At 41.3% G+C, this 144,179-nt stretch overlaps 1 protein-coding gene across 1 annotated transcript; it reads right to left on the reverse strand.

The window, feature by feature from the left end:
• Positions 1 to 13,899: 13,899 nt before the first annotated feature.
• PCDH19 (protocadherin 19) lies at positions 13,900 to 114,402 on the reverse strand. The gene is made up of 6 exons (XM_005614326.4): positions 111,371 to 114,402; positions 108,452 to 108,592; positions 107,427 to 107,754; positions 60,041 to 60,099; positions 52,599 to 52,771; positions 13,900 to 19,711 (listed from the first exon to the last, which is right to left on the reverse strand). The coding sequence occupies exons 1-6, from the start codon at positions 113,515 to 113,517 to the stop codon at positions 19,113 to 19,115; spliced, it is 3,447 nt and encodes a 1,148-aa protein (XP_005614383.2). The 5' UTR covers positions 113,518 to 114,402; the 3' UTR covers positions 13,900 to 19,112.
• Between the last annotated feature and the right edge of the window lie 29,777 nt (positions 114,403 to 144,179).

Raw genomic sequence — 144,179 nt, forward strand, 5'->3', positions numbered from 1 at the left:
AGAATGAACTCTCAGCCATAGCCAATTTAGGGGAGGAAAAGTTGCAGATGAGTGCACTCTCAAATGAAATAAGAACGGAATGAGAAAAAGGATGGGAAAAATAAAGGGAGGACTTTTTCTTCAAAAAGGTGAGGGAGAAATCACTGTTCTTGCTGTTGTAAGGCTTCTACATAACTACAGCAATCAAGACAGCTACACGTGGTAAAATTGCATAAAACTATACACGCACACACACATACTATCACACACAGATGAGTGTGTCTGTAACTGGTAAAATCTGAGTAATCTTTGTGGATTATACCAATGTCACTCTCACGGTTTTGATATTGTATTATAGTTATGTAAGTTGACAACATTGGGGAAGGAGGGGTGAATAGTGCATGGGACCTCCCTGTAGACTTTTTGCAACTTCTTGTGAATCTATACACATTTCAAAATTCTAAAAAGGTGCGGTAAAAGCCACATCCCAACATAGGGTGCTGCTGCCTTCCACTGTGGTGTCCTGCCTACTAGACTCCAGGAAGAGGAAGGCCGGCTATGGCAAGCGTTAAGCAGGCAAGTCCCTCTGCAGAGATCCAGCCTTGGACTCTCCCTAGGGACTGGAAACGAGCAGCAGCAGCAGCAGCAGCTAGTCTTGGCCCTGGACTTTTTTCTTGCCTCTGCTAATGCTTTAGATCAGGCCCAGAGGCTATCTAATATAGGGGCTGAGACTGATTTCCTTGGAGTCCTTGAAACAGGGAGCCTGGCAGAGGGAGGAAAAATAGCAGACCTCTCAGAATACTGTGAGTGCCAAGAGAGTAGAATGGGCATGGGTCTTGGGGGCAGGCATCAGGGTGCCTCACTGGAGAAAATCCTAACGTTTGACCTTTGCCCTTTTCAGAGACCAATCAAAACAAGAAAGGGGCAGAAGCAGCCTATTTTACTAAGTTGTTTTTAAACTGCCAAATTGTATGCCTGGCTACCTGCTAGTTTCCTCTCCTGTGACATGAAGAAGGAATGAGTTTTTGCTTCACTGAAGATTCTACCTCTAAGCTGTGTCCTTAAGGTATTACATGTTAACAAAATGTTGACAGATCAGACAGGATTTTTAAATGCTTCTTTTTTTTGAGACTGTGGGTTTTTTTTTTTTCTTAAGCAGAAGTACTGCTAGCAGCACCATCGGTGTTCATTTCATCAAAGGACTCTCTAAACATATCATATATTTATTGCATCTTTGGGAGTAATAATTTTCTTTTCAGCTTTCAAATTACTACATATTTGTTACTGCACCACTGAGGGAGGAGATCATTTGTTATTAGTTCCTCGTCTGATGTGAAACATTTAATTTGAACTGAAACCACCGCAGAAGAAAATAAACAATGCATTTCATACACAAAGTGTCTGCTTCCCTCACTGGGAGGCGGTGGGAATCATTTTGGCCATATGGTGGGTATTTATCATCCAATGGCTCATGAGCTTCTCTGCTGTCTGTCTCCCTTTTCGCGTCAGACCTGGCCACTGGCTCTTTTTCAAAGAGGTGAGGTCAGCTGACTTTCAGACAGAGTTTCTAAACCCTAGAAGCTCATTAAAAGCCCCAGGGGACATTTTTTAAAAATACCACTGAGCAAACCACACCACTCTCAGGTCTGTCCCAGGGGCGGGACAGTTTGGTAAAGTGGTTGCTCTCTTGGGCCCTGAAGCCAGACCGCTTGAATAGGACACCCAGCTTTGCCACTTAAGACTGTGAGTTGGTGGACAAGTTATTTAATCTCTCTGGGCCTCAGTTGCCTCAAATGCAAAATTGGGGTCATCAGATTATCTAAATCACAGAGTTATGGTGAGAGAATTCAAGTAAAGTAATTAAAGCAAAGCCTGACTCACAGGAAGTGCCTGTTAATGTTAGCCATGACCTTTACAGATGAGCACCACCATTCTTAACCTCCAATAACAAAGCTAGGATTTATCCTTTTACAAGTTGCTCTTGTCCACTGAGATTTTCCCCAGTCATTCTCGATGGACTCCCAGATGCTTCACAAAAAATTTTAAAAAATCTACAGAAGAGAGGGAAAAGCCCAGAGCCCAGAGCCAGTTTCAAAGGAGGCCCAACGATTATAAAAAGGAATACCATGCTGTTTGCTGTGTTGCTCAGGTGTCCATAGTCACATAGCCTAACGCTCTAATCATTGTCCTTCCCTTGGCACCACGGCAGGTGCTCTCCACAGAGCAGGTGGTCAATCAAGATTGGGTGGCTGTTGAATAATATTAAGCGCTCTGCACCTCCAAGAAGGTTTACACATATTTAAGGTGCAATGTGTAGTGTTATTTCCAAAGCCTTTTTTAAATTTTTATTTCTTAAAACTAAAAGAGTTAAAAATCTCTTCTTTCCAGGGACACGAAAGGGAGAGTGATGAAAAGTCTTTTACTTATAGTAATTTTTGGATCTCTTCTGGTTATTGCTTATTTTTTTCACCACCCATATTCATCTTCTTTTATTGATGCTCAACTACAAATCGTAGCACTGTGTTTATTATGGCTTATTCATAACTCTGAATAAAACATCATTTGATAAGTGAGCATGAATCACTAGCCTCTCTTATCTAAATCTCTCCCTCTACATATTTCTAGTGTCCATTAGCCCATCAGCCACAGGTACTAAGCCAAATATATTAAATATATTGTCCTTTCCTGTTAGAGATAGGAATGACACTTTGACACAAAGTTTAAGAGCCCCCAAATCACATTTTGACTGTCATTTTCAAAATAGGAATATATTGTATTAACTTTAACCCTCAGAATGCAACTACCTGTCTTTAAGTGAGGCTGTTAAAGAAACTAGTTTATTGTTAAAAAGATCTGCTTTTTCCACTTCTGGACACAACAGGAAATTAACATAATGGAAAGTTACTAACACACAATATTCTTTAGCACAGTCCTGTCATATTACAATAAGGTTTTACTTTTAGACCTTTGAGCAATTTAATCCAGTATGAATTTCATGATCTTAAGAGAACAATTGACCAAAAAATGGTGGGGAGAGGGAAGAAAGAAAGCATATTACAATCAGGAGGCTAATGGCCTTACGTGAAAGGTAATTTTACAAATGCTTTTCCTTTAAAGTAAAATTGAACAAAGGCCAGACTGATTGCTGAGGGAACAATGCTACCATGGTTAGGAGGGAGCGAGTTAATTGACCTGATAGGTTCTTTCCATATGTGAAAGTCATGACTTTCCTACAAGCGCATCCACAGACAAATAGACTGTGATCTTTCCATGTATACAGTACAAGGAAACATGTAACGATTTGAGCCCTGGGTCTCCCAACAAAAGAGTTCTGTTGAAATTGACACATGGGAAGATCTTTTCACTCAGAAGACAATGTGTACTCATTTGGCATTTACAGGTTCAAAGCTGCTAGACAAGGAACTATCCAGGAAGCAATCTGGTGAGGTGACAAACTTCAGTCTCCCACGCTCTGTGAATTTCCAGTCCATGCCACTTCCATCTGCTAAAAGTACAGCAGCCCCAGCTCTGGCCCCGCACTCCACATTCAGAGCAGATGTTCTCGCTGGGAATAGGTTTCCCTTTTAAAGATGAACCATCAGACTCCGTTATAATCTGCTCTCCTGTCATTTGCTTTGTTACACTTTTTGTGCCAACAGATTGTGAGACACCAAACATTTTAAGCGAAGCTCTGTAAAATTGCTAACATCTAGCAATAAATATTAATGCTCAACTGTTACATGATAGCTAGAGGTGGATATAAAGTGGGCTAACATTTGACAATAAGTGGCAAATCATTATTTGATATTCATTTTAACAAATGTGGTCAAGAGTGAGCTCATTATTAGGTCAGGTATGAAATACAGTTTTATGTGGATTCTTATATAGCACTTTCTTAAGGGAAAATCATAAAGGATGGCTGAATGAATGGCAAGGATACTTTTTTATATTGTAGTCAGTTGGGCTGGGGAGATTGGGGGCAGCGAGACTGAGTCTATACTTTCACACTCACAGGTGCACACACACACCCGGGGCACTGAAAAAATAAGTAGTTCTCCTATTCCTTTTTCAATATAGACTTTTCCCTCCTCTTAACGCTTCTAGAAGAATTTACTTTTAGTGCCAGGAAACTAAGGTACAGAAAGTTAAGTACCTTGCCAAGCTGGAAAGAAGCAGTAGACTGGATTTGAACTCTAGGCTGTGTGAGTCTAAAGATGACAAGTGTCCTGCTGCTTCTTTACCCAGGGACACAGTACCATTCTTGAAATGCCCCACAAAATGCTGCTGTGAAAGCAGCCTGCAACACCAGCATAACTCAGCAGAACTTCTAGAGACATCAGGCCAGCACTATCTCAGAAATTGAGCAGCTAACTGAGGTAGCCTTTCAGAGACCCTCACAGCAAAGCACATCAGCTTCTGCAGTCTGGAAAAAGCTACCAAAGATCCAAAAATGATATTAGTGGTTTGAAAGTAAATAAAAACAAGGGCTGGGGGTGGGGAGGTTACAACTTTGCTATTTTGTAAGATGGACTGTGTCCATGTATTTGGGTAAGGTATTTTAAATACTTACATGGAGAGTGCTACATGATGGTAGTTAGTTAAGGACATGGGATGTGGAGCCTGACAGTTGTTTCATTGCTAAAACGGCAATCATACGGTTGTCTATCCTTTAGAGTTGTTAGGAGGATGAAATGAAAGAAAATACGTCACACTCAACACAAATACTAGAACAGAGTAAGCTCTCAAAAAGTGTCAGCTGCTGCTATTTTTGTTGTTTTATAGTAGTTAATTTTCTTGCCTATCTCCCCAAATAGTCCATGAACCCATTGAGTACAAAGACTCTTATTCCTCTTTGAAAGGTGGTAGAATGCAATAGTTAAAAGCAGTCTTGGGAACCATACTCCCTGTGTATAAGCCTGGCTCTGCCACCTCCTGCCAGAGAGGTCTTGAACAGGTTATTTCTCTCTGTGTGTCTCAACTTCCTCATCTATAAAATGAGCCTAAAGATAGAATCAACCTCATAAATGTGTCATGAGGGTTAGAGTATAAGTTCCATGAGGATATGAATTTTTGTCTGCTTTGTTCAGTCGTGTAACCCCAGTGCCCAGAACATATCTGGCACACAATTAGTGCTCAATACAAACATGCTGAAAGGTTATAGATAAAGCCCTTAAGACAAATCCTGTACAAATATGTGAAGGTTAGCTATTATTGACATCTGTACCATGGGAGCCTGGTACAGCACTTAGCACAGATTAGGGCCTCAAGAAATGTTTGTAGAGTGAATGAATAAATGTTCTCCCTCTAGTCTAGACCAGCACTCCCACATGAAAAACTATTAAGGTATTAAAGTTTGACCTTTCATCCCCATGGCTTCCCTCTCCTATATCACATGCTATGTAGTAGTGAAGAAAAATTTCTGAGGATCAAATGAAATAGAATATCAGACATATAAGAGACCTCATAGATCCATAATTCAAACCTTCCATTTTGCTGACTTATTTTATATTCATGCAATGTTATTTTATTGAGCACCTACTATAGGCTTGATCCTGTGATTAGTGGTAGGGCCTACAGTGGTAAGCAAAATAGTTTTGATCCCTGCCCTCCTGAAGCTATGGATCTTACAGTCTCGTCATTTCCCTCATCTTTGGTTCATTTTCCACATCTGTAAAATTAAGGAGTTGAATGATCACTAAGGTCCCTTCCAGCTCAGAAATAAAATATAACATGCAACTTAAAAGCATGGGTTTTCAGAAAAGGCTACAAGTAGTTCTTGAACCCCATTTCTGGTGCTTGCTAGCTGCTTGAACCTGAATCAAGACTTTCTAAGCCTCGGTTTCCTCATCTGCAAAATGGGAATGATGACTATAGTAACTAGTGGACTAACTGAGAATATATATATATTTCACTTTGATGGTGCTCAACAAATGGTAGCTCATATTATTCAAGCTTTCATTCTCTGACGTGCAATCTGCAAGGCACCATGTGGGAAGTTGCTCCCCATAAGGCCAGCTGTGTCTCTAGACATCAAATAGGGCCAATCTGCATATCAGAACTATTTTTCCGAAATGTCTTTGGATTTCATCTCCTTTTGACTGAGCCTGAGTTGTCAGATGAAAAAATGACAGCCCTTGGTCCTTGCAAAGCTTTCAGTGTCACATTGCTAGACAGCATCTGTGTATTGTGTCAGATTGTGATATATGTGAAGGAGAGGAGAATAGTCGGGCAGGGAAAGGGGATAGTAAACGTCTAGGAGGGTTACTGAAAATTTCATTAGGGCAGCCAGGGAAGGCCTCACTGAGAACTGCACCCAGAAATGTGTGTTTATTTCCTTGAGGTTTCCAAATGTCCCTTTCTTACACTGTTCTGGAAAGGAAGGCCTTCTTGTGCTCACTGCCTTCTGAGACTGCTGTTTTGATCACATTACTCCTTGGTCTATCAAAGCCAGGTGCAGCTCCCTGACAAAGTGTCAGAAGGGATTTTAAACATCTTCAGCTGCCTTTGGAGACCTCGGGAGGGATTCGTCCAAACCTAATATTTGACCCATCATCTGAAAATAAGTGAAAAACTACCATAGGCTCAACTCAAGCCCCACTCAGGTGCAGGTTCTGGAGCCCAGCCCAGTCCTGCACATCACTACCCCCAGGGCCAGTCTATGGCAAATGAGCATGACCCTCCCTGATACAACCTTATTATAGAGTTCTTCGTGTCATTTTCTAAGCAAAATTATACCACTGTTTACTATTTGGATCATTTAATGGCAACAATTACTGACCCCAAAAGTGGAAACACTTGTAAGTACTCCCCCTTCTCACTCACCCCATCCCGGAACCTCCTAAGCACTTTTCCCCCTACAGACCCCCCCACATATATGCAGTCAACACACATATACACACACATCTTTTTTGTCTCCAGTGCAGTCAAGGTTCAGAGATAAGAGTAGTGAAGATGGTGGAAAGTTAAGCTTGACATTTATTCCGTGAGGAAACACTGTAGTAAACTGTAAAGATCTTACATCTTTCAAGAAGCATAGAGCTTGAACTTTAAGAAGTCGATGCATTGCAAAAAAAAAAAAAAAAGTGAGTGAAAAACAACTATTGACAAAGTAGATTACTTTTCCTGTGGATTTCAATGCTAAAGTGTAACAGTGAATTAGTATTTCATCAAAAGGAAAAGCCCCAAGTAGAATGAATAAACTGAGCTGAAAACTGTGGAGAAGAAAGACGTTAACCATCATACACCGAACCCATAACCTCTGGTGGGTTGTACTCCACCAGAGGCTCAGTTTTCTACTTTTCCTTAGTAGAATTTTCCCACTTTCAGCCTGCAAAACCTGGAGAAGCCTCCTCTTTCAGGACCAGACTATACTCTTAGTCTTCTGATTGCAGGGAGATCAAAATGTCAGAACCTCACGAGGCAGAGTCTAACCCAGGGTTCCCATTCCCCTTTATTATCTATGAAATACAACACCCAAGTGCATTGACAATTATTAAAGCTGTATGATGGGGACATCACATTCATTACACTACTCTCAACTACTATGTATGTTTAAAAATTTTCATAGTAAAGTTCAAAAACTCAAGGCTCAAATAATTTCCAGGTACTACTTACTCTGCTTCCAGCCTTCTACCGACTTGAAGGAACTCTAAGTTGTCTAGAAGGTCCTGATCCCCAGAAGTGGCATCACACACTTGATGATTGGAGAGCAGGCAAGAGAGGGGATTTTGCCTACAGTTCACTCATGCAGGGAGCACTGCTCAAAAGAAATGGATGAGGCTGTTCTGACCCATTAATTACTTTTCCCAGGGCCTATTAGAATTTCCTTTTGCCTCATTTAGCTGGGAGAAGAACAAGTATCGCCCTAATCTAGACATATAAAAAAGAACAAGTTCGTTATTTCAAAATGCTGCAAATGATGTTATCTTACAAGGAAATAGACACTGTGAAAGGCATGGTTATCCTCCAGTCTATATAATCAGAAACACCTGAGTCTGAAAACATCTCAAGCACATTCTAATTGCCTGCCTTTTCTCTCCCGCATGGCCGTATTTTCATTTCTCACAATTATCTTTCCTCCCCTCCCTGTTGCCTATTCTGTTTTACCCACCAGGACCTCATGCCTCCTCAGCATTTTATAATTGTTCTTGCCACTCTCTAGTCTTTGTCTTCTATTAATATTTATAGCCCATTTTTGGCTACAAAGAGGCAGTGAAGAATGTAATTGGTCCCTGCCTTTGACTCTCTGCAGTCCATGGGTCAGAGAGATACTGTTAAATTCTGAGTCAGATTACTGCTCTACTCAAAACCTGGAGATGCCTTCTCTCTCTGGACCTAATACCCATGTGGCTACTAATTCAGTTTCTTTAGGTCTTCACTCAAAACTTACCTTCTGAGGGAGGCCTTCCCAGACTGCTCTAACTAAAGTTTAAGTAATCCCCTAAACACACTATCCCCTTTCCCTGCCTGTTTCCTTCTCCTTAGCATTTCCCACAATCTGACATAATATATATTGTACTCATTTATCTTATTTATTGTCTATCCTCCCCACAGAGTGTAAGCTCCATGAGGGCGAGGGTTTTTGTCTATTTCGTTCACTACTATATCCCGAGCACCTAGCAGACTGCCTATCACATTTATTTATCACAAATATTAAGTACTCAATTAATACTTGTTCAATGAACGAATGAATCAGAAACCATGATAGGTATATAAATCTGTGTGTGTGTGTGTGTGTTGGTGGGATTGTAGGTTGAGGGATAGGGTAGGAAATAGTATTATAGGATCATCTTCCTCTAATCACACCAATATAAATTCTCTCATTTACCAACTCTTTTCTCTCATTCTTGCCCTTTCATCTTCAATCACATAATAAGATCTGTCAAGTTTTCTTCCTAGTACCGCTGCCACTGTCGTAATTCAGGTCCTCATATCTTGTGCCTAGATTATAGCAAGAGCTGTCTACTTATTCTCCCCAATGTCCAACCTACTATCAATTCATTCTTCAAAATGTCCAGCACTCAGCAAGCACTCAGAAGGAACACATTCCCCAGGCCCCTGAAAGCTCATGCCACATGCAATGGGTCCAGGGTTGTAGAGGCAGAGTTTTGGTACATGAGGCTCAGAGTAGAAGGAGGGTGGCCACAGCCAGATTTCTTATGAAGTTCAGAGATGGATTAATGGTTGAAGATAGAAGAAAGACAAAGTCAGACTGAGGAGAAAAAGAATTGGTCTGATTTCTCAGACATGATGGGAAACACTAGAATGAGAAGAGTCAGGAAAGAAAATCTAGGAAAAATAACTATACGGCTAGCTATAAGATTCGAGCTTCTGCATTCTCCCTCAAAATTTGTAAGGTGTGTAGGTGACATAATCTGGAAACTCAAACTAGTGTGCTGTGAGACAAACAACTCCTTCTCCCTCTGAGTTGCATTCTTTGAAAAGATTCATTTTGCAAAGTTGAGATGGAGATTGAATTTATGTTAAATTGTGCTTTATTTGTCATATATGTGTAAGTACTTATTTACATAGGTACGTGTGAGTGTTATATATTGATAAAGAGCTAGAGCTTGTTTTGTGACTCATTGAATTTTTTTCTCTCTTTAGTGATTGTGAAAATTATTTTCTAGCTCATTGCCTGCTAATCAAGGTTAGATAAATACTTCATTTGTACTTGGAGGGGAAGAAATATAAAAAATAAGTATGACATACAAAGGCGACATTGGTGTGGAGCCACTCAAGATCTGGGCTTGTGAGTAAGGCATTGTGTGGTACTAAATGTCTCTAGTTAGAGCACTTACTCCTCGGGGCAGGGGGTGGGGTGCTCTGCATGTGAAAACTGGGGGATCTTTGGGGGATGCACGAAGTCCCAGAAATTGTAAACAGAAGTATTTGTATACACTGATACAATGGTAAAGTTTAGTAGTTGCAACAGAAACCGTACAGCCCACAAAGTCTAAAATATTTACTATCTGGCTCTTTACAGAAAATGTTTGCTGACCATTGGCATCCAGAGTTGAATAGGCAACCTCAGAATGCACTGCAGGTAACAAGGGTAAGTATTGAAATGTTGGTTTGATGCCGAGTCATGATGCAACATGCATTTCTTACTAGGGGAGCAATCTAAAGAAATTGAAAAGAACTCTTGTAGTCCACGTTGAGGAGTTTGGACTTCATCTTAAGAGAAACCATCAACAGATGTTAAGCAGAGTTGTGATTTAACCAGCATTGTTTTTTAGCAAGATCCTTCTGGCTGCAGTGTGAAAAATGTGATAAAGAGAGGCGGGGTGCATAGGAAGAGGCAAATTAGCAGACAATTTCAGTTATCCAGGTGAGGGATGGCTGTAGCCTGGACCACAGTTGTGGCAGTGGGAATGAGGAAAGCTTATTAGACATTTTGGGAAAAGCTTCTCTGTGTTAATTTGGGGACATAAACTACGTCTGTCTTGGTCTCTGACACTCCATATTTTTCTGCTAAAAGGAAAAAAAGTGAATGCTAGAATAGCGTTGGCAAAGCACCTCGGTGCTTAGCATTGCATGTAACTCAATTCTGACATCCAAAACCCTGAGCACCACATCCCAGACTGAGAAAGTGCTGGGCCACTGAGGCAAAGTGGACGAAACCACTTCAACAACAAGAATTTTAAACTGAGTTGGTCTTTAAATTCATTATATCCAGGCCTCCTCTGGGGAAGCTGTGTTCATTATCAAAGACTTTATGCATGTCATTGGGATCATTCCTCTCCTCCCTTCCCATTTTTCTTTGTCTGACCTCACTTCCTAGTTTAGCTTCATGTTAGGGCTCTTGCTGACTTAGAAGGACCAGATAAAGGGCTTTGGGGCACCTATCAAAACCCCCAACTCCCCCTGATCTATGAGGCAGGCCTAGGAACCGATTCCTAGGCCTCTGGTGGGCGAGTACTCACAACTGATTCAGTCACTTTTCCCAGATAATTTTTTGACTCCTTGATATCTTTCCTTGCAATAGCCTGGGGTTTCAATTTCTTTTTTAAGTATGCCTCCTCTCCCCACCACCACTACCACCCTGCTTTAGCCCTCAAATTCCCTCAGCCTCAACCAACTTTCTGAATCTAAAAAAGTCACCGAGGCCTGTTGTGAGCATATATTGGGATTGACTCCAGCTGTGCTGACCTGTAACACACGTGAATACATCCTTGACAGATTGCTAGAAACCCAGGGGGACAGATGAATATAGGGTTACCAGACTTTCATTTTAAGGGCTGTTGACTAGCTAGAGTGCGCAGACTCTAAAAGGAGCCATAGTCCTGTCATGCATGACTAATGCAACTTGAAAGGCAGGCACTGGGTATAAAAGGAGTAGAGAGATGCCTATGAGGCTGATCAAAAGCCCCCTGGCTTGAAAATTTCACTGCTACAATCACTTCTTTGGACCATGACATTGGGTTCTCAAAGATCTCAGTTAAAATGTCAATATGTTTCCAGATGGATAAATGCCTTAAGACATTAGCATCCATTGTTAATATTCTAGTCAGGAAGAACTTATCAGGTTGATTACCTGTCCCTTAAGAGTAGCTGAATACAGTAATAATTTCTAAGTAGACAGACATGGTTTTGAATCCTAGATCTGCTACTTAGTAACTGTGTGACCTTGGGCAAGTCCCCTATGCTCTCTAAGCCTCAATTTATTTGTGATTAAAATGGAGATATCATTATCTACCACATAAGATTTCTGGGAGGATAAAATGAGACGATGTTGGCAAAGTGTCTGGCACAAAGTAGGTGCTCAATGAAAGTTGGTTTCTTTAGACCCTAGCAGAGAAAAAACCTAGAAGGGATGGGGCACAGCTAAATTCTAGAGAAAATTTAGAGTAGAAAGGGAAGTAGAGGAGACACAAGAGGGGAGAGAGCTCTGGTTGGGGAGAGGGGGCATCAAGAAAAACATGGACAGGTGAGGGCAACTAAGGCTTTGGGCATCTGAAGGAAGTCAAGACACTGAAACACAGGGAGAAGGAAAGCAGAGGACTGTTGGGACCACTTGCACGGTTCCCTATTCACTTCTGGAAAAAAACAGTAGGGGTTCCCAACAGGCCTCTGAGAACTCCCTGCAGCACACTGATCATGAGAGGATGGGGTGGGGTTTCGGCCAGTGAGCCAGGAATCGCATGTAACTAAGAGAATCTTGTGTCACTTCCCACCCATCCTCTTTCTCTGCATCCAAAGCAGTACAAGGATAGAAGCGTCAGACATGTGCAAGTAGGCCATTTTTCAACATAGAGGAAGGTTAACACTCAAAACTCTAAGAGAACACCTCTCTGCTCCCATCCTAGAAAATTTCGTCTTGGGGCTTAAGGGTCCCATTCCCTTACAAGCAGTAGCAGTGCATCCAAGATGCAACTCTCTCAGGCATACCTAGACCCCCAAACCAAAATAATGAAAGTGGTTTCTATCTGGAGACCTGGAGCAGCTGTCACCTTCCATCAGAATCTGCTCTCTTAGGCATCAATTCCCACCATGGTTTCTTGACCCCAAACACAGTAAATCAGTGACACACATGAGGTGAGTCACAAGCACTTTGTTACCAACATGAAGTGGATTATTTTAATAATTTGTTTTGTTTTGTAAATCTGAATAGCTTTGAGGCTATGCCTCTAATCTGGTCATTCTCCCACTTTAGGTAGAGGTGCAGTACTTGTCCATGACCTTGGATATACCTATGTTGCATATGTGAACGCCCCTCATCATGTGAGAATTTATTTTCTCTTGCTTGTTCCTTGAATGATCTTATTTTAAGGAGAGGTTGCCTTTAAGGAGGGGGCCGAAAAAGCGGGAGATGGAAGAGGGTCAAAGAAACTTCTTTTCTTTGCGCTTTTGGTGTGGGCTAACCCAGAAGCACTCATAATAACCTGCTATTACTTAATGGCCGCCAAGCCAGTGACAGACCACCCTCCTTCCAATACACTTTTATGAACATCTGTGAGTCTGTGTGAACATCTGTACATACATCAGTGTATGTGATTTCGTGTGTCCCAGCATGTCTGTGCTTGCATTCTGATTTAACACCTGCTAAACTGCAGCACCAAATAGCTGGCTATTGCTGTAGCTTTAGGGCTAATTCTGGGGAATAAGATGCAATCTCAATTTAATACAGGTGGGTAGAGACAACGGGAAGATGGAAATTCAGGGAAACAGTGGATTTCCTTGAGGTCTTTTTTTAAACTGTCCAGAAAGAATAGGTCATACTGAAGGAATTTAGCCTTTAACCACTAAAAGCACTATTTGGAAATGTTCCGCCATGCTCCTTTTATTCCTCTACCCTGATTTTTTTTCTGCCAGTTGCAGCCAGAATGAATACTTACAGCCCAATTGCTAAGTCCCAGAGCATAATAGTTTGGATAAAGAAAGCTTGTCAGGGCTTTCACTGCAGCCTTGTTACGTGCAAAGTCAGAGCCTCTCCTGTTGCTTCGCTTTCAAACCTGAAGGCATCAAAGGGGCAGCCAGGTCATCTTTGTTTTAAATTCTCTTTTCCCCTGCTGTCAGCCTCTATTATTTCTCACCTTTTTTAAAATTAATTCTTCTGAGAAGTCCCACTGTGAAGTTGGCCTGAAATGGTTTATTTTAAAGAATGGTTTTAGTGCTCTTGTTTAAAGTCCACCCAGGAAAGTCTTTACCATCCTGGATATGAATGGGTCTCCCTCCTCAGGAAAAGGTATTGACTGGGGGGAAGCGGGGGTGGTCAGGAAATGACTGGAGCCTGGCTGAAGGAAGAGTCCCCCCTCAGCTGGAGAACTGGTGATTGTGTGAAATGGAAAAGCCAAGAGGAACCCTTTGGGCCTGACCGTCAGTGACCCCACCGAGGGCTGGTTACCTCCTAGGCCTAATAGTCACCCCCACCCTCAAGCCAACCAACACTCTCCAAGACACATTTTACCAAACGCTCAATAATTTTTCCATAATAGCCTTTAATACTAAAATGCATTAAATTTTTGAAGCAGAGAAAACACATTTAAGGGGAAAACAGAGAACCACCAGATAAAAGGAAACAATGTGGCAGATAACACCATTTAAAACATAACTGTAATAATTTAATAAAGCTGCTTTATCATCTTCATAAAATAGACAGTGGTGATTCTTTTTTGTCTTTTTTCTTTTTACAATGATTCAATCACTGTGAAAATGTACATAACATACAGATCAGCATATACAACAATTTCATCTTCATATAATCAGCAACAGAGACTGCTTAATGAGACATACTGTACTTGCATCCCTCTAAATTTCCACCCTGGTTTGACAGGTAAACAGTAATAGTGTCATCAGGCTCATTCCCCTCACTAGAGGAGCGAAGGCGTAAGCCTTTTGCAACTAATACCTTAGCATTCACATAGCACAAGGAGGTATTTGTTGCTGAATTTCTAGCTTGAGCTAGTCTGGCTCTTGGTCATTAAAGTCTGTATCCTAACCTTCCTCAGCTGAACGCCAGCGAGTGCCAGTAAAAATGTACTTAACCAGTGCCGTAATGGTGTTAGCTGGTTTGTTTGCTAAGGTTGACAGCAACTTTCGGTTAGTAACAAGGTCATCTTTAATTGCCAACACAGCTGGAGCAACAATCAGCATCATCAGTTTTCCCTAATGACCTACAGTGCTTTCCAATCAAGATCAGGTTTTTGTGGGTTGTTCCTTACCAAGAGCGCCTTACAATATATATTTCAGACAAGGTGGTTGATTTTCTTTGTTTACAAAAGCAATATGAGTTCTATTTGAAATTAATTCACTTTTGCACAACATGTGACCCACAGGCCAATTCCAGCCTCACAAGAAAACAAAGAGAGCTGCAACAACTTCATTAGGACAATGTGTTTTGCTCTGGAATATTCATTATCAATATAAAGCCACCCGGTCCCAGCCCCACCCCCACACATCCCCTTTGAATATTACTTTGTTACATACTTAAACTAAAGAACAACATCTCAATACACTTCAGTGTCAGCAGATACAATTTGACTCATGAAATGACATCCTTAAATGTAATTTTACCGAGAAGGCAAACACTAGAACTGTATACAATGGACTTAAGCTCATTTATGCCAGTTTTTCAGTCAGTTAGGGTCTTATTACCCTGGGTAAAGAGCCAAGTGGACCAGACTTGTCAGGATGCTTTGGGGAACATTCAACATCAAAATGATCCCCATAAAGTGAATTGGAATTGCAGCCAGAACCTCTATTATGTACAATAATAATCCTTTTCCCACCCTGGATGCCCAATCAAGCTATCCACTACACCTCCGCTTCTCCCAAAACTACCCTTTGTTCTTGCTGCTTCCAATGGACCACTTTTGTTTTGCTTGTTAATGATATGATAGAGCTATATGAAAAGTTGAACTGAATTCCCTTCATACAATCAGTTGTATGCTGAAGTAACACTATCAGGATGATACTCTGGGTGGTTCCAGCTTTCAGAGTTCTAAGTTGTATTCGCTTTAACATTTTTGATTAGTGATCAGTGAGTTACCACATCAACGAATTAGTTTAAATGGGCACCTTAGGTGCAATTAGCTCTATTAGGCAGGTTTACTCAGGAGCAGTGATACTCAAAGTGTGGTCCCTGGACCAGCTGCATCAGCATCACCTGGGAATTTTTAAATAGGAAAGAAAGCAAATGGGCCCCACCTCAGACCTGCTGAATCAGAAACCCTAAGTTGTGGGGTACATCAACCTGTGCTTTAAGAAGCCCTCGACCTTTAGTGGGCATCTGATTCATATGGATTGCTAGGCCCCATTCTCAGATTTTCTCCTTAAGCTGGTCCAAGGACAGAGAATACCATTTCCAACAAGTTCCCAAGCGGTAGTGTTACTGCTGGTCCAGGCACTACACTTTGAGAACTACTGCCCTTCAGGAACTGCAGGATCCCTTGGCCCATTACCTATTTGGGCAATAAGGTGGGCCATAATTTACTCTACTGGCTTTAAGAGGATCAAGGGGATGGTAAGTTTCATTCTGAACAGATTCAAAGATTAGTCAACATAGAGAAAAGAAAAAAGAGATTCCACATATATGGTTCCCTTCTTCCTATTCCTTGTATATAGTATATTCCCATGTTTGGGAAAAAGCAATCAATCAATGCAAACTAAACCCTTTTATTACATGAAGAAGAAGTTTACCTGCCCAGGGATGTGCCCAAAGCAGTTGTTAGTAAAGAAAGTCATGCCCCAACACAACTCCTTCTCAAAAGGGACATCAGAGCAAGTGGAACAGAACTCCCTAGGATTTAGGGACTAAAATTACTCTCTCATATTTAAATGTGTAACATGTTTACAAAGGGAAAAGGAAGAATACTTGGCCCTCTGACCTTTGTGGCTTTTCATCAAACATGTTGAAAAGAAGGGGGAAAAACATGAGCCAAGGGGAAATTTAGGATCCTTGCACAAAATTCCTATTTGCAGACACAGCCTGCTTATAAAACCAGTTTACAAAGCCCTCCTAGGACGCACTTGTGCTTCTGGGAGGATGTATACATCAGACAATTGTAGAGAAAAGAAGATATTTTCTTAATGAGGGTAATTCTCTGAACACGCTCAATAAAGGGTTTGGAAGCCAAAAAATCTCTGACTGCCACTGAGAATAAAGTATTTTGATAGGAAAAAGGGATTGGTCCACAGTTTGAAACTGAATTCTGAGAAAAAATTGGAGTACAAAAGAAACCGAGAAAAGCAAAATCAATGCCAATCCTACTTGAACCATTTTAAACTTGGCTGGTAAGAGGCATGGCAGCCAGCGGTCTCTCTGGCTCAGCCGCCACATAACATATAATGTTCCCACTTGCCACAATCTTTTCAGCTCCCTCATTCCCACTGAGCATAGTAAGAAATACACCTGTACAAAAACTGTCAAATCTTACTTGAAAGTGACCTTGAGGTGGTAGCTAACAACATAATATCAGGATGGATCAGTTGAGGAACAGTCTAAATTCGACAGGCAGCCATAACTTAAAGGGAAAAAATTTAATTTTTAATGTGTTAATCAAATAGTCACTTGCAAACAGAAATAAATACCTAATTCAAAATCTACGACTAAAATGAAATGAATCAAAGGGGAAAAAAGAGTGTATGAGAGAGAATGAAATGAGCCACAATGAAGGTGTTATGGTAATTGATCTCTAATTGTGTCAGTTTCAGAAGGAAATTTGCAGCCATACCAATATTTTGCATGAGGTAGTATTCAGCACTGAATAAGAAATAAGGATGAATTTGTAGCTTCATTATAGGTTCTTTTTCAGAAATATTCTCCCCTACCTAACCCCAACCCCACAGCCTTACCCACCCCCCTCCCTCAAAACCCTCTCCCTCCGTAAAAGAAAATATTCCTAGTAATGTATAAAACCAGGAACTCAGGCAACAATAACTAAAACATGTAAAAGAGCTGACTTATCTACCTAAACTTAAGAAAATAAATCCTCTTTTGCATTCTAGTGCTCTAACCTCTAAGTCTTTTTTCTGGGTACTCTTGAATGTCAAAAAATGAAACAAATGAGAACAGAACCACAAAACTTGTTTCTCTAGAAACAAGTCTTTTAAGACCAAGGCAGAGCAAAGGTGACATATTTGTTTATTTTTACGTAACGAACTCTTAGGCCACAAGAATACTATGTTGGCTAGTGAATATTAATAGACAGTTAATAAATGGGGGAGTTGGAGCAATGTTAAACAAACAAAAAAAGAATGTGCGTAACGAACTTGTTAATAAAAAACGGTGTATTCCTAGCCTACAGCAAAGAGTTAGCTAAATCTAAGGGATTTTTATTTTAATAGTTTCCTGTTCACATTCTTAATTTAAAAAAGTATTAGTCATAAAAACATGAGTTCAAGTGTCCAAGTGTCTCCATTTAGAAGGCACAGAAATTGGATTTGTGATGCTGTTACTTGTTACCTGTCTTTTCCTAAATGTACACTTTGTACTGCTTACTCCATCCCTATTTATAATCCTACAATACAGAGCAACATGGAGTTCTCAGTTCCAGCCCATGATGTGCTTTGCAGTCTAATTGTAATCGTGATTGGGAAACACTGCATCAGGAAGTGTGTGTCTGAAAAGATGCTAATTTAGATCCCAAAATAGAGTCAGTCTTTTTGAGCTTTAGATGATTGGAGATAGGGAATTTCTAAGCCTGGAAACTGATAATTTCAGGAGCAACTTTCCTGTTTAGGGCCTGAAAATTAGAAAAATCAATCTCATAAAACTTTCAGCACAGTATTTCTGACAACTTCAAATTAGATAGCAGAATATCCAAAAATGACTTTCTGCAATGATCTATCACGGATCTGGGCAGAAGACTGAACAGCAGGAAAAATACTCTGCAAGATGGTGAGTAATCACTACCTGGGTATCCTCCATGAGTGAGTATCCTCCAAGTACTCAGTCTACATGTGTGGTGTTGCTCATTCACTTGCCGTCTCAGTTGTTTGCGTTTTATTTTTGTCTGTAGTTTTATTTTTTTTTTTAAGAAAAAAACACCAACCTCTAAAAGCCTTTGGCCATCACCACACAAATAGCAATTTGCAATATCAAATACAACAATAGCACAGCTAGCAAAAGGGTTCTTAAAGCAGGGGTGTCCACAGCAAAGTAGCGGCATTGGAAAGTACTTGAGCTTCAGAAACAATCTTTTGGGGGCTTGATTTCACGTCACTGAATTAATGAATAGTACACAATAAATGACCATTAACTTGTCTACACTACAAAACAGTGGCGAGCTTATTAAAGGTGTCCAGAGCTTTTTTTTTTTCGTCTTTTTTGGTTTTTTTAATGTAATCCTCCACAAACCATGGTAATTTATATTATCATTTTGACATAGAAAAATATATAAATTCAAACACTTAATACATAATACTTTTCACAACTGAATTTGTCTCTGTTTCCTCAACATCAAGGCCCCATGAACAACTCAAGCCAAAGCCAATTTGCTCCAACTGAACACCCCTGCCTGATGAAACGAGAGGGATTGTCACAGAATGATAGTCATTTATAAACAATACATTTAGGGAAAGCTCTGAAATACAGCCACTCAAGAACCAACCATTGGTGAGCAATTAAAACGATCAGCTCCTGCTTCTTCGCTAGCCAGCATGGTTTCTCTCTCTTCTTCCTCGAGACTGGTTTAGAGAACGATATCCTTCAGACGCTTCACGCCAGGAGACTCTTTGTCGCGACCCTCCTTCAGAATGGGGTTGACCTCATGCATGACTTTCTCGCTGTCAGCTCCACGGGGCTCAGCTTCAGAGGGACGAGAAGGGCCATTGTTGACGTTGTTGACATACTGCTCCAGGTCGCGGGCTGGGGGCGCCAGGGCAACAGTGTAAGACACGGAAGGCTTGGTGGGCAGAGGGCTCTTGAGGTGCAGGGGGGAGGTGACAGGGCTGATAGCCTCACAGCCATTACCTGCCTCCCGGATAGCGCCGTTGACCTTGGGGCTGCAGATGGTCACATCAACAGTCCTCCTGCCTTTCAGGGTGGGCCTCTCCTCAGCCGGGTGGTCGCTGACATCTTTTCCAAAGGTTGCGAAAGTCCGCTTGGTAGGGCCGCAGTCGTCATAAGCCTCAACATCAGCAGCAGTAGCTTCAATGGACAGGGCGATGACGTTCCTCACGTGCTCGGGGGACTTGGAGCGGGTGGGCATGGGGTTCCGGGGCATCCAGCACCTGTCAGAGTGGCCAAGAATCCGGCATTCTTCCCTGCAATGAAATCCTTCATTCTGATCTGTTTGGAGAAAAGAAAATGTCAATTTCATCAGCTTTTCCCAGGAATCATTGCTACTCCCCAGTGTTCTGGTTTCTTAGGTACTCACAGGCCCTCCTGGGAAATGGCACTTTTCGATAGTCCTTTACTGTCTTTTGGGACAAGTGTGAAGAATTGGATTTTTAAAAGGCTGTAAATCTTCCCCTGTATACTCTTCCCCTTTATTATTATTATTTTTATTGCTGTTCCTACTGCTGACAAAACTAAAAACCTAAAGGGAAACACATTATGATGAAAACATATATTTAAAAAAAAGTTTATCCTGAGTTTTAAGGTGCTGAGAGTCAGCATCTTTATCAACAACTCCTGCTAAAAATCAGTATTTGAAATTGGTTCCAGCAGAAGAGGAAGTGGAGGCAGAGCAGGGAATCCAACAGTCACTATATCTGAGAAACCTTGGCCATATTTTTGAGCAACAGCACTGCCAACCACATTTCCACTCTACCTGTCAATGATATACAGTACTTAATTTTAGGTTGATATCATGCTGTTTGAAAACCTAATCACATCACTTCTTTTTGACCGCCAGTCCCACCAGACAATCTCCTCACTAAGCCATTTACGTGACTTGATTTCCCATCAGAGGGTATATACTGAGATCTCTTCCTTCCATCTGACCCATAAGCTTCAACTGGCCCTATGCACACATCACCCATAGGTTGAGCATCATTTGATTATACCCAACTAGCCATCCCTCCTTATCTTCCTTATCTGCAATTTTATTAGGGTCACATTTCTTAAAGAAATCTTCCATGGATTACTTTAACCCTGACATAGAATATCTCAGCAGTTAAGATTCATGATTATTGGTGAGATATGTTTTTCTCTTTTCGCATCAGGTTCACTTAGGGTTAAGGCTTTAATTTGGCTCTCAGAGAGGCTTTCTAAACGGGCTTCACCAAAGCATGGACCAGGGTTAACTTCTCTTCCTCTCCATGAAAAACTGTTAATCTCAATGTTTGGTTTATAGCCCTACTTTTCCAGATCCAGTTATATTTATGTTACATTCTCGCATGAGGATGACCTAAGGAAAATTTTATCACGTTGCACAGTACACCAAAATATGAGCAGCCCAACATTTATAGAAAACCTTGGGGCAGGATTGGAAGAGGTGGGGAGATAAGGAGAGATTGCAAAGACAAAAAAAATACACGCCAAAAAAAGTTGGAAATACATGCTATGACTGCTTTTTTGCAGGGGAAAGAAGTCTGTAATTCAGGATCTTGCCTGATATTTGTCTATATATAACACACCTTCCTTATACACTTGTATTCCTATTTTTTTTGTTTGTTTCTTGATTGTTTTTAAAGAGTGAATGGCATAGCAAAGAGGTACTGCTCTGCCTCATTCATCAAAGGTTATTTTGATAAAGGGGCACATGGGAGGGGGCTCAAGAAATAATGGTTGAATTGGATGTATACTTCATCATTTGGAGCAAAGGCGTTGGAAGCAGCCAAATGTCAAGACCTAATCCAGGCTGAGTCCAGATTTCCACACACCTCTGGGAACGGCCTTTGACCTTGTTTAAACTACCGAAAAGCCAACCAAAGGTAAGACCTCCTTCAGTGTACCTGGACACAATTTGCCAATTTATCTTTAAGATGGCCATTTTGAGCTCCCTTTCAGTGCTGAAGAATGAAATACTCAGAACACTGAAGAGTTGAAACCAAGTAACAAATGAGCATTATCACACACAAGATAAGTGCCTTCCATGTAGATAGGACAATGCTTCTGCAAACTCCAGCACAGTTCCACGTCATTGTTTCATGGTCACCTCTGCAAAATGAAGGGTTTGTCAAAGTCCTTTCTCTGCCTCTTCCCTGCAAATACTCAATGCTGTCATCTGATAGCCTATCATCATTCAAAATGCCTATGTTCCTGGGAAGCAGGAAGTATGAAAGTAAGGGCAACATGTTGGGACATACTCTGGAAACACTTACTTTGTTAAGACCCAAAGATTATGAGTGGAAAAGTCTACAGCTGATCCACCCATAATCATTTCATCCAAATCTAGGGCTTTCCCCTGGAGACCCCAGGATTCCTCCAGTGGGACAGAATTCACATATTCAGAGTTTCCCAAAAAGATATTTCTTCCTCTCCATCTCCTCTGAGACCCATCTGGCAACCTTCCAAGTAATAGCTCTAAAGAATTCGTGTGTTGGTTTAGGGGTGGAGAGTAAGGAGGTGGAAGTGGGGAAACAGTCCAATACTTAACTTCTATTTCTACAAATCTGAGTCCCCTAGAAGTCAGCCAAAAAAAAAAAAAATGTCCAGGAGGCTGTGGGATCCCTGTCCTTTTTGTCCCTAACTTAGGGCACAAAGGCATAGAGGCCTTTGAGCCCTGGAACCATGGACATGTGACCAGCTATGAAGAGGAAATCCCAGCTGACCTTCAGACTGATATTACAGGCCACTTGTTCACATTCCTAAAGCAGAACAGTAGTGAACTACAATCTAGTAGAATCTTCCCAATGGGCTCAACATAAAGCTCTCATTTCTTTTAAGTTTTTAGTATCAAGTGGCTGTCTTCAAATTTGGAGACAGTTTTATTTTTCAATACAGTTAAGTAGGAGAATGCCATCCATGAATTACCCTGAATCCAAGTACAGTGCTCCTTCCCTATAGCAGGCTGCTTCAAATGAACCACATGAGGAGACCTGGATCATCAGCATACACAGAGGGAGAGCAGAGACCCCAGAGACAGACACCTCTAAGATCTTATAAATCTAGGAAGACCAGAGCAAGAAACTCAGTCTTCTCAGAAGCTTCTCTGCAAAGGAAGTATTTGCTTTCAGTTTACCCCCTGCCTAAGAGAATAAGTCACTCCCTGGGAAGAGGAAAAAGTAAACTCAGTCAGCGCCCCCAGGAATGCAATCAGTCTAAGCCTACCCACCAACATCACTAAGCCTACCTCAGCCCTATATGAGACAGAATAATACACAATTTTCTTGGATTAATTATGTGAACTTATTATGTGCACTGCTCTTACCTCATGCAAGTAAAGACTTGAATCTAAGAGACTCATTTACTCACAATATCTCACCCCTATCTTAGATCTGATATGTTTATTTCCTCAAATCCCTACCAAGCGCAGTGACTTGTTGCTTATCACTTTTGGTATCAGACAACACTTGGTGACATTTGTGTCAACACAATTAAAACCAAATCTAACCTAGCTGTAGTGTTTATAGCCATATGAAATATGAAAGAGAACATGGTGAATATGGATAGGCAGGAAGAATGTCTTCCCAGACGAAGGTCACCTACATTCATAAATGTACTGCAGATGAATCACCTCTCAAAAACCAAAACTTCAGTTTAGCAAGAAAATTAAGTGTATATTAAATGCGAGAAAGTCACAACACAAAGCCTCTTAAGAATAGCAATGAAGACAGACCAGATGTAAAAAAGCAAACAGACTACTTCTGGAATTGCAAAGGACTGGAAGATATTATGTGCCTACCTTCATGTAGTATTGTGGCTGGGGACGGAGGTACGAGACTAGAGAGGAATCATTTTGTATCATCACAAATTAACTGTCAAGACGCTGGCTCCAGCTGAAACAGAGGTAGGCTAACAATTCACTAATTCCCTGCTAAGAGTCCTCTTATGAGCCTGTTTGTGACTCTATATGTTGCTACATCTTTCTCTGAAATTATTGTCCTGAGCCTAGGCAAAGCAAAATGTAAGACTCTAAAATCCACACATAGTTGTAGAAATTCAAACACATTACCATGTACAGATGAATGAAAGCAGGTGTCTTTAATTCAAATGTACACATGATTGGGGTGAATGATGAATTTGCAAATTGGTCTTCCCTGCTTCTGAACTTGTCTCTAGGATTTGCAAAAAAGTAAAGAATGAAGAGAGTGCACAGGTTCAGAAGAGGGACACAAATCTCAAGGCCATAGAACCCCTTAGTTTAAAACAGATCAGATTATTTTAGACAACAAATAAAAAATACAGAGAAAAAATAAAGCTTCTTCAATCTAGGTAGTAATAAGTATTTTGGGGGTCACAATTTGTCATTAGGGATCTTGGCGACAGAATTGCAAAACCTCTGGCAAAAAAAAATATTAAATCTTAAATAAAAGCATCAGCCTTGCGAGAGCATGGGAGGCATAAGAGGCAGCAATGACTAAGTCATGATGGATGAGGAAGTAATTCAAATAGAAAAAGAGCAGAATATGTTATTTGTGCAGATAATAGCAAAACCTTTTGCAGCAATTACTCCCTTCCTCAGGACACAAAACTGCTGTCTCTTCAGATGTGGGCAAACAACGTGCTTCCACACTAGAAAGAGCCTACCCAAGGTCCCAACCAAAGTAAAAAAAGAACATGATGAAAACACCATTGCGGGCTTCTCTAGACTTTCAAAGTTTTGGTGGAATAGAAGAGCTGAGAGGCTCTGTTGGGTTTGTATAAATGTCCAGCCACAATGGATGTGTTCAATAATGCTGGCAGTTCTTTACTGTGATTCAGTTTGGGTGTATGAACTCAAAGATCCCAATGATCAGAGACACAACTCCAACACTAAAATAGTTCAAGGTAACAGTTACAAGAGCAATGTGTTAGCTCCTCAAAAGTGATCTGCAATCAATGAGGCAGAAAGGGAAAGTTAAAGTGAGTTCCAGTTCCTGAGAGCTCAAGTCGTTAGCTCCTTCTAAGTAGCAGCAGTAACATAACCTACAAGCCAAGTGATGTGTAAATCAGAACAGCTTCCTGGATTGCACTCATATACATGCACTTAGCTTAATCCTTATCACCCCATGAACAAAGTAATCTATGAGCAAAGCAGGGCCAATTTCTGTGAGATATAATGGAAGGGACTGTGACAATAATTATGAAGAGGTTAAGTGCTGTTAAAATTGGTCATATGTACCTAATCAAGAAATCCTAACTGTTGAGAATTGTCCCCTCTTTACCTACCTAATACCCATTCATCTGAAGTAGACATAACAAACTGCCTAGTAAATATTCACATCTATTTTTCATATTTAGAAACAGAACCCCATGTCTATTAGCATTGGCAATGTGCCAGCTAAAAAACTACATTTCCTAGCCTCCCTTCTAGATAGGGGTGACCATGTAACTAAGATTAGGCCAATGTTATAAAGGGAGGATGTCAAGAAAACTCCCTAAAAGGGGAGAGCTGATTTAGCAGGGAGACCCTTTTGTCCTATTCCTTCCTGCTTTGTCCTGTCTAAAATGGAGACATAATGGCTGGAGCTACAGCAACCATCTTACTACCATGAGGCAACCCTGAGAACGCAAGACATGTACCTATGGATGGCAGAACAGAAAGATACAAGGACTTTGGGATATTGAAGATAGTGTAGATGCACCTCACTAGACCTGAACTTCTTTTACATAAGAGGAAATGTAAGCCTCCTTCTTGTTTAAGCCACTGATTTACCTTTTTTGATGGGGGAGGGGAAGTCTTTATTACCCACAGTTAAACACTATTCATAACTGATACATTATCCCTGAAGTCCCAACTTAAATTTAACTTCCTTGGGGGAATCCTTCCCTGATCCCTTAGACTAAGGTGGGTCCCATACCATCTCCTTTTATAGCACTCACCATACTTGTAATTACTCGTTTAATATCTATATTCAGTGCTAGCTTGTAAACTCTAAATGAGCAAAGATTATATCTGTTTTGTTCCCTCCCATATCCACAGAACTTAGCAAAGCATCCAGCACAGAGCAGGTGCTCAATAACAGTTTAATTTAATTGAATGAAAAAGGTACAAGAAAGAGTGACAGCAACAGAACAAAACATCTTGGTCAACACATCAGATACTGTGCCACTGACACAACTCCTAAAAGTGGAAATAACTATTCTATTTAGTAGAAACACCATGGAAACCTACAAAGAAAACTATGTAGGTTTGTTAGAGGCAATATAGCAAACATAGCACTTGAGAAACATTACAGTCAAGTGTCATCTTAGCCTCTGAATGGTTTCCTGAACACTATATGCAGATCTTGAAGAGATCCATTATGGTTTTATGTCCAGTTGAAAATACCTTTGCCATGTACCTTGGAGTTTTCACTTCTAACAATAGTTAATGGGGCCTGTACTATGATAAGTTAACAACGCAATAAGCAGAAGTGTCTATTTTAGGAAATGAATGAGTTGTTCAAATAGCAAGAATTGTTTCTTGGCATCAAGTATGATTGTTGTTAATTCCTATGGAATATAAGCCAAAAATGGGACCTATGGCGAGACTTTTAGACCGACTGCAGATGCTGACTCTTTCTGGCATAATTAATTAAAATACAGCAAAACTCATGCTCCAGTCCAATATGCCAAAGAATTGCCAAAGGAAAGCATGATCCTGGAAAGAGTTCTTAAAAGCATTTTGAGGCCTGCAAAGAGTCAGGAGAAAGAACATCCATCCTCTATCTGTAAATTAACAAGGCAAGCAGAGTAGCAATGAGCTCAGTGGAAAAGGGAGAAAGGAAGAAAGTAAAAAGGAAAGAGGAGGGAGGGAGAAAGTGAGGGAAGGAGGAAGGAAGGAGAGCAGGAAACACTATCTAGGCTTTAGACATTCCATCTTGGATTTGATCTGATTGGCATCTTAAGAACTAGGCTCCTTTTGGGTGTTTAGATACCATTTGATCATCTAGCGAAAATTCAATAAAGGCTTAAGACTGTAAAATGACAACTTCCCAGAGCCTTCCCAGGCTGTAATTCTGGGAGGAGTTTACACTTACTTCCTAAAGGATCCATAGTCTTGGCAAGAAAAGATGGAGCTCCATCTGTAAAATATTCAAGGGCACACCAGTGAAGGAGACATTTCTAGAGACTTGTGAACTGATGACACCAAGCTACCCTGTAGCTGCTCCAGTGTGACAAGAAGTAACTCACAAATCACACTACAAACAGCGACTTGTCTCTTTCTCACTCCCTTCTTCTCTTTCTTTCAGCATTTGCTGCCATTTTGGTTCCTTACTAATGCTTTCTTTTTGTTCTCCTGTTCCTCAGCCTCCTGCTTGTGAGCAGCCCTTCCTACAGCACTATGGCCTGGCAAACAACAGGCAGAAGGAGTAGGATGCCAGATCTATGATTGGCATTCAAAACACCTATGTGGTATTATTTGACAGATGTCAAAGAAGAGCTATCCAAATACCAGCCCTTGTGGCATGGAGAGAAATTCCCACATTTTTCATTCATCTGGGCACAGGTATTAAAGGTCCCTGTTAAAACAAGAGCCACTATAAAATTGAGATTATCAGATTTTCTTTGGTCATTTACAAAAGCCCTGAGTGAAGGGGACCAAGGATAGGAGAGTTTTGATGGGGTAAGAAAGGCTAGAAATGTCTGGAGGTGGAGATAGCTCAGGAAGGGCAAGGTGAGGAATAGGGTATGGGAACAAAGTTCCCAAGACTGGCAAAGGGATGTTGCCAAAAGAGAGAAGATAGGCAGAGAGAAAAGCCATCCCTGATTAGCATTGGCTTGGCATTTTCAAGATGGCTAAGTAGTGAGCAGGAATTCTGTAAAGTTTAGTTTTAACTTGGGATAGAGACACCGGCTGAAAAGACTGATGAACCCCAACCTTGTCCTAGACCATTTGACAGATCGGCATCAGTTAGCAAGTGCCACCCAATATTTGGCCTCCGTGACGCCAAATGGCACATACATAAGCCTCTCCCCTTATACACAGTCTATACACCTGAAATTCACTGACTCTTAGTGCAACATTAAAATAGATTAAAAAGATGCCCCTTTCAGAATTCAAAGCAATTGAATTATCTTCAATGGAATCTTCACTGCTGAGCTGGTCGAAGAGAGAAAGTTAAAACATATTGAAGTGTAAGTGCTTGAGAATTTAATATTTATGATAGATGATAGTGTGGCATGTACAGTCATACAATCTAACTTGCAATTTGGGCAATCACAATAGTTCCTGGAGTTTTCATTTTTATACTGGGGCTCGATTCAACTCAATCCATAAAGAAGAGATTTCAAGATGTGTATAAGTATAAATCACTTGTGCTGATGCATGGGGAGCAAGGAAATGAAGCAGAAGGCTGCCTGGAAATTGAGACTGAGAAATAAGAGGTGCTGACAGTGACTGAGATAAGCAGAGATTGACTAGACTGGAATCTTTGTATTTTGGCTTCTATGGTGGAGAAAATTATCTGAAAAAGGGCTGAACTTCATCTAGGTGCTTAGAAACCATTTGAAAAAGCATCTTCACAAGGAAAATATGAGTTGTCACAGAAGGCCATTGAACTATTCCCCAAAAGGAGGAACACTGAGATACTGCAACTCTGAGCAAAGTGGGACTATTTTTGAAAGTTTCATTCTAAGATGTCCACAGAATTAAAGCCCTTAGCCTATATCTGCTGGACACCTACAACGCCTAGGCACTTCAGCAAAGAGTTCAAACCAGTTGTTTTACTTTGTGTAGATTAAAAACAGTGAGACTGTTTCACACGTTCTACAGGTAGTTATGCTGCTGGGAAGACAAGGCCTTCGGGTGATGCTTACAAGTAGCACTGAACCTAAAGTTATCACCAACTTGGTTTCACTCTTTCCTGGAAAATAAAGAAATTGCTAACACATCATTAGCTTGAGAGAAAAGCCACTTTAATGCTGGTCAGGAGCTTCTGGGTATTGGACAGAATATGTAGTGAGGATGGCACAAATAAGGCTGGTACAGAAGGCAAGAGGGACAGGGCATGTTAGCCAGGAGAAAAATCTTCCCTTTTTTAATGAAAATTTAATGTTGGAGGAAAAAAAGGCACCCAGCAGCTGGTGTTCCTCTTAACAGGAACTGACACTTCCTTCAGTTAAGTCCCAGGACATTCAGTTTGTAGAACAGTCAATGAATAATGTTGCAACTGTAACTTCTAAATTCTTTAAAGATTCTCAACTGCCAAAATGTTCATGTTACTGGGTGGAGAGGCTAAGAAACAACATTAGCAATTCTCCAATCATTTCTTCACATTTGAAAAAGAAAATGCTCAGGGAACCAATCACTGCCTCTTGTAATGATTCCAAAAGACCATGTGTGTCATGTCATCAGCTAGGCAGGAATCACAGAAATGGTCACCAGAAGCAAATAAGAGTGTCAGACGGATTAATATCTATTAACTCCCTAGGTTGGACTATTTCTTACTAACAAAAGCCTCATGGAAAAGTCTAGCATTATCTTGATGTTTCAGTGTAACTTCGGCAACCATCTGGAATACTGTAATTGCGATGACACTGCTACTGGGTATAGCAAACAGCACAATCGTTTAAAAAAATTCATTTCAAATATCTTCCTGGAAGCTAATAAATTTTACAGCAGTTTCAATCCTTCCTCATTGCAACAAAGAAAAGCTTAGTTCCAGACAAATTAAAAGTAAATTGATTGCCTTAGGGGAATCTATTCAAATATCACTTTTCCATGTTAAAAATCTTTTTTCCTAAAACATTAAAGAGAGAGAGAAAGAGAGGAGAGACAGAGAGAGAGAGAGAGAGAAAATGAAGCTTGGACGGGGGAGTGAGATGGATGATGGAGATAAAGAGTGTGAAAGGGATAGAAGCCAGTATATGAAAAAGAGAAGCTAAGGCAACAGAGGGAGAGGGAGAGACAACCCAAACCATTAAATCCTCGTTTGCAAAACCAGGTAGAAAGCAACTTAAAATAAAATGCAAATGTGTCACTGGGGTGCAGGCCTAACATTTGTGCTGGAATTTATGAATGATAACTATGAATAATGAATACCAAAATTGAAGGAATCAAACATCACATTCTATGTTTACTTGTCATTAGCCATCTTTCGTGGTCAATGCTCAGTTTTATACTTTTGCTCTTTTCCTTAGAATTACTCTTCTTCCAGTTGTCCACTTAATCATAGCAGTAGGAGAAAGCAAGCTGTATTTTTCAGGATGTTGCCTCAAAAGCAATTATAAAATTCAGAAGTGAAGCTGATTAATCTATTCTTTGAGGAAGCTTGATTATTTGAAAGCACCTTGTGTTTCTCTTGCTGCTCTTATTAGGAAGAAACAGTCCTTTGTACCTTTAGCACATGGTGGTTCCAGTATGACTCCCTAGCCTTCAGCTTGTCCAACTCCTCTCTGAAAGAAAAGAATAGCTGTTCCCCCAGAAGCATCAAGGAAGTCTTAGAATCTCTTTGGGCCACAGCTGTGAGGGCTTTTTCTAAGCTGGCTCAAACTTTGAACATAGGAACAGCAGAAGGCTTTTTGGTTGAGATGACCTGATTTAAGATACTCTGACATAGCTCTAGAAAAATCTATGTAAAGCTGATATATAGTAAGCCTGGATTATAGTCACAAAAATATCACAGACACACACGTGCACACATACACACACTCACCCCCCACCACCACCAGTCCTCATCATCCTGAATATTCATTTCCATTCACAAGTTAAAACAACGGAGAATTATATGTCAATTATATCTCAATAAAGCTGGGAAAAAATTAATGGAACAAATAAAAAGATTACTAAAAACCAGTCTGGCAAATTTAAATGCTCTGTCCATTTAGCACAGATCATGTATCTTTATACCCTTAGAATAATCTGTTTTTCCAAAACATTTCATCTCCTGAACTCCAATTTTATTGCATTTGCCCCTTGTTGACTAAAATGCCAATCTTTCATGACCGGGTCTGTGAAACATGAGGTTAATGAAGGAATGCCATGCTGTGGCTGGAGAAGCCCTGAGGAGTCTAGTTCTATGTTCAGAAAACAAGACAGCACTGGGAGCAGAGAATTTGAAGCTTCATTGAAGCCTGCATGATTTCTATTCTCTGAGATTCCAATTTGGCAGTTACAGAGAGGGAGGGTGCAGACTTGTTTAATATAAGATGTTGGACTCTAGTACAAAAATATTCTAAGAGTAAACTGAAATTATTAATTAAAGAAAAAGGCTTCTTTGGCCCTGGAGCTTTCTTCTCCCTTTAATTCCACTTCGCAATCTTTTTTTATTTGCTTCTATCAGTTAGTGAACAGCAAATAATCTGGCTTGTTATGAAAACTGCAGATAAAATAATCAGCTTTGGCAAAATTCAAATGGTACCTAGCTGAAGAGCTAAGGATCATCATCTGCTCATATATTAAGACATAGCACAACTCTTTTATCTCTCCTAATGGTCCTGGATTGGGGGCAGGGGGTAGAAAAGGGTTGGAAAGGAGAAAAGAGTGGGGCAGATGCAGAGTTATATTTTACAACCTCCTTCTGGTTTCAAAGAGCTCTCTGCTATTATTAATCTCTCTCTCTCTCTCTCTCTCTCTCTCTCTCACACACACACACACACACACACCCCACAGAATTATAATGCTCACATAGCTTCCTGGATAAGATGCTTATAGGACAGTAACAAACAAGGACATTGACAAATAGTTTTATTCTCCTGGGTAATCTTTGTCCCCTTCTTCCAGAGTTTATGCAGACTGAAAAGTTTATATGTTTAACACCCTGTTATCCATTCCAATATGGGAGGTCAGCAGGATTTCAACAAAGAAACCACTCATGAGTAATGATTTTACGGAGACAAGAGTGGGAAAATGAACTGTTTGAAATGAGTCTAATTCCTTGTGTGACGGCTAATAAAAAGAAACATCTGAACACAGTGCTTGAGAAGCATTTTTGTACTGTTCAACAGACTGAAAATAATAGCCTTTTTTCTGGTCTGCATTACCATTAATAACAGCCTTCCTTTCTGGTCATCTGTGTTTACAGAGGGAATAAAGATTGATACAAGAGCTCGCCTTTCTTCTGCACCACCCAACTAGACACAGACTGTCCCGATGATTTTTTTTTTTGCACAAACCAACTTTTATTTTAAAAAGTAAAACTAATCAGAGTACCTAAATGTTTCAGAAATTACTTAGGAACTGTGAGGAAGCCAGAGAATTTCCAAGGTAGTTCTCAGAAAGATTGTTTGGAGAGTAAAAGGGGACACTCACATCTCGCTTTTGTTTAAGGAAGCTCTTGAACTCTCCTGAGAGGAAATTTTCATCTGTTCTATTTACTTTCTCCTCATTGCACCCCGAAGATTGTCCAGAGCATGGGAATAGTAGATTGCACTAGACAGAATAGCAGATGCTCTAGATAGAATAATCCATGAACTGCAGGTTGTCAGCTCCCCTAGTGCATTTAAGATGGAATTGCCTTTACAAAATTTCAACACATTCACAGGCAGCGCGTAAGAGAAGGTTCCCCTGGAGTTCAATGGACCTTTTATTCCCACCTATAAATAATAAGTGCTCTCATGAATTAATTCTCATTCCTCTTTTCTTATCTCCCTGTCTCCATTCCGCAGTATTCAACACCTCTGCCTTGCTGAAAACAACCTCTTGTCTTACCATTCTGTTCAGACTTTGTCTTTCTTCCTTCAGCTTTGTAGCCTTTTCCCATCCCATCAAATCTTTTCTGCCTAGAAACTTACACCTCCAAGGAAGCTACAGGGAGGCAATCAGAAACAATAGCATTGGCCAAGTCTCTGACAGAAAATCTGCCAATGTGGAAAAGGCCTGTTCTCTGGGACACTTCCTCCTTCCCACCAAGGAAACTTCAGAGTAAGCCTGCTTGTTCTGTGGGGGCCCCTCTGAATATTAGAAACAGCTGTGTCTGGAATTTCCTCAGCAGGGTATATTCCAGCACCCCTTACAAGAAAATCTTGAGGAGAGGAATATTAATTGTACAACTACAAACACAGTCCACGTACCCTACAGAAGAGCCCACATCTCCCTATTAGGAGAGTGAATGGTTAACATTTATTGTAAAATAAAATTGAAACTTACAATTCCCTCAAATTCTAAAAAAGTTGACATGAATTTTATGTGTGCCCAAAAAGTCAAGAGTATTCAGTAAACTACTCAACTACTTGCTCATTGGAAACTCACAGTCTATCTAACACTGGTCCTCTCCTGTCCTTCACGTTAATATCATTAGGCCATCAGCCAAAGCCTGGGGAAGTAAGCTTCATCTTGGTGAATTGGAATCTCTAGTGTCAAATACAGTCAGCCTGACTAATGGGAACTACAGCTTGCCAAAATCTACAGCCTCCCTGTCTGTTCCACCCATCAAATATGCTTAGAAGTCCCAGGGCACAAACCCAGCAGTCTGCAGATCCCAATCAACTATCTATAGCTTAAGTGTAAGTGATTGTAGATGAAGTACAAGCCAAATGTGTTTCCTTTTTAGTTGTAGGAATTCCAGTGCTATTATGGCACCCATAATGCTCATACCTAATGATTCAGACAAGCATCGAGGAGCTAAATGTTTCGGGATGCTCCGCACCACTACAATTACAGCACTCAGCGTTGCACTGATAGGCATCCCTGTCTCCAGTTCCAGTGGCACCACATGCACAGTACTGACAGGATTGCCCCCTCCCAGGTTAAATACGATGGAAGATGTAGGGGTTCCCATATGCCCTGCTGCTAGTCTGGAGGCCTGTTTCTGCCCCTTCAGACTCCCACAGCTACTGAACAAAGGAATGCACGTGTACACATCATGACCTACAACTCTCTAGTGAGTCTCTTATTTCCCTGACAAGCCAATACTGCATCAAATGGCAATTTATTGAATTTTCCTCCCCTTTCTATTCCTGAGTACTTCCCATATGATTCAAACTCAGTGCTCTACCAAACTAGCTTTTCTTCTCAAACCAGAGGTTTCTCATCCTACAAAAGAATATTCTGTCTCAGAGACACTGCTTTGAAGTGAGCTGCTCAGGAAAATAGCTTTTCAATAGCCAGTTGTGTCAGGAGTGAATATAACTGACTGGGTTATCCCTAAATGCAATAGCATTCCAGTGCACTTAAAAAGTAATGCTTTATTTTCTTCCTTGATGAGGACCATGTCCTGACATTCACATCCGGTGGAAAGCCAACTGCCTTTGTGTTAACTATCATTGACTCTCCCCCAAGAATAACCTGGAGAATCCAAGGCATAGAAACCTGCCATCTCATCAGAAAGCCCATACCCTGGAGCTCAGGACTATGCACGGCCATGTGCCTCTTTAGAGGGACAGAACAATTACTAGATCCCAGACTCTACTGAACTGAGCAGAACCAACTTTGTACATAATCGTGGGTGGAGGGTGGGGATGGAGGAATTGGATGATCCATAATATTTGTATTTGTTATGGAGAAACCACATTTCCTTCCACGATAACAGTGCTCATATATTAAAAGTCTTTAGCATTATTGAGCTAGTCATTATTTAAACAAATCTTAAGGACAAAGCTGAGTCCTTTCCAAACGCAATATTTCTCTGCCCTTGCTTCCACTGACCACAGAGAGAATCAAACTGAATATAAATGTGGCTACAATTTTAATAGATATTTTATTTTTATTGTCATATTTAATATTTTGGCTTCCTTATTTTGTCCATTGTCTTCCATTTCTTTATTTCCTAGCACCCTAACTGGAGCATCTTTGAGGATATGGCTTCAGATTTTCCTAACCCTTGCCTAGTTCTCATCCCCTACTGATAAGAAGCTATTAAGACAGTATAATTAACACCAGCTGCCCCATCTTCGCTTCTGACTCTAGGAGCTGAACAAGCTGACCTTGCAGGGTGTGGACTGGAGTGGGTGGAAGAATGTCTGGCTCTGGCCCAGCCATGGTGGGCCTCTCCCAAACTGCAATCCTCCTCCATTAGACAATACCTAAGTTCTTCAATCATGTTTACACAGCTGGAACTGTGCAGACCCTGAAAATCATGCAAAGCACAGGCCGGGTAAGACTGCTCCCTGCTTCATTCTGGATTTAATCCTGTTTATCTAAAGACTAAATGAATGTCTTAAATTCTCAGTGTTGGGGTAACGGCTACTGGGAAAGACAGACAAAGCTCCCCTTCTGGAGTGGAGTGTTCACTACCACGATTGCAGCAGCCCACAGGTGTGAAGCTTTCTGTCCACTAGTAAGTAAGCAGCAGCCAATAAAAGCTCAGTCCAGATGGAAATAGTAATAATAACAGGAAACACAACCATCCACCTCAGAAAACAATTCATTGTACGACTACATTGAAAAACTACTTATAGTGACAAGACTGGCACCACCTCAGTGCCGCAGAGTTTCAGCTATTCTGGCCCTGGAGAGTATGGGTGAGTCTGTTCTCCCCTTCACCGAACCCCTGCCCTGAGTTTGTCATGTTCCTGCTCACCAATATCAAGGAGAGCCCTCCCTGCAGCTCCATCAGCTCCAAAAGTTGGGAAAAGATAGTGTAAGCTTGGTCCTAGGCATTTGGTAACCATTCCTGCTGAGGACCTAAAGCCATAGGGACTGATGAAGAAAATTTTTAACATTGCTAATTTTTGGAGTCCAAAAAAGCAAAGGCAAACCTGTTTCAGCAGCGCATCCAAAGGCAAGCTTCTCTCTAGAAGGAATGAGGCATACGTAAGTCAGATCTACTGGCGCAACTCAAGACTTAATCTGCTCCTTGCCAAAGGGCAGCTTACTACCCTGCAGCACATCTGAAGCCGGCTCTTCTCAGTGAGGTGTGCATTTGCAAAAGGCACCATCCCTCTCCCAGAGGTAGTACATATAGCATAGGGTCTAAGACTGTGGGCTCTGGAGCAAGACTGCCTGGTTCAAGACCCAGCTTTACCACTTAATAGCCCTACCCTATGGAAGTTACTTAAAGTTGTTCTCTGTGCCTTGGGGTTTTTCTTCCATCTATAAAATAGGAATAATAGCACTGACCTCCTGGGGTTGTTGGGATGGTTAAAAGTGGAAATACATGTAAACCAAACTAAAGAGTGCCTGGTACAAAGGAAGAATTCAATGTATGTTAGATATTGTTATCCGTCAGGAAGCTCTAACTCTTTGGGATAAATGGGAGTCCAAGCTGGCCTGATCCTTAGACTGTATAGCCAACTACTAGTAGGTATGAAGGCAAGGATGCTGGGAAAGACCCATGTTGAAGACATCATCCTCACCAGGCTCCCTTGGTGACCCAAATGCCACCATTAATTATTCCTTTGTATTATCATCACTTTAAGATATCAAATCCTATTTGGAAAAGCAGACCAGTGAGTTTTATTCCGGGTCCCTTGGAATAATTAGGATCTTGGGGAAATGAAACATGGAACAGGTGAGTTTATATGTGGGAAGAAAGAAACAAGCAAAGAAAGCCTGAGAGTGCAGGGCCCTGAGTAGAAGAGCTAATGGTGACAGAAACTATGAAAACCCAAGAAGATATTAGATGCCTGTGCACCCAAATGGAGGGGAAGGTGCAGGCAGATAGACATAGTGGCAGCGTAGACACAATTTTGCCAAGGGCTCACCTATGCATACTCCTTCTGAGAACGTAAGCGCAATGCTCTTTCCCTCTGTGCTTTCTTTCCTCCTAGGCACAGAGCTAATTCTGACTTTCTGCTGTGGTAGATCGCATCACTTAAAAAAAACACACACACACGCAGAATGCATTCAAATTTAAAAACCAGACCTCAGAAAGGAAATATTGACAAGACGCCTAATATGCTAAGTATGAGGAATTAAATTGAATGAGGCACTTGGGGCGGGGAGGCAAAAACAGGCTGCACCACACACATTTGGAATGACAGTACTAAACCGACAATGTAAAAGGCTTTTGGTTGATTAACAGGGAGTGGAACGTGATGGGGGGAGTTGGAGTGGAATGGAGAAGCTAACTTGTTATCTTAGACGTAAGGGAAAGGTATGATAAGCACAAATCCCAACAATTAACAATGGAAGTGAGTAATCATAAAATTAAAGGCTGGGGGGCAGATAAAGTCAAAGCACCTGGGGAAAAGCAGCAATTGCCTTCTGAAACACAGGCACATAAAAGTAAAAGGAAAAGACAAACGGGCAAGAGGGCTTCTTAAGAATTAAAGTAGAGAATCTGTGAAGTGGACAAATGAGGGCCATTTAACTCACTGACAAAGTACATTTGAGATCTTCTTATCCTCTATTTCTCCATCAAAACCACATCAGGGACATTAGGCTAGGTTCTCCTCATAGATGAATCAGCATCTCAAAAGGCTGAACGGTAGAATCACTGGAGATAATAAAGCAAATGGAGCTCTGAAAGATTGCTACATCCCCCATTTCATATGAATCGGGCCCAAAAAGACTGAAAGGCACCAAAGGCAATGGGAATAACTCTAGCCATGTTAGGAGTTCCATCACCAGGAGATGGGCTAGTAGTCCTGAACTAATGACCAGCTAAGAAATCAAAGGCTACAGCTAATCATTCCATTTTGGGAAAGGCAGAGGCAGCTGCCAAAGCATCAGAGAGGGAACAGCTGTGTTCTTCACTTAGGGGAAAGACCTAATTAAGTTGAAAATTGCGAACTATTCAGAAATAGATGATTCAGTAAGGGAGAAGGAAGATGAGAACAAGAATTGGGTGTAAAAAGGAAAGGAGGATCATTTCCACGAAAATACACATACTTAAAAGCAGAGTTAAGCTAAACACATGCAAACAAAAGTCAAAGAGGAGGAAGAAACTCAGAACGTTTAGCACAAGCTAGCTTCACCAATGTTTCATCCTAATTTCCCTTGCCATGATGTAAGGGTTTTTACAACCCAAAGCCCCATGACTAAGAGTCAGATTTTCCATCCTGCTTTGGTCTTAGAAATACGGAGAAAAATCCAGCCAAAATGCCTTCTATTTCCCCAAGAATCTTTTCATACTAAATGAAAACTGAAGAGTCATAAAGAATAGCAGCAATAATGAGCCCCTACAAATCATTTCAGTCCAAACTTTTCATTTACAGATGAGGAAACTGGGGCCCCAAGAGAGGAAGTAAGTTGCTTGAGATCACAAATGAAGTTAGTAACAGATCCAGGACTGGAATGCAGACACCTGAATCAGGGCTTTTCCCTCTATACAACAAAAAGCCCAATAAAAGGCAAAATAGGAAACAGCTCAGTAACTATTTGAAGGTGAAGAGTGATCATAGGGTGTTTTAACAGTGAGAAATGACCATCACCACAATGCCCATACAGTACCACAAAGAACAACCTAGAATGACTGGGCCTCAGCAAACTTGCAGTCCAATAAGCCAAAAAGAATGGAGCCATCTGATAAAATTTATGACATTCACCTTAAGGAAAATATCTGATCCAAAATAGCCCAGATCAGAGGAAATGATGAGAGGAACAGAGGCTAAAGACTTGAATTTCATCAGGTATTTTTTGGAAGAAAAAGTTTGAAACCCTAACCTGAGCAAGAAACCAGCAAAGTTAGAGGGAAGGAAACTTCAAGAAGACTCAAGCTGTGATTCAATTGAAGTGTTGTGGTCAACGGAATTGCCAGTGACACAGATAACACAGCAGGCCAACTCAAAGAGTAAAATGTAAGAAACAAAGTGAAAGGCCAGTATCTATCCAGATGCCAATGCTGTAGACACACCTGGGTACTATCAAACATGCCCCCTGGGCTAGTAGGCAGACCGGTTATTTCCTTCCATCTTATAGTAATGCTTCTGATGCCCTGATCTTTCTGGCTTCACTGCTCTATGCTGCTGCAGTTTCCCTAAGCAATATCTCTCCTAAACTGGAGGAGGTAGCCCCTTCATAACAGGAATGAAAACTTCCTGCCAGTCCCGTAGCCTTTGAGATTTCAAACGGAAAAGCAGAACAATGCCCTGGAGTCACATAACAAATCCAGGAAACACAAACTCTCTTCTAATCCTCGCCCTGTCTTAGAGTAAATCATTTCCCCTCCGGCATCTGTAAAATGGGGTGGATAGGAACTGCCCTGGGGATCAAACAGTGGTGGATGGCATCTGTTTTTTGGTAGTGTTCAGAGCAATGAGCTCATCACCATTTGTTCACTGAGGGCCTTCTCCATTCATAGGAGTGTGCTATGAGCTGTGTGTGTAGGTGGGGGGAGTAATAAAGGAGGGAACTGTACCAAATGAAATGAAGCCACAAAAATCTTCCATAAGGGAACACTGAACCACTACAATCAAAAAAGTTCTTACTCAATGTCTTTGAAAATGTCTTTATGTTTTGTAAAAATATAATGATGAAAGAGTTGTCCCTAAAAGGAAAGAGGATAGAATCAGGCTGAGCTTAAAAGGGGGAGGGTTGGAGGAAGAACTAAATAAGAAACACCAAGGAAACAAGTGTGTGGAGAGAGGGGGACAGGGAGAAGAAGGGGGAAGGAAAGTCTGTAGTAAAGTTAGCAGTTTACGGGGCTGGCCCCGTGGCCGAGTGGTTAAGTTCGCGCGCTCCGCTGCAGGCGGCCCAGTGTTTCGTTGGTTCGAATCCTGGGCGCGGACATGGCACTGCTCATCAAACCACGCTGAGGCAGCGTCCCACATGCCACAACTAGAAGGACCCACAACGAAGAATATACAACTATGTACCGGGGGGCTTTGGGGAGAAAAAGGAAAAAATAAAATCTTTAAAAAAAAAAAAAAAAAAAAAAAAAAAGTTAGCAGTTTACAACTCACCCCATAGAGAAAGAATACGAGATTTGGTTTAGAGTGTTAGATTTTAAGAACAGACTGACTATAAGAGGTGTGACATGTTAGCCAAGGAGAAGGAGGAGTCTTAAACTTTGTTTAAGGAAAATGAAGACAGTTATCAACTGAGAATAGCCGCCTTGCTTAGAAAAAGAGGAATAAACAGACAATCTAAGTCTACTGCACCCTTAAACTTATTCAGCCCTTAATACTAGGGTGAAAAGCCCCTCCCTTGGTAGAACCTCATTGGTCATTAGTTTTTACCTGTAATTTTTTTCAATAGACAAGTGACCCACTACTTCAGTTTCATTTTCATCCCATGCTTCATGACATTGCCATTGAGCAGCTTCCAAGAAAGGAATGCCAAAGGGAGGAAATTAAGATGAAAGAGCAATTACCCCTCAAAGCAAGGACACCATACCATCTGTTAACTTGAGTATGGCGCTCATTACAGATCCATGGCAAATGGCTGTATGCTCAGGAATCTGAAAAGACTGTGCCCAGAACGCAAAATACAGAATAAAAGAGCTTAGAAGTTGAAGGGTCCTAACAATTATCAAACCCCTCATTTTACATTAAAAAAATAGACAAAAAGTAAATTAATGTGATATAAACTGTATATAGGTATTGAAAAGGTGCCAAATAAAGGAGAGATCAGAGCAAACTAAGTATTTGCCAAGAAAAGCTTCTTATAGGACTTAAATTTTGCCCAAGATTTTAAAGTGAGAGAGATGTGGATAAGTGAAGAAGAGGGAAAATAAACCAATGAAAAGGACTTCATCAGCCTCATCTTACCACTATCATTGTTTGAGCATCCGCTATAGAACAGGCACTTTTCTACCGGTTTTATATGCATTATCTCATTTAATCCTTACAACCACCCTAGAAGGTAGATATTACCAGTATCCTCCATTCTACAGATGAGAAACCCAAAGACTAAACAGGACAAGTAACTTGCAGTTACATTGATCATGGAATGTCACGTGCAAGCTATGAAAGTTTTTTTCAGAATCTGCCTTTTTCAAAAACACAGTGCCTGTCCCTGTGTTGTAAGTTATTTTTGTATATCACTAATTCCAGACAGTTCTCTGTATGAGTTCTCTCTCTCTCTCTCTCTCTCGATCTCTCTCTCCATCTCCATTTGCTGGCAAACACAAACATGTCATAAGGTCCCTTACAAGCCAAGGCATTTTATGCCACAAAACCACAGCCTGTCAGGTAAATTCAACACACTATAACTAGTGAAGGTGAGCCACCTGAGTTACATTAAGATAAGACAGCTCTAAGCAAGGCAAGAGTAAAAAAGTATTCATTTATCAACTGTGCATTTGAGTGGCTCTCTCCTGGTATTTATACAGAGAGGATTTTATAAGGGGCTTTGGTTAGGGTTTTTTTCTATCATTAACAAATTCTTTTTTTCCGCTACAAAAAGAGGCAGGAATCCAAAAGCACATAAATTCCCATCATTACTCAGATGACACTGTCCCCATGGACCTGGAGTGAGCTCATTCATATGACAAGGAGACATGACCTTTCAGGTAGGAGCTGGGTATTTTTCACTTCATTGGCAGAAAAAAAGAATAGAAAGGATCCTTTGCAGGGTGACTTTTTTAGAAGAAAACTAGAAATGAAAAATGTATCCCCTCATTTATTTTTTCATGGAAGTCTGGACATGAGATAGGAACCAAAAAAAAAGAAAAGAATCAAAATGATGTCTGCCACACGTTAGCCGTCTAAGAGCAGTGAGGCAAAAGAGGGAGAGCAAGGAAGAAGGATTGGGGCCCTGGGGATTGGGGCAAGCACATTTTTACACAGGAAAAGCAAAGCAGAGTCAATGTCACCAGAAAAGAACCAGAGCTTTGCTTGCCTCACCACAGGTGCTCAGGAATATGTGCATTTTGTAATGTAGATTAACGTGGGCCTCTCATCCAAGTTCCATAAGAACCTTTGGTGGACATCCTTTAACTTCTCAAACCAGAGCCTGGGCTAATTCAGAAAAACAATTTGACAGTGAAGGCAGCTTTTGAGCATCCAGACATTTCACAGTGAGTAAATCAAATGACAATTATCTAATGTTCCTTTGGACATTGATAACTCTGGGCAAACTCCTGAGGCTGTCACCTTTGGCATCCCTTTTCTGTGCTTTTCCTCACTCTGAGACTCTTAGTGTTCAGTATTCTAGAAACCATACCCCACCACACACACACCAAATTCCAAACTTAGAAACAATCTAATAGCAGCCATTTACAAATTAGTGTGAATTTGAATAAATGATTCCCTCTTCCCAAGGGTGGCTTGAAGTTTGAACTATAATTGTAAAATGAAATGCCTGACCCTCTGTTAAAGGATTACAGACTAGCAAGCAGATGAAAGACTTTGGACAGTGGTTTCTCTGAAATCATGCAAAGAGGATATTTCACTGACTGAATCTCTGTAATAGTAACAGCACTTTCTATTTTTCGAGCACTTACCATATGCCAGGAAGTTCACTAAGTGCTTTACCTGGATCATCTCACGACCACCCTGATAAGTAATTTCTATTTTTACTCCCATTTTGCAGATGAGAATATTGTGGGTTCAAAAAAATAAGTAATTTGACTAAGGTCAATAGCTATTAAGTGGCAAAGATAAGCATGGAACCTAGATTTGTCTTATTCCAAGATCTCTACTCTTAGTCACTATGATGCTATGCTTGCCTTTGGATTTACAAGCAGACTAGTGATGTCAATCTTGAGGAGAATGGAGTAGGGAAGAAGCAGTTTACTGACTCAATAGGACTTGCTCATGTTAGTCATAGCCTGAATTGATGGGACGCTGTCTATCTAGAAGACTCTAATGACAATTAGAATTCTCAGGTTTACCTGTGAAGATTAGCTAGATTGTACATATTAAAGGGAGTCTAGATTATGCCTCTCATGTCCCTGCCAACCTTAGTTTCAACCACAGACATTTGTATCTTACTTCATTTCTCTCTTAACTCCTCATTCTAACTTTCTCTACCTTTCTTAATCAGCTGAGATTCTGACTCTGAGTCTCAGTGTAAATGGCTATCACTCCTCTGTTAACTTTTTGGAATTCTATGCTTATCTCCCTCTCAGGGTTGCTGTAAGGGATAAATGATGTATTATAACATGAACTCCCTATCATGAGGATTTCAGGGACTTCTCAGGACTTTAAACATTCTATACTGATGACAGTGGAAACTTAAAATACCAAAGGGACTCCAAGTAATGCTGCAAGTAGAATATTAGGTTCAGTGCCTACATTTTTGGTATAAGTATTTTAATCTCTAAAGGATCCTAGATGATTAATATTAGGCTTCCGGAAGAAGTACCACTTTTCTAAATCAAATAAAACAATGTCTAACTTTGCAAATCTCACTTATTTAATAGACAGCCAATTTCTCATCTAGAGATTCTATCCCCTAGGCTTATGTAAGTCATTCATTTTAGGTAATTTTTATTTAGGACAAATGAGAGAGAAATATGGCACATAAAGGTGCTGTAAATGGATAAACAAAAGCACAGGATGAAGACATGGGTCCAACATGCTTTGAACACATCTCACAATGCTCTTTGCTCAATGACACACTTACTTCTGGGTGTGGAAACTGTCAAAGAGGGAGTGGGATGGGAGACTACAGCAGCAAGGAATGCTGCTCTTTCATCTTCATCATGCAAATTTAATAGTTTGAATGTTGGGTGGGCCCATTTGATAACCTATCATTTTGAGCTAAACAACTCTTCAACATAGACTTCCCTCCTCCCAACAGTACAATGCTCGTTCCTTGGCTCACCATCCTGCAGAAAGGAAGTAAAACACACCTCTAACCCCCTCGGGCAATCAAGAGGAATTTAGTCCAAAGCAGAAGGCAGACAGGCAGTCTGGCAGACAAGACTACACACCGGGAATGGGTATCTTCAGACTGTCAACATATAATGTTGGTAGAAACATCTGCCGCCCACTTCAGTACCACCAGAATCTGGAGAGCATTATAAATTACACCAACTACAGAAGCAACTTTTCTGGCATTTTAATTACCAAAACATTACAGATTAATCACACAAACTTTACTTAAATGGCAAGTCAGTCATTTTCCTTCATGAGGGGAAACACCATACTAACGGAAGCCCTAAAATGGATTGGGTTTCTTTGAAAATGGTGTTTTAAACCAAAGATCCAAAGCAGATAGTTTTATGGGTCTCTAATTAGCATCACAAAGGAAACACCAAAAGGTTAATAAGAGATGGTTAGTTTGGAATGGTGGTTTCCTGGTGCCAGCTCCAGCAGCTCAGTCTGTTTGCAGACTCATTAGCTGTAGAGATTGATTATTAGCTGAATTCAGGAAGTGCTCACTTGCTGTGTTAGCAGAAGGCTAGTAGGATTCCATACACCTACCCTACAGCTAACTAGGGCCCAACAGTAAGGTAATGTTTTCTGCAGCCAAAGAAGGAAGGTTTTCTTTGCCTTCAACTTCAGTTGACATCAATTATAAATCTGAAAGTGTTTGGTGAAGCTCCGAGAGGCAAAATGAAATCTTCTAAGTTGACACTTGGCACAAACAAAGGTCTGGCTGCAGGTCTTTAAAATCCACTTTGTGCATAAACACTGTATTTCTGAATTCTCATTTTGCCACTAGACAAAATCATCCAGTGTAAGAATATCCAAACTTGATAGGGTACTCACAGATAATAACTCAGCTTCTAAAATAGTTTGATGGGCAGTGAGTCAAGCAAAAGAATTTGCATTTCGGGTTTCACTCTGGATTTTGCCTTCGATTTGTGTTCTGATATTAATAAAGTCTTTAAACCTTCAGTCTATCAATTTTTCTTCCAGAAAAAAATGGAACAGGTATTTATATGAAGCATGTCTCTGGAATAAAATGGCTCCTTGAACTAAAAGGGCTAAATTTTCTAGCTAATGAAGATAATAATAATAGTTCCCCCAAGTTTAAAATAGCTCATGTTTGCTTATGAATGATGGTTCAGCTTCTGCATCTGATTTGCTTTGGTTTATCAACAGTGCGCAGCCTGACTCTTATAAGCTGGAGGCATTTTTTTCCAATAAGTTGATTTTTAAATTAAATTAAAATCAAAACCATTCTTTTGGTTCACCTCCCAAATTAGAGCAACTGACATTCTCGTTAATGATTCAAAACAGCAGGTGGTGATGTCTTGGAACAGTTTGACCAGTCTATATATCTTGGAACCTATACCATTCCTCTTTTCTCTCTTTTCTATGTATTAAAAGGGAAAGATTCTACTGTTCACACAGGTTGGAAACTCACACAGGGTGAAAGAGGAGGGGAAGAAAGCCAGTGGTCAAATATCTATTATTATCTAAGTTAAGGACAGAAAGGGGAGACTATATGAGCTTAGACACAGAGAAAGTGGCCACACAGAAATTGAAAAATTATCACTGGCACTGGATTTGAATTTGCAAACTCATGTCTGGGATGCTGCCCTGCTGCAATCAACTAAGGTTATCAAGTTTCTCCAGGTGATTACAGCAGTGTTTGTTTACAGATACCTCTTTAAAAAGAAAGCAACATAATTAAGTTATGCTTTTATTGAAAGCAGATTACAGTTGCACTCCTGCATGACTTAGAGTCCAGGTACTAGAGAGTGAGTTTTAAGAACCCAAGCCTTAGCTACCCGGGGTAGGGGAAGATGAACGTGTTTTTAGGGTTCCAACTTCCGCCAAATTGAAATCTTCCTATTAAACTAAGATAGAAACCTTAAGAGTTTCATTTGCCACTAAAGTAGATATTACAACAGTTAAAAAGAACTACCTAACAATAAGACGATGTCATCTATTATTTCAGACTTAATAGCTTACAAGTTTGTTGTCTATACTGCTATGAAGAATAATGGAGTAAAACTATTATTTCTGATTACCAGGAACCCTCCAAAGACAAAGTGTCTCTCATGAGGCCACCTCAGTGAGAAAAAAAACTTTGAATGAATTCAACCACAAAGAGTTCATTTTCTGATCAACCCCTTTGGCCCCTTCTGGATTCAGTGCCTTTCAAATCACCTCTGCTACACACCATCTCACTTATTCCTCAAGCTATACAGTAGATCTTTGAATTGCATATTTTTGAGTGAAGTTCAGTGTTCATCATAAAACTTAAAATCCCACAACACCCTTCTGGCTTTGTGACCTGCACACAAATGTCCAGCCCCAAAGGATTTGCTCCAAAACAACTCTCTTTAGCGCAAGCCACGGGGAACTGCTTTGGATTCTCTCTACATGGCAGAAAAATTGGTTTATGGGGCTCCATTCTGCCCAGTTGCAAAAGAATCTGTTTCATGTATCCACCTCGAGCTGTGTGTAAGCCTCTAAAAAGCAAATTTTCTGAGGGGTCTAAAGGTCAGCTCAAACCTTTTCCAATCTGGTGCTTGGTGATCTTTCCATGGCTGGAATTTTATTGGAGGTAAGCCTCATAGGAAGAGAATTTGAAAAGTCTTTCTTGTCAAAAAGCCACGTTTCCAAAGTGGATGTGTCAAATTAGCTTTCCTTGGGGACCAAAGTGAACAGGTAATGAGGCATCTGCTGACGACAGAGACCAAAAATACCTGGGACAAAGACCTGACCCTGGATGACAAGAAGCAACTATGGTAAGAGGGGAAAGCCATCTCGCAAGTATTTTACCTGTACAAAAGAAATAACACATGATTTTCATATTCTTGAAATCGCTTTTTAAATTATGACTAGACCTAATTCCCCATATTTATTTCATAATAAAGGGGTTAAAGGGAAAATGGACAAAAAAATACTTCATAAATATTACATGGCAAATTTAGATTGTTTTCCCATCCTGATGGAAAATTAATTTATGGTTCTTAATCATCTTATGATAGGACAGAAATAATGTTAAATAGATTAAAAGACTCAAAGAAGACAATCTTGATATTTCAATGGACTTTTTGAGTATGTGAAGCAACCTGTATGATCTAGCTCTATAAAACAATCTGATTTGATTCTCATCTGTTATCCTGTTGTCAGTGTCCCTACTTATCATGGCCTACAGAACTTGCTTCATCATGAAGCAATTGGAAAATATTCACTTAGCAACTCACCTAAATATAGCACAATTTTATCTAGCATACTACATTGGGGCCTGGCTTCCACTATTCCTCCAAAGGGATCCCATTACACCAAAGTATCCTTTGAAATGCATTTTGCTTTCCAGCTCAAATAATCTTAATTAATTTCTTCACGGATCCTATGCAGTCTATTCCATACCGGACCATTTGTGCTATTGGGCCATAAACTCCTAGAGAATGAAATTCTTAATTGTTCAGTGTGCTCCCTTTATATAGCCATCATTCTCCAGTGCTTTCCAAGTGCTTAGAAACGCAGAAATTCTTAGTGTCAACCCATCAGGAAAGCCCCTGGCATTTATTCTCTTGATGAATAATGAATCCCTTACCACAGGTAATTATTTATAATAATAAATTTTAAAATAGATATTGAATATGAGACAATTAAAAGTTCCAAGTTGATCAGGAAAACATTCTTAGAAGAATAGTGATTCTACTTCAAAGAAGATGAACAGAACTGTCCTAAAAGAACTCTCTGACCAAAAGGCTCACGACAAAATAATACTAGCAAACAACTGCTAACAGCATGGATGTTTCCATTAGTTAAGGACAACTTTTTATTCCAGTGACTATCTTGCCAATAAAATGTAAATAATGCTTTGGAAGAAGTCCAATTATCTGGTGCAGTAATGTAGTTGAAATAAACAAAAACATCCACCTGTCACCTGTCTTCCCACCTGCCCAGCCATTGCTGAGACTACGAATGGATAAAGTTTTTGGACATCAGATGAAAAGGGAGACTGGGCATTGAATACCATTGAGTGCCTCTAAACCAGCAAGGTAACTGGTCATGTCACCATCTTACTGTGACATTAACAAAAAGTAAGCAGGAAGTTCAACCTCAGAGCAGATGGCTTTACAAAGAAAATGTTTGCCATTGTGACATTGTTCAAATTAGAACATCAAAGGAGAATCTTTCATGATGCTCTTACTGAAAATAAGATCTTGATTGTAACAGTTTTCTTTTATTGTTTCTATTGCTTTATCGACACAATATTAATAAGGTTTTTAATAGTCCCAGGCTCTATTCTTATAATCATTCCTAAAATCAGAATTATTCATTTCATCATTGAGCTGATTTTGGTCACCTCAGTAAACTCCAGATACGCAAAGTTAAAAAAAAATGATAACTTTCATAGTCAATAACAGCAGTGGTTGACACATTCGATTCCTAGAGCCAGACACATAGTGGGCACTCAAAAATATTGTTGAATGAATAAATGATATATATCTGTGCATGGATTGTCCTTGCCTGGTATTAGAACACTGGATACCTGAGGCAAGATGAAGAAAACCTGAAAGTCACATATATAGATACACTGTATACATATGCATTCCTGTGTTCAAGTAATTAAACACTTCACCTGATATAATTACAAGAGGCTGAAGACATTTTTAAAAGATTCTATATGAGCAAAACCAGGGGGAAAATAACCACATGAATTGCAAAACAGTATATCTAGCCTCAAAGATGCTAATTCGGGTCCAGGGGGATCTAATCAACCTCTTTGTTGAAGTAAAGATAAAACTTCTTGACAGCAAATGCTATTCTGATAAAATGGAATTTTCAATTACTCTATGAACATCTGGTCCATGCTACCATTTCTGGAGCCCAGCATCACATTGCTTTGCAATGTCACAAAATATTCTCCACTGAAAATTCCCTATTTTGCCAAGAGACTAATTGAAATGAGTGTTTGAAAATTTAGTGAGGTGAGAGGTGAGTCAGGGGGATAGGTAAGAGGATAAAGAAGGGATGTTCAGTCACTGAATCATAATTTCATTAAAAGGCTAGTGGAAATGAAATTACACATTGTTGGTAGAGTGTTGAAAGTGTAAACATCTTAATACACCTGTGGTTGAAATTAGAACGTGCATAGTATGCAGCCTACAGAAGATTTTCATGGCTAATTTATAACAGCAGTTGCATTAGGCACAGATCAAGTTCTTCAAATCCATGTTTCACACAACAAACATGTTAAATGATATTCAGGTGATAAAACTAGCAAATAAACAAGTTTAGTAAAACGCAGAAGAACCTACACTTCCAGAAATAAAGCCATTATTATATTGCATTTGGGTGCATTTGGATGTGAAAAGCAGATAGATGTTATTGCAAATTTCTGTATGTTGCTTCCATTTGGTATCAATTAGCATGGGAGGGAAACCAATTCAGTGTTGTAGTGAACTTCAAATTAGGTGCATATTAGAGCAATTAAAGTCATCTTTTCAGTTGGTGAATTTATAATCAATAATTAAAATCATAGGTAGGAGAGACTGAGTGTGATTTGAAACAAATTAGTTGGGCTTGGAACTAGTATGTACAGTTCCAGGACATGATCCCTATAAACCCCAATTTGATATCAGGATTACATACTTAAGTAAGAAAAATGGGATATCCAAGTCATAGCAAATAGTCATGCAAAGAAGCAAGGAGGAGACAGAAGCCTATTAACTCCAGCACTACTCAACCCAGAAATAACCCTGATAGGAAGAGATTCAAACCCAGTGATACCCCCAATTGTGCAACAAACCCATTAGCCTCTGGCACCTCTGACCACCCTATTTGTCTGTTACTCTTCTTAGAGACTGTCTGCAGAAACTGCATAAAGCAAAAGTCTTGTCCCTGCCAGAAGGTGGTAATTTTACCAAATAACTCAAATTCAGGGAGAGAAGGCATTGGTTAAAAGATTTGAGTGTGACTCCCAAGCTTAGCACCAAATCACCTAAGGTGATTTAACAAATCAGGGGTAAAATCTGCTGAGTGACAACACTTACTTATTCTCAAGGCATCTGAGAGCTACAGAGAGATAGAATTCCAAAAAGTGCTATATGCCAGTAGAAAGTATGGGATAAAGAATTGTCCATCACTTTCTTTTCTGAGAAGCCATAACAACAAGAACTGCAGTGCTTGGGACAAGCTGAGACATACTAATTCAACAGCACTGCCGATGATAAATGAATTTGTAATTCAGTCACCTGGCAATCAGGAAATTCAGCTCAGCCAGTTCATCAACCCACTGACCTGGTCTTAGGCATGTAGAGAGTGATACTAGGATTGATAATAATCCAGAAAGCAGAGATTCCTCTCATTTTCGCTTATCTCCACCCTGACCCAGCTCACGGATGTCTTTGGTTGGGGCAATCAAAACACAATCCGAAGTCAAGTGGCTAAAGCCCTGACTTCTGCCCTTTGAGTGTGAAAGTCTTCTAGACATTCTCCTTCCTTGGTTGAATATAGTGATTCTGGGTTCCCACCTCAAGGAATGTTCTCAGAGAAGGGTTAGTGAAAATTAAGCGTTACTGAAAATTAAGGGATCTTCTTTCCTCTGAGAGTAATGAAGCACCCTTGACATTCACACTGAGCATTCTTGTGCTGTAGTAAAGTTATAAGAACAAAGCCCAAAGAAACTTTTGGCAGTGGGAAGAAGCACAGGACCCAGGTGTCTCAGAAAGCAAGGAGCAAATATAGTTCGTACCTTTTTCTCACTGACAATCCGATATTAGCTCATTGAACAACCCATTCGTGCTCAAAGGAAAAATTAAGAGATGCATAAAATTATCTTTACTTTGGAAATCTTGAGATTCCCCATCAATCATGTGTCCACATATGTGCAAAGAGAGACGCTGTGCTAATATCCTGATTAGAAACATCTCCGAGAAAGCTACAGACATGAAATCGAAGGTAAGCCAAACTCCTCAAAACAAAGGTATAAGACACACTCTATTTGGTATACTTGGCCCAACTTTGAAGTGGTTCTGGTAGGACCAGAAGAAATATTATCAGGATCAAAGTTAGTCTGACAAGGTTGTTATAACTCTTGCTCTTCTCCAGAGACATCCACTCAAGCCTCAAGAATAGTTCATATCTGAAACCCCCAGGATTTCAGGGCACTTGGGTTTGAGATACCTATCACAATATCAATCTTTTTCCTCAAGAAATCTTTGAGACTGTCAGTGCAGGCATGAGTCCACAGGAGATTCCATTTTCCCTCCTTACCTTTCTAAATTGGTAGTCCTCAGAAGGAACAATACCATAATTGCCCTGGAATGAATCTAACTAGAACCATTCTCGTTAGAATGGTTACAAGATCAGGTATGCATGGTAAATTCAGTCGCTGATTGCCTTTCAACCACTGTACCTTAGGATAAAATGAGAAACATTCACTATGTGAATCCAGGTTTAAGATAGTAAAATGCTATAAAATGTTAATTGTTAAAACGGTTGCTGTTTTTTGAGGTGGCAATAATCAACCCAAGTGAACTGGTGACACAAGAGTTGTGTGGCTAGCCTAGAGTTGATTTAGGATACAACAATTAAGCATCATTATGGAAAGCTCAGAGGTACTGGGATAGCATAAGGTAGAGCCTGAGATGTAAGCAAGATCTGAGTTCCCTTTGTACCTAAACTTTAATGACTCAACCAAATTGAAAAGACCAAACCCAAGGGTTGTTCAAGGTTTAGCTACTGCTGGAATAATGGAAAAAATGAAGATACATACACGCAAATAGCACATTGAGAAATAAGATGTGAAAATAGAATAGCAAAAAGTTTGTGTCTATGTGTGTGTGATCATCATCTTTTATATAGGAGAGTCTTGGGATAACGCCACACATTTGCTTTAGAATACACTCATTATTATACAATCTATACAGCATATATACACAATATATCCCATTTGTAAGAAGCACTCCCTCAAAAAGACTAGCTGCGATCCACTGATACTGTTTTCCTAGAGAAACATGACAAAAAAATTATAATAGTTTTCTAGCCAGGCATAAAGTGAGAATCAATTATGACTATTTCCTTTCTTGGAGTCATTTCATTTAAAGAGCATCTAACTAAAACCCTTTCTGATATAAATGAAAAAGCATTTCTTTGAGACACAAGACTAGTAAATGATACATATCAGTCTGTATCCTGTGACACACTGCTAATCCTCTGAGAATTAAACAGTCTCTGTTTCAGTTATAGAAATGCTTAATTTTTTCACCTTTAGTCTTAGTAAGGTTGCCCAGAAAGTCTATTATCTCTGTGGATGTCACCACTCACCAATTAGGGAAGGCAGCAGTGCACAATCAGGAGTGACCTCTATATATTATAGACTTCGACACTTGGGTCTGCTAGGGAGGGGATGGATTAGACAATTTAATAGACTCTACAGTGACTAACCTTTTTTTCCCATGGAAAACATTTTCTTTTGTGGATTATACATTTTATTCCTTCAGATTCATTTACAAGACCCAAACGAAAGCATTTAATGATGTTTACAGTGAAATGAAACAGCTGAAGACCAGCACATAATCACCATATTTTGTTTTCTCATCTTTAAGTCTTTTAGCAGTAGGGCTTCCAGCTGAGCTTGCGTCTAGCTTCTCTCAAGACATAGCCAAGCATTCTGAAGCTTCACTGAGCCTAAACACCAAGCTGAATTCATAGTTCTTAATTGAAAAAGACAGGCTGTTTGCCTAGCACGCTTGCATCAGTAAAACATTGAAAACGACATTTGTGCCCAAGTCCATCTGAACATTCTGCTGTAGCTGAACTCTGCTAGTGCTTTTATACCCTGGTTTATGCCTAGCACAGTTTTAAATAGCTCCTCTTGCTAAAGCATGTGTGGCTGAGTTCACAAAAATAGACTCTTCTTCCGACATGAGGATGCTGCTCCTGACATGTACTTTGAGGTCTTTTCACACGCACAGAATGTTACATTGAGTCAGCCATGTTTTCTAATGCTGGTCTCTCCTATGACCAATGGCATGCATTTGTGTGGTAGCTGGGGGGATTTGGCATAGCAGCCCCACAGGCAAAATGGGAAATTTGGTACTTTCTCTCCTCAGTAAAGAGTACGCAATCTGCCCTCAGAGAAGAGAGTCTCTCCCTGGGTAAGGTTAACCAGCCTGATATGGAAATAAAATCCATCCCTTTGGTCTCATTAGTGCTGTGTTCTATGCAACTTGATTGATCAGTTGAATTCATGTACTAAAGCAAAAAGAGGCATTTAGTCCTGGTGAGAAGGCATCTGTTCATTTCCTATGTGCTCAGTGCAGCTATTATTGAAGAGAATGTATTGCAATACATATATGTAGTCAGCTTTTAAAATGCCTGAGCATTATACAATCCCAGGAGATCCGCTCAGGGAGAGTGAGGAAGAATCTTGTCAGGTATCAGAACACCTCAATACCCTACAGATGCTGCTGAGGCATGAGCAGAGTGCACACCCTGATAACACACTCATTATAGTACAGTAGCACAATGTGCCAACAAACACTCTAGGCTCTTTGGAATCTATGGTTGCAACTTACATCCAACCAGCCCTTACCATGGTCAGGCATCTGAGATCCCATGGAGGTCACACTGGTGTTCAGCACATCATTGACAGCAGTATCACAATACAGGCTCCGCTGGACATCATGCTCACTGTCAGTCTGGTCGCTCTCCTCATGCCCACTATCCTTCAGGCTGTTGCCCTCTAAGTCCTTGAAGGTGGAGCTGCTGGGTTGAAGAAAGAATGATAATTTAAAACTGTGATAGATCTGATTTTTAAAATCGTTCAGAGCCAGGATGATGTCAACACTGTGGTGAGGCCAACAGTGACTGGATTGCCCAACAGGGTAGGAAGAAGAGAAATTTCTGTGTAAAGGTAATGGAATGTCACATTGCAGAGAGGTTCCCACTAGTGGATGCGGATGCAGCTAACACTTTCATTCACTTTTCTTCACTGCGTTACTACTGGCAAGGCAGAAGAAGTTACAAATCTGAAATAATCACCTGAAAAGAATATCATCATTTTAAAAGGGTTTTTTCTCTCCTTGTGTAACCAAAGTAAAATAATAATAGCTAATGTCTACTGAAGGATTACTATGCATGAGGCACTGTTCTAAGTGCTTGACACGAATTAACTTTTTTAATCATCACAACTCTATAAGAGAAAGGTGAAATTAACATTCCCATTTACAAATAAAAAAACAGAGGCACATGGAAGTTAAATAACTTGCCCAAGGTCACACAGCTGGTAAAAATGTAGCAGATCTAAGACCAAACCCAGGTAGCCTGGCTCCAGTGCCTGGACCATTAACCACTATGCATACTCCCTCTCCAAAGGTGTCTACTAATCAACTGTAAAAATGAAAGTGGCAGAAATTGAGGTAATGCAATCAAAATAGAAAGGTTTATCAGGATCAGAGAACTCAGGTTTATTTTAACTGAGAAAGGCAGAGGGATAGATTCAATGAGAAAGAGGAGAGGCAAGAGCTGTGAAGACGAGAGCCTTGGTACATGGAAGGTAAGCTAAAAATGAGAACAAGAGAGTGAGCACTAATAAAACTGTGGGTGAACATAGAAACTTTCAGCTCAAGAGTTTGTGGGTAAATTTTTCTTGCACTTGTTAAATCAATCCACCATACAATACATTAAGCATACTATCCAAGAACCCCACACCATTTCTCATAAAATAGAGAATAATACATGAGGTACATCCACAGAGGCCCCACCTGCTATTTCTAATATTTGGTATATCCTGACAGAATCCACAGCTGTGCTACACCATGGACCATAAATTATGCATATGAATACCTAGTGAATGGTGAATCCATTCCCTAGTCAGCGAGGAAACAGCAAAGGCATACTCAAGAAAATGTGTTGTTGTCTCAACAAGAAAGAGTGGCACGTTTGTGAATTAGGACAAGTCCCAACAGACCTACTATACCTCTGAAAAGGGAGCCCTGTGGAGATGACACTGCAAACTCGCTTGATCTGCTCAACCTTGACTATCCACAGGCCTGGCTCTCAGAGGCTTTGATAAGAACACTCAGCACATATGATGAAGAGCTATGCCATGGCCACAATGGATGCATTGTCATTCTCCACACTCGGTTGAAAGGAATCACAGCAGATTTTTAACATATGACCAACCTAGATGTAGAATGCTTGCTGCCTTGAATATGAAAAGGAAAAGATCAAAAGGGCAGTAACTAGAAAGCCATAATTATAAGGAAATGAAGAGCAGGGGAGAATGACGCATTGACCTGTTTGCAAATGATTTTCAGAAAAGATAACTGAGCATCAACTGTATTAAAACTAAAATCACTCAATAGGCTAACTTACTCAGCTCCTCCAAATTATATCATGCAGCTACTCAGTCCTGTGGACCCACCAGGATGCAGTTCTTTTCAAAAACCAATGAGCTTATAATTCTTTTATGGTCAAGATCAATTGGAAACACATGCTTTAAAGTGTGTCACTATTTCTAGCTTTATGGCACAGATTTTGGGGCTTCCTGTAAATACTAATTCCACAGCTTGAACAGATTCAAAGTTTGTTTCTTAGAAAACAATTTGGTCCTGCCCACATGCACTCTGGTACCTCAGCAGAAAGGAAATGACCTGCCTGGATGATATTACTGGCTCCTACATTTTAATAACAAGCATTAATTTTCAGACCTGCATCTCTGATATCTGAAGCATATGAAAATTTCTTTAATCCACAACACAAAATTATTACTTTAAGCCAGAGAAGTCAATCCTGAATTGACTGCATTTTAGCAGTTGCCCAAACCTGCTTGAGATATATGACCGTGAAGGATATAGTTAAGGACAATGCAATTAACCATCCCTTAGAGCAAGGTTTCTCAACCTTGGCATCATTGGCATCTTTGGCTAGATAATTCTTTGTTGTCAGAAGCTGACCTGTGCATTGTAGGATGTTTAGCAGCATCCCTGACCTCTACCCACTAGATGCCAGTAGTGCCCCTCCCAGAAGATACTATCAAAAATGTCTCCAGACATTGTCAAATCACCCCCAGTTGAGAACCACTGCTCTAGGCTCTTTAAATTCTATTCCTGTCACATATTACATTTCCAGACTGTAGTGGAAAGAGCACTGAACTTGGAGTCATTAGAACAAGTGATAATCCGTAATCTGCCACTTCATCTATGGGACCCTGGACCTGACATCTAATGTCTTTGAACCTCAATCTCCTTGTCTATAAAGCCCATTTGCTAAAACATACTTCACGAGGCCATTTTGAGGACTCAATGAGATACTATATATGAAGTACCAGGTACACAAAACGTTCAATAAATGGTTATTGTTTAATATGATAATTACTTCATATGGTAATGTCTTCATTGAGTTATAACAAAATGTTATTTCCTGGCTCCTTTTATAGGATTGATATAGGGGATGTATATTTAAAGAATGTTTCTATATCTTATGTAAACTACAGTCAGAGTTTTTCCACTGTGTTAATTTCTTCTAAAGTTCAGGAAAATGAAAAAAAAATTTCTCCTGTCAAATGTGTATGCTTCCTTTATCGACAAATGAGAACTATATGCCCTGGTATACTTACCATTTTGTCTTGGCCTCTCGAAAGCTTCAAGGTAAATATAATGTTCAATTGCAGTGAGTTGGATGCCAGGGTCTCTATTTAGCTTCTCCTGATTGGTTTTGGATCTGCCTTTTTAAAATTTGATCATCTTTTTTATATGCATCTGAATATTATAAACTACATCAGAGCTTTTATTTTTTAGGTAGAAAGGAGAGAAATAACAAAATAGTAAAGGGTTGGCTACTAGAATCTAGAAGACTGGTACATGAGAAGTCATGTGTTCTTTGAAGAAAAGCAAGGAGTATAACTCCCCTCCCACAAATCTTGGAATAGTTAATTCTTTTAAAGATCAGTTTGCCCAACTGACAAACTAAACACCACTTGCTCCGATCTTGTAAGGACATTTAGTGTCTTAATGAACGGATTTGTGTAAAGCAGTTTCAGAACCAGTGAGCAAGATGCTACAAATTGTAAAACAGCCTGGTAAATGGCTACTCACCCAAAACAAATAGCGATTTATGCCAGGCATAAAAAATGCTGATTTCACTTGCTTTATTACCTGTGTACCTCTTGGGAGATGAAAGACTTGTAAACCAACTTTTGTGGGACAATAAATTAGGGGTACCTGTTTGCAACGGTACTGTAAATGCAAATGTTTCTATTACTGCTCTGCTGGCCAACAGAGGGACGAATTTTTTTGAAAACACCTAGAACAAGACTCTGCACATAATAGTTATTCATCAAATGCTTGATGAATGAACATTATTCAAATTTTGACTCATATTTATCCTTTAAAATATTAGAAATCTTTCCCCCAAAAAAGAATAATCTGAAAGGAAACAGGTCATGTCTTCCTCGTAGGTGACACACATACCCAGGGAATGCCATCTGAGAGTAAGAATGAGAAAGGAATGAAAGTCAACATAGTATTGTAATTATATTTCAGGAATACAAGGGAGATCCCAGAGTGGTTCCTGGACCACCTGTATCACAATCACCTTGGGAACCTGTGAAAACTGGAGATTCCCCAGGGATGGAGCTGGAGCCTCTATGTTTAACAAGCCTCCCAGGTGATTCTAATGCACATGAAAGGTCAGACATTGCTGGCTTAAAGGGGAGTTTAGTGCTAGTTTTCAATAGAAAAATGCTGAGGTTTTCTTCAACTTCTTTCATCCATTCATTCAATAAACATGTACAGCACTTGTTACAGACAAGGTACCATACCAGGTACTGCAAAACCACAGGATACTTTGGGTGGAAAAGGAAAGTACTATGCATGGTTTAGGAGCCGATATTCATTTTTCCTTTCCACACTGCTTCAGTCCCTTGTTCATTTCCTGTTTTCTTTTCTTTGAGCTACAGCCTCATGCCCTGCTTGATATTGCTCCAAAAGCACCGCAGGGATGGATATCAGACAGCAGCACAGAAACCAGGCATGAGGAAAGAGTGCTGCAGCAGGGGCAAAGTACCACTGCTGGCTTTCCTTGCTCTGAGAAGATAGCAAGGAAACAAACATAGCAGGAAGGAAGTCCATCCAGAAAAAAATTCTGAACTGTCTTGGCTTGTTAACCTGAGACTCTGACATAAACCTTGGGTATACCCGCAGGTTGCAGGTGGCGTTCTAGAAAAAAAATATATAGAAATACAATGCTGGATTCCTCAGTGCAGAAGGACCCACTCGTCACCATTCTCAACTGTGATTTGTGCTAGGAGGACCCCCTTGCCCTCTGTCTCTCCGTTGGTTGACCCGAGGTAGATAAATATGAGAGAGAAAAAGAAGCCTGCATGTAAACAGTCTGGCCAAGACAGTTAACAACTGCTGAAGAATGCCAAAAAGGGGAATCCAAGAAGCAACCTCAGATGAGTATAAAGTGAACAGAGGAAGAGAAAATGCATAGGAAACGAAGTTCTTATAGTTGGCCTGAAATTGGATTGGCATTCAAAGCAAAAGGGACTTGACAGTAAAATTAAAACTGATCATCAGATTCAGAATTTTCTACCTGGGAGCTTTTTCCATGCGGGTAAATGGATCCCCAAGAAACCAGATATGGCGAAACCTCTTTCAAACATGGCTGTGAGCTATGTGAACATGGTTTGCATGGTTTTATCACCTGGTGTTAGTCTACTATGTTTTAACATTTTCCACACATTTTTACATTTAAAATGGTTAGTCCCCAGAAAAGCATAGCACACATGATTCCCTGTATCTTTCCAGGTATTGTGCTTTGTCTAAACTCAATTGATTCCATAAATTCCAAAGACTTTGGGGCTTTCCAAAGCCCTCGAGGTTCCAAAAACAGAACCTGGCAAAAATGCGTGTGTCCCTGAGCTTTCAGATGTTTCCTCTTCATCAAGGTGGTCCCTGGTAAGAAGCCACTATCTTTGATTTCAGGCAACATCGGCGGACCTCTCACTGAAAGCCCAGTAAGTTCAGGTTGTGCTTTTTGTAAGTGTGTGTAAACAAAAACATAGGATGTAATTAATCAAAATTAGAGGTTTCTAGTGAGTCCCAGAGCTGCTGTGGAAATACAAGTATCCCAAAAGCTGAATGTTTAAACATTAGTTTTCATCTCATCGGTCTGCCTTGTGCATTGGATATTCAGGCCTGATGTAAGACGGTGAGGGTCCCCAGGAGTCTTAGCTTTCTGCTATGAAAATCAGGCTCACCATATCAGTTTAACCTGACCGTAGAATTCCCAGGCACCCAGAGCTAGCCCAAGGGAACTGTGAGGTTAAGGCGAGTCACTGTTTTTACCATAAGTAAAAAAAAAAAAAAGGTTTTGAAATAACAGTCCCGAAGCAGAAAACAAAGCAGACTCCTGCTGCAAAGTTACTCTAACCAGTGCACAAAAAGAGGGGTTTTTTCCTCCTGAAACAAATCAGTTGGATAATTTTGAATCCCTCACCTTTTGTTTCTATTCCGTGAGCCATGCAAATATTCAAAATGGATTCCTCCAAACCCCTCAAAAAATTCAAACTATATGACCAGTAATACTAGGCTATCCATTTTCAGAAAATTAACGATCACTTACGGCTTCAAGCAATTCCAGACCAATATGAATAAACCTAGTACTTTTTCAGGGGTTACTGCAGCATGGTGAATTAAGTTAGGTATGAATTAAAGTTGCTTGTACAACAAGCTAGTTTATTCCTTGAATCCTACTCTTCTGCTGATGTAAATTTATGAGATTAGAGCCAGCACAATAATGGAATTTTCAGGTCTTCTCTATGGTAGCTCTAACATACCCTACTTGCCTCTCTGTTTCATTTCTCTTATTTTAACAAACACACTTAGACCTCAATTTTAGCTGCAGAATAACCGCTGGACCCTTTGAGAGGCTATTTGCATGAAGCAGTAATAAGGGCATCATCTGAATGGTCAGTACGAGTTTTTCAGTACTTTCAGAGAAGTTCTCTGCTTTGTTTAGTTCTCCCTACTTAGAGGGCTCCCTGAACCCCTTGTCTTGCTCCCATTGGGGATCTTGGTGCCCACTGCACCAGGTAGAATCTCCCTTGTCAGGATTCAGCTCTGTATTCACATACATCGCGGTTCCATGGACAAGAGTTATGACTAACCAAGCATACAAATCTCAATTTTGAATGCTTCATCTGAAACACTTCTAAATATTTTAAGAAATACTGAATCAGGCAAATATCTTTTCTTTCCCCCTCTCATCTGCAAAGTTTTTAAAGAAAAGAAATGAGTTTATCTGCCCTTAAAATGATTTTGAACTTGTCAAAATAATGGCAATCTTGAAATTTACTAAAAGTTTCACATGAGAAAGTTTTTAAGGCCTCTCTATTTGAAGTGAAGGGCAACCAGAACTTTGATATCAACATGAATTTGAAAGTATCTGTTTTCTAATATTAGATTTCTAAATCATAACATAAAACTATATTTTAATATGATCCCAATTTTATTTTTTTCATTGTGTTTATGCATACATTTATGTAAACAAACATGATAAAAGGCCAACAGTGATTGTCTTTGGGTGGTAGAATTACCAGTGATTTTTATTTAGTTTTTTAATGCTTTTCTGAGTTTTCTGAATTTTCTACAACAAGCAGATAGGTATTTATTTTAAAATCCAAAAAGGGCATCATTAAAAACAATTTAATCTGGGTGCTGGTTCGGTGGCATAGTGGTTAAGTCCACACGCTCCACTTCAGCGGCTGGGGGTTCGCAGGTTCGCATCCCAGTCGTGGACCTAGCACTGCTCGTCAAGCCACACTGAGGCAGCATGCCACATAAAATAGAGGAAGATTGGCACAGATGTTAGCTCAGCAACAATCTTCCTCAAGCAAAAAGAGGAAAATTGGCAACAGATGTTAGCTCAGGGCCAATCTTCCTCACCAAAAAAAAAAAAAAAAAACCTATTTTGCTCGTTATATTAAAACAAGCTTAGCTGTAGAAACAGGCAAGCAAACCAACATACCTTTTGATTAAATGGGCTCGGCTGTTCACATAGTTGGAGTCAAAAGAATAGTTTTCAGTCTGCAATAGGAAAAAAAAAGATTAAAAAGGTTACAGAGATGATTCGTGAAAAGAGCCAAACTGTCCTACTTCAGAGGAATTTTTCTACCGGGCAAGAAGCAATGAATGAATCAGAAACTGGGGCCATAGAGAGGCAACACCCTGAGGAATGTCTGCCACCTCTTTGGGGCACTGGGGCTCTGTGGAGGCAGCTCTCACCCGCAGACTAGGATGAACTTGACACAAATATCCCCTAGAATATGGCCGGCTACTGACCATGCAACCATTTACGGGAAGATACAACATGACCCACAATCTTTACAGAAACTAATTGCTTCCTGTTTCCCAGTGGACACAATTCTGTGTCCATCAAATTGACTGGAAGTTCCAAGGTATTTTTATTAGTAGTAGATAATTAACAATTTAAAATATTTATTCCACAGATATGGAAATACAGGCAAGGTAATCCCTCACTGTGGATTTAAGCTCTGCACTTCCCTTTGTTTGAAGACATTTTGCTGGGCACTGGTTATTCAGGAAGGCCTTTGTGTTATCACAGATATAAAGGAAAACAAGTCTTATACCTAAAACGGGGGGAAGGGCAGTCCACAGGGGGTGCCAAAGCCTTTCATGTGAAACGTGAAGTTTGCAAGCAAACCCCTGTCTCAGCTCCTATCATTAAAACACCACTGTCTAATCTAGTTACAGTAGACTGCCTGAGCAATGGCTTTACAAAAGCAAATGCAGAATACCTGCCAGATGAAAGAGATGAGAGACGGCTTACGAGCACCCAGAGGTTGGGGGATTGAAGGGGGGAACCTTAGAAGGTGGGAACGTAGGGCAAAGTTGATACGGAAGTAAGTGAAAGTCCTAATAAAGTGGATCTTACCCCCAACACTAAAGTGCTACTCTCGCGGAGCCATTGTACAACCTGAAAAATGCCCAAGCACATCTCCTCCACCCTCCTGCCATTCTGCCAGAAATCGCCACCATTCTCACCATTCCTGAGGGCTTTCTGAAGTCACTTCAACTGAAAATGCCTGGAAAAGGGAACACAATAGCTGGCTAGCTGACACAATAGCAGATTCCTTTCAGGTGACTACCTGTCAGACATTAACTGTGCAGCGCTCTTAGATGTAGCTTTTGGTTTCAAGGAGCACAAGAGTTTGGTAGAGGAGAAAACAGGACAGGTGACAGCAGATCCAACTACCACTTGAGCACCCAACAGCCAACAGTCAGGGCAGGGATGCTAAGTATCTAGAGTAGGTAGGCATGGGGGTGGTGAGTAGGTGGGAGAAAGGAGGAAAGAGTATTGAGAAGGAAACTAAATCCCACTTTTGTCCTGTACTTACTCAGGCATGCCCATGATGGCCTTCACATGCCCCTCCCTTGAAGATGAGCTGTGTTATATCCATTCACACTGCTTTTATGTAGAGGATAAAATCCCCTTTAGTGCAAACCACAAGTAATTTTTAGTGCTGTTGGAAGGAATGCATTGGGAGAGTAAAAATCAAAAAGGTCAGTTCATTTCTAATTTGTTCATAAGAAAATGAATGGTGAAATTCTTGCAAACATAATTATGGGAGGAGGAGACAAACTTGAAGCTGCATTGGGAATACAATTCTGGAAGTATTGCTGGAAAAGGTTATCCACCAATCAGCCAACCAACAAGCATTTCTTGAATTAATTTATTACACTAACATAATAGTCAAAAATGGTGTTGGGTAAATGTGCTCTTCTGTGATATTCAGTACACTATAGAATTTAACAAGTCCCCCATCCCAAAAAAGCATGCTATCCAATTAAAACAAGGAATTGATTAAGTACTCAGGAGTTCAATTATTAGTCTCACTGTGCAACCTTGGGCAAATGACAATTTCTGTGTTCCTCACTTTCCTCCTCTATAAAATAGCAATAATAGAGCACGGATCCAAAGAGGAATTTCAACTGCATTTATCATGACTCGTGGTGGTAACGGTGGGAATCCTTATCCCCCGCTTTCTACAGAACCTGAAACCCCGAGTAGGATCGGGAATTTGACCTCATTCAGGCACTAAAAGAGTAGTGTGCACATGTTCCTTCTCAGCCTCCTAACTTATTAAGTCATTTTTTAAATAAAGTTAATAGATAAGATACACAGATGCAAAAGAGGAAATCAAGAAGATACTGGCTTTGCAAGGAAAGTATGAGCAACATCCCAAGATATTGTCAGATTAAAGAAGCCAGTTTTCAAGTAGAATATTTTGCATAGCTTTGCATATGAGAGCGTCCAGCCTGTGTGCACTGTGCATCAAATATGGAGCTCTATGAAGGCCTGACCTCAACGCATGGTGCCAAAAACTATATGTTTTGGCACATAAGCAAAACCATACAAATTTTATCCCTGGTGACTACACTACTTCTTAGGCCTAATGGAATAATCTGTCTCACCATGAGGATTCCCACTCGCAGGCACTGAGTTAAAACAAACAGGTCTAGAAGGCTTGCTTGTGGAGACCTTCACAATTCTCTTTCCCTTTCTCTGGTCTATAGATTGGTTAATCTGGGCAGATATGCCAGGCATGATCAGCCACTGTAGGTAGGAGAGTACCATTGAAGCTTATCACCTTCCTATCTTTCTTTCTCCTTTTTTTACTCTAAAAGAGTAAACCACCCATTCTTTTGGATCCTGGCCTTCAAATGTAAATATTCCCTTCCCAAAACCAGTACAAACCATAAATGGGTAGCTATCCCATGCTGCATCCTCATGCAATTAGAAATACTAGTCATGAGGCAGGTTCCTAGAACTGATTTTCCCATAGTAGATGGGACTATGCTGAGTCATCCATTGTCTTTTGCCTTTGTGATCAGTCTCAGTTCTCTCTGTAAGGCAGCTTGGTTGGAGTTATGGGAACAACCTATGCACCAGAATTATTCTAATTGGATAAGATACACTATTCTGGCTTCAGTAGTCCTACATTCCAAACAACTGCGGTCATTGGCCATAGATGGCCTATGATGGGTCTACATATACTTAAACATCAAGTGTTCTTGCTCATACTGAGCCAAGGTGTGTGCTCTAATTCAACTCCTGTGCATTGAAAAAGTAAATTTTTTTCACACTTCAGGTGGAGCAAAGAATGAGACTCAGACCACCCTGAAGAAGGAAATAATCTTTTCTTAATGAATAGTTTGCATGTCTTAAGCCAGTGGTTCTCAGCCCTTCACTGCACATTAGAATCAACTAGGGGACTTTGTTGTTGTTTTTTTTAATACTGTTGCCAAGGCCCCACTCCAAGAGATTCTGAGGTAATTGGCCTGGCGTAGGACCCAGGCAATGGTATTTTTTTAAAAAGCTTCTCAGGTAATTCTAATGTTCATCCAGAGTGGAGAACTGTCCTGACAGAGGACCGGCGACAGGCTTTGACCTGATGTGCTGTGTTTTCTAAGGCAAACCCAGCTGTTTAGAAAATGTCACCTCTTCTGTCAGATTATCTGCCAAGATCATTTCAATATAGGATAAAGAACCACAGCAGAAATATATTTTTTGAGAAATAATAAAAGAGCTTTTATTTGCATGAATGTATTGGCTCCTGGTTAGCCTTATTTAATCAAAATTTGCTTGACATTATTCCAATCCCCTTTCTAAGTATTCTAAATGGCAAATAACATGAAACATTTGAGAGGGGAAATTTTCTCTAAATGTCACATTAATTTCACTAGGAAATGTCCCCATCTCTAATGAGACAGCCAAGTTAACACAGGAACACAGCAAAGAGACAAGAACAACATTTGTTTCTGAAAAATCTAATTTTGACAGGAAAAAAAAATGGGTCTAGAGCAAACTTTTATTTCCAATCTCAATGGCAAATAAGAGTCATTTTCCTATCATTTAATATATTTCACCCAAATCCTTTCTCTAATTAGAAGTCTCTATTCTAGGAATTCACTGAGAGCAGACTTCTCACTTGGCTTAGGTTTAATAAAATCTTGACTTTCTGAAGACAGAATAAACTCTTCTGGATAGCCGAGGGTTTTAGATAGCTTAGGGCTTTCCCTTTAAAGGCTAAAACTTTGATTTAAAATCCTAACTATTCTGCTTTGTTTCTGAAGGGGCTGACACCCAGTTGCTTATTGGTTACTTAGGAGCACTTTTTGGAACTTAAATCGCTGTCCCATGCAGGTATTGCCTGTAGACTCACTGACCCCAAAGTGCTCTGCTTTTTGAGTTTTTGCCTTTAATTTTTAACATAAAGTTCCACGCCAATTTACTATCAAACGCTCAGTATTGTTACTTCTCAGTGCTATCAGTAGATCAAAACCTGGTCCTCTTCCATTCCGAGTGTGATACTTCTACTCCACTGTGTTCTTGGAAACTATGTAATTATAGTTGTTACAATAGTCTAGAAATAAGAGTTACCTTCTGAGTAGAGAGTTGAGACGTTGTTGTTCTAAGAGAGAAATTACATGATCTTTAATATAGGGACTTTTGTGTAACATTTTGGGTTTTGTTGTCAGTTGTTTTTTTTTTTAACCTGCTCAGGAGCTTTCTTTGCTTACTACTTCCTTTTCTCAGCTCACTTCTGGATATGTGAGGTTTCTAGTGAGACTTTGGAGTGAGCTGTATGTTGTTATGTCTCTATGTTAATAAGTCTGGCACATCAGAAGTCAAATAGTTCCACTTTGTCAGGCCCCCAAGGTACCAGAATGCCCTACTTTAATTGTCATTTTGCATTACTTTTACAGTTCACTGAATTGTGCCCTAGTCTCTGGAAGAGTGACTGTGACTCTCTCAGCACCACATTTATCACCAGGAGAGACTTCAACTCTAAGAAGAAAGAAGCCCAATAAACGCAGATATCCAGGACTAGAACCTTTGCCCAGTGGCACAAATCCCCACGTCACTACACAAAGCTAAAAATGTTACAGATGCTGAGATTAAAACAGAGATTCCTCAAAACTTAAGGTTTTCATTTCAAAATGAGCAGCCATTTTAAATTTATACTTTAAAAGTCTCAATAAATTGAAAAGCATTATAACTGCAATCTGCTACTTTTTAAAAAATTTTTAACTCTTAGTCATTTTAACAATACAAACAGGAAAACTGGAATCACGAATCAGATGTACAGCAAAGTGATTTTAAAAGGCTGGTCCTCTTTTTAACTACTGACATCTAATAATGATAATTGTGCCTACTGATCAATGATGAAAAGACCCATAACCTTTTCTAAAAGTGATTGTTGTTTTAGATGTTCAAATGGCATCTCCTCACAAAGGCGTTTTTAGGAAATGAATTGACAAATGGCATTTTCCTACTTCCTATCCCTAACACGTGAAAATGAAAATGTAAATTCTATATAAAAACAAAGCTAGCATGCCTCCAGCCAGAATGTATATTCAAAGACTCATCCATCCAGACAGCAGCAGCTGAAGCAGGAATAAGTGAAGATGGAATGAAAGGCACCATCCTCAGAGCTGCCATCACTAGAAAGCTCATATTTACCCTGAACTGGAAAACAAGGTAGCCTCCCACTAACCATGCCTACACGCAACCCAGCCCTAACTCTCATACCGACATACACACACACACAAACACACACACACTCACACACGCACAGTTGGACTACAGTGAACAATGCAGTGTAATGGGCCACCTGGATTTCCTCCCCATGTTTGTCACTGACTCACTGACAGCCTTGAATCAATCACTTTAACCCTCTGAGGTCTTAATTTATCCATCTATAAAACGAAGAGAATAATCCAAATGATGTCAATGTTCCCTTCAAGCCCTAAAACTTCTAGAATTCTAAAACAAATGGCTCTTATTCATTCATTCATTCATTCATTCATCCATTCAATAAATATGCACCAAAATCTGAGGATAGAAAGAAAAAAAAAGACATAGGCTGCACCCGCAGGTAGGTCACAAACTAATGGACCTCTGACCAGGGATGGTTAAAATGTCAGCCATTCAGAAAAACATGAAATACACACACACACACACACACACACAGACTAGCACACACTTACCTGCAGATAATACATAGACTTGTACACAGGCTACTGGAGCGCAACTTTGAGGATTACACTGCTACTTTACAGAACTCAGTGGCACCCTAATGGCTTGATGAGGGTATGTGAGTCACATAGGAGGATTTGGCCCTTATATTTGTTACATGTACAAACCCGAACCATAAATGCAGGGAGCTTCTCTCTCCTATCAAATGGGTTATAAAATTCTTAAAGTTCTTAGAAATAGCTCATCCATATGTCCCTTCCACTCCATTTCCACAGCCTTTATCGCCTTGTGCCTCTGTTTCCTCATCTCCATTTGCCTTTTGCTCCAGCTCCTTCTGCAAAATGCTATGTGGATAATCTTCATCACCCACTATTTTCATCACAGAACTTCTCTCTTTTTTTGTGTGAGGAAGACTGGTCCTGAGCTAACATCTGTTGCCAATCCTCCTCTTTTTGCTTGAGGAAGATTGTTGCTGAGCTAACATCTGTTCCTCTATTTTATGTGGGATGCTGCCACGGATTGACGAGCTGCGTTAGGTCCATGCCCGTGATCCGAACCGGCGAACCCCAGGCCACTGGAGTGGAGCGCACAAACTTAACCACTATGCAACCCGGCCAGCCCCAGCACTTCTCTTTTTAAGGGTTCAAAGAACCCTTACAGTGGTTCCTTGTTGCATTTAGCCTTAAATCTAAATTAAATCTTTAGCTGAGCAGTCATCCAATACAAGTCCTCTACTTCCCCCATATCTAATTTCCCTCATTTCTAATATATCTACATCACTGATCATCCCACATTGCTCAGTATTTTCTCAGTACTTTGTGTACAGACTGTGCAATGTAATTATGCATTTTTTTCTGGTTGTATGATTATTTCATGTGTAGTGTGTCAGTTCATCCTCCAACTGGACTGGAAGCTCTCTTTTGAGGTCTCACTGTCACAATGCTGGAGACTTAGCAAGTAGTCATGTAACGCATCAACGAATAGCCAGAGAAGAGTGAAAGAGGTTAATAATGAGGCTACTTATCACAATTAAAGCAGATGACCAATTCTATTAGGCCAAAGCAGTTTTGTTTCTTCAGAAAGCATCCATTCTGCACACTGTCTTCTGTAGTTACAATTTGTTCTCTGTCCTCACTCCCAACTATGACACTATAAATACACAGTAGTCTGGATATAGCTGCCTGGGATAAGATGACACAGTTAGGTGCTTTCTGCCCATCTAAATCTATCAGTCCTGCCACATCTCTGGGAATGACAGTAGTGACACAAGAAAGTATTTCCAAACCAGAGTAGATAAAATCTCTGTGAGAAGATAAGGCTTCACCAGATTGTAGACCTCTGAGTCACAGACTGACAGTGTGGCAGCTACTTTTCTAATATGGAAGAGAACTCTAGGATTCCAGTGGCTTTCAGGACAGGGCTATCAATGGGAAACACAGGCCACGTGGTTAACATCCAACAAGTCAAGTTGAAAGAGTCCCCCTCTTGGTGGCCTTTCATCATTACTCCTAAAATTTCACTGATGCCATTGATATGATCAGACTACCTAGAGGTGACAGAGGCAGCCTAGGGAAAGCGCTTTTCTCTGCCCTCATCTTTGATTGGGTCAAAGTTGTGCCTTTAGAAGAGCAACCTAGTTGCAAATTTTACTACAAAGGCCTCCTTGAGAAACATAGCAGCTTTCTGCAGGAATCCATGCAATTCAGAGGCAGAGCCTGCTGAAAGACCAGGCCACGCACCATCCCATTAAACAGATAAGCACAGGCTTCTGCAGAAGGCTCTGGGACCCTGTTCTAAGTCCTTTATGGGGCATAGCATACTCTAAAACAGTGTCTGCTTATAAAAAGCTCTCAGGAACCAGTTAATGCCTATTCTACAGACAAATGCAAAATCAACAAGACCTCAGCGTGGGTAAAAGTAGCTTAAAAGTAAATAAGATGACGAATCCAATCATGTGAGTCACACTATCTCATCCTACATAAACAAAATTCAACCTAAGAAGTAAATAGCTATCAACCACATTCGTCAGAGGAACAAACCCTGAGGTCCAATCACCATCACCAAATATGTAACTACAACACATTAAAGCTATTTTGCAGGCACAGAGTCCTTTCATCCCCAAATATCAAAGTACTTTACAAGCAGATGCCAACTGTGTTTCCTCTCCTTAAACAGCCAAAAGAACAAACACACAGGTTAAATGCTACAGCCACGTTAAATACTGACTCATCTAGAACATGCCACAAAAACAAGGACAACAAGAAAACTCCCCAGGAGCACTGTTCTTGGCATTACATACTAGTGAGATGGAAACCAAACTCAAGATGGTAACGTGAGGGAAGTGATTAGCCTGCTTTATACCTATTTTTCTCAGAATGACTTTCTTGGCTACTTTCAGTGAATGGGTCAGGAGAGTACAGTCTAGCTGTCAGACAAAGGAAAAATTTGGCATGCATTAACTGGAGATGGTTCTCCAGACCTAGCTGGATGGCCCAGTCACATAGCCCAAAGGATCCAAGAATAAGCCACTTTCTTCCCTGGAACCTTGGTGATCATTTCAATTGTCCTTTAGAGGCACCGGCAACTATCTGTACAAAGTGACCTAAGGCGATTAGTGATGACTTATGGGGTAGCTCCAATTTCAGAAGCTATGATTTGGTGAAGCTAGTCCAACTGACAATAAGAAACCAGTATAAGACCTTCCACAAAGAAGAGCCCAGGGATCCACAGTTTGAGCTCTCCTGAATCCAGCCTATCTTTGACCCCTTCTGGCTCAGAGAAGACCCAGTACTCTCAGAACCTGAGCTGGCCCATTCCTTTCTGCTAAATTCTATTTTATTGGTGCCTCAATTCTCTGCTACTTAGTAGCCATTGAGCCCTGACAGCCTGCATAGTACAATTTCTATTGAGTGAGGCTTGCCAGCTGAAAAGACTTTCAAAATATTTGAAGGGAAAGCAGCAGGTGGCCCTGTGCCTGTGGACCAAAACAACACCCCCAAATCCAGTTCCAACTCCAATCTAATTATTTATATTATACATTGCTTAAAACCCAGTTGCCTCTACAAGCTTATTTAAGAGTGAAAGAGTAACAGCCTTTGGCATATCACTGTAAATTCACTTCGCTTGTACCAGCTTGTTGCTCAAGCCTAATATGTGATCATGCCAACAAAAAACAATCGAGTAATATACCATCTTAGAAATAGTGGATGTGTTAGCCTCTAATATTGATGCTTCCTAATGAGATATAATGGAATAGATCATTCTCTCATTGGTGGTCAATGAAACCCTCCACAGTTCTCTTTTGGTGCAGCTATTTTGATTATCGCCATGGCAAACAGAAGGGTGTCTCTGTTCACCAGAATGTATAGAGTCAAGTATGTGCACACACAGCATCCACTTAGATTTACTGTCACAAAAATATAAACGCGTTATTTATTTCTGATCTTTTAAGTACTAATTTCAAATTTAATGAGGCACAATAAACATTTCTCCAAATCGGACTCCATGGTTGCTTTACATTGGCAAGGCTCTAATTATGACTGCAGTTTAAATCAAGGGCATTTGGTTCTGTTGAAATTATTAGGCACTGAAGGAAATCCACAGTAACGTTCAGTCTGTAGCAACTTAAACAAGCACTGTAGCAAGTCAGTGTTGGAAGCAAGACAGAGCTTACACTCTAGCATCACTTCGTGAACCATAAATGAGAAGCAAGAAGAAGAGGATTCAAGGAAATAATGGAAATGTTTACTCATTCTCTAAAAACCCCTACCTATCCTCCTAAATCCGAACATTCCTTCTCATTTTCTGCAGGGGGGGTGGTGGTGAGGGCAGGTTAGAATTTGATCTGATTTGAAAACAGAGATTCATCACACGGCTACTATCTGACATAAGAGTGCTGGCAACCATGCACGGTAAAGCCATAATTACACCTTCTAAAGTGGCTAATATTATCAGCAGCTTGAAATTGTCAGAGTATTAGAAATCTGTAACGCAGTTATGCAATGCACCAACAGAACAACAATTACTAAAGCACCCTGGATTTATATAGAACCTTTTATCAGAAAGAATTCCAGAATGTTTAACAGGCTGTTACAAAACGGGATCATTTCCCCCCACCGCTGAAACACAATAGTCATTTTGCACCAGTAACCATAAATAAAAAGGGTTTTAAGAGAGAGAAAAATTTCTGAACCTTAGAGAAACCATAAGGGAGAGGAGTATTTTTAGACAGGCAGAAAACAGACACCCAACTTGGAAACTGGGGCTGAAGGTAGCTACATTTTCTACAGAGCTCATGGCACAGAACGGAAGAATTTTGCTTCTCATCCAGCCAGCAAGACTTCCGTGAGGTGCTTAACGACAGCGATAGAGCAGGTGCCTCCTGTTAATAGCATCCTGAAAGAAGAATTAGCGTTTGGAAATAAACACAATACACAAAAACTTGCCATTTTTTTTCTTTTTTTGCCTTCTAACCAACATTAACTAGTTAGTCCTCCTGCTACCATTATGAGCTAAATAAATATTATTAACCCCATTCACGGAAACAAAGAACACGTTAAGAGACTTGCCCTCTACCAGAGAGAAGCAGTGTCGTATCTGCAACTAGAATTCAAGATTTCTCACTCTGGGTCCTGCGCTCACACCACTAGGCCACACTTCATTAGGATTCTGGAAAATGCAATGAAATAGAAGTAATTAGGACTGGCTGACTGGGTGTACTGCTTGGGAGAAAAAAAATACCCTAGCCTGCTTACACATGACAGGTTCAAGGGCAATGAACACAACGAGAGCAATTTCCTCCTGCAGGAAGATTAAGAAATAATGAGGGGAAACACCTCACTCTCCCTCTACCATCAGACTCCTAGCAGCAAAAACCAGGAACCATTCCAAACTTAACTGTCAGGAAAAAAAAAAGAAGAAGAATGCTGTCAGACACATAGCACCATATTATGTCAGGCAGGCATACCCCCTTCAGCCTGTGCAGTTGATTTCTGCCTTCCTTTCCCCAGACTCTTCTCAGTTGCCTCCTCCCCAGCTTTGTCCTTTCAGTATTTCAAATACTCTTACACACCTCTTTCTCCATTCACTCTTACATATACACACACCTTCTCTCAAAGGAAGCTGGCATACTCACTCCTCATCCTGGTCTGCCCAATACTTGTGTCTACTTGATAACAAAGAAACATTTTGTTTGGGGCTAAACCAGTATAAACAGGTGTGAGCAGTCATGTCTTAATTCACGCATACGTACACACAGATGCACACACATTATATTTAATTTCTGTGAAGGAAACACTGTTGTATCTTTGTGTCTCAATATTTTAAAATGCTTGTTCCTGAGAGACACAGCTTCGGTTAGGGCCAGAAGTCACCCTGGCGATTGTTTCTACAGATGGTTATAAGCTTAGAAAAGATCACAGAATATTCAAAGAAAAGTCCTGGAAAGCCTCGAAATACAGAGCCTTTAAGGTGAAAATAGAAAAAGTTCTTACTAGCTGTGTAACCTTGCAGAAATCACTGAGCCTCTCTGACTCTCAAAGTCCTAATCTATAAAGTGGAAATAATATCTGTTCTACCTCTCTTACAGAATTATTATTAGGATCAAGTAAAGTACTATATGAGCAGGTGCTTTCTAAAGCTGTGTATTACTACTCAAATGACAGGTCTCCTGATTATCAGGTCATAAACTTGATTTATCCTGAATACTTATTTCTATTTCCAACTAAATTCCCATTGGACATTATGAATAGTTTTCTTTCTGAGACTCCCTACTAGGATATTTTATCTCGTTCTCCCCCTATCTGTCTTACCAGAAAAAGAAATAATGTGGTGAACAGTCTTGTTTTTGGCGTGAGAGATAAAAATTATATATGGACCCAACTTCTCTAATTGCTGATTCAATAGGAATAGAAGGAGCCCAGCCTCCTACAGCAGACTCTTACCTAGTGTGTGTGTGTGTGTGTGTGTGTGTGTGTGTGTGTAAGAGAGAGACACTGAGAAAACTCAGCTTAAAGAGAGTTGAAATGACCTCACACCATCTCAAATTATGTGAAAGGCAAGATTTGAGACATTTTAAAAGCCTTTATAAACTAGTTTTCCTTCGCCCCATTTCCTTCCTCTGCTATGATTGAACTGTCACAGAATTTCTTTTCTTAAAAAAGAACGAAAGAAAGAAAGAAAGAAAGAAAGAAAGAAAGAAAACCTCATCCTAGGGTTAAGTAAAGCACATTAGCATGCATAATTCAGAGCCATCAGCTGGAAATGAGCCATTCAAAGGCTAGTGTAGTGTGTGGATAGAAAAACAGGGTTGGAGGACTGGGGCAGCTGGACTAGGGCCTTCTAAGACCCAAAGCGACGAGAGAGATTTCAACTCATGACGGCCTTGGAGCCTGACTGTGAGCCTAATCCACCATTCCTTAGAGCTGTGGATCCAATAGCACAGACACATCTAGCTATTTAAATTTAAATTAACAAACATCAAATTAAATTTAGTTCCTCTATCAGAGTAGTCACACTTCAAGTGTTCAATAGACAAATGAGGCTAGTGGCTACCATATTAGACAGCAAAGATACAGAACATTTCCATCCTCACATAAAGTTCTACTGGACAGTGCTGCTTTAGAGCAAGACTGGTGGCCTGTGACTCGACCCTCCAGTTCTGAAATGTGACACACTTGGGGATCTAAGGAAACATAAGGAGTATACTTACCTCCATCACATCACACAACACATTGTATTGCCTATTTGTCACCCCTACTAGGCTGGAAACTCCTTGAGGGCAAGGACCACATCTTCCGTGTCTGTATCTTCAGCACCTGTCACTGTTCCTGGCACAGAGCAGGTGCTCACCGACTGTTTGTTAATTGAATAACAGCTGATGTTAGAGCTGTCTATGAGATAGGAAGAGCTCACCTGTCTTTCATAGATTGAATCTGAAACAAGATTTGCAAAGCTCTTTTAAGAAAGGCTGCTGAGGGGCTGGCCCCGTGGCCGAGTGGTTAAGTTCACGCGCTGCGCTGCAGGCGGCCCAGTGTTTCGTTGGTTCCAATCCTGGGCGCAGACGTGGCACTGCTCATCAAACCACGCTGAGGCAGCATCCCTCATGCCACAACTAGAAGGACCCACAATGAAGAATATACAACTATGTACCAGGGGGCTTTGGGGAGAAAAAGGCAAAATAAAATATTTAAAAGGGGGGAAAAAAAAGAGAAAGGCTGCTGCGCTTCTGAGACTTGTATTTGTCTCAATGCTTCTCGAGAATTTAGATAGTAGGGAGGACTGGCTTAAGTCAAAAATAAACTAACTTTCTGTCTCCCCATCCCTCTATTCCCATCTCTTTCATTCATCCAAAGTATCACCAATAACCCTAAAAAAGTTAGAATCTCATGTTTATTAACATTAAGATGCCAGTGTGTAATACACATTTTATATTGGACATGATGCAATCCTTTAAATTCTTTAAAGAGGGTGTTTACAGTCTAACACAGTGACAAACACCTGTAGAGCTGTGTATCTTAATTGCCCAATTTTAAAAATTATTTTCTTAAACAGTACCTCATTGGTATGTCAATTGTTTTTCACAGAACCTTGACCTATGCTCTGTTTCAATAACCACTTAAGAAGTACACAGGCAAGGTATTACTTTCCCTTCTTAACAGATAGAAAAACTGAGGCCCAGAGAGTTTTTGAATCCAAGATCAAATAGCCAAGTATTGGCAGAGTCAGAGCAAGAACCAAAGACTCTTGCTTCCCGGACCAGGAGAACTTCCATGCAGTCTAACTTTACAGACATAGGAAATTAGAAGCCCAATTGGCTGACTTACTGCTTTTGCTTTCAATCTGTAGTCCCTTCTGAGATCTATCCTTCATAAATTAAAAAAAAATCCTTTTATGCAATATTAATTATTTCTTCAGGTCATGATAGAGCCTTCAGTTGCTTTACTGCCAAATGTGGTCATTTACAAAAGTTCTTGAAATCATTAGCGCAATCTGACAATGCCATGCTGTCCACTGCAGGCTTTGAAAAACTCCCTTTTGGGCTCATGACCATCACAGAATCATATACCCATAGAGCATGAAAACTCAAAAAGACCTTGGAGAGTATCTAATCTGTCTGTCTGTCTGTCTGTCTCTCTCTCTCTCTCACACACACACACACACACACATAAACGCAGTATTTTCAAGATGAGGATATAGGCCTAGGGAAACTCACAACTACCCCAAAGCAACACAGCTGGTTATTAGAAACACAGGCATGGGTTTAGAATTCAGCTCTTCTGACACCTAGGCCAGAGCTCATCCCTCTCGACTTGCCTAGCTCCTTCCTGTTATTTCTTCTATGAAGTCCCCAGAGAGTAAAACTGAATGCTCTAAGTTCTGTCGACTAAATTTCTCACAGGAGGAGAAAGCGAAATTTAGTGCAAATGATGTTTGTAAATCATTTCTTGTCAATACCCTATCATTAAGAAAAGTAATTGTTCCTCAGTATACTGTAGAAAGAGGATGTATGATCCACCCAAGTAAACAGACTGTCTTTAGCCGAGTGATCAGGAGAAAGTCGAATGATAAAGCTCTGTGAAATATGGCCTCATTCTAGCAAATGACTTGCTTTGTTGCCACTTAAATTGCTCAGTTATAATTGCTAGAGATAAACTGGAATCAAAATACAGTATCTTCTATTAGTTTTGCCCACTGGGGATTGTTTGATCATGGTGAAATTATCCAAAAGGTAAATTTGCTCATTTTTACTGCCTCAGTGGAAACTGGCATTAGACCACTGAGGGGGCTAGAATGATGGCAAGTATTACTTCCTGGTGATGGAGCTTTCTCTTCTCCAAACAGGACTGAGCAACTAAGTCTAAGCCCCTGCCTCTGTGACCAACTACAACTAAACAGGAAAGGAGGACTCTGCTCGGCCCACTTCCTCAAAGCATCCTTCTCAGGTTTACTTGCTTCATTGTGCTGGAGTCACACCTTTGTAGTTAAGACATCACTAATTCATATTAGGTGATCACTCAGATAGAGCTAGGCTGCTGTATCTATTTTTTAAAAGGTTTGCTGGGCAAATTATGGTGTAAACATGATTACAAAGGAAGTGCTTAAACTACTTAAGAGAATAAATTGTTTTTAAGCACTTTAGAAGCAATTTACAAACAATAAATATGTTAATTGCACATCATTCTTATTTATTCATTAAAGCAGGTCCAAGGACTTCTACTTGGCAAAACTTCCTGGCATGGGCTTTGTTAGTCTACTTCTTATTACTCTATGAACTTGAAAGTAATAAAATTGCATTTCTTTTCTATCTATAATTCCAACTGGCCTTCCCCCAAGTTAGTCTCAATTAATCAGATTCGACTGTACTACATAAAGGCTGAGTAAAATGACAAAGCCATCAGCCCTGGGTCAAAAGACATAAAAGTCACAGAAAATTCTGCACTATGTTTAAGATCTTTCTTTGCACAAACTTTAGGCAACCAGCAGTGAAAAATGGTAGATAGGAGCAATGAGTGGGGGTAGAAGGAAAAGCAAAAAGAGATCATTCAGAGCCCTCCCTACAATTGAAAAGATTTGCCTCATGCTTTCTGGCTGTCCTTGACTGCCTATTGCAGAACAAATGGCGGCTAATACAGCTCAGGGCCAAAATAATTTAATTCAATTCAACAAATACTGTTAAGACTATGTGCCAGGCCCCATGGTGGATGCTAGGTATACAGAGATGAATCAGATTCCACTCCTGTATTCAAGGAGCTCACATTTTCAGTGTTGGGGACAGGTAAGTGAAGAGACAATTATAATGCGGCGTTGTTATATATATATATATATGGGGGGGCTAGGGGGCACAGAAGAGAGAAACCGAGAAGAAGGACCCCCAGGTAACACTTGCCATCAGAACTGCCTTCAGCCACACGTGATCTAAGGGGGATGGAACTAGGGAAAACATTTGGAGAGAAGAGTTTGCTTCTCTCTAGCTCCAATTCTTGATTTTGCAAGTTAGTAGGAGTGTCAGGGAAGAGAGAGAGAGAACATAAACCGTGCTTAATAAAATCAAGCAACTTCCCGGCAGTCACAAATCTAGCTGGATTTGGGTTGGCTCTTCTGTAAAGTTTGGAAGACAAGTTACCTTCAGCGCAAGTGCTAGAAAAATCAACGTCCGAAGGGGTAGCTAATTAAACCACAGAGACTTATTTTTGAGCTTGTAAAGGTTTTTCCCAGCGGTCAGATGTTCATGACTTTCAAAATCTTTTTGTGGCCTTTGCATAAAGATGAATCCTGAGACAAGTTGACCCTAGAATGGACAGCCTCTTAAAACTTCCCCCAGTCTGCTTGTCAGGTAGGCAAGGAAGATGGAGCTCATTCCTGCAGCAGCCTGTAGGGGGAGACCTTCACTTTCCTCAGTATGTCAGACCCACTTGCTCTCAGCCCTACAAATAAGAGCTGACCATAAACTTTACAAGCTTGGTGGAGAGCAGAGCAAGCAGTTTTCTTTTCTCTTTTTATAGAGTCTAAGGATGTGGATTTTCTACTTATTCCCTTCCTCTTCTGATCACCTGACACTATGCCTTTTCTCCAGAAGAAGGTGAAAGTTCTTGAGTCACCTTCTTGCCTTCCAGGTGCTGCTGGAGCCCTAGTCCCTCCCTATCACTCACCAGCTGACTATGTGCCATCCCTGGAGGCCTGATCCCATCCACTACCCCAAACTGAGAGAAGGTCACAAGAAGAAACAAGAGAAATCTTGACTTGCTGAGAAACACCGTCTCTGCTCTGAGAACAATATTTCTGTGTCTTCTCTTCCTGGATAACAGGGCTTGGATGACTCTGAAGCCAGACTCAGTCTATCTACTACAGGCCTTAAGCCAACAATGTACACACTGTGTTTCTGTACAAACAGAGATTACTTTTATCTCTTCCCTCACAAAGTTTTCTCCCCCGTGCTTTAAAAAATAAATGAATAAGGCAGGAGAAGATAGAGAATGAATAAATAAAGGCATGAATGACCTCTCCCTATGTATTCTAAAAATAATGAGGATACTATGGCAGCCAACCATTTCATAAAATTTGCCTTTTGAATCTTCTGTCATTTGGGCTTGTTATTATTACTAGAAGTGCCTTTTAGACCAAGAACCTATAACACCAGAAAATCTCAACATTGCCCACTACGTGTTCATCTTCTCAATATTCCCAAGAAGAAAACAAGCCATATCCAAGGTTTTTCCAAGATATTAACTCCTTCCTAACCCCACTAAAAGCACACTACTACAAAGCTGCAGAGGGTGTCAAGAAGGTGGAAGACTGCATACTAGCCATCAGTCTATCCTTTCTAGGACCCTGCCTCTGGCAATAGCGATCACCTGTTCTTTAAGGAGGAGATTAAATACAGAAATACAGAGCACGCTACAAGGAGAAGGGAAATCCCCCTGATCACCTGATGATCTATCAGGTTTTGGCCTTGCACCTGAGAACTGATTTTCCATGCTAAGTATGTGAAAGCTGTTGTGGTGTTCACGCAATTAGCTGGTCCTGGGTTCCAACAGTATATATTTTCACCCAAAGTAACTAATTCACAATACAAACATTAAAAAGAAGAATGTTTTGTGCTTTTGTGACCTTTCAGTTTTAGTCTCTTCATTTCAACCCATTTGCCTAGTGGAGACCAATGACAATGTTGGCTTCATGCAACTCACTTTTTGCTCTAGTCTGTCAGTGCTCTACTCGAAATAAGGCATCCAGAACTGAACATAATACTCCAGATGAAATCTGAGCAGCAAAGAGTTCAGAGAAGTGAACACCTCCCATAATCAGAAAACTATACTTCCTTAATGAGGCCTAAGATTATATTTGTTTTAGCAGTTCATTTAACCTTGACTTGCTTCCCTCATAACATTTCTATCCTTCCCAAAGACTCCTTCCATTTTGGCATTAACAGCTCCACTCTAGATTGGCATCGGGTTGGAACTTCCAAAAAGACAACTAGATAGGCAGGCAGAGGCACTGAAGGAAGAGTAGACCAAAAAGGAAAGTAACAGCCTCCAAAGCAAAAGAAATTCTACTGACAAGGAAAGGAAATGGGCTATCTAATGGTGTTACCAGTGTTACCGATGCACCCAGATACCGATGACAATTGGAGACCGCCAGAGATAGTGGTGTGGAGAATATCACAGCTGTGCCTATTGCACTCTTCATTTGTAAACAACTAATTTCTCCTCCTCACCAAAGTAACAGGACATCACACATCAAGGCAGAAATCAGCATAAATAACCAAACTGCCGTCTACTCGAAGAATAAACTGAAAGGAAAAAGAAGTTAGCTAAACTGTATTCCACAGATGTCAATCTGAAAATCATGACTTTACTGCAGTCATGCTCTCTGGGACACACTCTCCCCTTTCCTACTCTTCTGCTCTTCTATCCCTCCCCCCTCCCCAACCTCTCTGCGCTATTAAGAATTTGGTAAATATAGTCAATTATTCTAAAGGTGCCGAAACTCTCATTTCAACTTGTTTCCCAGTTAATGTACCATAGCACAGAATGAATCGCTATTACAAGGAACTAAAAATAAAAATGTTTCAGAGTCCGTAATTGGCTTGTCTTGTTGGACTTTTCAGGGAGCCAAAGTACCAGTTCCAGGCTATTAGCCCTTGGTTTGTAGGAAAATAATATAATATATTTCCTCATTAAAATACTTTGCTCTCCATGGTTTAAAAATAAAAAGGATGCATTTTATCCTACAATCTTTCATTTTAGGGGGTTGTGAAGCTTTGGAGGCACAAGGAAAGGAGAAGAACAAACAAATAGGCACTCTGCTCTGAAAATCAACCATTACTTTCATTCATGCTTTGCCTCCTTTTAAATCAGTTTTCTAGCAGCCCTGCAATTCACCATCAAAAAATCATTATTTTTTTCTCCAGAAAAATACAGCCATATATGTGTATGTGTTTAAAATCAAATGGCAGTAATCAGCTGGGTCAAAGGCTGAAGGTCTCTATACGCAATTATGGCAATCAGACATTTGAAATCACAAATTCATGGATCCCTAGACACAACCTAAACCAAGTGAGAAGTTCTGTTTTGTAATCATGTCACCGTGGTCCTTCCTACCATAATCCAGTGAGATCAAACGTTCAGTGGTCTGTCTGTGGCCTTTAACCTAAGAGAATCAGTAGCTGTGTACTGGCCTCCATGTGTAGTACATGTTAGTACCTTATACTACTTTCCATCACATTTATCATGATTGCAAGTCATTATCTGTATAATCATTTTTTACTGTCTCCGGCACTCTACACTGGGCTCCATAAGGATAAGAGCAATGTCTGTTTTGTTCTTAAATGTGTATCCCATGCCTGGTAGGATACAAGAGTAGGAGGTAGGGGAGGCACTAATGAATGAATGAACTGTCAGCCTGGCTGGAGAAGAGTCTGTGTGTGAAGTGATAAGGAATAAAATTAGGTCTCATTGAAGCCTTACCTAAGCATCCTATTTAAATTTGCAGAATTTCTCCAATATTGACAATCCCCCTTTTCTGCCTTATTTTTCTCCACAGCACCTGTCATCTAAAATACCATATATTTCACTACTTTTTTATTATCTCTCTCCCCCTACTAGAATGTTAACTCCATGATATTAGAAATTTTTGTCTGTTTTGTTCATTGCTCTTCCTGGAACCCTGAAAACAGTGCCTGGCATGAAGTAGGTATTCAGTAACTATTTGTTAAATGAATGAAAGTTGTTTATGGACTAGGCAAATGGCTACACACACACATAAAATTTAATACTAAATGTACAATACTCATTCTAAATTTCATAAGAGCACACCAGAAAAATGGGCCTAGAATAGCCTCCTTTGACCAGTTTTCAGCCTCCTAAGATGTCAGAACGTGGTCCTGTTTTACTAGGACAGGGATGCGCAGAGGACCCCAACCACCTCCATCTCCCACGTATCCTGTGTAGTCTCTAGGCATCAGCAAGTCACTTCAGGCAACACAAAGCCTTTATTCCCTAACAGGGCAACTGCATGTAGAATAAAGAAGGAACCTGCCTTTTCCTGATCATCAGACTCCACTGTGACATGGGAAGAAAGTGCTGTGGCCATTTCTAAGATATTAACCTAATGCCCTCTACTAAAAGCTTTTTACTAGAATTGTCCTCAAGCTTGAATTTAACGGGTGAGTCAGAATGTTGCACCCTAACCTAGAATTCTCAATTGCCAAAGAGTCAGAGAAGCAAGAAAGAATGGGCATTTCTAGTCAATGGGAGTTTGGGGTGTGAACAAGGTATCTGAAATCTGGAAAGTCCCAGAAGCCTCTCACTTTTGGGGGAAACTGTGCTAAGCTGGTATAGAGGAAAGGACTCTGGATCAGAGAGACACTTGGGTTCAAGTCCTGATTACGTGTGACCTCGGGAAAATTACTTAACCCTCATATACTTTAGTTTCTTCATCTATAGAACTGGGATAATACTGTTTCCACTCTCATAGGGCTGTTTTGAGTATTAAGTTAGTATATGAAAAGCATCAAGCCCAGGAACTGACATAGATTCGGCGTCCAATTAATGTCCACAGTTCCCTTCTCTCCTTGTACTCCTTCTCCTTGTTTTACAGAAGAAACAGGGGGAAATTGATTTGCTATTCAAAACCATTATGAAAAGTCTCAAATTCCTTTTGTGAACAACAGTATCCTGTGAAAGGATGATCTCATTGGGAAAAACCATTTTATTTTTAACCTCTCCCTTTCTCTTTTCTTTGCACTATAATAAGGAAAACAACTTAATATGCTGAGATGCACAGAGAAGAAACTTGAACTTTTACCCTTTACTTTTTTTAGGGAAGAGAAAGAGAAAGCTCCTCAAAGCTAGCCCCTTTTCCTTTCTTTGAAAAAAGAGCAAAACCACCACAAGGCAATGTTAGATGGTCCCCAAGGCATTAAATAAAAAAAAGGCCTCCAATAGAATTAAAACTTGGAAAACCTCACAGGGGCAGAAAACCGGCTGAGGAAAATTCACAACTTCCTTGAGAGGGAAAAAGAAGAAAAGAAAACCGATACAATGAACAGGCTAGAGAGCAAGGCAAGAAAGTTCTAGAAGAACAAAAAACAAAGCAGAGCTCCGCCAAAAGTAGAAGCCAGAGGGACAGTCCCTCAGGAACTCTCACAGGTGACTGAAAGGAAAGCAGCAGCCTCGGGGAACGGACTATTCAGCTCCTCTTTTTCGATGTGACTTATGCTTACTGACTCTGAAACATCCAAAAGTAGGAGAAGAGCCCATAAAAATAAGGGTTTCTCTAGGTGAGCCACCTCTGGAGGCTGGGGAGCTTTCACTGATTTAAAAAGTAGCTTTCTTAGAAGAGGGATGCAAACCTTTTTTTAAACTTTACCTCTCCCTTTTTGATAATGCTTAGGCAATACCTTGGGAAAAGGGGGCCAAATAACAGTTATTAATTACCCTAATTAACCCAATTCATAAGATATATTTGTATGGCTGTCATGACAACTGCCTTGACTAACTTGCCAAGAATAGCTGAGCTGTCCATTCAAATAAATCCCTGATAATTACCAGTCTAGTTTACTGGGCTTCTGTGATAATAATAATTAGTGCTACTATGCAAAAGGTCGCACTAAACAATTTATGAATGATGCATTTTGCATGGTGATTCTCTGAGTCACAGGCAATGTACAGAATGTTCACCATTATGCTATTAATGTGAAAGGGAGTGGCTAGATTTGAGGCAGTGATTCATTCTATGGTCTTTATAGCTAAAAACGAGCAACATGGTCAAAGTGGAAACTGTACTATGAAATAAGGCATGTCCATGGAATGGTAGGCTACATTGTAACTGACTGTTTCTCTGAAGCCATAATCCGTAAGTTACGGTCACGAGTTTTGGATTCAAAACGTCACGAGTTTTGGATTCAAAACAGGATGAAGTACGGAAGAGTTGGGTTACGGAAGTGCATACCCTAGTAGGAGTATTTGAGAGACTAGGAGGATGCTGCATTACTCATAGTAGGAGCTCAGTAAAGGTTTGGGGACAGTGTTAGGGAATAATAAAGTCCGTGTCCAGATGTGCATGTTAAGCCCTATGCAGTAAGGATACGCCTAAGAAAAGAAAAAGCCCCCTGACAACTGGTGAAGACCTTGGTCAAGTAAGTAGGTAAGGCATTTCAGTTGAAAGATCAATGTTTAATTATTCTCATGAAACAGTGCTATGGTCCAAATGCTTTGAAAAGTAACGCACCTTTGGAAAATGAGTTCTGAATGTTTCCATCATTTTTCCATACTAGTAAAATCTCTTTACACTACACAATTAGAATGGGAAATACAGATGTCACACTCGGGGTTTTAAAAACATCATACCTTTGACTAGTCAGAAAAAATAGGGTAAACTGCAAAAGTGTTGGTCCTGCCACCTCTTTCTACTTTGCCTTACTTTAGGTTCCCTTCCTTCCAGGGATTTAAAAAACATGACAGAATACTTTTGTGTCAAAGAAAAAATACTTAAACCAAATTTTTGGTTTTTATTTCATTCCTATATCAAATAATTTTACTTACTAGCTAGGTCTTTTTCTAAACTACATTTCTTTTGAGATGACTATGTGTCATTTCAAGCTTCAGACGATGCTCCAAGTACTGTTCGCGTCAAATTAGAAATTTGGCATTAATGAAGCACTCTGGTTGAGTTGGCAGAAAGAAATACAAAACACATCCCTTTGTTGCCAGTAAACTTAATTTTTTTTTATCAACAGCAAATGCAAAGGAGGTTCATTTATGGTGAGCAATTACTGTGATGCTACAATAAAGCACCTGGAACAGTGCCTGGCACGTGGTGAGTGTTCAAGGAATGAGAACTTATATGAAGATGGAATTAGGCAATATTTACACTAATGTGAGACACAAGATTGTAATTTTGCTGCCAAGTTGAGACTCTTGAGCATTAAGATCACAATCGGTAACACCCTCCCCCCCATACACATACACTTTCTGTTGTTTGTGGGAAACCATGACTCACTCCACTTTGCATTACTTTTGGTTCCCTCTCTTCCAGGGACGAATAAAATTGCACAATATCTTGGTGTCAAAAGAAAAAATAGAGATAGACTCCCCAGTCTGAATGTAATGTCAAGGCATGTTAAGAGTAGTCTATATGTGAACTTTTATTACTCTCTCTATGCCTGATGGGTATCTCTTAGGATCATATGATTCCTACTATCATGTTAGGTACATATGAAAGCAGGACTGAGTGTGTTAAGAGACCCAAGAGTTTTATCACAATTCTGCCAATATCTGCAGTGAAACCTGGTAAAATGTCCACTTTTCACACAACTGTGTTTCATAATGTTTTTTTCATTATGGAACAGAGTGGCGGCAATAATGGCATTATAAATAACAAGTTGCCTTCTAAGGTGCTTTAAATATGCCAAATAATAAACTATTACTAGGAGAGTAGTAAAACCAACACTTATCCTTCAAGCACATATTTCATTTTCTGCACTGCCCTGCCCAGTCCCCACCCTAGTAGATTGTAAACTCCTTGAGGGCAAGGATTATTCCCCTGCTCACTTTTGTAAATCCTGCAATACCCAGCGCAGACTCTGATGCACAGGTGCTCCATATCACGCAGCTGAGTTGAACTCAACCTGTGAGCAGATAGGCTGCCTGAGGCACTAAAGTGTGCAGTCAGAGCTTGTGGAGAGCTGTGCATTAGAGAATGTGCAAGAGAAGTGAATCTGTAAGTGTGCAATTAACAACTCAGTGACTGCTGATGAGAAAGAGAATTCAATACTACGCAGCACCGAACACAACTTAACAAGCAGCAACCCATGTAAGAGAACCTAACACTCTACACATTGAGGAGAGGAAAATCCTGCTAGGCGATGCGGTCTAAGGGAATCTAATCTGCTATGAATGGAAGGCAGCCTAATAGGGTTTGATTGGAAATGCAAAGAACTGTGTAGAAGGAAACCCTATACGGAATATAGGGAAGAAGGAATAAGCACTGGTGATTAACCAGACTGGTCACTGGAAGTTTCCCTTGTTCCAAAGATACAAAACCAAGCTGGATAAGTATTCAGCCCAGGATTGCAACTCTATTGAAAAAGGGCAGGAATGACCCTGACTATACAAACACTTCTTTTAAGTTGTTCATTTATACCACACAAACCAAGGAGTAGGCTGGGCCCGACTCCCAATCTTGCTTCCATTGTACAGAAGCCATCCAAGAGCGAGCAAGCTGGCAGTGCCACTCGCTCCATCAGAAACAGTTACTGTATTAAATGTCCTTTGTGTTTAGAGTATTAGTGTTTTGCTGGCATGGAAAGTAAAAATGCTTCTACTGGGTTCACAAGCTAACATGCAATCTGCCCACGTGGATCTCCAAGACAAGGGGGGGATCCCAGAGCCCCAAAGGGAAAAGCTGAAAAGCAGTTTATTGGGAAATCATTTTGCTTTTAAAATAACCTGTTCTTCAATACAGCTCTTTTCCAAACTCAATAACGGTAAGGAAATTTACATGAAAAATGGCCTTTCGGAGTCATCATTATTATTTATGAGGAGCTATAACTGTGCCTGATGCTTTACAATAGGCAGAATATGCTAAACTAGACCTTGCCTGTTCCTCATGTGTAGTTATCATTATGAGATTAGTTGGTTATAAAGTGCGCTGCACTTGTACTAATGTGCTAGCCAGTATGACTACCACCAGCCAAGCAATTCTTTGTGGCACCAAAATTGTTTGAGCAAACCAGAACAAAAGCCAAGTTAAGACATCAGAAGGAGATTGGCATTAGGGGCAGACGAATGTGAAGTGCGTGGGCTTTTGTCAGAAGCTGCACACCTCCTCACTCCCTGCAGCTGGGCCCTGGATGTCTCTTCCTATTATGTCATTGACACAAACAAGTCTCCACTTTCGTCAGCACTGCCACGCCAAGACATCTTTGGAGGAGTTTAAACTAGCTTTCTTCTGCCTCTCACACATCATGCAGAGAACTGTCACAGACATATGCGGATCGCTCTTTACGGCCAGTGATGTTGGAGGCAGACAGGCCACAGCTGGACTCTCTGACCTTGGGCAGAGTGAACGGAGCACACAGCTAAGAGGAGACAATCCTCTTCGGACTTCAGCGAGGAGCAAATTCAGTGAAGAAGTCAGATTGGGGAAGAAGATGAATCTCCCCCTGGCCATGTCATCCTCATTATTAGGACACGTCAGGAAGCAGGGCAGCTGCCATGAGGACAACAGCCCAGGGAAAGCAAAGAATAAGAGGAGCCCAGACTGTCTGCCTTGCTATTGGCAAAAGGAGTCCTTCCCAAATGAGTCATGCAGAGTACCAGCAACTCTGAGATCTATCACAGTAACACACACACACACACATACACACACAATTTCCTCCCGATCAGAAACACAATCCTGTTCTCTCTTTTATCTAGAGAGTAGCTTTTGCCCACCTTTACCAAATAGGTGGGGAATGGTTGCCCTTGATGGAAATATTACAAAGAGAAAAGGCCAAGATGCATCCCTGTCTCTGAGGAAAGTAAAGATGAAGAAAGCAAGCCAATGAAATTACAGTGGCCAGAGGAATAACGGCTGGATTTTAGTGCATCTGTGCGCCCTCTGCTGACTATGAAGCAGAACTTCACAGACAAAAAAAAAGTTGGAACAGAAGATGAAGAGGGAAAAAACAGCAGACTGGAAGCGGGGAATAGGGAAGGAAAGACTGCTTTCTTCTCTGGGCCTGCTGTCTGTTTATCCAGAGGGAAGATGAAGAGGAGGAATTCCTTGTCTTCTTCTCTATCAAGAGAAGTCGAGAAAGAAAACAAAATCCTAAGTATTGCCTTGATGCTACTCTGATTCCACGACGTGAATGTGACTAGATAAGCCCTGTGTGCACCAGAAACACCATCTTACAGAGCTCATCTACACGCCACCTACTACCGTGTGTGGGCACGGTATGGACACAAAAGGCCATCGAGCCGAGACTGGGAGAATGGACTTGAATCACAACCCATCCATCTGAAGCTGGCTGCAAGCTGCTTCTTTCTGTACTTTGAAATTGATTCTTTCACGGCTGCTTTTCTGAAATGAATTTGCTTTCTGCAGAATTCACAGTAGACTCTGTGCGCCACCACCACCATCCTGCCTCATCCCCTTTCCGCCTTTTTAAACATGGCTATGTGCAGGATTCAAGACTTCCGCACTCAGATTCAAACCACCTTGGGGGAAAGAACGGCTCCCTTTGATAGGCCAACGGTTTATCTCCAGATCCATACCTCACCAGCCACAGCATGCGATGTTTTCCCACTCACCCACCTGCTCTGATTCCACTGGCACCCTTGCTCCGCCTCCATCAAGCTCCTTCCCACCTCAGGGTCTTCACACATGCTGCTCCTTCTCAGCTTTCAACAGTCACCCTGTCCCCACACCTTTTTGCATTACTAACTCCTGCTCACCTTTCAAGTGTCAACTCAAATGTGATTTCCCTAATCACCTAGACTAGGTCAGGTTCCCTCATTTTTCTCTTTCAGACTAATATGATCTTTTCTTCCACAGCACTATAATTTTATATTGGAGTTTTGTCTCCCCATTCCATGAAGGCAGGGACTATGTCAGTGTCATTCACCACCATTTAACCAGTATCTAGAACAATACCAAGAAGACAGTTTAAAAAAATTATAGAATGAAATAAATGAATATCCATACCAAAGCAAGCTAAGTGATTCAACAAAAGGATTTGCTAATATTGACAGAAACCTTAAGAAAGCATTTTGGAACACTTCCCCCAAAGTCTCTGTTCTTTGGTTCTTATTCCTCCCAAACACCCAGATATACTTAGTTACTTTGAGAAACGCTGGCAGAAATCTTATGCTGCAGCCTGCTTTCTGCTTCAGTCACCTTTAATTCTGTTTTCAAATTCCAAATCAAAACCCTATTCCCTGCTACAACTTACCACTGCAAGTGCTTATGCTATGTTTATTTAATTTTGCAAACCAAGGAATCGATAAAACATTATATTGATAACATAATTTCATTGTATCCCGCAAGTAGGCCGTCAGCTGATACTGAACCAATTAATATTGAACTCTATGTATTCTCATTTGATCTCATAGTCACATACAGTATTTACGAAGTCCATTATTCAGCAATAAAAAGGCCCAGAATTATTTGATCTATTTCTGAGCTTTCGGGTTCTAGGAAATTTTTTTCCCCATTTTAAAATATTATCTATAAGGCCTTTTACCAAAGTGTACTCTGTGTGCAATATTTTGGCCCACGGCCAAAGATAAATGTTATTATTTTAAAACTCTTCTTCCTACTAATAGATGAGTAAATATGACCTATTACCTAATTTGCAAATGTTTAACGTTGGTAAGAAAATGCCAGAAGGTCTTAGCTTAGTGAAACTTCACATATTTGACTTAAAGATGGGTTTATGCAATCCACCAATAGAGACAGTTTAAAGTTTTCCGCATGGCGTACATCACCATCACAAAAGACAGCATAATCTGACAAACTGAAACCCCAGTAAGACCAGTGAGCGATTTTGTATCCAAGCTTCTTGTGGTCATTGAAAACAGGTTTTTTTCTCTTCTGCTCAGTGATAGGGAAATGAAATTTCCTTTCACGTTAACACTTACTTGATTTGATGCGGAGGGAATTTTTCTCCCCTTGGTTCTTTATTTGCACCAAAGGAAACTACATCCTAAGGAACATTTTAGGTAGACTGTCAAGGTTATGGGGCACAAGGTATATGATACACTTTTCTCTGCTACATCGTTATCAATCACTGAATTACCTTCAGCCTGAACAAGAAAGCAAGAACAAAGAGGGGAATCTGTTCGTTCAGGGAACAGCTTCCAAAATAAAAGGAACAGTCCACCTGAAATGAATCATTAGATAAGCTTTGTATTTTGCAGATTTCACAATGGTTAGGATGATGTAATATGGGCAATTACACACAAGCAACTAGAAACTTGTCGTCCAAAATAGCTACAGCACAGCTGAGGTTTACTCTGGGTCTGTGGTTTACAGCAAAGCAACAACCTTCCCTATGCACAAAAGCCACTACAAATTCAAAGGAAACCCTGAGCTGTATTTGGATATCATTTTAATTGTACGTGCATGGATTACAACTCCATAAGCTAGAAAGGGAAAAAAACAAAACATCAGCGTGTACTTAAATGAACAGAAAGTGATTGGTACTCAACTGCTGACTCTATGGGGAACAATATCTGGTCCTTTAAAAAAAGCAAACTGGTGTATCAGGGCTATGTACAACCTGATTCAGAAATAGTGGTACCCAGCTACCTATTATTTTGTTGGTGGCAATGGTTCACTTACAGTGACACCATCTTTGCCAGGGTTCATGCATTTCATTCAGGTTAAATATCATAATAGAGAATCAAACTCTTGTACTTCCTTCCCCCTCCCCACCAGCCTCCTGGCATTTCCTTAAAACCCTCAAAAGTATAAACTGGTCCCCAAGTGGCCAAAGTGGAATTGGAGCCCCTGCCCCAGGCCACTATATCCCTTCCATCCCCAAATTGAGAAAAGACTGTAAAATATCCTTAGATAAAAGACACCAGGAGCTGGTTTCCTGGGCGGAAAAAAGGCATGTCAGGGACAGAGCACGGTCCTGGGAACGTGAGCTCAAAAGTTCCTCATCATAAACTAGCTATTTAAAATTCATTTGTAAGTCACTTGCATGAAAAAAAGAAGAAAGGGCAGTGGCCCTGAAACAGAGCCCAGGTCTTCGGAAGCAGCAGGTCACAGGAGAAGAAAGGCTTCGGGCAGTGTTTATTAAAGTGCAGGTCACAACCCCAAGCCAGTGGCCCATGAAATTGCCATCTCTAGAGTTTCCTGGCTAATGGAGATGCCCAGCACAGTCACGCCGAAGAAAGGTTGAAAATGCCAGATTAAGGCCTAAATTGATAGCCACTGACTCTGGAAAGAAAATACAAGGGGATAACATCAGAGAAGGGCTTTTGGCTTTCCTGCCAGCACATCTAGCTAACTCTGATTCATGTAGGACCTCCCCGAACTTCATAGTTGAACTAGAGATGAGAATCATAGTAAAGAACAAGGAGAAATCTTGAAGGAGTCACTAATGAAAAGAATAAATATTGTCATGTAAAAGGGACTTCATGTAACTAAAAGCAAAAAAAAAAGTATGCTGGGATGGAATTTATTTGCAATAATTAAATAGAGGCAAATGAAAGTTTTCCTTAATTTCAAAATTGGATTGTGTTGCCCTCTACAGTACATTGTTAGGGGAGATGAGAATCTGATTGCCTCTTTCCAGATCAAAAGGTAGAAATTAGAAGTCTTCTCAGGCATAAAGAGACGTAATACTAATAGTTACTTAATATTTATTGAAGGCTTACTATGTGCCAGGTGCTTGAATACTCACATTGAATCCTCCCAAGAACCTATGAGGTGGGTAGTATTATTCTCATTTCAAATGAAGACGCCGAGGCACAGAGAGTAACTTCTCTAAAGTCCTTGGCTAAAAGACTAGCGTAGTTAGAATTCTAAAAGAGGGTCTGCATCCCATATCCAAGCTCTTACCACTATCCTGCCCTTTCTATGCCCAGATGTATAAGTCCAAGTCCTGCCTTTTCTTCCCCTAACCACCCAAGTGAAAACGATGTCTAAGGGAACAAGAAGGGGGGCCAGCCTGGTGGCGCAGCAGTTAAGTTCACATGTCCCACTTCGGTGGCCGGGGGTTCGCCGGTTCGGATCCTGGGTGCAGACATGGCACTGCTTGGCAAGCCATGCTGTGGTAGGCATCCCACATATAAAGTAGAGGAAGATGGGCATGGATGTTAGCTCAGGGCCAGTCTTCCTCAGCGAAAAGAGGAGGATTGACAGCAGTTAGTTCAGGGCTAATCTTCCTCAAAAAAAAAAAAAGAAAGAAAACAAGAAGGACTAGATATAAAATATAGCTGCAAATGTCAAGAGCTCTCCTACATACTCTACCAGCTTTACCCAGTTAGAAACTGTAATGGAAAAAAGAGCCCACTCAAAATAACAGCAAAACTATAAAATAGCTGGAAATAAAGTTAACAAGAAATGTAAGGAGAATAATATAAATTTACTGACGACATTAGAATGAAACATGACTAAATGGAAAGATGTCATGTTCCTAGGTAAAAAGACTAAATGTTATATGCAACTCAATTCTTCCTAAATTTATTTATCAGTTTGGCACATTTCTAGTCAAAATCCCAACATAATCAATTTTTAAACTTAACATGATTCCAAAGTTTATCTCAAAGAATACAGAAAAACTAAATTTTTTTTGAAAAGACAAAGAATAAGGAGAAACTAACCCTACCATGTATTAAAATCTATTCTAAAACATCAATGATTAAATCAGTGTGCTATTGGTACAAGAGTACACAAACAGATCAGTGGTAAAATTAATAGCTCAGAAAAATTCCTAGTCTATATAAAAATTTAATATATGATGTTTTTAAGAAGCACCAGAAAGCAGTGGGGAAGGGAAAGAAATAAACAATAAATGGTACAAAGTCAACCAGTTAACCATCTAGAAAAATATTTTTCACATTGTCACCTCCAACCATATGCCAAAATAAATTCCTAATGAATTAAAAATGTAATGAAAAAGTGAATTCATAAGTATACTGGAAAAAATGTGATAAACATAAAAATCTTGGGGCTGAGAGAAAGTTTCAATGCTTAACAGCAACAAAAGATACCACAAATTAAAGACTGCTACATTTGTCTATATAATGATCCCCAAACACTGTAAGTAAAAAATAAGCGTAAACGGAATCAAAAGTCTTTGCAACAAATGAAATAAGGGAGATATATATTTTTTCAAAGAAATACAAATTTCAACTAAAGTTAGATACCCATTTTCATCTATGGAACTAATAATTCTCCCTCCCACCCCTGCGCCCTATCCTCTCCTTTGCCATTTTCCCAAAAGGTACCCACTCTAGTTAATTTCCTGTTTATCCTTTCATACAATTTCATGCACATATAAACCAATAAAATACATATTTTCTTTTTCTCTTCTTTTTCACACAAATGATAGTGTACCTATCTATTTTTCTGAATCTCTCTTTTGTTTGGCTAACAATAAATTTAGAGATCTTTTCACATCAATATATAAAACATTCATTTTTAAAACATGATATTGCTGGACATACATATTGTTTCCATTTTTGCTATACTAAATAATACATCAATGAATAACCTTGAGTTTACATCATTATGCACATGGCCAAGCACATCTATAGGATGAATACCCTAAAAACGGAATTGCTGGGTCAGAGGGTATATGCATTTGCGATTTTGAAGGACACTATCAAATTACCCTCCATTCGACTGGTACCAATTTATACACCCTCCAACATTGTAGGAGATGGCCTGTTTCCCTATGGCTTCATCAGATTGGTGGTGATATTTAAAATTATAATAATGCTCTGTGAGTACAGTGAAATGGGCTCTTATACACTGTTGGTGGGACTGTACATTGGTACTTTTCTGGGGGAAATATCAGAAGTCTTAAAACACATAAACCTTCAGGTGAAACAATTTCACTTCTAGGGAATTTATTCTAAGGAAACAATCAGAGATCATAATGCGATTTATGTATAAGGACATCCATCATAGTGTTACTTATAATAAGACAAAAATTTAAATAACTTAAAAGGTCAAAATTAGAGATTGTTTGAGTAAAATAAATCCTACCTATAGAACAGAATACAATTCAACCACTAAAAAGTATCTTGCTTATAAATATTTTCTAATGATATAGAAAAAAACTCATGATATAATGTAAAGATGGGAAAAGAAACAGAATGATTTCAACTAAAATGATCCTAATTTGAAAACAGTAAAGACGTGGAAGATTTTTTAATTAATTCAATAACTTATATTGGGCATTTATTTTTTGCCAGGCACGGAACAGAAAGTTAATGGTGGTTGCCCCTGAGTGGTAGGATTATGGATGATTCTCCAACTTCTTCAAGTATTTCTGTACTCTTCCATTTTTTTCACAATAGAAATGAATTGATTTTATAATGAGTAACCAATAAAAACAATAACAAAAGACACTAGGACCCAGCCTACCTTTCCCCCAGAGAGCAAGAGATTTCTTAATAATTGTCAAGTAAAGATCAGATAGTATACTACAACCACTCAGTCAGGACACTAACAGATGTGTCTTCAAAGATACCAACCCATTGTGATTGCCATTTGTCGCAGGGGGCTTTTGTGTATCTATATCTCCCTAGGTGGCTCAATCTCACTCATAATGGCACTGGTAAACAGAACACCTTAGACACACATCTAATCAATTCTGTTCTTAGGTCCTAGGCAACAGCAGCCATGGAGAGTGGAGGTTGGGGAGAGCTCCAAGGTCTTTAGGCCTATCCAGGGCCCACAAGCAAGTTCAGAATCAGACCTTCACACCCATCCTATGCAGCAGCACGTTTCACGGGGCCTTCCTCAGAGCCAATACCAAACCCCCACGGACTGGCAACTGCCCATAGGATCAGAATTCAATAAACAAAAGAACTTGCTTTCAATCTTCTCATCACTTTTTGGAGTTTTACACTCACTTTAGTGGTGATGTGAATTTGCATAGTATTACATTTTACTTTTTCAGCTAGAATACTCTGCTCTATCACATTAACTTCTTTCAAATCCTGGCTTAAATTCAATTAAATATTTTAATTTCCTGGAAATTCTTTTCTAATCCGAACAATCTCATCTTTAAGCCATGCAAAAAGAAAATGTGAATTTTTCCTTTAGTTGCTTCATAATCAAGTTCCAAGTATTCTCAACGTTTCTTTAAAAGAGGACTTTTACATTAAAGAACTGAGATAGAAAAGAGAGGGGCTGGGGAGAAGGTAGTGGGGTTTTCCTTAATGTCTAGTCCCTCATCCTGTGCTCATACACACACATGCAAAAGCAACAGATATTTATTTCTATCAAATACTCCACTCATAACGTGAAAAACATATAATTCGAATTGAAATTCATCTAGTTAACTGATTGCACATATAAGAAATACAGTTCTACCGAAGGCCATCGTCTCCATTTATCCAAGGGACAGACTACAGAATTAGGCCGCAGATGTTTCCCGTAGCAGGCAAACACTTCATCTACAATCAGGGTGACATTGTACAGATGACATTCTCATCTATTAGCTATGGAGTGGGGGGTAAAGCATCTGTTTGTTTGTTTTTTTAAATGAGAATTTTCTTTACAATATCTAAATAGTTCTGATATCTACACAGGGTCACTGAATAAACATTTCGCATTTAAGTGCTGTACCTAGTATGTGAGAAGTTTATACAACCATCAATTAAGGAAGTGTCCCAAAGTATGCTAGTTTTTGTATTTATGCTGTTGCAAGTTAGGCTACTAGACGGGGAGGCAATCAAATAAACGTGACCTTCCTAAAAGGGATTGAATGCATTCCACTTTATTGAAAAAAAGAAAAAAATAGTGCATTTAGTCAAGGCTGAATTTGAAATTTTGAGCATCTTAATAACTGCCAATTCATTAATTCCCTCCTTTGTTTGTTCCAAACTGCCGGGGCTATCGTATGCCTCAGAGCCAAGAAGCCCAAACATGAAATCAAATATTAAGAAATAATAAAAAATAAAAAGACCCTCCCTCAAACTGGCTATTTGGTCCTGAAAAGGGCACTGAAAAAATATATTTTGCCAAAAGTGGCCCTTAGACAAAGCCTATATCATTTGTAAAGAATTAAAAATCTGTACAGATCACAGTTAAATATTACTATTTTAAAATCTCTCATTCTAAAAATAAAATTTATGAACCAGATGTCTAACACTGGTGAGATAAATCTACTTTTACAAGAGTATACATATGGGAAAGAAGAATGACGAAGGAAAAAATATTTTTCACAACATTATTTCTCACATTTAAAAGGTAAAGTGTAAAGAAAAGGGTTATTTTTAAACATAAACCTTCATACCTGTTATCATCTGAGAGAGACCGCCAAAAAAGGAAAAAAAGGAGGAAAATTTAGAAGGTATGATCTGATTGAAAAATGAAAATAAAGAACATAATTGATCTGCCCCTCCTTAGGATAACATAATCCCATCTATGACACCTCTTTGGTCCTTAATATTTACTCTGTAGTATAGTGGTTAACCATTTTACATAATTGTTTTCTGATCTGGAAAATAGTACATGTTCAGGGGCCGGCCTGGTGGCATAGTGGTTAAGTTCGGTGCTCCGTCTGCTTCAGCAGCCTAAGGTTTGCGGGTTCACATCTCAGTCACGGACCTAGCACTGGTCATCAAGCCATGCTGTGGTAGGGTTTCACATATAGAAAATAGAGGAAGATTGGCACAGATATTAGCTCAGCTACAATCTTCCTCAAAGAAAAAGAGGAAGATTGGCAACACATGTTAGCTCAGGGCCAATCTTCCTCACCAAAAAAAAAAAATAATAATAATACATGTTCAATGTAGAAAATTTGGGAAATTAGAAAAGTATATTTAAAAATTAGAAATCATCTGATTTCCCGCAACCTCAGATAACTCAATGTTTTGGTAATTTTCCTTTCAGTTTTTTAATATGGATATATATTTTTAAACAATAGAAATCAATCTATATATGCTGTTTTATTTACTGATTTTTTTTCAGTTAAGGTATGTTATACCATGACCATTTTTCTGTGTCATTAAATATTCCTCAAAATATTATTTTAATGGCTTCATAGTATTCTAGTAATGTATTTACCATAATATATGTAGTCATTCACATATTGATATTTAGGATATTTCCAATATTTTATTTCTATAAATTATGCTGAGATTAACACCCTTAAACATGAATTTCTAAGCAAATTTAAAATTATTTCCTTAGGATAACTTCCAGAAGAAGAAATATTAGATATTTTAGGGCTTTTAATGTGTATTGACAAATTGCCCTCAAGAAGCATTACATCAATTTCAATTCTATCAATTATATTCCATGTAGCAGTGTATGATAACCACACACTTGTCAATGTTGAATATATTTTTTTTAATCTTTCCTAATTTGATAAGTAAAAAATGACATCTTGCACATCAAATTATTGTCCGTGGTTCACTTAAGGTCATGGATTGGTGAGGAAAGAGCTGTGGAGACTTTAACTTCTATTTTATACACTCCTGTATTGCTTGACTTTTTAATAAGTATATATAGTGTTTGTAGTTAAAAGTTAATAATGGCATTCCATTGCTATTATTTGGTTGCCAAGATTAAAATATTTTCATATCTACTGGCCACTTGCACGGCTTCTTTATGAATTACCTATTTGTGTCCTTTGCCTAATTTTTATACTACAATATTTATATTTGCATAATTTTTATATTATTATTGATTTGTAAGAGCTCTTTATATATCAAGGGTATTACTTAAATGTCCCCTTACCCAAGATATCTTCCATGACTTTCTTGGAGAACCCTTATTCCTAGCAGAACATGTATCCTTTACCCTTCTTTATTTTCCTCCATATCACCACCCAACATATTATATATTTATTTGTTTATTTGTGCCCATAGAAATATAAACTCAATGGGGACAGGGACTTTGTTTTGTTCACTATTGTATCCCTAGCACCTTAAATAGTGACTAGCACATAGTAAGCACTCTATAAACATTTAAGAACTCTATAAACACTCTTACTATGTGACTAGCACATAGTAAGCACTCCTAAATTAATAAATATAGGTTCTTTGTCCACTTTACGAATTTAAAATATTTTCCCAGCTTATTTTGTGGTTGTTGTTTAGCTTATGATATTTTGGGATATACAGATATTTCTAAATTTTATGTAATCAGAACTGCTTGTATTTTTCTTTGTGTTCATTTTCATTGCTTTATGCTTCTGAAGTCCTTTTCAATTTCAAGATTAGATGGAGATTTATCTATGTTTTCTTCTAATAATTGTATCATTTTAGTTTTCATCTTAAAGTTTTAACTCTTTAATCCATGTGGAATTTATTTTGTCATATACTGGAAAATAAAAACATATCTTTTCCAATTGCTAATCAATTAAAAGGCACCACTTAGCGAATAATCTTTACTTTCCCCACTGATGTTTTTTTTAAAACTATGTTTAACTTATCTTGTCTCCTCAGTGACAATATAAGCTATGATATAAGCTGGTCAATAAAATCTAAAAATATCTGGTGGATGGATGAATGGGTGAATATTTTCAAGCCAAATATTTTTTGAAAAGAACCCAACTACTAAACAGTAAGTCCATTCACTAAAGTCTGGAGGCAAATCATCCTGGAGGGCCAGGCTTTACCTAGAATAAATGAATACTCTTTAAGGTCAGGGCACAATAACCACTGTAGAAACTGCATAAACTCATCAGTAACAAAACATAATTAATAACACCTGACACGCTACAAAAAGAATTGCATAGAATTGGCCCTGCTTTCAAAGAGCCCTTGAAAAATCTTCTTTAGGGGGCTGAAAAGTAAAAGAGAGCTTCCCAAGGGCTCCCCAAGTGACTTCCCCCTCCCCTGAAATAGCAGTTTACTCCCTGAAAGAAATAGATTGCTTTGTGACAGACAGTGCCCCAAATCCTGCTGAATGCAATCCGCTAGCCTCCAACATGCATTGAGTTTAATAATTCTGGAATCAAATCTACTTTAAAAGAAAATCTACCTCATTTTTGGCTCTCAAGCAAAACCCCAAGAGTCCCGTATATATGGATCCTGTAGGGCTCAGTTAACTGCCTATGGCCTGAAATTAAAAATAACAACAACAAAAACACATGTTTTTATTGAATTCTGGTTCTTTGATGATTATCTATAGCAAACAGCAAAATGAGCAAAGCCATGGTGAACTGCCTCTCGTGCCAACAAATGCCACAAAGAGAATGACAATCAGTGAAATATATTGTTAAGCACGAATAGTAGCTAAAATATTTATCTCTGTTGCAAGGTATTAAAATGAGAAAACTTTCAAAGTGGAAGCTTCAAGCAATTGCATTAGAAGTTGAATAATTTGGTTAGACTGACCTTAGAATAGAATAAAAAGCTGCTTATTTCCATAATGTTGGCCTTCAACAGTATGAAAGGTTAGATAATTTATCATGATATACAAAACAGTTCCCAAGAATATCTAACTTAAAAAGGAGATCTCGGTGACTTCCAGCTCTGTGAATTTTTAGGTAGCATGATAATCAACATAATTTATATTTAAGTGAATTTGTGTTCTTCTGAAAGGTCTAGTTTGCCAGACAAGAGAAGTGTATCTCCTACTCACCCCTAACAAGCACAGAAGCAAGGTTATATAGTCACTGCTGCCTTCAGACAGAACTCACATTGGACAGGGAAACCTATTTGAATGGGGAGGCCTTGGAGTTTTGACATACACACTCACATCTCACGTTAGACACAGAATATGTCCTCCTCATTTAAAAGCTAAAGGGCTGCACCTATTGTGTCACCTGTCACAGCTAAGTCCCTTACCCTCAATACCACCCACAGAGTAGCCATTGTCATCACATGGACTCAAACCTTAATGCAGTCAGCCATATGAAGCCCTTCAAACCAAAGCCGCAAAATTCACAGAATTACACTCAGCGCTGCAAAAGAACCTGGAGAGCCCCTAACCCAATCTCCTCACAGAATTGTTTCAAAATTGATGCAGTTTGGCATCTGTTTGGATTTTTGAGAATTCTCAACATCTTGGAGTCTGGTTTCCTTAGGAATAATAGATTTCAATGAACTAAAGCTCCTCTTTTATGAGGTTTTTAATTCTGTTTCATCTGTTTTGCTGGTGACCTTCTCCCCTATCCTAGAATCATAGATTTTTAGATTGTCATCTTTGAGAACACAGTGACTCAAGGGGACACACATTAAAGATAACTGTCCTGATGGAGTTTGCTAGGCTCAAAGGGTGAGGAGAGCAAGGTATTGCAAGTGTCACACACATTATTTGATCCCATGCCTCCAAATATGATACCATGTACAGCCACAAACCTTTGCAGTTCCAGATTTTTCTCCACCTTCCATGATCTCTTCTTGAGGGTGCCAGATGATCAGGTGTACAAATACTGAGCCCCTTGATGTCATTCTAACAATGCCCAGTGCCATAGTATTGATGGCTTACCAGTTTTATAAAGTTTTGCTCTGTCAGGTCACTATACGACGTATAGTTTCTGCAAAAGCAGTTTAGCTTTCTTTCCATTTCAGGAATTTCCTTATTGTATTTATTACTGCAACAAAGCACAGGCCTTTTTCCACTTCTAAAGAATTACCAGTAGAGGCAAAATTAGAAAGAGTGACCTAGAGGTGTAAGGACACACATCCCATTAGCAAGCTCACAAGCCACATAGAAAATTGATGTTTCATATGTAGCATTTCAGACTTGTTTCTAAAGAACCATAACTATCATAAATTGTTTTGCAATTAAAAAATCAGACAAAATCCCACTATGAAAAAGCCATTATTTAATACTAATACCATCATGTTCTCTCCCCTAAGCTCTTAGGAACAAATGTTGCCATTAGCATACTCCATCACTCGAAAGTCTGTACTTGAGAAAATGGAAATGCACTAATTAAAGAAATGACCAGTACAGCAAGATCAAAGTCAATGCCAGTCTTCTGAGTGCGGCGTGCCTGTGTCCTCACCATGGCCTGTGTGCCTGGCAGCACAGAGGAGGAAATCAGCCTTCCAATAAGCCATTCACCATTAGCTACAGCCAGATGCCTCTGCTCAGCCCTGCATTTCCAGAGCCCTGCATCCCTCAAGTATGTCAAGTTTCAAACATGAATGCTAGATTGTAGATATCTTCGGTTGTAAAAAAAAAAAAAAGTTGCTCAAAGGTTAAGCCAGTCCCTCTGAATGCAGTCTGATCTAGTCTCCCTACTCATACGTCTCACTTAGAAAAGATATGGTTTTATAGCAAAGTACTTGTTCACGTAGGCAGCCCAAACCAAATTCCCTCAAGCCAAGTGAATTAAAGAGGAAGAAGAAAGCTTGAAACAGACCTAAGCCCAAAAGAGACAAAAAGAGAGACTGAGCCTCAGAAAATAATTTCCAAGGAATTGAAATTCCCTATAAGGTTTTCTTAAGCTGGGTTGCATACACAGCAATGATTATGTGGCTACTTCCTACTCAGAGCTCTCAATTAAAAATAGTCCCCGGGACATCTGTCCCTGGGTTATATCAAATTGGGGTGCCGTGGCCTCACATTTGAGGGGATCACACCCTGTTGTGACTAAGCTCATAAGCATTTCCTCAGGGAAGCAACCAGCAGAGTGTCAAAGGGTGGGGACAGAGGCTCTGAGGACCTAAGCTCATAGACATGTATACAATCAGGCCAGCCCGTAAAGGCTCCATCACCACAGCAGCAGAATAGTGGTTGAGAGAAGCATATAATGCTCTTTCTCTCCTACACACACACACACACACACACACACATATTCCCCTAAAGGGAGAGTCTGGCCTTTGGATTGAACTTATCTTCCTGCCAACTTACACAGGGAATCCATTTTGTTCGGAAGAGCAAACTACACAATCTGAGAAGAGGTGCCCTTCATGCTCTGGAAATCAAATTTAGGAGTGAAAATAATCCAGAAAGCAAAGACGGCCAAGGCCAGTGCTGGTGGCAGTGAGAGAGAGCAGCTTGCCACAGAACAGCGGCCAGATGGGGCCCGGTGGGGGAAGCTGAAAACTGGCCACCCTGGCACTCAGAGACTTAATGGAGCATCCGAAGACTACGCACATCAAGGCAGTGCTTAAGCATCTGACATGAGGAAGCCCTGGTGCTAGTCCATGAACACTGAGCTCAAGGAGAACACAGGCTTTACCCCAAGCTTCTTGCCTGCTTCAATCCCAAATAATCTGCTTGAAACTCAAGATAGCTGCCCCTAACACCCGTCTGTCTGTCAATCTGTCTAGCTCTCACTCTCGTTTTTTTCTTTCTGAAAAGTAATTTTCTCCCTCCCCAAAGGCTGAATTCAAAGGAAAACCTAAGAGAGCCCTTTCATTTTCCAAAGTAGTTCCCAGGCTCTGCTCAATCCAGGAAACCCTTATTGATTTGGGGAGCTTTCAGAACCTGGGGCAGCAAAGTGAGAGCCATCTCTCTTAGGAGTGAGGTCAAGAGGCTAAGAGAAAAAGCACCAAAAACCTTCTGGATGGGCTTCTTGTCCTTCCAGCCATAGACTTATGAAAAGTGGAGGGAGAGGAAAAGGATGGGAAGAGAATAGCTGTAACCTTTTATTTAATTTTTTAAAATCTGGAGCAAATATGAAATGCTAACATTTGTTAAATGTGGGTGATATGTATCTATCTCCTCTGGACTCCAGGTGTTTTAAATGTTGCATAATTACATTTTTTAATTAAGTGAAATTCAACCAGGAAGACTAAACAGTGAGAATTTAAGGGAATAATGAATTAGTCCACCTTCCAAAGGTTTTATAAATCTTGCCATCCTGAGGAATCTCACTTTAAGCAAACGAGAGACATGAAAAATCCAGACTTACAAAGGAGATTGGTCAAGAATTGGTTATTCACATTATACAAGGGTTCTTTCCTTTATGAAAGAATTCACCACAGCGTTTCTATAAATATGGAATGCCATATTTAATGTGGTTAATATGGGGTCCAATTTACAAAACAAACACTCGCTTGCAGCACAGCTTTTCAGGAACAAAACTACCGTTCAAAGGCATTTCCACAGGTCTTCCTGTGGAACCCAAGCAGGTTTTCTGTTATGTGAAAGAAAGCACTTCGCAGCTGCACCAGAGGAACTGCTGTCAAGCAAAATGGAGTTCAGTTTGGCCCCAAATGTTGTGTGCCTGGGCGAGTCATTTGCCTTCTCTGTAACTCCATTTTCATGATTATAGAGTGGAAATACTGGTCTCTTCTGAGACGTCTTCCAGGAATGCTGTGGAGCCGTGTGGTTCTAGCCAACATTTTAAAGCAAAATGCTGAATGACAGCAAATGAGATTTCCACATGGGAACCCAAGTTCTTGGAGCTGGCAGAGCTGTTCCCGCAGCTGCAGGACTCTCCTCACCATTCCTTGGGGGGACACAGGGAGGCGCTAGCAGCCTAGGTAAACCCACTGGAAGCAGAGTGACCCTCACCATGCAGCCCACACAAAAACCACTCGTAACTACACAACAGCCAAAGAGGAAATGTAACTTGAAGAGCATTTCCCTCTACAAACAACTGATCCTCTGGGACTTTCACTTCAAGCCTCTCAATTGTTCGAAGTAAATGAGGCTGACATTAAAGGCCAGCCAGTCACACATCAAGAAATCAAGCCTCCTCTCAGTGGGGGGAAAATGGCCGCTCCAGAGCCAGCCTCCCACCTCTCACACACAGGCCTCTTGTACAAATGGCTTCATTTACCCACATCTGAGACACTCGATCCAGCCAAGCTTGGCCTCCCCTAAGCCCTGGAAGCTGAGATACACATGCAGAGGGGTCAACATCTGAAACTCCAAGCAGACGCCTCAAATCCACTGCAGCGCCATAACTGAAAGACTTCAGCTTTGCCAGGAGGTGACTTCATCCTTTTTTAGTCCTCTAACTCCCAGCAAGCAATCCCCCAAGCCTCTAACTTCAGCCTCTGGGCGTAGTATACCAAAGCCATGGCAAGAGTAGGGCAAGGTTAGGGGGGGAGAAGTCTGCAGCTCCTCCTGCGTTATAAGACTGACTGACAATCAGAGAAAAACCAGGTGGGGCTACTGGGACCCAAAGCAAGTGGTCCTCAGATAAGAAGAATTCCAAAGCCTCAGAGCCTTCTATGGAAAATATCCTGGCTCCAGTCCCCTAGGGAGAGAAATCTCAGGATCATTAGCAAGCGCTCTAGCTGAGCTCAACTTTAGTGAAGGTGTATAGGGAGAGAGGTGATCTCTAAGGTAACCAGTTAATTGCCAATAAGGAATGATAATAATAAATTAGCAAATACTAATGTAAACTAGCTCAGTTCTGCGGCAGTTGCATGGAGACGACAGAGGAACAGTTTATTCTGGAACACATCTTGCAAGCAGATCCCCGCTGGGAAACTCGCTGCCTGGGCTAGATGTGAAACGGGCCAGTAAAGACACAATATAGGCAAAGGTGGCCCTAGAATGTCTACTAGTAGAAGTGGAGCCTTTGATTTTTTAAGAAAACTGGAGTGAGCACGCTTGAAAAGATGTGGGCTGCACTGTTTTCCATTTCTTCCTTCTGCAGCCTGAGGGTTAATTTGGACCCTTAGGGATAAGACTTGGATGGTTCCAAGACCCTGTCATAACAAGGAAAGTAAAATAAAAAATGCTCACTGAAGGATTTGTAGGTTTGTTTCAATTGCAGGTTGTGCTTTGTGTCATTTCCTTGCTATACAAACCAGCCCCATCACACCTATTAATTTACGAGTGATTTCTGAATGTGACATCTGATAGGTTTGTGGCTGCTTTTCTAGTTCCTTAGCCCAGAGTTTCACTCAAACCACTCCAAATCCCTAACTTTAAAACTCTGTTTTAGGGATTAAAGCATGCTGAGCTATTTCTCACTTCTTCTTTTTCTTCAAAGCCTAACTGATGTTTTAATTTCATAATTTGCACTAAGATAACACGCATTGAGACTTTCTGTAGGATAATTAGAAGCATTCATTTTGGTCTGCTCCATACATCCTTGTTCTGCAAACTCTTCCACAGCTACTACACTGCTACTTATGCAACTGCTCTGTGTGTGACCACAGCAGAGTGCACACATACGCTTAGGATGTCTCATATCAAAGACATTACAGTTTGCTAGTGAAAAGTAGAAAAACAGAAAGAGAGAACTCAAGATTGAGTTGGAACCCTAAACTCCTATGCACCTATATGACTAGAATTCTGGAAGCGCTTGCCATCTGTCACTCTTAGAGTTGTCAGCTCAGAAATATCTGACATTAGAAAACTAAAATTAAAAAATACCTCACCAAAGAGACTGGGTGTTTGGGCTATTTCACCCCTCCTGAAGGCAGGAAGAGGTCCCACCCAAGTCTCCATTCCCAGTAAAGGAAATGAACTGTATTGTTTTCCTCCAACAATGACCACTGCCTGGGTGACAGAAAAGGTAATGCAGGAGTGCTAATGTACAAAGAAGTAACACTTTCCAGCATCCAGAGGTACCCAGTAGGCATGCCTCCATTCCATAAGATTGGAAGAAAAATTATTTGCTATACTAAGGAGCCCCTAAAATAATTGAAATATTTTTTTAAAACGTTAGCAAACTGACAACCTACTTTCTCTCTTCTCCATTCTTTGTCTTTCAACCTCATTTCCTCTCTCTTCACTCTCCCCCCCGACACACTCATACACACACACACACACACACACACACACACACACACACATTCACTTACACATACACTAAGTCTATGGACTAAGTGAACCAGGATGCCAAGGACTGCAAATCCCACCCTTCAATTTAAAATAGTTAAGAGATACTTGACATCACTAATTCTACAAAAGTCTTCCTCTAATTCTACAAAATTCTACGAAAGTCATCATCCACTTTCCTTCTTCAAATTTGTGTACAAAACCACAAAATCCACATAGCTGATTTCCTGCCCAACATCAGAGGGCAGGTGAATACTATACAACTCTAGGCACGATGATCTCTGTAATACTAAAGGCCGAGTTGCAATTCTCTAGACTAGTGCTCCATTCCTTTTACCTTGCCTGCCTAACTACATTTAAAGTCACTTCCCTTTGGTTTCTAGAGCCAGCAGTGTTCAGATGTGGCTAGGTTTGTACAATGATGCAAAAGTTACCCTCAAATCAGCACAAAACCTTGAGAGCTCAACAGTAAATCTCCATATAAACGATGGCCAGGCTGCCATGGAAGGAGGAGAAGGGGGGTACTGAGGAGCCTACAAATTAATACTGGTTGGAAACGCTCTTGTATTGCTTGCAGGGAAATCACAGGGGTGATCTTAGCTCCTCAACTAGACTGTGAACTCTCTGAGGGCAGAAGCTATTGCTTATATTTATTTGGGATCCCCAGGGGACCTCCCACACAGCTCAGCACATAGTGGATACTCAAACAATGCTTACTGATTTGATCTAATGCCATGGTGATAAACTTCACTGTGTGATGGAGTGCTGGGAGGGAAGCAGTTCTGACTCCTCTATAACACCATTGTGAGTAAGTCCTGTATCTGACTCCGCAGCTAAGGAATGAAGTGGGTTCGTCACAAGGTAGTCCAGCAGAGGAACCTAATGTGTAGCAACTTTTGGTCCCAATCTGAAGAGTAAGAATGTAACGTATGCTCAGGAAAGAGATGTTACCCTGAATTGAAATGACCTGTTTACTTGCCTGTCTCTCTGTAAGCTCCCTGGGGTCAAGGAGCAAGTGTTTTATTTTTGTATCCATGGCAAGTAGTACAGTGTCTGGCACATTCTAAGTGTGCAATAAACGCTACTGGGTTGAATAAATGAACAAATAAAGAATGGTTTAATGAAATAATATAAAGAAAAATGTAAGTGACATCATAAGATTTAATACAGAAATTTCCATAGACTCTTATCTTTATCACACTATAGTACGTATCACTCTGTGCTATAATTGCTTAATAAATGTTAGTTTCTTGGATGGATTAATTAATTAATGAGGAAAATGAAAAGAAAAAATAGGAAAGATATCAAGATATTACTATCGTAGGAATGAAAAATATCCGATTGTACCCCATAGCAGCATTTATCACTCTGTACTGCAAATAACCTATTTGTATGCCTGTCTTCCCCATTAGAATGTGCATTCTGTGATATCGGAGACCATCTTTTTCATTTCTCTAACACCAGAGCCTAGAGCAGAACCTTACAAAGAGTAGACACTCAACAAATACTAGTTGAATGTATGAATCAATCATTTTTGCTCTCTCATAGGTTTCACCGTACCTAGGTATTTTACCTAGTCCATGTTCAGGGACCTCTGGTATGAGAAAAAGAAAAGGAGAAGTGTCATCTTCCCCATGAAGGACTTTGTGACAGATGCTTGGCTGTGAGTAGGTCTCTCCCCTTTCTGAATGGATTTGTCAGTTGAACTCTCCAGGACTGCATATTAGAAACACACACTTAACCTCACTGTGTCTAGTCCATGCTGTCTTGGATCTGACTAGCCCTAGACACTAGATCTGTGTGATTTTCTTAAATAAGGAAAGCATCTGGCTTTGTGAGTCAGGTATAGGATCAGAATTCAGACTTCAAATGGCTTTTCTAAATAATTAAAGCATTACTTTGTTTCATTCTACCCAAGGAAGAATCTCAGAAAGAACACCAAGATCTTAGGTAAACCATGCAGACATACTCATATGTCTCCTGCTCTTTCCAAGTATCTCATAGACACTGGGGCTCATGTTTTTCTAGTGCCTTGAATTGATTGCATAAATAATCATCAAGCCCTCAGGATTCAATCCTTCTGTCCATGTCCACAAGCAACAGCGGTCAGCACCTGAACCCACAACCTTGGCATCTTTTACCCCAATTGTTTAAATGTCCAACATGAATACTCTAACCACACCACTCTGTAGGTCTTATCTATATAGAACCAGGCTAAATTCCTCTTTGGTCATAAGTGTCTAGGGAGTCACACTTAGGTGTGCAGGTCGTTACAACCGTGATTCTCCAATTACTGTCTAGTGAAGAGATCTGTGATTTAGGGGGCACCTATGTGTCAGACCCTTTACATTTCACAATATCATATTACTCCTTGGACCAACCTTGCATGGTAGATGTGCCCATTTTGTAGATGAGGAAACAGAGACTCAAAGGGATTCCATAGCAAGAGGTGTCCCCCAGAGTCAAAATCATGGCCTATCTGATTCCACTACATAGCTCTACCTCTCCCTCTCCATTGCTGAACTCTTGGTGGTCCACAAGTAGTCCTCCAAAAATTCTATGGTCTAGTCCCTAGTAGTATTCACTGACATTCATAATTATAACTGAGCCTACCTAGCATAATACTGGATTTTCAATAAATCCTTATTTATAGGTTTATAGATTGAAAATATTGGTGGTTTTGTTGCTGGCAGATTATCATCAGTTTCTCATTAAAAGCACTGCTGTTTGGTGCCATTAATTCTAATGAGAATTATTTTTCAGGAACTAGGAGAAACAGTCAATGCAAGTGGTCCTAAAACTCTTTGCCCTATGAAATTGATACAAATACTACGAGACTATTTTATATCCATCAGCCCAAGTATGTCAGGCTGAATTATTTCTGAGCTAGGAAGGTGTCACTGAAACAGCACTTGCCAGAGAGTTACAGAGCCCTGAGATCTAGTCCTCTCTCTCGGTGTCCTGTTCCATGAGTCTGAACAAGTCCCTTAGCATCTCTGGACCTTCATTTCATCATCTACTGAAGGGCAATCTACTAAGATACCTGACTGTGAGGCTCAAAAGAGACAATGGTTGCAACGGTGCTTCGAAAAATATGGAAGTGCTCTCCAAGTATGCAGTCTTCCTTTCATTAGTGGCCCGGAAGAGGGCATATGCCTCCCAGTGCATCAAATTTCCAACCAAAGAGGGACTTAAGCTATTCATAGAAAAATGAAATCAACTTAAGACTGTCATTTATAGTCTTCCACCCAGTCGCCCAATGACCATCATCCACATTATCATCCTACTACCCTGAAATATTTCAATAGCCAGAAAACAATGGACCACATAGTGTTAAAGAAAAAATACTTCTATTTGAAAATATTCATTTCCAGTAAATGGAAACAGAGCTAACTCAAATACATAGTTAATTCTTGAAATTTTCATTATTAGTGACAATTTCAACCTCTTCATTTGCCAAATGTCACCATAAGGGCTACCAAGAAATGGCAAAGTGCCTCTTTTATTGTTTTGTTTGCCTCCCCTTGACCAGTCCATCTATATTCTTGGCAAAGCATGTATATGGCCAAAGAAAAAGCATACGGGAGCTTCAGGAGGCTAAATCACTCACACACTGGGACATTGGCCCCTGAACATTCTAGGGTTCATCCATCTTTAACACTACTTGTTGACTCTTTCTCAGCCACTTTAACTGTACTACGGGTCTCACTGTCTGGCAAGCATGCCGTGTATCTGCCACAGGTGGAGCCAATTCATATTGTGCCAGAATACCATACAGGGATTCCAAAGGCTTAGATCCCTTGAGCTCCCACTCCCAACATTCACCCCTACAAAGGTCCCGTACGTTGGGTTACCCTTTGACCCAAGAAGCACGGGTAGCAAACCCTGACTACGGAAAGAGGCTTAGGCAGAGTTCTCCCCACCCCTGCCAGGGGACATGCCAGCATAGAGGCCTATGGGGTCCAGGGAGCAGCAGGGGTAAGAGGTCTAGGTGGACCTCACAGAGCCGCTTAGCTGTACTCACCTCAGGCAGAGGCACACCGTTGATGATCAGGTCTGGCTGCTGGGGGCCCTGGCTGTTGAAAGAGTGATGATAGATGTGGTTGGCGCTGGTATTGCGGGTGTTCTGATTCTCCACATTCAGAAAAGTGCTCTCAGAGCGGCGGCAGCCCAGGGGCAGTGTTTGCTGGTGGTAGTCGAAATAGTTGAGGGATGAGGTCAGGGAGGAGCAACTGACAACATTCATCTTGTCTGTCTCCTCCACATCCCGGGGTACCAGGCGGATGTCATTCTTACTGATTTTTTTCTTCTTGCTTGATTTCTTTTGATGCCCATAGGAGTACTCAGCGATTCTATGTGACAGAAAAGGCAGCATGTATCGCTAACGCCCTCCCAAACCACGCATTGATTAACAAACATTAAGCACCTCAAAGGGTTGTACCCCATCTCTGCTCCAGCTTCTTATTCTGGCGCATTACATCATCGGGTTTCTCCCTGTGCTTTTTACATGCGAAAACAAGCTGAGGGCCATACAGTTTTCATATTAAACATAGTAACCTCCCACTCCCCCCCCCCCCAAAAAGTTTCTATACTTTGGATTTGGAATTTCTCATTCTAAGTGGCCATTTAGCAAGGGTGGGGGGACAGGGAAAGTTGAGCCTATGGGAGAGAAAGCATGAAAATGCTCAAATCTGGAGCTTCCCTGGAACCCAGAGGAACTCCTGGGTGAAATAAGAAGCAAGTCCTAATTTAACAGAAGAGGAGATGGAAGGAAATTAAAAAAAAAAAAAAAAAAAACCCTTTCCAGTTACTCCAGGCATTTGCCATGTGGCAAACACCCTCAATCACTTCCTCTATGATTGACCTGATCAGTTTTGGACTAGGGTAGGAGATCAGACCCCGTCCTTCAACATATCCTCAAGTCCTCTCCTCCACACCCTCCTTCCCCCTGCCTTAGCCCTGCTCCCTTCTACTCCCCACCCCATCCCCTCCTCTCCTAGAGAAATCTGATAGCCAAACCCATTTGAATGAGGGGAAATGCCTTTTTACCTCTTTCCCCTTAGGCTCACTTTCTCCTCTGCCTTTTTGTCTTGCTCCTCGCTAATGGGAGAAACCGAGATGCAATGCAGACACTTGCTGTTTTGTCCTTTTATAAAACAGCCGAGGAGACAAGTGATGGTTAAACAATTACTGCAAAGGAATTTAAAGGTTAGTGCATTCAGCATCCTTCTCCATTCAGGTGTACCTACAAGCAGCTGTGCTGCAACTGGAACATAAAGAGCTCAATTTAATTAACACTGACACAGGCCCAGCAACGTGCACCAAAGACACCAAGCATTAAGAGACTTGTCAAAAGAAATACATTAAAATGTAGCCAGATTCTCAGTCATTTATTACTTTGCACATAATGAATCAGCTTATTGTTTGGAAATTCAATTTCTAGGCAATAATCAGCAAAACAGTGTTAATAAGTAATACAGGTTGATCTTTACAAGGGAAAGACTGTGCCTGTATTTTCACTCGACAAGGCTAATTGTCTGAATACAAAAAGGAAGTCCAATTCAAGCAGCAATTGCAGATCATCTCGCAAGTCTCATAAATGAATGCATTTGAGGAAGAGGCTCTGCAGAAGCTGAGAACAAGAAACCTCTGCCTAATACATGGAAAGACAAGCTCTTGAACTTTAGGTTTCTAAGAAGTCTGAGCAGACGGGGAGATTGCATATCTCCAGAGGCAAATTCTTGCTCTGTCCCAGGGATCTTCCTGAGCTGAGCAGTTGAGTTCCCCTCACCCTTTCTCTCTGTGCTCAGGCAGACTTGCAGCGATGGCAAGCTGATGTTACTGGGGCTTGGGAGCAGATAAAATCCCAAAGACCCCAGGACTAGGGTTGATTTTCTTTTCTAATCTGTTTACGGAATCAATGGGAAGTTCTAATCATTTTGTTTACCCTTGATGGGTAAGTTTGGCAATGCCCCGTCCAATTATTCAGCTGAGGCATTCATCGCAACCCTTTCTGTATTGACCAATTATTTAATTAAACTGTACTTCATTAATCTCAAACCATCACAGGGAACAGGGCTCTTTTCAAATACACATGTGAGTGAAGTTAGAGAACATTGAGATTTGCCTCTTTTTTTTTTCCAATTCAAATGCTCTGCTCCCTGTTTTAATGATCTCTCTGGCAAGCTCATGGAAAGAGCTCTCGCTTCTAGTCATACATCACCAAGAGGTGGCAAAGCCTTCAATATCTTTATTTCAAACTGATTTCTTCTTCACCAAGGAAAGGGTCTTGTGCCTTTACTTTATGCTGAGGAAATGCTTTAGAAGAGTCCCCTCTATCATTATCTCCATATAAATAAAATTTTATAGACCCCGCATTTTTCTCCTATAAAAATCGCCACTGGCAGTCACAGGTTTCAAAGGTAAGAGCAATATTAATTTCCATTTCTCCCATCTGAAATGACTCGGAGCTGAAGGAAAGAAAAGTCACGGCCATTTCACTAGTAACAGGATTAAAGCATTTATGAGGCATTGCAGCTGCTCTTTTATGGCACCTGATTGATATTCATGTGTGGTTAGCATTTGTCTACTAACTTGTGTAACGCAGAGAATAGTAAAAGGGAAACAATAATTGCATGGCTGTTACATATTCAGGGGACTCTGATTCACAGAAGTGTGCATTTCAAATGGTGTCAAATACAAATCGGACCTACAGAAACATATTTTGACTGATTAACATGCAAGCACAGATGGCTCAAAAGACACACTGGATGTGTAGGTGTGTTGGAAGCACACACACCTTGGTTGGAAATAGCAGCATCATTCATTTTCAGCAAACTAAAGAAACAACTTTTTTTCAACCGTTTCGATAAGACACTGCTGGAAAAAAATTACATGTATCATCCTAAATTAGATTTTAGAAATACTTAGAATTAGTTGTTCTATCCAATTGTAAGGAAGGGCTTCAGCAAGACCCTCTAATGTTCTTATCAGGAAATCTTTTAAAAAAAATACTACACATCATTCCAGTTTACACATTTCTATTCCCCCACACACACACACACACACAAACACACATCTTGCACACAGTTCAAAGAAGGAAATTCTAACACAATAGCTCATAGTGACATCCACTGGTAGGGACTAGATCTTAATGCCACAGCAGATACCCACATTAGAGGAAAGCACTATCAACTCCAGAAGATTGCTATTTTTACTGAAACACCTGGATGCAAAGTCTTGTCCCTCATTGGGATGTTTGGTCTCCACTCCACCAACCAACCAGATATTTGAAAACACAGATGACTGGTAGAATTTCACTTTACATAGCCAGATCTTTGGGAACTGGATACAAAACAAGCCAAGAACACACTAAAAAACACTAATTACCTGCTTCCCCACACATTCCTGTTCTCTCTTCCCTAAACTCTCTGTTTTCTACCTTAGATTCCCACTCACAGGCTATCTTCAGAGTTTCTCTCTACAACAGGATGGGGCAGCTGCCAGCCCTCCCTCTCCTTTCAGCACCTGCCCCCAAAACACTGTCCCCCAAAATCAAGTTGTGGTACTTGCTGGTTCTGCTGAAAATCAATCAATCTCCCTCCCTTTCTCTCCCTCTCTCTGTCTCTCTCTCTCTCTCCCTCTCTCTCTCTCTCTCTCTCTCATTTTTTTCTGCCATAACTTCACAGAGACAGCTGTGCAAATTTTAAAACGATAATTGCTTTTCTTCTCATCATCATTATGTGACAGAATCCATTCTAACAGTAAGTGATTGTCTTCCAGCAAATTGTCAGATCAAAAGAATTGATCAACTTGTACTGCCACAAACTTTTCCTCCCTCCAAAAAGAAGCGCTGTAGGTATGGTGCATGCATTTAAGTAGGAAACGAAAGCACTGGGATTTTCACACAGAGAGACAAATAACACCTTATTCATCCAAGACAAAGAAAGAAAGAAAAGTTGGCTCTACCTGCAGTTGTAGGTCCGGATCTCTTTGTTGTCTCGCTTGCACTTAATTGCCACGAAGATCATAGTGACAAAGAGGATGCCGGCAATGGAGCCCAGGGCAATAATGAAAATCAGGGACAAGTTCACCGAGCCCATTGACTCTTGGGCGTCCAGAGCAGGGGACAGGTAGATTAGGACGAGCGCAGAGGCGGAGAGAGACGTCTTGCCGTGGTCGTGGGCCACTACAATAAGCTCATAGGAAGCCTTGGAGCTCTCGCCGAAGGTGCGAGTGGTTCTGACTTCGCCATTGACCTGGTCTATTTCAAAGAAGCCGCGGTCGCCCTCGGTCATGTCGTAGGTGACCCGGCCGTTCTCGCCCTCGTCGTAGTCGTCTGCTTTGACAACGGTCACCAGGTAGCCTATGCCGGAGTTGCGGGGGATGTAGACCTCGGCGGTGCCGTTGATCAAGGGTGGGGCCGTGATGACCGGGGTATTGTCATTGACGTCGAGGATGATGACTCGAACCGTGGCGTTGCTCTGCAGCGAGGGCAGGCCGCCATCCTTGGCCAGCACCTTAAATTCGAATGCCTTGGTCTGCTCGTGGTTGAAAGATCGCAGCGCGTAGATGTCACCCGAGTTGGGGTTGATGGAGACATAGGTGAAGACAGGCATGTCTCGCACCTGCGACGGCACGATCTGGTAGGAGACACTGCCATTGAGACCCAGGTCGGGGTCTCGGGCAGACACAGAAAGCAAATAGGCGCCGGGTGTGTTGTTCTCCTGCACAATGACCTGGTAGTAGGGCTTAGAGAAGTGCGGGTGGTTGTCATTCTCATCGGTGATGCGCACAGTAAAGGACTTGGCACTCTGCAGCATGGGCACGCCGCCGTCACGCGCTTGGATCGTGAGGTTGTACTGGTCGTGTTGCTCCCGGTCCAGCCGTCCGTCCACCAGGATAGTGGAGAAGCTCTCATACTCCTGCAGCCGAAAGGGCACGTTACCCAGCAAACGGCACTGCACGCGCCCATTGAGGCCGGAGTCACGATCAGACACCCGCACCAGTGCAATCACGTAGCCCGGGGGGGCGCTCTCGCTCACCTCCACCAGCTCGCTGTTGACCGACAGCAGGTTGATGACCGGCGGGTTGTCATTGGTGTCCAGAACGCTGACTGTGACCTTGCAGTGTGCCGGGATGGAGTTGGGCCCCAGGTCCTTGGCCTGCACGTCCAATTCATACACGTGGCCCTCTTCATAGTCTAGGGCACCGGTGACCGTGACCAGGCCGCTGTGCGGGTCAATTTGGAAGAGCTCTCGCGTGCGGTCGTTGACGTAGCCGTAGAATGAGTACACCACCTGGCCATTGGTGCCCTCGTCTGGGTCACTGGCGTTGAGGCGGATGACGGGCGTGTTGGGAGGTGAGTTCTCTGGTACGCTCACCGCATAGGTGGACTCGCCAAACACCGGGTTGTTGTCATTGGAGTCAGTCACCTTGATGCTAAGGCCAACAGTGCCCAGGTGCGGCGGATCGCCGCCGTCGAGTGCAGTGATTCGAAAGCTGTAGTGCGACTGCGTCTCGCGGTCCAGGCTCTTTTCCACCACGAGTTCGGCAAAGCGTGAGCCGTCTCCGCGCGTCTTGATCTCCAGACCGAACAGCTCATTCGGCGTGAGCTCATACGTCTGCACGCCAAAGCTGCCCGAGTCCGGGTCGTAGGCGCTGTCCAGCGGGATGCGCGTGCCTGGGCTGGCTGCCTCCGAGATCTCCAGCTCGATCTGTGCCGCCGGGAAGCTGGGCGCGTTGTCGTTCAGATCCTTGATCTCCACTTTAATCACGCAGATCTCCATTGAGCTGGACATGACCTCGAGCGAGATGATGCACTTGGGGCTCTGGCGGCACAGCAGGTCGCGGTCAATCTTCTGCTTGGTGACCAGCAAGCCCGAGCTGGGGTTGATGTCCACCAGGTGCGGAGCTGAGTTGGACACCACACGGAAGGCAGAGGCCTGCCGTGGGTCCAGTGCGAAGCCCGCCTCGCGCGCGTCCTTGGCCACGTTGGCGATCACCGTCCCGGCGCGCTGCTCCTCTTCCACCGAGTACTTGAGGTTAATGAGGGCGGCCGCCTGCGTCCACAGTACGGCCAACAGCAGCAGCACCGGCAGCAGGAGCGACTCCATGGCTGCGCGGGGCTCTGCCTGGCCTCGCCTCTCCACACCCCTCCGAGGCCGACGCCGCCGGCGCTCCAGCTTCCCGCTGGCTCGGGCCGCCTGTTGCGCGCGCCCCGGGGCCCCGGAGGCCGCGGGAGGAGTCCCGCCCAGGGCGGCCCGGCGGCGCGGGGGAGACACCCGCGCCGGCTCCAATGCTGAGGTTGCGGCGGACTCAGCGAGGGCTCGCGGGGGGCCCGGGGGCTCCGGGGGGCCAAGGGAGCGCCGCGCGGCCCCGAGCCCCCTCCCTCCAGCCCGGCTACTCAGTTTTCCCCCTTCAAAGTTAGCCGGGCGCGACTGGCCGCAGCGGCGCAGGGCTGCGGATCGGAAGGCGTCTGAGCGGCCGGATCCACACGCGGCTGAGTCCCGACCGCACTTGGGGCGAAAGAGGGGAGGGCAGTGGGGGCGCAGCCTCTCAGGCACTGCCCGGTCCGCCGCGGCGCACCGGCACTGGGGCTGGCGAGCGCGTTGTCTGTGCACCTGGCATGCGCAAGGACCTCCCCCCAGCACTCCTGGCTCACTGCGGAGAGAGGACCCGCCTGGAACGCTCCCTCCGGGGTCCGGGGGGGCCACGCTGACCTTTTCGAGGCCTGTTGGGGAGAAGGGGGAATCGCAGGCGGGAGTTCGAGTTCCTGTCAAACGCCGCAACGCCCGAGTATCTGGCTGAGCCGGACAGCGGTCCCGGGGCTGGCAGAGGAAGGGGGAGGGGAGAGAGGCTGCCGAGAAGAGAGCGCGCTCCCTCGCTCTGAGACTGGCTTCGGAAAGCTTGTCGGGCGCGTCTGTCCAGGATCCGAGGTGGGCGCGAAGTCCCCCCCTTCCAACAGCACAGTTAGACTGCGGGCGTTTGCGTGTCGGAAATCGAAGTTACCAATGCAGCCCAAGCCTCCTGGTCAAGTTGTGAAAACGGGGCGATGGCAATTTGTCCAAGAAAATCAAAGTCCTGGTCTTTCCAATGGCCCGGGGGGGGGGGGGGGCGGGGAATGGGGAGGAGGGGAGGGGAAGCGACAACAGTACCGGCCAGGAGAGGCGGGGCCGCCGCCGCGCGTACCGGGGGCTTCTCCTCCTCCCCCGGTCTGGGCTGGGGTGTCGCTCCGAGGGCCGCCGCCGCCGCCGCCTCCGCCGCCGCAGCCGCGGGAGGAAACCCTCCTAGCTCAGTCGCATGTCGCTGGGGTCCGCCTCAGCAGCTGCCACGGTTGACGGTTACGTCGCCGCCAAAGTTTACTTGCGGGAGCGTCTTGATTCCATCCTCCCGGAGAGGCGCTGGCAGCGCCGCGCTGGGCTCCACTCCCTCCCGGGCACTCTCGCACTCGGGAGGTCTGTGTCGCTCTCTCTTTCTGTCTCGGGCTGTGTGTGAGTGTGTGGTGGGGGAGTGTGAGTGTGGAGTGTAAGCGAGCAGGAGTGGGAGGTTTTGGATCTCCGATGAATCCGCTCAGCCGGAATGCCGCGGAGCGCAACGTGCCAAGGGCCCGCGCCGGGCTAGGGACGCGGGTGCCAGTGCCCTCCGGGCAAACCCGGCATGGTGCGCGGGAGCTGTGCTGCCTTCTGCGCCCGCTCGTCCGTCTCCCCCCTGCGCCCTGCGCCCGCCGCCGCCGCCGCCGCTACTGCTGCTGCTGCTCCTCCCGATGCCGCAAACTACTGGCGGTGGAGTCTGGAGAAAGCCGGAGAGAGCCTGAGCTGCCGAGCCCGGCTACGCCAGGCGCTAGCCAATCAGCGCGCCGCCCAGCGGGCTTAGGGCTTGGGGCGGGGCCAAGGCTCGGGGGGCGGGGTGGGGCGGGGCGAGCCGGAAACTTACACACTGGCGGGACCAAGTGATACCCTGGCCGGCAGAGCCGGGGCGGGAGTTAGGGGAGGGCAGGGGGGCAGGCCAAGCGGGGACAAGAGGGCAAGTTGGAGCGGGGAGGGGTGCGTGCTGGCGCTGCGGCTGAGCTTCCCCGGGAACTGCGCGCCGATCGTGTTTGTAGAGATTGCAGGAAAGATGAGGATTTGATTCTCTTAGAGTGATTGTCTCCCTCACATATATTCATATCTTGAATATAATCTTCATATTCTCTCCCCTCCTTTGTCTCTTCGCCCTAGAGTCCTCTGTCTGTTTCTGTCTTCCTCTCCTCTCCTTCTCTGGTAGTGGAAGGAAAAAAGGGAAGGAGAAAGCGCCCCCGAGGTGATCATTCATCCGGCTCTTGGCCGGTGAGTCTTCACTTCAATTGAGAACCGCAGCAGCCATCCTCCCGGACCGTCACCCCAATTCCTCCTTCCCGGGCAGACGCGGCACTCCCCCCTCGCCCCCGCCCCCCGGAGCAGGGCCCCTGGCCTGGTTCGGTTCACTCTTGTCTGTGGCTTGTTAATCAAATGGAATCTGCGGTGCAGGGACTGAGCCGCGGAGAGGGCTGGACACATTTTGTTGCCCCTCACCCTACCCTGTTGGAGAATTTAGCTTCCTATAAATAAACTGTACGTTTGAGAAGAGCCGGTGGATCGGACGCCGCCGCGCCGAGCCACACTGGGAGAGCCCGGAGCCCGGCGGGATCTGCAAGGCTGGCGCGCAGTCCGCGTAGGTCTCCGGCAGCTGGAGCCGGCGCCGGTGTGCGGGGCGCCCCAGCCTTCCGGCGAAGCCTCGCTCCCAGTGGGCTGCCAGCACCTCTCGGGCGGTGGTGGCGGCGGCGGCGGCGTGTGCCAGTGCTGGGAAGCGGGAGGCCGGCGTGGCTGGGGCTGACATCAAACTCGGCTTACCTTCCGGACTGAAGGCGCCCTGGGGACAAAGGGGGACTCCTCCCTGCCCCGTTCTGAGGCTCTTAATTAAGGTCACCGGCGGGAAGAATCAAAAGCACCCCGCTGAACAAGTTGGGTCTTTTCATCATAGATTGTGGGTGGAGGGGACCGGCTCCTGATTTCGCAATTCTTGGAAGAGTAAACCTCCCTTCTGAGGGAGTCGTCTGGGATATTTGGGAGTCTTGGGTGAGCAAACTCATTAATTAGCCCAGCGATGTTGGCCCGAGCCTATGGGCTTAAAAATGAGACTCACTTTTACCCTTTAAAAAAACATTAAACAAGAAAAGGAAAAAAGGCATTTGGACACAAAATAGCTTTTTCAAAACTGCCATCTTCTTGCAGAGAGGAACCCAGCTGCACTTAAAATATATTTCTCCTTCCAAGACGAGCTAGTTTAGCAGCCTTTACCTTGGCGGGAGGAAGGAGAAGACAGCTTCCTCCTACAGAAAGAAATTATTTCGGGAGTGAGGTTGCGACCTCCTGAACGTGCATCGGAGACCAAGGGGGAGGGTGTGGGGAGCGTGATCCGCTTTCCGCGTGGAGGTCGTTTCATTCTTTCACATTAGGATGCAATTCAGCCCAGAACATCAGGGAGAAAATCGAAGCATCTGCAATGAGTATCATTTAATTTCGGTCATTTAGAGGGGCGGGTGGACAGCAGAGTTGTGGCTCCAGGGAGCCCCGTGGCCTGCCCTGTTTTCTGCAGACCCTGTTGGAGAAATGGGCAAGTAGTGGAGGAGAGTGACAACATGGCAGGCAGCGCGGGCGCACCTCGCGGGCTGCGCAAAGAGAAGGGCTCCATTTGATTTATCACAGTTATTTACCTTTGATGTCAGCGAGTGGGAATGAAGTGCATCTTGGTCTAATTAAAAAGGCCTAAAAAGGCATTTGAAATGGGTTTGCTATCTGATCACGGGATGTGAGTCCGGCGTTTGGCAGCTTTCTAAAATATTGCTTGGACTATTTAAACAGAACAATTAGCAGCATGCTAAAATGTTTGTATGCTATGCTTAGAAGCTTTTAGCTGTAAACTTTAAGGCGATCTGTTCCCTTTAAGTTAAAAAAGGATGATGCTGCTTCCTTGTGGCGAAGGCTGTCAGGAACCCACTGATCAATAAAAGTAAACTGGCGCCTCCACGGCTTGATTGAGCGGGAGCAAAGAGTCTGAGAAGTAGTCTTGGCCATTAACAATCCCCCAGGTAACGAGAAATGGAAGAATTACTCAGGTAAAATGATTAACATTGCCGTGGCATCTGAAAAGATGCACACAACAAGATAAGAAGGCTGCGGACCTCTTACCTTGGGGAGTGTTAATAGAATGTCTATATTCTGCTGTCTTTTAAAGATAAATAGGAGAATTCAATTCATGTACAATGTCGTTACCCTTGTAATTGCAATCACATTGTAAAGACATGGTCTGCATTTGCAAAGACAAACGCGCTCTTCGCTAAGGAGATGGCACTGGGTTCCCTGCTTCCTACTCCCTTGCTGTTCACATTGAAGCTGCCCCTCCTTTCCAAGCAGAGCACCCCGAGTACTTGCAGCTACACCCAACAGCTTTTACCAATCCAGGTGCTGAGGGAGACAGAGTCATGTGCCTCTGATTTCCCTCTTTCCCATCACCCCCAAGCTCAAAGTGATAGTTACACCTCCCCTCCAAAAGAGCTCTTCCATCCCCCCAGCCGGTTTCTACAGATAATCCTAACACTGTTTGCTCTCAGAATGTATTTTTTTCTAATAGGCATAGGCACACTCTATCATGATACTCCAACAATGCTATTGACTAAATGAGTGGCTGAAACACCTTTATGATCAGAAATTTATTAATTAACTGAATAAAACCATTCTGCGTGTAGGAAATAAAAACAAAAAGTTCAGACTTAGCTTCCCTTTACTTCAATCCTGAAGAGAGCCCCGCCTCCTCAGCCTCTTTAGAGACACAAGAGGGACATCTAGTGACCATCATCAGTATTTTTCATCCAACTTTTGCTGCTAAACATTAGGCCCTAGGTACCAACTACAGTGCTATGCTGCCTGGCCAACTTTCTGGGCCAAGACAGCAATTTGGGTCACTGGGGGCAGAATAAAAATTAGTAAAGAGATATTTGTTATCTATAAAATTTCAGCCACGCCACTGAAATAATGCTGAAGGGCAATGGAAGAAGAAGACCAAAATGGGGAAATCTTTACATTTGAATCAATCCAGTGCGTGAGGATAATTCTTGCAGTACCGATATTGATAAGGATAGGGTAGTAGGTTTTATTCAAAAAGGTTAAAATTGATGTTAGGAACTAAGAAAACAGGATATGAGAACTGTAGCACTGGCAAGTTTAAGGGAGCTTTCTGAAATGTGTTTTTTAAAATGTTTGCTTCAAGCTTTGAAGAGATTAGCTCTCAAATAACTCCATTCTCTTTCTCTCCCTTCCTCCTCCCATCCCATCCCTCTGCCCTTGCTGCAAAAAGTGGATCATCTTCTAGCTTGGCTTTTGTTGCATCTCATGGACATCCCATTCTTCCCAACCAATTTGACTGGCTGCCTGATGAGGTTCTCTTAGAAAGAAAAGCTTGATTTAAAAAACAGCCGAAGTCGAAGATAGAGATGCTTGTAACACCCTGTGACTGGATTTTGGTCTCCTGACTGTTAGACCAGTGAGGGCTTATGGAGGAGGACTACACTCTGAAGCCAGGCTGTGTACAACATCATTGTATGATATCCTTTACTCATTAAAGAGAATATAAAATGCAAAAGAACCAGCCAAAGTCTAACCTTTCCAGCCTGCATATCTGATCTCCTTACTTAAGTTACAATGCCTAGAGTACAGAGAATCAAGGAATGAAAATGGAGGAAACAGCACAAAACTGCAAAGTGTCATTATTAAAGTCATCATCTTATTTAATCTTTACGATATCCCTGGGAGGTAAAGAGACTCTGCAGATGTGGAAGCGGAGTCGCAGAGCAGTTCAATGATATGCCAAGATGACCTCATTACACAAAACTCAGCCACTTCCCTTGTGAAATCAACAAGTGCTGGCTGTGTGCCCAGCATTGTGTTAGGGACTGAGAATTTTTTTAAAGATAGTCCTTGACCTTGTGAAGTTTTAAATTCAGTTGATTAATTTAAGAGCGCATGTAATTCTACGTACTATAGATTTTGCTAGAGGGGGAACTAGGGTGAGGTATATCATGTTAACAGCTTCCTGAAATACCGTTCTCTTCTGCCCAAAGTGATTGCCCAATTTCTAGTTAGTGCCCCCCCACATACATACACACACTGTCCCAAGTATCACAAGGAAAGGCATTAAGAGCAGCAGCCAAGCATGTAAACCTGCTGGGCAGGGATGGGGTGCAGTTTCCACCATCCTGGATGCTGTTTCTGACCCTTCTGAAATACCAAGAAGACTAGAGAAGGATAATAAGAAAAAGCCTTTGAGGTCCTCTGTACTTTTTCCTCCCAAACCCCACCCCAGTTGTCACCCTGTGACAGAGGATAACAGTGACAGCTAGGGAGCTGTAGCAGGAAAACAAAGAGTAGAGAAAATGTTCCTTATGTGCTAAAACTATTCACTACGGCCCTGATGCCTGCCTTTTCCAAGAAACACAAGAGAAGTAGGGGACAGTGGTGAAAAAGAGACAGAAATATATTAATCACTCCAAGTCTTCTCATTTTGACAAGGCCAGTGTCCCCGAAGAAGCTATGCCTAAGCCCCCTCCATGCTTACCCCTCTCTTTAGGAATGGCACTTCCCACAGGGCCAAATCCCTGCTGCTGTAAAACTCATAACTATCCTTAAATAAACACACATCATGGGGACCATTTAATTAGCAAAGGCTAAATCAGCAGATACATTTCAATAAATGACACTGCTCTCTAACACCCTCTGTACTACCCTGCAGTGACTACCTGTGATGTTTTGACAGCACCATTTGGGCTCGCAGCGTTATTGCCTCAACCTTTTCATGTGAATTCTCTCCAAGCAGATCCCAAATGCTATTTTCCTAGGTGCAAACTCACGCCAACTGTTATTGTTCCCAACCACCACCGCTTATGAAAACAGAAAGCTCTCCCTTCAAAGGCACTCTGATCAGATAATGCTCAGCCTTCCCACTGTTGCCTCTCTCATCCCAAAGAGCAGGGTAAAAGTGACATTCCACAGCCCCCCCCAGAGGAAATGCCTTTGTGACAACTTGGAAAAAGAAAACTATCACCAAATAGGAGACCTCAAAAATCAATTGAAATACGACCTGAATGCTAAAAAGAGGAGATACTCAAAAATGTACAGACTAGCGATGTCTTCTTTTAGGTCAAGCCATTTTTCTTCTGAACTGCTACGCACAAACTCTAGTGCTGTAACCTAGTAGGTGGATCCTAGGGACCCCTATACCATGTGTAACTCCCTCAGATTAGAGCTCCAGACAGAGGCTTGGCTTTTGACTCCCAGCCCCGACTTTTCTCACAGTCTCCTCTGCTATTTCTGGAGTGGTTCAAGTGGAACAGGAAAAGAGACAGAAATATCACTGAAAGGAATGGTTGAGGGTGCTGAAAAGACCCCTGACCAAAATATTAGCCACAAAGGATGGGCTTTGAAGATCAGCTTTCCAAATTAAAAAAAAAAATCTATCTTGTTACCTGGTCTTATAGGAGGCTGAGTTCTTTTTTAAAATGTCCATAGGACTGGAAAAATCAAACCAGATCTTTCAAAATTTCAAGATATATGATGATGGAGTTAGGATGAGTATGTGAACTCCAGGCTACAGCCCTCTTTTACATTAAGTCCAAATAGACAATAATAGCCAGGGAAGTGATGAGAAGAGGAACACAAAAGTCAATCTGATTAGCCAATTTCCTGGGCTTCTCTACTTATCCTGGGCAAAAGATGATCTCAGTGAGCACAATGGACCTATTGTATATCCTTTAGTTCTAGGTAATCAGGCTGGGCCTAGGTTTGCTCCTGGTCCCCCCAAATCTTCTCCCAGAACTCAGGAGAGACTTTATGTAGCTTCCTGGGAGTTCCAGCTGCTCCACTGACTGATTTTTCACTGAACTAGGAAACTTCAATTTGGTTAATGTCAACTTAAGAAGGAAGGAAAGAAAACTAATAAACATGAAGAACTGCCAGTTTGACAGCTGCAGTTACATTACCTGGGCTAGCAATGTAAGTACCAAAGGCATGTCACGTATGCCGCTAACAGCACAACGCACAATATCTGTTCAGGTTGACAAGCCCTGGGGCAGTGGAGAGTAAACTGAAAGAGGGAGATCCCAGAAGGAGGCAGAGAGAGCACCATAAAGGGGACAGATAGAGCAGAAATGACAGAAAAATCCTTTTAGCAGCAGAGAATTTATGCACCTTTCTTGAATGAGAAGAAAACATTGGCTTGCCAGCTGGGAAAGCATCCCAGTTTGGGGTCCAAGAGTTTGCATATTGGGACACTGGGCTGGAGGAGGGAAAATATATTGATTTACATCTGTTGCCTGCAGCTGGAGCCAGAATAGCCATAGAGAACCAATGACCTTTCTTCCAAAAGCTGAGAGTTGGGAGGGGTAGGGAAAGAGAGTGTCCTGTATCACAGGAGACACCAGCTGGGCTGAGTGTGGCTGGTCTCTTTCAGCAAAGATCAAAAATGCAGCGACATCAGTACCAGGCAATATCCACTCAGGAATAGCAGCCTAGGCAGCAGTGATCAAATTAAGTCTCGAGCCTAATGATGGGTTGGTAAGGGAACTAACAGTCTTAGAGGGTAGCGGGCCCAGCTTGAGGCCTGTGCAACTCTGTGTGTTCTCTGCTCTGGGAAATGGTGGAACTTGAGAAAGCTTCACCGTCTGGCTGTGCAGTTTCATTTGGGGGAATAGGCAATCAGTTCTGGAAGGCTGACCGAAAAGAGTGGACAGGATGATAGCTCAAAATGAGATCCATCAATGACTTCGTTGCAGCCCCAGCCAAACAATCAAAAAGCAAATAGTCAGCTTCTAAAATCAATGCTTTGTGAGATGATGAACAAGCCAGTGGATTCATGTGGGGGTGGGGTAGGAAGGAGGTTGGGGAAGGAGGGTAGAAAAATTCCCTCTTTCAAACCACCCACCAAAGCAAGCAGCTGCATTTCCTAGAAACAGCAGATTTGGTTCCTAGCAAAATCAGAACTGCAGTCTCCCAGCAGAGCAAAACAAAGGAGCAGGGGGTGAGACACTTTTCAAAACAGGAAGGCGTTTTGGCAACAATCACAGGAGGGCTGGTAAGCCATTGTGCTCTTGGGATCCATCTGCTGAGTTCCAGAACATCCTCCCCACGCTCCACCCCTATCCAGCTCTCAGATTGCATGCCCAGGGTCAAGAGCAGGGTCATTCGGAAAGAAACTGTAAAGTGAAAAAGACAGACTCAGCCTCAAGATGAGAAGTGCGAAAGGCCCAGTCTGATTTCTTCCATCCATGGAGGATGTGGTGGGAGAGACGGCAGAGCCCTTCTGATTCTTGGTGCCATCGCAGGAGAGCAAGAGTAGGCTTAATTAAATTAATGGAAAATACATTTAAAATTAAAATGAATGTGCAACTTATAATCAGTGTAGAATTCACTGCTGTGAGAGACCATTGAAAGAAGCATAGTGACTGCATCTTTAAGGACCTGAATAGTTTTACAGCTATTAATAATTTTGTTAGTCATGCAATATAAGTGAACACTAGCAAGGTAATCAAATTGCATGCTCCATAGCAGAGATCAGGGTTATGTGGAAAAAAATCAGATAGAGAGTGTCTCTTTAATGCCATTGTACATGAAGACATCTTTCACAGACCCCTCCTCCTAATGTAAAGAGAATAGAATGCCATTTTATATATATATATTTTAAATGGAGCACCATACTTGATCTCACAGTCTGTGAAACCACCAGATTAAAATCCCTGCAGAGGTAATCACCTACAAGAGTGAGAAGAAAATTCACAACTTTGAATTTCACATCTTTTCGTATACGTTGCAGGAGATTCACGCATGGACCTCCATTCCTTTATAACTCGGGCTCTGAATATTACTTAGTGGACCATTAACCTGTTCCAATATAGCATTAGATTTTTCCAGCCAAGGAGAGTAAAATAAAGATGCTTAATTTAGTTCTGTTTTCCCTGAGAAATAAATAGCTGTCACACATCCAGAACAGCAGGGTTCATGAACAGCTTTGCAACATGGAGATCAATGAAATCTGATCCTCTCTTGAGAAAAAGAGATCTACGTAGAGTTTAACCAAAGATTTCCTACCATAGGCACACCCTGGTCATCAGGAAACCTTTGAAGACCCTCCCAGGTTTCCTGTTTGGCCTTGTTTGATCTCCAGTGAACATTATAATTATTGTAAAGCAGTTTTATAAATGTAAATTACTCATAAATGCAAAATAATTATGTCCAGCTTTGGCAACTAATTTCTGATTTTGGGAAGTTCCTATAGATTGGTCTAAAATAGATGGCAGACATAACAAGATAATTCAACCTCTGAAGCAGATTTACTTGTAAGGATGGTGGTTATGATGATGATATCTATTTCTTCCCTGTTCCTTCAATTTCTCATCCCAGTAAATAATATTTGCACATGAAAGAACTTTCATGTTTTGATACATCCTTATGTAATATAGGTCTCTTTCTGATTGTAATTAATCACGAACCTCACTTCAGTTTATTTTTTGTCCCCATTTAAGCCATCACCATCAGGAAATATTACTTAGTGGACCTAAGTGCCTACACTTGATGCTTCAGACTGAGAATACATAGCAGTGTGAGACATGGATCCTGCCCTCCAAGAGCTAAGAGTCTAGTTGTGGGCATCTTAAAAGAAGAACTATGAATGCAAGGAAGTATTTATTAGGTGTCACAGCAGCAGCACTCAGCATTGATATAACCTAAGTCCAAAGGAGTGATTGATGACCTAGAAGCTGTGGGAAAGTCTTTCAGGTGAGGGAAAGGGTGTTTGCAAAGGCACAATAAGCTGCAGTAAGTTAGTTGTGCTAGGGAAACAGTGAAGAGTACAGTTCGGCTTAAGTATTTATTTTACAAACACCATTGAAGTGATGTGGGGTAGCTATTAATAGCACAAGCTCCGGGGTTAAACAGATCTGGGTTCAAGTCCTGGTTCTACCATTTCTGTAGTTGAATGACCTTGGGCAAATTAACTAGTATCTATTTCATAAAGTTGGGGGATTATATGAGATGATGCCTGTAAAGTGAAGCGATATCTGTAAAGCACTTCATGTTTTACCTGCCTAACACAGAGTAAAGAACTCACTGATTTTTAGCTGTTATATGTACTAAGCACCACAATGTGCCAGATACAATTCCAAGTGCCAGGCAACTACTAAAGAAGAGGAAGTCTCTGCCCTCAAGGATCTCACAGAAGCTTTGTATAAGAGTAATGGGGGTTGAGGTTGGAAAGGTAGATAGAGGCTATTGTTCAGAGCCTTGATTGCTAAGATGAAGAATCAGAACCTTATATTGGAGGCCAGTGAAGTCATCAAAGGCTTTAGAATAGGGTAGTAACTAAATATCTTTTTTATGATTTGTGATTTACTTGGAAATAACAAATCACGTTGGCTTCCTCTACCTTCCTCAAGCTTGCCCACATTTTAGGTTAACTCATTAGGTCTTACACAAGTCAAATTTTAGTATAACATATACCAAGGCAGTATAACTAGAGCAAGCTCAGGAGCCAGGGATGCTGAGAATGGGTAGCAACACTGAGACCTGAGGTATTGCAAGTTGGAGGAGGTTGGTATAAGCAACGGGAACTGGATATCCGAGGCATTGTGTCCAAGGAATTCATGAAGTCCCAAAATGTTTCAGGGAAGAAGAGGACAGATTATGTTAGCAGAAGATTCAGGTAGTAAGCACAGATGGAGTCTTGTGCTGGTTCCAGGAGATCTAGCTGTTTGTGACAGAGAGTACAGTGAGTAGGATCTATACTTGGAGGCTACACAGACATCCAGGGTACATCTCTAACACAATTCATGCTAGGGTAAGGGGTCTTTACAGTTTGCATAACACATTTAAATTATTTACTGTGTTTGCACTTTCATAATTTTTATACCCTAAACTAAATCCTCAATTACTCTGCCTTAGTTATGGCTTGGATGATTGACTTGGGCTCTGGGCCTGGACCTAGAGGTGGGTCCTATGAGTAGATCTAGTTGTAAGTAGCTGGATAGAGCAAAGGCAATAGTAAAAAGGAAGAGACTAACATGGAAGACTGGAATGTGTTGCCCTGGGATTTTGTTTGTAGCAAATGTTCCTTGAAATAAAATGTTCTATGGATTGAGATCTGGGAGAATTTTTGTTATAAAGAGATTTTATGGTAATAGGACCTTGGAGGAAAGAGATAATACTTGAGTTGTTTAGGAAATTTTTCTTAAATTATCATTCATTCACTTGGCAAGTATTTATTGAGCTCCTACTGCATGCTAGGCACTGGGGAAAGGGGAATGAACAAGACAAACACAAATATGGTTTCTGCCCTCATGAAACTTTCAGGACAGTGGGGGAGAGACTGAACAAACAAACAAACTGACATTCACAACAATTTCAAGTTATAATAAGTGATATGAAAGACACAAAGATGGGCTGACATAGTGTTGAAGATGATGATGATATAGCCAGGCACAGTTCTAAGTGCTTTATGCACTGTAACTAATCCTCCTAAAGACCCTCTGAAGTATGTACTATTATTATGCCTATTTTACTAAGAAACTGAAATGCAGAGAGGCCAAGTAACTTGCCTTGGGTAACACAGCTAGAGGTGGACGGAGCCAGGGAATGGATTTATCTTGCTCTAAAGCATGTTTTCTTTACTGTACCAAAGAGGAGGATGGAGAAACCAACTTTAGAGCATATGGTCAGGAAAGGACTCTCTGAGGAAGTAACATTTAATATGAGATCTAAAGACCAACTAAGGCAGTCTACATTGATAAGAATTCACTAAATGCCAAGAGACGGCCTGTTGAGCAAACTTGATTTTCTTCAAGATATTTGCTAGCGATTAGGCCAAGAAAGTTTCAGTGAAAGCACTAAGAGCTTTGTCAAAAGGTTACAGTGTAAGGAAAAGACCAGAAGGCAGAAGTTAGTATAAGTCTCAGCGGTATAAATGAAAATGATTAATTCTGGGAACCCTGACAGTAAACAGTAGTCCCCCCTTATCTTTGGTTTCACTTTCTGAGGTTTCAATTACCTGTGGTCAACCACAACTCAAAAATATTAAATAGAAAATTTCAGAAATAAACAATTCATAAGTTTTAAACTGTGCAGTTCTGAGCAGCATGATGAAATCTCACACTGACCTGCTCCATCCTGCCCAGAATGTGAACCATCCCTTTCTCCAGTGTATCCACGCTGTGTACGCTACTGGCCTGTTAGTCACTTAGTACCCATCTTGGTTATCAGATCGACTATCACAGTGTGGCAGTGCTTGTGTTCAAGTAACCTTTATTTTACTTAGTAATGGTCTCAAAGAGCAAGAGTAGTGATGCTGGCAATTTGGATTGCCAAAGGGAAGCCGTAAATTGTTTCCTTTAGGTGAAAGTTCTCAACTTGATAAGGAGAGAAAGAAATACTATGCTGAAGTTGTTATGATCTACAATAACTTTTATTATAGTATATTGTTATAATTGTTCTATTTCATTATTAGTTATTGTTTTGATCTCTTACTGTGCCTAATTTATAAATTAAGCTTTATCATAGGTATGGATGTATATAAAAGAACATAGTACATATAGAGTTCAGTACTATCTGTGGTTTCAGGCATCCACTGGGGGTCTTGGAACACATCCCCTGAGAATAAGGGGGACTACTGTATCCATAAAACCATGTATTGCTATGGTTTGCACACTCTTGTGGATGGAAGGTCCTGTAAATCTTCTATGTACTCCCACAATTTTCACCTCTGTCAGATCTCATGAATGCACCAGAAATGTGGTGTGTTCCAAGCCTGTGACATCCCTCTTTAGGCCCTGCCTTGGCAAAATAAAAATTAAATGTGTCTAAGAGCAGCCAGATGACCAACACTAGCAACCAACCTCTTCCATATGAACATAAAGCAAGCCTGACTTTGAGAGCGGATCCAGCAAATGACAGCTATCTTGGTGCTACTCACACAATTGCTTTAGGGCTGACATGTGGACCAACTCCAAAGTTCAGAGGACTATTCCTTTCTATAAGACCTACTCACCTTGTACTAGATTTCACTTGTCTATAAAAAGGTAACCCCTACTCTCTCCTTGACCACAAAGAATGTAGCAGATCAAGCACTTAAGTTAATCTTTATCTTCTGCCAAGACTCACAACTGAAGTCTGCCATGAGGAGTGACTATGGTGGCATCCAAACAGCAGTGTAGATAGTATCAAGGAGATAAGTGGCAAGACTCTCAGCGTAGGTTGACGAAAGGAAGATAGAGCAGCCAACCAGCTTTTCCATACTTTCCAGGTCTTATAAAGCACTTACTATAGGATCCTAGTGTAATTGACAAGGAGGCCCTCAGTCTCTCTTGATACATATTTGTCCTCAGGCAAGATCTAGCACTGGTTAGACCTAGGTTATTAATGCACTGTTTTATTAATCATAATGGATAATTGTGGCTGATAAAGAGTATAAGAAGCCTGCTTAAAGATTCATTCCTGTCAACCTTGTAAATTTCATTCAACAGTCCAGAAACCAAACCCCGTTCCATAATCAAGCACCTCCCAAAGAATCAGGAGGCTTCCAGAGAAAAGGATTTTTCTCAGACAAGAGAGTAAATTCAACATTCTGTTCTGTGGATGACCAGCAGCTAGGAGTGAGGTGAGACTACTGCTGCTGAAATCCCCCTCAAGTCCAGATGGTGGCAGCGCAGCTCTAGCTCCAGAAGCTGAGGCTAACCTTTCCATGCTAAGCCTTGGAGTCGCTCAGCAGTTACAAATGACTAGGATCTAAGGGGAGAAGGAAAGTCACAGCAGTGACCAAGTCAGACTAAAACAGTTGTGGGGCTGTAACTGAGGTTCCTTCAAGCTTGTCCCTGCTCCTGTCCAGACACAATTCCACCAAGGCACTTGGATTCACTGACAGTAGTACCTTGGCTGGTCACTTCACAATGATATCCACACTAAGTAGGCCCAACAATGTTTTCATGTCACTCAGAAAGGTCAGAGATGGATCTGGTCTGTTCTTTTGGACTTCTACTTCAATAAATGGTGCCTCCAGAGGAGATTAGAAAGCTGAGAAAGGAAAGACATGGGAGAGAGAGAGACAGGAAAAGTTCCCCCTCTCTTTGGCTGGGCTCCATTCTTCTATCCCTAATTCTCAGCCTAGGAAAAAATAGTGTAGGGTCTTCCAGAATTGGCTTTGACCTACTCAAGGTGGTAGGGTGAAGTTGAACCCACAAAAGAGCTGGACTGCCATCTTCTTTTCCTCTCTACCACCCAAATCCTCATCTTACGAAGGATGTGCTATTCCAGGCATGACTAGAAAGTGGAGACAGCTCATGCCAGGCGTGGATATTATTTTCTTGGAAATTGACCTGTTCCTCAGTTTAACATCACAATAGTGATAAAGGTGGGGGAAAAAAGTATACACAAAGACCACAAAATTGACATAAGGAAGTATTCAGGACCAAACCTTATTCCTTGTGTATCACAGAGGAATAATAATGATCTCTTTATGTTCCTATATTCCTAAAGAACTCTATTTTTTATAAAACACTTTCACATGCACTGTTGCATCTGAGACACCCATCAACTTTGTAAGATAAGTTGTAGAATATTATTTTACAGATAAGGAAACTGAAGCTAAGATAATTAAGAGATTTGCCCAAGGTCACTCGGCTAAGAAGTAAACAGAAGCCAAGACTCAAACTCGGGTCTGTCTGACTCCAAATTGAGCTCTCTTTCTACTATACCTGTGGTTCACAATCTTCTTCATGAACATAAGGAATCCTTTCGAGATTAAAATATTTCAGACTTCCACAAAAAGGGGTTGTTCTTTTAGTAGTCACTGATTTAATAAAATGAATCATGACGAGAAGCCACTCAATTCAATAATGCTTTTAAATGAATTTATAGCTTATCTGAAGAAAATCAATATTCATTTAAAATGTTAGTTGATCACATTATTTTTTTTTTAGTGTGCAGAGAATTCTTGGAGTATATAGAAATTCATAGACCCTGCACCATGGTTGGGAACCACTTCACTAAACCACCAAGGCAAGAGAACTTGATTCTTACTCTGACCATTAAACAATATAATGTGGTGATTAAATACTTAGGCTGGAATAAGATTTTCTAGGGTCGCAGTGATGTCTTCACTATGTAGATGCAGATACCTGATTCTGATACTTACTAGCAGTACTGCCTTGGGCAAATTCCTTAATCTTTCTGTGTCTCAGTCTTTTCTTTTCTTTTTTTTTTTTTTTTTAAAGATTTTATTTTTTCCTTTTTCTCCCCAAAGCCCCCCCGGTACATAGTTGTGTATTCTTCGTTGTGGGTTCTTCTAGTTGTGGCATGTGGGACGCTGCCTCAGCGTGGTCTGATGAGCAGTGCCATGTCCGCGCCCAGGATTCAAACCAACGAAACACTGGGCCGCCTGCAGCGGAGCGTGCGAACTTAACCACTCGGCCACAGGGCCAGCCCCAACAGTCTTTTCTTTTTTAAAGTGAGATAATAATGGTACCTACCTCCTAAATTTGTTGTGGAAATTATATGAGATTATGCACATAGAATACTTAGCACAATGCCTGACACATAGAAAGTCTCAAAAATGTTGGATATTATCTGCTACTAACCAAATATATTATCTTTATCAGGTCACTGAAATTCTCTTCGATCATTTCATCTGTAAAATGAAAAACATGATAGCTTAGTTGCCCTAAAGCAGGTGGCTCACCATGATATCTTGAGGCCCCTTCCAACTCTAAGATATATGGTTCTGAGACCACCACTAGCTCTTCCCCATAACAAGACTGCTGCTAGCTGAAAGGAGCGATAGCAAGGAAATCTAGAAGCAGAGAAATCTATGAAAACTGAAATAATTCACAACAACCACCATGGAAACACACCTAATCTAGTATGACCTCTTCTTAACTTGAGTACATTTGCAAAGACTTTATTTCCAAATAAGGTCACGTTCACAGGTTTGAAGTAGATACGAATTTGAGGGAAGGGGCACTATCCAATCCGCTGCTCCTGGGAATGTCGCTTAATCTGCCTACACCTCAATTTCCTCGTCAGTAAACTGGTGATCAGTAAATTGACAAGAAAAGTGGGCTCAAAGTATTTTGATGATTACGGCAATTCCAAATTTTCCGGAGTCCATAATTTTTATGGTCTCCAAGCACAGTGTACTTGTGGGGGCCTGAGACAGCAGAAGAACTCACAAAAGAAATTCAGAAGTGTGAAGGATTGTGGTCTGTTGTCCAAATAGATCAGCTCAAAGCATTAACTGACCACGAAGAGCTAACTCTCACACTGTGCCAATACTATCGTAAACATTATGACAGCGGGGACCAGGTCTTTTATGCATTTTGAACAAGTAACACCTTGCACTGTAGGTGCTTAATAAATGTTTATCATCATCATTATCATAATTGTATCATAGGTTACCAGCAGAGATAGATAGTGCTCATTACAGCTGTGTTTGGAGATAGTCTCAGTGGGGGAAACCAGAGAGGAGGAATATGTTCTCCACACGACATGGATCGCCCAATATAGCAAGTTTTGCCTCTGGATAGCATCTATGGGATTTTTACACTGCTGTCTTCTTAAAACTCAAATCTGTCACCTATCTCCTCATAATTACAACACCCTGAAACACAAAGTGCCATAAATTCCAAAGATAATGATTTCCCTAACTTATTTTTACTGAGGAGCGTGAGAGTAGGTGGAGAAGGGGCGCTCACAGGGAGGCATTGAGGAGTCTTGGAAAAACAAACCCTGCGCTAGACTTCAGAAAAGCCAAACCCCACCCATGGACCTACTACTCACTATGTAACCCTGATATATTAGTTTCCTAGTGCTGCTGTAATAAATTACCACAGGCTGGGGGCTTAAATCAACAGAAATTTGTTCTCTCTCAGTTTAGGAGGCTAGAAGTGTGCAGTCAAGGTGTTGGCAGAGCCGTGCTCCCTCTGAAGGCTCTAGGGAAGAATCTGTTCCATGCTTCTCTTCTAGCTTCCAGTGGCTGCTGGCAATCCTCTGAGTTCTTTGACTTGTAGCTGCATCACTCCAATCTCTGCCTCAACCATTAGAGGGCCTTCCTCCCTCTGGTCTCTATGTCTCTGTGTCTCCAAACCTCCCTCTCCTTATAAGGACACCAGTCATTGGATTTAGGGCCACCCTAATCCAGCGTGACATCATCTTAAATTCATTAACTTGACTTCTGAAAAGACCCTATTTCCAAATAAAGTCACATTCACAGCTTCCAGGAGGAAATTAATAGAGGATGGGGGGCGCAACTCAACCCCCTACACCTGGGAATGTCTCTTAATCTGTCCGTGCCTCAGTTTCCTTATCAGTAAATTAACGATCATTTCTCTGGCCATGTCTATCACACAATTATAAAATATTCCCTTTGGGGAAACAGTGTCTACCTGTGGAATTAGGCATCCACATTTGTGACTCAAGAACCAGTTTGGAAGGTGGAGAAGTCATTGGTTACCCCTTCCAAAATACAAGTCAAATTCACTAATAATATTTGTGGTTAGTTGCTTGCTACAGGAGGGACAGTTATAAGGAAGCAAACATTACATGCTACAAAACTACAGTCTGGGATTCTGTGAACCAATCCAACATATACATTGCATTATTTAATATAAATAATAGATGTTTCAGAGGTAATCACTTTTGAAAAATAAAATGCGCTATTCTTTAAATAGAAATAACCCTGCTGAGCCACAATCAGTAAAAGAGAGAATCTGAAGTGTTTTTTCCAGAATGAAAATTCATCCAAACACTCTCCCTTGGTCCCTGTAGCATAGACGTAAACCCAAGACCAAGGTAAAGAGATCAGTCTCTGGCTACTTGAAGTAGCTCCCTGTGTATTCAAGACTCGTTTAGCAACTGAATACACAGTAGAGTGAGCCCTGTTCAATTTCTCTGAATCCTACATAGGTGGAAGTATATCAATAAGTTTATCATTATTTAGGGCTAATCAATAATGAGCTTTAAGGTTAAGTTGAACAAATAAAATGTTCTTGGTTATAGCTTCCTTCTGCTCGTTGTTGGTGTTCCATGTGCTCATGTGGGAAAAGGTGTACGTCCCATTAGCAATACTTTTGCCTCCACTAAAATGAAAAAAAGTGACACAGAGAACAAATCAAGGAATACCCCTTTGGGCTAATCCTTGAGTAGTTTCCCTTGGGCCATCTGTGTACTTAATGATGGATTGTTCTGCCACACTACAGGACTAAGAAAATCCATACTCTCTTTCAGCCCAAACCACCTACACTTCAGTAATAGCTTTGCTCAAAAGAAGGAGAGAATTGTTTCCTATGAAAATTAGGCAGCCTAGTAAAAGTTCTGGGAGAAGTTCCCCCCAAACAACAGCTGAGTGTCAAGCCATGCCTTCAAGGAAATATGTGAATTTGAAGATTTAAAGGCTGCCAGAATGATCCTCTTCTTTGATTAACCAGGTTGATTTTTCTAATCAAGCATCAAGAGAAAACCAGGTAGCTCAGATGATTTGAACCAGTCTATGCAATTAGGGTTTCTTTGGTACTTTCCAGAAGAGAAATACAGCCAATATGAACGATAGCACAGGCTCACTGGGATCAGTCTGGAATGCCTTGCAGGGAGATATTTGTTTAAAACAGTCTCTAAAATGAGTTGGGGAAGGAGGTTGTGGGCTTTGTAACATGAGATCTCCGCATATAGAGTTCAAGTGGTCTCTCTGCAGAAGTAGCCCCTCTCCCCTGATTCTGTTAGGGTCAGCCTGGACCCATTGTCAGATTATTTAAATTTACCCAAAAATTTAAATCATATTATATTTAGAGCGTAAGATAGTCATTATGCAAAAATCAGAAGATTTTAGGACTTCCTATATTTATTTTACAGTTTAGTATATTTTCACTTTTGAATTACATATGGGGAGAATTGTAAGCTTTTTAGCACTTAGAGCTGCTAGGTGTTAATCTGGCCAGGACTGAAGCACATGGTAAAGAAATTGTTTCCCATGTGAACAATAGGAGCATTGTTAAAGGACGTTTGAGGAATTTGGTATGAGCCCCAGAATCTGGAGTTTCTGGAATTGAATGATTCTTTCTAGAAACAAAGACCCTTACCCATAGATTCTACCAGAAGCCTCCTGTCTATCTGCAGCAGGTTAGTTGGGAGACTGAAGGGAGACTCTCAGACTAGCTTCCAGAGAGCAGATGCCAGCTGGTAAGCCCTGTTTACCAGGCCATAGCAGGTCTGCCAAGGAGAAAGACCCTCTGGAGAGGCTGTGGGTTGGAGACTCATGACTGTGGTTGTTCTGAGATGGTCCAGGGCTACAGAGCTGCCAAGCACACACCTGCTCCCAGCATTGACATTAGGAGAGAAACCAAGCAAACAAACAGTCCCATCAACCAGTATTTAACCTCCTGTTGCTGGGAGCTGAGATTTCTTGATTCACTGAGGATAACAGAAAAAAGTACTGGAGCAGTAAGGCATGAGTTCTATATAGGCTAATGCCAAAGAGGTTAAAGTCCCGCCTCTGAAACTAGCCAGTACAAAGCACACTCAACCTCACAGTGTGATTAGGGGTCGCGTTTCACCTGCTTGATCATGAAAATAAAGCTCCTCGAAATTCTGCATGCCTTTTTAAACAGAGGCTTCAGTCCTCATCCTGGGCTCTTGCCTGAGTCTATATTAGACAAATATGGAAATCCAGTTCAGGATTTTACTTCCACTCTCATGCACTGAAGCATTAACTCAAAAGCTTGGCCCAGTCAGACAACTAGATCTCTGCTTGAGCTGGTGCATTCACTTGAAATAATTTAGTAGCAGGAGTTTTCACCTCCAGCAAGCATAGGTAAATCCTAGATTAGCGGTCCTTGTCATTCCTAAATGGACTGCACATCTCCTGCTGCTGGGCCTTCGTTAATAAACTCCGAATAAACTGAAGGGGGAATAAACAAGCCTTCTGCTGTGCACACATGTACTCACAACCTCCTTTACTTTCGTCTCTTGCCTCCTGGGATTCCCACTTCACGCTGGGTTCTTTGAACGGTATTTTCCTCAGTGTCTTTTTACTCCAATAACATGTCCGCTTCTTTTAGCTCTAATCTCTTCAACTCCTCTTTCTTTGCTTCTCAACTGCACGATGTCATCATCTCCCATGGATTTCTTTTTGTTTCCTCTGTCGACAGTGACAATTCATGCTTAAAAATAGAGCTCTCCTATTCCCTACCTTTTGCTCTCCCCTCCCAACACAAACAACACTACATAACAATTCATGTCATTATAGATGAGGAAATCAAGGCATGAGTGATTTACAATGCCATATCCAGCCTCAAAGGACTGGACAGCTCTATTTCAAAAAGGATTGTAAAGAAGGTATTGACATGGGCAAGTTGGCAACAAGGAGTCCTGAGTTTGGTACTGGCTGGGTGACCTTGACAATTTCATGATAGTTTCCTACACTCCTGTGTTCCAAACTGCTAAAAATAAAAAAATACAGACATAATTGAAATGCCAGCTACCTGTTCATTTCTTGGGAGACTCATAAGTCGGTTACACAAAACAAAACTTTTATGAAAGTCACAAAGAATCCCATGAATCCCTCTCTGGAAAACTGGGAAGAGTATTGAGTATAGGAGGAGGAGACTGCCAAATTGTGCCCCATGAATCTGTCCTTACCTCTCTTCCCTTCTCACTCTATTCTCTCTTCATGAAATATCTGATAGCTAAAATTTCAATCTCTGTGCTGATAATTTCCAAATCTGGTTGTCTGGGCATGACTTCTCCACTGAGCTCTGCACTTATATATCCAATTACATACTCACTGGACATCTCATACACACTTGGATGTACCACAGACATTTCATATGTAATTTACCCCAAATCTCATCTTCTCTTATTCCCTAATCCCTAAAGAAAACCATTATCCAGCCAATTATCACAGTCAGAAACATGGAGGTTAGCATCTCCCTCACTCCCATCTCCATCCATTCTACCTCTGTAATGTAAACACTTGTCCCTTCCTCTCCATCTCCATTGCCACCACTCTGGTCTTGGACATCATCATTTCTCACTTTTCATTACTGCAACAGTATCCTAACTGGCCATGAACCCTCACCTTTGTTCATGATCCTTCATATACTTGTCACTTTCCTCCAACACCAATATTCCACTCCTCCCTCCCACTGCAATTAAGTACTTACTAGTGTCAAGCCCTGGGCCAAACCTCTATATGCATACTCCCATTTCATTCTGGCAACAACCCTTTGAGATATGCATTATTATTGTCACCATTTTACAGACAAGGAAACTAAGGCGCAAAGAAAAAAAGTAATTTATTTCAGAACAAACAGCTCATTTAAATTCAATTACAGATCTACCAGACTCCAAAGCCCATGTCTTTTCCACCACACTGCACTGCCTTCCTTTTTCTATCATTACATCTGAGATTCTTCATTGAACTTGTTTGGTCCTTCTCTCCCTCCTAAACTGTGGGGTTTTTTTTGTTTTTTTTAAAGATTTATTTTTTTCCTTTTTCTCCCCAAAGCCCCTCGGTACATAGTTGTATATTCTTCATTGTGGGTCCTTCTAGTTGTGGTATGTGGGACGCTGCCTCAGCGTGGCTTGATGAGCAGTGCCATGTCCGCACCCAGGATTCGAACTGACGAAACACCGGGCCGCCTGCAGCGGAGCGCACGAACTTAACCACTCGGCCACGGGGCCAGCCCCTCCTAAACTGTGTTTTGAGAGTAGGCACCATGTCATCCTGGTTCACTAATGTATCCCTAGCACTAAGCACCAAGCCTGGCATCTGGCAGGTGCTCAATATATAATCACTCAATAAAGATAATGGCTGATTGAAATCTACCAAGGAACGCTCTCCATAAGTCCACACATCTCAATTTTTCCCACCTCATGTCCTCACTGGAGCACTACTTCACATATTGTGCCCATATGAGGTCTAGTTTGAAACTACAGCCTGGGGAGAATGTGTTAGACTAATTCCACTGATTCTTTCCCCACTTCCTTTGTGATGGCCCAGGATACTTTTTAACCTGCTGGGTTTTCATACCTAGTAAAACCTTTTCTCAGTTCTGGCACAGCCAGGAATATGGCTGAGATGGCATGAATCCCAGCTACCAATAAGATTGGGGATGGGAGAGATGTGAAGAATGATTTGCTTCTCCCCTCTCCAGCTTAAGAGGGAAAAGTCTTGTGCCCCTCTGAGTTAGTCAGAGAAAATCAGGCTAACTTAATATTATACATTTTTGACCAATAGAATTTGGCCAAGAGCAACCCGTTCTGTTTAATGATGCAGTACATGCTCTTGACACTTGAACTCTGATAAGGACTATACAGGCACTTGGCAGCACACATTCTATCAAGTAGTTTTGACAACTAGAAAGCAAACAAAAGGACAATTTAAATGTAACATCACATCCACTCAGGCTGTCACTCAAGTGCCTACCGGTGATCTGACACCAAATCAATAGTATTATGGTTCATTGAAGTCAGATCGATGGTTTCACAAAGTTTCAGAGCAGCCGCAGCAGCACAATAGCAAACTTCATGTCTCCTGTCTATTATTACAAAGGTGGTAATCACTGTCTGGCTTCTCTCAGTGCCAAAGCCTCAGCACTCTACTGTCTGAAGACTCTGGGCCTCCAATTGAGATGACTAGGTATGCTATGCCATTTTCTCCTCACCCACCTCCTCCTTCTCCATTCTCCACGAAAAAATAAGAACTAACTTGACAAGGATTTCCCCCACCCCCCACAAGAACCAGAGAGAGCTCATCTTACAGATGCTCTGTAAGGAGCCGCCACAAGAGTGTAAGTTCCCAGGGAAAAGACTACTTTTGAAGCTGGCTCAAGCTTGGAGGGTTTCAAATGCGTCTTGGTCTCTTTACTCCCTGTATATTCAAGTTCACTTGATCTTGTGACCCTGTGAGAGGCTTATCTCTTCAACTAGTAGAAGACCCTCCCTGAATTGCCACTTCCCACTCTTTTCCACTTCCTCATTCCCCCAAAAGCTAACATTTGGGAGTGTCAGTTGTCCAAAAGTTTCTACAGAGGAGTTTAGTCGCTTGGGCAGCTTAATAAGGATTGTACAAATATAAACCCCCCCAAAAATTAAATGAGAAGAAAGCACAATCTCCAAATGCCCCCAGTACCCTGGAAAGGGGAACTAAAGAAGCCTGTTAAAGTTGAAAAGCCTCTACTTACAAGGACAGAGTAGCATTAGACAGGTGGGTCAGACAGAGGGTACATTGATTTCAGGGTTCAAATGAATTTCTCCCCCGTGCCAGAGCACCTATTGCACTCACCAACTTAGCCAAAGGCTTGCACATCAATGAGATGAGGATGAATTATTGAAAAGCTTCTCTATAAAATGCTGCACTCTGCCATTTCCTACAAATCAAATTATTGAGAGACATATTTGATTGTAAACATATTTAGAAAATGATTTCATTGTCGTTACGTTGGTTTTGCTTGCTCCCCCACCCCTTAAATTTCGTTTGCATTAAAGTGCTACAAAGTTAAAAAGGTCACACACACAATCCCCCTCCCAACCAGGAGCTTGCACACCAACCACAGAAGTAAATAAATTCAATCAGCAAAAAATGAAAACTTATTATAAGCAATAGAAAACCCTTTAAATCATGCCTAACATCCTTAAACAGAATTGCCTCCTCCTCACCCAGGCCACTAACACATAGTTACGCTGAAAACAAATGGATTTATTTTTTTAGATGAAGGGACCCAAATTCTATTTATAGTTCTCAAGCCACAGACCTAATGGGGTTAACCAGGTTCCACTGTTAGTTCAAGAAAGATCTCAATTTCAATCACAGCACAGGGCCTACTGTCTCTTGGGGTGGAAGCGTGGCCCAGCCTGCTGGATCTCTAGTAGCCTGCACTCACAGGCACAAAAGCCCATGTAGCCAAGTCTGAGCAGATTCTGTTTCTTGCTGCCTTGGGCAGAACAGTCATCGGAAAATGAGGCATCAGATGACCCAAAGGCCAAATTGCTTCTGTTGAGAGACATGCCTAATAGCATTCAACTAGGATGCCATTGCCCAAGGGAGCCTCTAAGCAATGCCTGTGGCTCTAAGCACTTGAAAAACAAAGAAATGAATATCGTTGACTTCCCTGCTATGACATGTGGTGACAAGGAGAAGCATCTAGTGGCAAGGGTGAAGGATGCGTTAATTCAATATTCATTCATTTTTTTCAACAACTCTGTATTGAGTGCCTGTTATATGCCAGGTATTGAATTTAAACCAGAATCATGAAGTCTCATCATCAAATTTCCAGAGCCTTCAGACTCAGTTTCCCCTTCCAACAATGACAGTAATTCAGGTTGAGTCACTGAGGTGTGTGGAATTTGATCTATTAGAAATGAGCCTCCAGACAATGTGAACTGGTAATTCATTCAACATGTATTTATTGATTGCTCACTTTGTACAAAGAATTGAACTAAACACAGTGATCAATAGGAATGGGGGTGGGGCGGGACACAAAGGAAGGGTAAGTCATGGTTTCTCCTCTCAGGTTGGTTAGAATGGCAGTGGGATACAAGGAAACAATCAGAGACAAAATCCAGTATTAATTCATTTGGCTCTGTTTTAGCTGCAACCGAACAAGGATATTTTGTGTTTTAAATTCATTTATTCATTCACTCACTTGCTATTATCTGAACATCTGTGCATTCAGCACAATGCTGGGAACCTAAGAATATAGAGATAATGGCTTATATAATAACAGCAACCACTAATGAAATATCTACTATATACCAGGCTCTGTGATAAATGCTTTTATAGGTTCTTTTCCATCACTCTCACAAAATCACTGCAACTCAAATGATCTCATGTGTAATAATGTATGGAGGTTGTTTTAGATACAAAGAAGAAGACCATCCAAAACTATTGGTGCCATACTTGTAACATCAGTGGGTAAACGGCTCCCTGAGAAGTGTGATCTTAGGAAACACTATTATTTTACCAGTGTTTATGATATTGTGTTGTTATATTCATTGTAATGATAATAACAGGTGGGACCATTTATTAATGTGCCAAATGCTGTACCAGTGGCTTTCCATGCATTATCTTTTTCATTCTGCACAACAACCCCATGAAGTATTATTGTTCTTATTTTACAAAGAAGGAAACTGAGGCACAAGGGGTAAAATAACTTGCCCAAGACTCCACAGCTAGTAAGAGGCAATCAGGACTGGAACTCTCATCTGGCTGCCTCTAGAGTACTATCCATGACCCTCCCTTCAAGGTCCTTGAATTGAGGAGTTTTCATTTTGGTGGGGAAAATGAGACACATCCAACACACATGTTAAGTACACGATTGTGGACAAGACATCTAACCACTCGGTTTCCTCATAAAAAATGGGGATAATAAAACCTGACGTACCAAACTTGAAGGGTGAATGTGATAATCAAGTGAAATATTCTGGAAGTCTGTTTGTATAGCATTTTGCAATTTGCAAAGCAAATACAAGAAGAACCATATGCAGTAATCACTGTGAAGTTCAGCTATTCCAACAGCCAGGTGCCTAGGCGGCCTTGTCTGTGTGTTTTTTCTTATAAACTCTTCAGTAGTAAGACCCCATACTCTAACCAAAAACAAGAGGCTTGAGGTCTTAGCATTTGCTGTTCCGTCTGCCTGAAATGCTCTTTCCCTATAGTCTCCCATGCCTGCAATAATATCCATGGAGACCCCTTACTTCACTGATTTATTTTTCATGGTACTTATCACTACCTGAAATTATCTCATTTATCCCTTTCTTTATTATCTGTCGATCTCCACCCACTGGAATATACTCCCCTTGAGAGCAGCAACTTGTCTATCTTTGTTCATTCTTGTATCCTCAGTTCCTTGAACAGGGCCAGGAGCATAGGAGAGGTTCAATAAGTATCTGCATAATAAAAATAATAACAATGCATGGCAATGAAACAAGAGGTATTACAAGGCTTTATAATACGAGTAGGTCTGAGTATCAGAACTGAGTATCAGAACCGAGTATCAGTAAAACAGCAAGTGGGCATGTACTTGAGTTCCTCCTTGAGGAATGGGGAGCATCTGAATGAGTGAAGGGCAGCCAGGAGGGTAGCATGGATGCATCAGGAAACGGTGAATGTAGGACTGAATATGCCTTGTCCCCGGAACAGTGGCGAGCTCAGTATGCTAGAGGTTAGTGGGCTACCAAAGTAGGGAATGTACAGAAGTAAGTTGTGGGCAGATCTTAGAGATCCTTGAGTGGCAGGTTAAGAAGTTGGCATTTAAAGAGACTTTTCCTAGGAAAAGCAATGAAAATGATTTTTTAAAATGTGAAATAGGGATCAGAAGGGAAACACACTATGTTTTATTTTCTTCGTGGTTATTATCACAGGCATGAAGGCTCGAAGGAAGGGCATTCCAGGCAAAGGGAACAGCAAATGTGAAGGCCCCAAACCTCTTTTTCTTGGTTAGAATATGGTGTCTTACTACAAAGTGTTTATAAGGGAAAATACACAGAGAAGGCTGGCCAGGTATCAATGAAAGTGATACTGTAAATTATAATACTTATGCAGGTGAGAGTTTATAATGACAGCTACTTTTCTGCAGTAGACACAAAGATGTGCCAACAAAATCCCCCTCCAGGGAAGGCCTTACTGATCAGCTACAGAGAGTGCGGTCAGCACACGGCCTCCAGTTGTCAGCTTCCTCAGGGTCTATCTCAGCTTCAGAGAGACATCTAGTCTGACATCATCCCCTTCCTGGGGCAGGCTGTATCCAGTGACTGAGAAAGGCAGGGTTATAAAGGCCCGACCAATCTGGACTAAGAGGGGATCCCGGGGCCCGCAGATGGGCAATGCTGTCTCCTCATTTCCCTGCAGGGTTGGCTGAAGCTTTGTCTGCCCTGCATTGTAATTTGATGACATCTAATTTGACTTCCCCTGCCTAATTCCACTCCATACCCCTTCTTTTCACAGGTTCTGATCCCTAATAAACATCTTGCACCCCAAGCTCTATCTCTAATTGCTTTACTATATAACAGACTTCTTTACATACTGCCCTCAAAACAACCCTATAAGATAGGGATTATTATACTTACTGCACAAAAGAGGAAACTGAGGCTTAGAGAGGATAGCTATCTTACCCAAGTTTACACACCTAGGAAGGGCCACGCCTAGAGAAAGCAATCCTTTTTTTTGTTGTTCTTTTTTTTTGTAAGGAAGGTTGGCCCTGAGCTAACATCTGTTGCCAATCTTCTTCTTTCCGCTTGAGAAAGATTGTTGCTGAGCTAATATCTGTGCCAATCTGCCTCTATTTTGTATGTGGGATGCTGCCACACCATGGCTTGATGAGTGGTGTGTAGGTCTGCCCCGGGGATCCGAACCCGCAAATCCCAGGCCACCGAAGTGGAGTGCAGGAACTTGACTACTATGCCACTGCACTGGCCCGAGAAAGCAATTCTTGGCAGGAAAATTGTTCTCCCATTCACCATTCCCTACCCCAGCTTCCCTTTATTCAGATGTGATTACCAAAGATCATGTTGTCTTTGGCCAAGACTCCTAACCCAAAATAACCTCTGTAACATGCGCAAGATCCAAAGAATTGTGGCCACTGTTACTTTCTCAGAGTTACAAGTCAAATGTGCTCACCTGGAATAATTCTTCCATTTTGACGTAGGCTGGCTATGTGCCCCCAGCAAACCAAGTTCCTAGTACAACGGCTAAATCTGTCTTTTAGTCTCTTGAACTGTGCCATTTAACAAACCACAGCCTGGAGGTGCTGCATTTGCAGCTCCTCTTATGGCAGCTAGTTAACATTACTAGTTACAGAATGTGGAACCCTCTCTCAGCAGAAACTGCAACTGAGTAACCACTGCCAAATAAGGAAGGGACATTGTAGTCCCTCCCCGTGGATGCTGTTAGTTTCTCTCCATCAACAATACTGTAATAACTGTATAGGCGTCACCAGAAAATGTCTGAAAAGAGACCTGTAAATTCAAGTGATATGAAAGATACCAGAAATAATAATGGAATCATCTTGGATATATATTTAGAAATGCTGAGGATGTTCAAGGCTGGTGAGAAACAGCATATGTGTTAACGTTTTGGGGATTGATACTTCCACAGCAGGAACAGTGTGTGAAGCAGAGGAGGGTAGAGGAGCACTAAAGTCCTTCTGGGTTGTGAATTACCTCTACCAGTGGGTTTGCTGTTGTTGCTGTTTATAAAATGAAATTGAGTTTAGGTAAAGCTAGTAGAAGCATTAACATGGTGTGAGAAGAGTGCTAATTCTGGGCATAGGTTTATTTCAGTCTTATATTAGAGATGAGGGCCAATTTTTTTCAGTCAAAGTGCATCTATTTCATTTTTTTTGCTACAAGATGTCAATGCAACATATGATTCCTTTCATAAAACTTTACTTTTAGAAAACTTCGCTGAAACACATTTCTTCTAAAGTGTAGGGGATTCCAGGTCTTATGAAAGGAAGGCCAGAGGCAGAGGAAGGCAGCCTGAAATTCTCTTGCCTACAGTATAACAGAACGTGCTTAAGCTTCACATTGGACCATCCCCCAGGTGACTTCTCCAGCTTCCCTGAGATGAATTAGACCACTTAATTAGTGTTCTAGTTGCATCTTAAGCCTTTAAAAGCTCAACAACAACATAACTAGTACTGTCATATAAGATATGCATTAAAATAGAAGGGGCAAACTTTAATAAATTAGCTGTAAGTAGACCAAAAATGAGTTCCTTTGGGATGGAAACCTAGTTTAATTAATAATTTTATCCACCACAGAGATTAACATACTGCCTTGCACATAGTAGGCACTTGATTGAGTTTCTTATAAGCCAATTGAAAACGATGTGTAAACCAAGTTGAAAGGAATTAATGGAGGCAATCCTTTGTAAAGATATTTAACCAAGCAAGTTACATCCCGATTTACCTACAGCACCAAGCTGTTGATCTCATGTGGCTCTCTTAATTTGAGAACTAAGGCCACCTACATTTTCCCATTGATGGAAAGGTTAACTACTCCAAGCCTTGTTGCCTACCCTCTTCCCATCACAGGAGTTCATCAAAAGGCTTTTAATGCAAGATCCTTTAGAAAGCAGAAATCTGTGTTTTCTGTCAACAACTGACTCATTTTAAATGATCAAATTCTGTGTGTAGTCACGTGGTCTAACATTGTTCAAGTAATTTTTTCTAACCCAGAAATGGCATTAGAAATTTCTGTCATACAACAACAAACTGTTCTGCTGTACTGCTTTTTTAAAAAAATACAATTTATCAAAAATTGATTACCAACAAATATATCCAATGTTGTCTCCCCAATCTTTCCTACTTTAATCTTGAGGGCTCTGCTTTTACTGAAATGTTTACAAGCCATAAATTTTGCCTAGAAACACGTCCCACTCTCCAACAATAACTACTCTTAAAAATCTCTTAGGTACACTTCCAGAAAATTTTCTATGCAAATACAAACATATGTGTAACAGTTGAATTTTACACAAATAAATAATACCATACATATTGATTTACAACTTGCTTTTTTTTTTCTGAGGAAGATTTTCCCTGAGCTAACATCCATTGCCAATCTTCCTCTTTTTGTATGTGATCCGCTGCCACAGCCTGACCACTGACAGATGAGCAGTGTAGGTCTATATCCGGAAACCAAACCTGGGCTGCCGAAGCAGAGTGTGCCGAACTTAACCACTA

This window comes from Equus caballus, chromosome X (genome assembly GCF_041296265.1).
Source record: "Equus caballus isolate H_3958 breed thoroughbred chromosome X, TB-T2T, whole genome shotgun sequence".
NCBI lineage: Eukaryota > Metazoa > Chordata > Mammalia > Perissodactyla > Equidae > Equus > Equus caballus.

Coding starts and splice junctions, on each gene's coding strand:
- PCDH19 (XM_005614326.4), bottom strand. CDS start 113,517: ATGGAGTCGCTCCTGCTGCCGGTGCTGCTGCTGTTGGCCGTACTGTGG. Junction 52,772..60,040: donor CGAGCCCATTTAATCAAAAG/GTATGTTGGTTT, acceptor TCTTCAACCCAG/CAGCTCCACCTTCAAGGACT. Junction 19,712..52,598: donor ATCTCAGATGCCTGACCATG/GTAAGGGCTGGT, acceptor TTCTCCAAACAG/ATCAGAATGAAGGATTTCAT.